Source organism: Carassius auratus, chromosome 15, assembly GCF_003368295.1.
Source record: "Carassius auratus strain Wakin chromosome 15, ASM336829v1, whole genome shotgun sequence".
NCBI lineage: Eukaryota > Metazoa > Chordata > Actinopteri > Cypriniformes > Cyprinidae > Carassius > Carassius auratus.
Window position 1 is genome coordinate 6,238,815 of NC_039257.1, and position 110,372 is coordinate 6,349,186.

The window sequence follows — 110,372 nt, forward strand, 5'->3', positions numbered from 1 at the left end:
GTTTCAAAGCATCTTTACAGAAAAACATGATGCTAATGCTTCTAAGAGATTAATATTTGCAAGAATTATAGTTGCATTTAGCAGATGGGTAACATAATTTATAGTTTATATATCACCTTAAGTAAGTATATGCTGCATGTATACATATCCAAGTTTACACAAAGAGCTGGGCAATAATATAGTATATTAGTCAAGCCATTTAGATTTGCTATATCACCTTATGTGTCAATGCATTCTATGTGATACTCTGTGAGAGTTTGACATACTATTTATAAATATATAGAGAGAAAGAGAGAGCAGCTTACATTTTACAACAATACAAACACTCACGCAACTGAGACTTGCTGTAATACTGTGTTGTTGTTGTTTTGTTTTGTTTTTTGTATACTGTATGTATAAAGGTATGTAGAATATATATATATCTAACTTATATCAGTGGATGATAATATACTTTCAACATTATAGTGTACCAAAGTGGGTTTTATTATTAATTTAGAACATTAAATTATGAGATTCTCAATGCACTACCCACACAATTGGTAGGAATAACATGTTATTTGAACAAAAACATTGATTGTACTTCAGTTGTGTATATTTATAGAATATTCTACCAGCACTCAGATACCGAAAAACCCCTTTTATCACAGCGAAATCAAAGTCATGCAAGTATGCTTCCTTTAAAGTATAATAATAGGATTAAATAACACATCCATTTCCTCTGTTTGATTCTAGAAAGGTCTAGTGGCTCAAACACTGATCCCGACCAGAGAGCAGAGACAAAAACAAAGAGACTTTGGCCTCAGCATGTGACGGTCACAAAGGGAAACATTAGGTCTGCCAGGAGACAATGACCTTTGATTCTGCTGATTTCCCTTGAACCTTCAATGACCAGGAAGAGCAAAGGCTCCCCCAGGCAGGCAGGTGCAAACAAGGATATGGGGTGAGAAGAACAAACTGCCATCTCCCCTTTGGACTCAAATTCAAAGGTTGCTGGTCTTGCCAAAGAGGCCACCATTGAGAGGAAAATTACCTTTTAACGCAATATTGACACAGTCACTGAAAATAGGCATTGTGAAGTGAGAGAGCAATGAACACTGAGTACGCAGCTGCATAAAAATCTAAAAATGACGATTTGATATCACGAACACTACACAATATTGCTACTTGATAACTTGTGTTAATTGATGCCCACAATCAAACTGCGAGTCTAGGATTTGGTTGAACTGCTGATGATGAGGTTTAGTCGCTTTATCTTCATATGACAATGTACATTTCCTCAAGCAATATGTTCAAAGGTCTTGCACTGAAATAATTCACTGAAGCTGTCAAAAAAAGTTATTCAGCAGCCTGTTAGTGTCTGTCACAGACGTTATGTCACGCTAAGCTGTTTTAACTAGAACTGGGTCAAACCAAGGCTAAAGTTTTGAGGGTGCATAGTGGAAACTAGGACTAGTGGTCACAGTGTCAGCAGCTATGAAGATTTAAGTCCAGAAACACAAATATTTTCTTTTTTTTTCATATATGTTGGTTTTCAGGCATAATTTGGTCTTTCCGTATCTCAAATGATATTGCATGATGCTACAGTAGCAACACCTAGGTTTGATTCCCAGAAAAACAAGATCTGATAAAAGAAGTTAAAATAGAAGTTGCTTTATAAAAGCATTTGCCAAATACATCGATGTCTTTTTTTCCCAATATGGAAAAGAATTCCAAATACGGTCAGATTTTAGAATTCATTTTTGAGAAAACAAGTGAAGACAATAAAACAATTATGTCTTCCAGAACAGCCAAAATAATGATGAGATTTTTGTGTACTACATTTTTGCAGTTTTAAGAAAAAAAACTGCATTTTATAATTATTTTACAGCTCCAATATATGCTGAAAAATCATTTCTAATTGCATTTTCCATTGTGACAGCTTACCCCATGTAGTGGTACAACATGATGAACATGTTTTATGGTCAATAATAATGTAAATGCTCAATAGCTTTATTTAAGCCAAGACTTAGAAACTAAACCAACCTTGAGAAATATTCAGTGAAGTAAAAAATGTGACAGCTCTTTACTATATCTTCTTGTTCACATTTAAAGTGCTAGGATGTTGCATTTACAACTAATTTGGCAAAGCATTCAGATTGCTCAGAGGGGTTAATTGCTTGTTTTAGCCTGTGGTTGGGGTCCATATATACTGGAGTGTTCCCTGTCCATTAAAGTGTCAATTATTTGTTTTTTTGTGTAGAGAATGTCAATATCCTTACTAGTTGGTTAATGGGACATAATACTTAGACAGTGGCTTTTAGTTGGTTTTGCAATCTTCTGATGCACTGTGGCTTTTGGATGCATGCTTGTTTGAGGTGAGACACCCTGTGGATTTAGGCCTTGTATCGTAATGTAACCCTCGTTATTTCCCTGAGCGATGCAGATCAATAACTGCTGTTTATGCATGCGGCCCACATATACAGCACTACATTTCAGAGCAAGTAAGGTTGCTATTATGGCTGCTTAAGATCTGGCACGGTTTCAACGTCCAAAGAAGAAGCAGTGAAAATAAAAGACAAACGTCCTACCATTGAGGTCTCAGTGGATAGGGAGCATTATGTTGTTTGTTCCATGTGAAAAAGAGAACTTATCAAATCATATCTCAAATAAAACATTTATTATTCATAACAGAGAACAATCATCAGATGTTTACAAGACATCGCAGATGCCGGCTAGATGCAACAGAGCAATGTGGTTAAAGATCTCAAGACAGCAAATGAGAGGGAAGTGGATGGAGAAAGAGATGGAGAAAAAAAGGAAATAACCCCATGAGTGTATTATGTGCAGGGTTGTGACACTGTGGCTTTCTGCACTTGTGTGGCAGAACGGAGAGCGGGGGCGGAAGACTTGGCGTTTTACAGAGGAAAGACCTCACTGTGTGCACATTGTGCAGCCATGTGTGGCATCACCACAGTTCACATCTTACCCATCTACAGTCTCCCAATTTTTCCCAAAGGGACTTCCAATTCTCATTGGCCTTGTTCCCTTTTTATCCAAATGCTTAAGCATGGAAAATCACTGACCTAGCTTTGGGGAATCTAAAGGGTTAGGGATGTATGAGCTGCGCATAACCTGCTACACAGTTTATCCAATGCACAAAACTATGAAATCTGAAATGCATTTTTAAAAACGTTGATGTTGAATAGATTAATCGGTATTCCATTCCACTCTGAAAAGATGCTTTGACTCCTCCTAGCAATAAAATGTCATTTGAGTAAATCTCCCTTGAATCTCGGTGGCACAAATGGTTAATATTTCTCCTTTGTCCCGAGGAAGGCATGTATAATCCTACATTTGAATGGGGTAACCCTATCAAAAGCTGGACTTTTCCATGACAAATTGCTTATGTTAATCTTTACATGAGCATACCTCTTATCAATGTGCTGAGGTCCCACATTTATTTTGCCTTGGGCGACTGTCTCCTCCATGTGAAGGATCTCACATTATAATCCACAGATCAGGTTGAATGGGGCAAGTATCTCATTTCTCATTGTGCGCTCCTTCCATTTAGGGTATGCTAAAGGAAAGCCAACCGAATGAGGAATGGAGTCGAAAAGGACCGCAGGGTGAGGTCCTCAGAGCCAGGGCTGCTAAGTCATCAGGTGGAGGGTCATCTTAGCCCTTAGTGTGATTTAACACTGGGTAAATGTCACCTGCGAACATCCCACATCTAGCTATTCACACCCAGCATTTCACTGAGTCTATAGTCAGTTCTCCTAACAATGTTAAAGGGCTTTGCGGCATTGAGGCTCAAATGTCTTATAATATTGTTTATTTCCGTAATTGACAGCAATTGGTTTTTAGTAGTATGATGCTTTCAAGTCATTCTGGGAAGTTCATATTTAAGGAACTTATGACATCTGATGCGTTCAAATCACTTTGGTCGAAGCAAAATGGGGGTGTACCTTTCCCCTACTTCTATAAAATGATGAATAAAGGATGTGCAACAAATGTGTTTTTGCTTATGTTTTTATTCAAATGAAGTGGTGCTGTTAATCAAATCATTATACATTCTAGCATAATTGTACCATACTATCATCTTTTGTACATTCACCTTGAAAAAAACCTTTTTCACTCATTGACATGCCCCCACACTCAGAATAAAGAAATGGTGTATTCGATTAATGTTGGAAAAATCGTATTTATGAGTTAATCACACATGAACGCTAACGCAAAGTTGTAATTACAAGTGGGAACTTAAGAAATTTACTTAAGTCCTGACTCCTAAATTTCAGAGTCAGTGGGAAAACCTAGTATGCAATGGATGCAGAGTCTGTAGTGATGGTAACATTTGTTAAAATGAAATACATTTTTATTATTATTTAATATACAATGAAACCATCTAAATTGCATGCAAAATATGATACTATCATACAATTATGAATCCAAATGTATCAATTTTCAGCACCTTCATAAATCGAATAAGAAAAACACTGCTGCACATTTTTGTAGAAGTTTAAAAATCTTGCTGAAAGAAAAGTTACATCGCCATCACATTCCTGACCAAATGACTTGAACACCTGACATCATAATTATGATTAATTATGACATCATAATTATTACAACCCAACTCATAATTAAAAATATTTACCAGATGGACTTGAACACACCAAAAGTTCACTGTTTCAAATGTATAATTTTTTCTTTGACTTGGTGGATGATAATCATGATGATCATAATCATATGACGAATCATCATAGGTTTTATTTGTGTAGGCCTATTAAATTGTATTAATTTAATTAACATATTAAGTTGATAGCTTTGCGACTAATATTTGATGTCCCAAAACCTAAAAGGCAAGTGAAAATCAGTCATCTTACTAGTCAATGACACATCATAGGCTTTGTGTCCTATATAGTTTACTTCCACATTTTTTTGTTATTATTTTTTAATGAGTTTCTTTTTCTGGCATGTCCTATATTCTTTCAAAAACATGTCAGAATTGTCCGTCTATGAGACGCCTGCGCAGACGGGGAGCTGAGAAGCAGGTCAGGCGCTGATCCACATGTGTCGTGGTGGATGTGTGCTGAGGGGGAGTGGAGCCCCGCCAAAGCTCTGCGGCGATGTGTCAGACCTGCTCGCTCTTTTGTGGAGTGCCATTCATTCTCCTCGCATGCTTTGTTTTCACATCTTGTTGACCTACTTTGTGCTCTTGGAGTAATCCTCCTGGCTCATTCAACGGGTGGTTTGGGTGGAGCACTTTACTATGCCTTTCGCTCATTAGAATATCAGATAGCAGGAGAAGGTCTCTCCAAAAAAAGAAAGAAAAAAAAGGGAGGGAGAGAAAAAAAGCAGGAAAATCATCAAGGACTGTCTGGAAGTGGAGCACAAGGCCGTTACGTGCATTGTCTCAAGGGAACTGGGCTTGAAGACATTTACCAGGGCCTTGGCCTGTAATCGCGAAGACTTCTGAGTCAATGCATTGTGCTTTTGAGTAAGGCTATCTATTCTTAGAGAAAAGACTTTTGAGTTGGTCCCCAGTGTTGGAGGGTTCAGTGAAATATAACCCTTTTTGAAGCTGGGCTGGTTTTATTCATCTGTCAGACTTACTTAGAGCTCTTAGATTGTGAAGTCATTGTAATCATGCTAGTTGGACTAATGCCTATTCACGTAATGTTCATTATGTTTAGGAGGTAAAGCATTTTTTTACTTTGAGTTATGAACAGAATGCAAGCTTAGTGTGTTTTATGTAAAACTTAACAGATCCTAAACCTAGCAGAGCAAAACAATTTCTCGATTATGGACTTTAAATCTTTCATCGTTCTGATTTTTATGATCCTCTTAGATTGCCAGAGTCCCTGGTTAATAAACTGGATCCTGCCCAGGCCCTTCCCACTCCAAAGCAACCAGCATAATTACAGAAAGGATCTTTAATTAGGGCAAAGAGAAGAATTATCCAGCTGTGGCCAATGCAGTCTTCTCCTACATCATTTTCTCTTTCAGTGAGCCAAAAAATCAAAGGAGGGAGAGGACTAACAGAGAGGACGGGGAGGGCACCTTGGTGGAAATTACCCAGCAATGTTGTTTTTGCTTCCTCAAACTGTTTTCTAGGACTTTACCCTCTGTCCTTCACCACAGACTGGAGATCAGACTTTCCTGGTGTCAGTTGAATTAGTAAACAAAGCTATGATATTATATAATAATGATATAACATATACTGTAAATATATATGTATAATATATAGAGAGATTATAATGTTATATTTGTTTAAAAATATATAAATATATGTATATATAAATATACATTCCTATGTCTAAAATAATACTATGTCAAAAATTGTGACTGATTATTGTTTATATAATATTAATATAATAAATGTAAATAGGTGTGCATCTATATATATAGCCTATAGCCTGGATATATATTACTAGAATTTTTTAGATGTTTATGCTTTTTACTGGAATAAAATCAATAAATTATTAAAATGATTTCACTGTGATTTTAAATATGTATCTAAAAATTTAATTTGCATTTGAACTTTTTAAGCATACATAAATATTACACAAGAAAAACAGGCACTGGAAATGATGGGTTGCACTTGAATGATGCATTTTGACAAATTGGCGCAAATTCTTGTGTGTCCTTGGATATCCGACAGACATATTACGCTACTGTATCAAATGTTGTTTTCAGTGCTTTGCATCATGTTTTTAAGACAAATACACACACAGAAGGCCAGAGTGGGCCATGTTTGGGGGATGGGGTGGGTGGTCAAGCCGCTTACCAGCTCTTGCTGCCGAGCTACTAGGGAAAAAACGCAAGCAGGGTCAGTCCAGTTCACAGCAAGCTATTGACATGCTGTTGCCCTGATTACTCATTACCAGAACAGCAGGAGGTAGTCTGGGGCACAGAGCGCTGCCATGCCCTGGCATACGGGACAGGCCCCACCATTCATAACTAAAATCCCATTACTCTCTATTACAGGTCCAAAGGTTAACAGCCAATGACCCCTTGCCCACTGCTAGCAAGTCACTGGGGTGATAATGACACCACTTACAAAGGAACACGGGGCTGAATATTCGTCCGTCTGGGATTCTCAGTGTTAAGGGCAATGCTGCTAGTGACTCAGCGCAAGAAGGATATGTTTTGTTGAGAACAGGGGGTTTGTAACTTGTGTGCTTGTGGGCTCCTGGGAAATTGTGGAAGTTTGTGTGCGTATAGACTAATATGGTCTTCAGTGAAAGGGACAAGCTTCATAAAGTTGCTTTATGAACTGGAAGTAATGGAAGTAGATATCTTGAGTCCAGCTTATTCCAATTATGAAACTATAAAATTGGATTAGAAATCCTGAAAATAACAATGATGAAATTAGGAACTGGGTGTTTCTTTAGCTATGGGTCTGTGAACTTTTAGAAAATAAACTCCCTTAAAGCATATTTTTGACACTCTCAGTAGAGAGGTGCTTTTATTTTTACTACAACACAGAATTGACAATACAGTTATTTTAATATATATACTTTTGTTTCTGAAAGGAATCTGCCCCCGATATACCTAAATGTGTCTATGTTCGCGTAAATCATCCGTGATCCAGCTTCACCTACAGAAGTGAGTATAAGGTTTTTAATGAATCTTTGCAAATCACCTTTCCTAATAATGTGCTAGCAAGTTTCACAATGAATGCGGTTAAAGTAAACAGTCCCTCAGAGAGTGGCTCAGAAGTGGGGGTGGGGTCAGCCGAGCTAATTTGCATTTAAAGGAGCATTCAGTAAAATGGCTCGCTGTAATTAGAGTTGTTTTTGACAGGGTAAAAAGGGTGTTGTTTTACACTACCATTGAGAAATTTTAACCAAAGTATGTAATAGCCTTTTTATTTAGTGGAAAACGGGCATCCGATGACCCCTTTAACAAAAATATGATTTAACATACAGAGAATAAAAATAAATAAATAGGGATTTCCCCCTTTCTGGTCAATGTATCACTGCCTCTGCTTAATTAATTTTATCCCCGGTGGCAAGACGGATCACAAAACTTATCACGGATCTGTGGTTTGATTAAAGTCAATTTTATTTTAAAATGCGCTACTTTGGCTGGCTCTGATATAGCTGCCGCTCAGCCTCTCTGTATTCACCACTCTGCAGACTTGCTCAATGTCCCGCCCACGGCGCTATCTGATTGGTTACACCTCACGAGTAATAGCCTATCAACACTTGCAAGACGGTTGAAGCTGGTCCACTGGGCAGTGGAATTGTTAACTTGCCGACTTTGTCGCTAGATAGATTTAGCGACTTTTTTCCAAAAAAGCGACTAGCGACAAATCTAGCAACTTTTTGGGCAATCATTATTTAGTCTCTGAGACTCTCTGGTGATGCCGCACGAGCGCAAGGTCTCTCTTTCCCAACGTGATCCTCTCTCTCTGCTTCTGCTGTGTTCAGCGAGAGCAGAGAGGAGCAGCACTTTCAGTACCTTCTAACTCTTTTTTACAAGCAAGTATAGCCGACATCAGTCACAGCACAACCACTGACTTTATCGTATGTGTATTTGATTTCATTAATGCAGATTAATGTTTGAGAGCTGGTTATGTAGTCTTAATGGACTGCGTTTCAGTCATTATAATATTCATTCCTTTGTCTGACAACAGAAACATTAAAATATAGTAATAAAGACTGTTTTATTGAGAATTAAATGGCCAAATTAAATTGCAGTATGTGAGCATAGGGAGGCAGTACAATACTACGCACTAACTTCATAAATATGCTAATTAGCGCATGAAGTCATCTAGTTCATGTTCTCATGATTTATTTTTATTAATTAAAATGTTTCAAAACAAAACAAATCGCACCCTGATAGTAAGGTATAGTAATAACATCGTTGAAATAATTCATGTGACATCAGATAACATTAAAGTACCCTTGTTAACATTACAGTACCATTGGATTCATATCCATATGTACATAAATGTTCGTCAACTTTGTTTTAAATTTTTACCTTTGAATGATTAATCAGCATTTGTTGAAAATCTCCACATCCTCACTACTCTGCCGCTCATCACAGAGAAAATAAAATGATGCCATTTGGGTCGGATGCTCGGTAATGTCTATTTAAGGGTATCTCCGAATTTCTTTGTGATACTAAATAAAACACAGATGATGAAACCACAGTGGTAAACTAAGGAGGCTGACCTTGTCCTGCCTCTGTAACACAACCCCTAGAATGATCTGCAGGTCAGCAACCTTCCCCTGCCCTCCATTATCAGACCACACTCTCTCGCTCTTGCTTTCTTTTCTCCCGCTTCACTCCCACACTTCTCTCTCTCGCTCTCTTTGTCTCTTTCACCCCTCGTGGGGGTTTCTATCTCCTTATCTTTGTCTATGCAAAATGTACACGGGTCAGCTATTATACTCATGCAGCGGCCTTTTTCAGCTGTCATCACTTTCCTCACTATTACCAAATAATGCAACATTATAATGTCAACAGAGGTCATGTAGTATTATGTTCCATTTCTCCTCCGCATTGATCAATACACAGCAGAAGCACGTGAAAACTTTGCTCGTATGCCTTGTTGTGCGGTGAGGGACACGCATTTCCAGGTGACTGAATGATTGTGACGCAGAGTGGTGTGGAAAGCGCTTTGTTATTGCTGAAAAACGAGACGGCGTCAGCAGCTTCTTGATGTCCCCCATTCAATGAGTAATTACTGCAAATCGCAAAGGCGAGCGCCAGAGAGCCTGAAGACGCCTCATCCATTCTGACGCTCATCTTTGCAATTTAAACCACCGGTGATCTTTCAAAAGGGTCTCCGCAATTGCTGCGCATTTGCACAGCATGATTTTCACTTGTCCTTGTCCGCCGAGCTCCTTATCTTCGACGCCCTTCGTTATTATTCTCTGAAAATAACTTGTGCTCAAGGTGAACGAAGCCTTGTGAAAGCTGGCTCACTTTTTAATTCTCTTCACAAGTCGCCAGCATTTTTTGAGTATTCATGCATTCATACGCCTGCTGTACATGTAAGCTAGTCAGGAAAGGAAGTCAAGGCTCCATGATATTAAAGTCGTGGGTTTTGAGTTTTACAGTTATGCATTAAGCAGCCACTTTTATTCAAAATGACTTTCTGCATTTCGCTTGTGAAGTGGATCCACAACCCTAGCTATGCTCTACCAGCTAAGCTACGGGAATGGGCCTTTTTAGTCAGTTCGCTTTGAGGTCACAGTGTTAAAAGCTCTGTTAAAATACAGACTGAAAATGTCATTTTATCTTTAGACCTACAATATTCTTAGTCAATATTTATAGTCAAATCTGTCAGTAGGTTAGTTGTGTATAGGTACAGTATTTATGTGAAGCATTCGTATAGTTTGTATTTTTTTCTTTATGTATAGGTAAACATTTATAAATAGTATATTTATAGTCAAAATCTGTCAGTAGGTTAGTTTGTGTATAGGTTTATATTGTTTACTGTTTATTGATATTTTATATCTAAAAAATGTGCAAGTATCAAATATTGGTGCATGACATTATTACTAAAGTGACTAGCTAAATCGAAACAAGCATCAAACCATTGGGTATTTCCACCCTAACCGTTTGCACCTCGTCTAGAAATGTAATGGTGTCTATTGTCAAATCACTGCATCATAATCACTCATCTATAAATGCCAACAGAACGTGTGACCTGAACTGTGATGCTTGTTTTTTGGTTTTAATGTAGCATTAAAGGTCAGATGAAGTCCATCCTCTAGGGGTTTAAAACATTGGTTGTAGATTAGTAGTGTCAGAGAATTGATGTGAAATCCTCAGTAAACATCATCCTTCAACGAATCAAACCATAATCCATGTTGCTTTAGCATTTACTGGACACCAATTGCCCAGGCATGTACTCTTGGCTCGTATCTCTCTGTCAATCACAGATGGCATTTACTGGCTAAAACAGGGACTGAGGCAATCTTGAGCCAACAAGGACATTCATCTGCCAAAGACAAATTGGTGCATTGAAAGTCGTTTAATAGATAAGCTTATGTGAAATATGGGGAAAGAGGGAGCACTTCTGGTGTTTGACAGCACTCAGATATGAACATTTGCTTGGTTTACGACCTGTGCTGTCTCATTAAATATTCATTATTAACACAAAGCAGTAAATATCTAGCCTTTTCGGTGCACTGCGAAATAATAAGACACTGCAGGCCTTTAGGTATTGATGACGCTAACACTGAAGTCATAAGACATCTTAAAGGGACAGTTCACCAAAAAAATGACAATTCTGTCATCATTTACTCACCCTCATGTCATTTGAAAACCTGTGTGACTTTCAGATGTTGTTTTGACCGAACTGGCTTTAATTGTATGGATAAAGACAGGTGAATTATCCTTGTGTTTCACAGAAAAAAAAAGAAACACATGCAGATTTGGAACAATGAGGTTGTTTTTTAAGGTGCACTAACCATTTAAGCAATGGAAAAAAATATATACACAGTGTGGTGTGGAACCGCACCAGCCTCAGGTCACTGGAGACTTGAGGATTGACCCAGTGATAGATAAAGACAAAGGTCTCAGTGGTCACGCTCGTTATCCTTGGCCACTCTGTTAGAGCCCTTATTTCCAACAAGACAGAAGATTGGAGAACCAAATACAACAGTATTGATTTTGCAATTGATAGTTGCATGCCTGCTATTGATCAGGATCAAGCATCTGCCATTTGCAGAGGTGTGCATTTTCCATTGGTAGTGAGTTTGCAATTAAGACCCGATTAGCATTCCCAGCTCATGTGTGATTTGTTGTAATGGGTGTTCATTAACTTGCTACTTTGCTTTCGAGGTCAGAAGACAGATCCCAGAATCCCAAGGGCTTTTGCACCTATTTTGCTGCATTGTAGAATCTGTTATTTTGGGTATGCAATTACATAACACATCTATAAGCATAAACAAGTCTGTTTTTAGTTGCATATATATATATATATATATATATATATATATATATATACCAACATTTAGAAATAAAGCTGAATATTTAAGTAATTTCCATTTACTTTAAATAACAGTGTGTTTAAGAAATAGACTTTTTTTTTTAAGTTGTTCAATTCATCACGGCTGATCCTTCATAACCTGCTGGCCTCCTTTATTATGTTTTTAATTAGAGAATTTGTGTAGCATTTTCTGGACTGTAAACATGTCTGAGTCTGAATTACAGGATTTAAAATCTCAAGGCCAGCTTTACCTCTACCCCCACTTCCATCTCTTGCTGCAAAATCAATGGCGTGATGTAGGTATCTGGGGGAGGACATGGGGACAGGCTTAAGCAGACTGCTTGTCTGAGTTCCATTTCACGCATCAGCGGCTACAAGCTCAAACACCATGATCAGCCTTTGCTGTTCAACACCACACTCCCTCACACCAGTATGCACAGTATTCACACACACACACACGCACACAGTCATGCAGACACAAGACACATTCAGAAGGCAACACAACATGTTACTGGGTGCCACATTGATCTACTGAATATGAAGTCTTGCCGCACTAGCGCTTCCATGAAAACATTGCAGCATTCCTCTCTGGAAGAATAATTCAGCCTCTGTCAGTTCATATACTCTGACAGCAGTTTGACACAGACAATACAGAACAGGACACAAGTATGCACTTATATATACACTTAAATAGTTCTCAACTGGTGAGCTGGAAAAAAAATTGTAGTGGGTCTGCACTCACAGGAAAAAAAGGTACAAAATCTGTCACTGGGGCAATACTTTTCAAATGGCACACTTTTGTTTTTTCTGAGAGTGTGAAAGCTGGGGAAAAAAATATGATCAATGGAACTAATTAAATGCAACTAATCATATTCATTTTAAAAAAAATCTTAATTATACAAAAAAAGTAAATTTATTTATTTATTTATTTAATTAGCCTACAAAAAATTCTTATGCATTGCAATCCTTACATTTTTTTATATTTGGCATGTTTGTGTGCTGCTGTGCATCCCTGTGTTTAATAAACAGCATGTACGCGCGTTGTGGACCTGCCGTTACTAACACGCTTTTTAAATAACAAAGAAAAAACATCGCGCCAGACTTTAGACCAGGTTTGAGTTGGTCTATGGCACAGTCTATTTTCAGCTCCTTAAAATTTTATTGAACCAGCAATTTGCCTGAACACACCTCTTTTTTAGACCAGCATGCCAATGCTGCGCAAATGAGCGCAAATGCATTAGCTAATTAAACGCCGTGGCGCTGAACGGGAAAAGGTTGCGCTGCACCTTGCGTCTCATTGCGCCGGGTGTATGAAAGGGCCCACTGACTTTGCTCCAAAAACGTACTCCCAATTTTTTTTTTATAGAATTTATTGTATTGCTTTTTATCTCTCAAAAACTGCTTTTCAAATAAATAAATAAATTAATAAAATAGATTAATAATTAATAACTGTACACAGGATAAAAATTACATTTTATAACACATTTTATTTATTTATTTATTTTATTAAATTTTTGGGATATTGGGTGTAATGTAAAATCTGGGTCCTGAAACAAAACTAATGGCTAAACGTAATAGGATTGCATCCAAGTAACTCAGTAACTGAAAGGTCACTCATCTTCATTGTACCCTTGGGCGAGGTGTTTACCAAATTGTGCTGTCCAAATGTTCTGCTAATTTAATAGATGGATAAAATGCCCGTAAACACAATGGCAGCCATTTTAATCATCTAAATCAGAGAACAAATAATACCATGTGATATCTTTGATTCTATTTCTGACAGCGCAAATCCAAATATAAGCCTGTGTCCTCTAAGTTCCAGCTTAATTGCCTGTTTATAGATAGTGAGTCCCTATGAGGACACGCATCCGAAGGCCTTTCTCTTTACTGTGTCCATCACAAAGCGAGGAACTCTGGCTGCTGACCTGTAGGTGTATTATAAGAAAGCCAGCTGCCTATAACTGAAGCTAATTAATCATGACATGGTCAATGAGGAACACACTGATATGGCCTGCAGGGAAACTTGCATTAGTTTGCTGTCCACTGCACAACGTGTCTTATTCAGGGGGTAGGACTGACTGATGAGAAACAGATCCATAAATAAAACTACATAGACACACTCAACATACTAGCGCAACATCTACTAAAGCTGAAATTCAGCTTTTAGTGGGGGTTAAACAAATTGGAGCAGAAATTTTTTCACAAAATTTAGCTTATGATATGTACAGTGGGGAGTATGATTATTATGGGGAGAATATTCTGGTATTGATAATAAAAGTTGAATTTTTTTATTTAATTAATTTAATTAATAATTGAATTTCTCTCTCTCTCTCTCTCTCTCTCTCTCTCTCTCTCTCTCTCTCTCTATATATATATATATATATATATATATAAAGTTTGGAATAATTAAAACAATAATTATTATACTATTAATTGTTTTTAATAATAATAATAATTTATGCACACATACACTACTGGTCAAGTCTGGAATAATTGACATGAATAACATTGTTTTTATTTTTTTATATCATTTATTTGATCAAAAACATAGTAAAAACTGTAATATTGTGAAATATTATTACAATAAAAAAAAACTGATACTTGTTTTTGATCATTTTAAAATGTAATTTAACCCTTTGAAGACAAATATACCATTATTTCATTATATGAGAAAAAGAAAATTGCCTTTGTGTTTCAGTGGAAGAAAAGTCCACATACTGTAAGGGTCAGTTAATTATAACAGAATTTTAATTTTTTAAGTGCATTGTCCCTTTACCTCCAGGAGCTCCTCAGCTTGCAAGAAAGAGGCATCCCTCATTGCTTTAAAATGCCCAATTAACACAAGGAACAATCTGGTGGAGAAGTATTTGGGGAAATCAAATTCCTTTTCAACAGGCCCCTTGCAGGAAAGCCAGCAATAGTCCCCTTTATCTAATATATGCCAAGAATAATTAGGTTATTGCAGTACTGCCTGTTGTTGCTCAGTAATTAGGCTAGTCTCTTATGGATTCACTCCAGGTCACAATGACCTTGAGGAAGAGGGAAAAAATTGCCCACTATTGACATCTAAACTGAGGATAGCGGGTCAATTCCCACAGCCGGCAGGTGCACCCTGATCACGTAGCGTGCGTTCCAGTGCCGGCGATGCGGAAAACCTTTGGAAGTTGAGGACGCGGAGATGAAAAGGAATGTATGATGAAGTGTACCAAGGTCCTCAAGGAGACAATGAAGGCTCTGCCCCTCCCGTGCCTCTCCCTGCATCTTTAGTTCATGCTCTTGGCCTTGCTTTTGAGGCAACTTAAAAAACGCAAGGGCATGTAGACTGAACCAAAGAGTTGCAGATGCACATTATGTTGTGGCCACAGATTAAAAAGCTTTTCTTTCTTGTTCATTTTCCAAAAGAAGTAGCAAGACTAAGCTGCATTTAAATTGATTTAATAAGTGTTTTGGCAAAAGCATGCCTATGTTCATGCATAAAAATATCAATGTATAATAAAAGTTATACTATTATATTATAATATGATTTGTAATGTCTCTTTAATATTTATCATATTTTAAAGACATATCCCAGTACTTGCTATTTTTTACATACACAGCAAGACAACATTCACAACTAAGGTAAAATCTGATGTATATTGCACTTTTTCATTTCAATTTTTTTTTTTTTACACTGCTTTTCCTGGAAAACATTATAAATGATACTTAAAGGGTCATCTTGTAAATTGAATCTGTAATTTTCTAGCAAGACAACACTGACTGCCAAGCAAACCCCACTTTTAAACTCATTTTCGTGGTGACAAATATGTGCATCCTGTATTTTAATATGGTGATAACAGATTTTGTTCATCTATGCTGTTATGCAATGTACAAGCCATTAAAGATCTCCTGTCATCCGCATTCTGCCAACATGGCTAGTTACAGTGTGGTAATTGGTCATATTGGATCCTTAATCAAAAAGCTCATTGTTTCTGCTGCCTGAAAAGCAGCGATTATAGTCTCATATGCTGAGATGAAATGAAACAATTATATGTGATGGAAGCCAAAAAAAATCTTTATAGAGAAATTTCCAGTTGTATGCAACACCCATAATGGACTAATATGTGTCACATATAAATAATCCACACATTTATCACATTCTTATTTAGAATTCCTATGGATTTGTTACATGTAAAAGGAAATCTATTTGCAATTAAAATGTACATGCTTTACCCAAACATTATTATACTCTGTCATGATGACACATTTATGAGTTGCTAGAGGCAGTGACATCATTGTGCATCTATTTTTCGGCAGTTTTTTTCTCAGTTAGGCAAGATAACATATCTATTTTCAGGATATACATACAGACATATATATATATATATGTGTGTGTGTATGTATGTATAGATATATATAAACAGTCATTTCAATGGCAAAAAACTGTTCTAATTAACCTAAAAATCCAGCCTTTAAAATCAAGAATGAGTATGAACAAGCTTGGCTCATGAACAAACATGACACTTCTGACAAGATGCATTGAGTCATAAACTGGATATGTGTTAAAAGCAGATAGAAATCAACAAGGGGTCACCCACAGGGGTCACCCAGTCATCAGCAGGAAACAGGAGAGGTCATGAAAGGTTGGACTGATAAACACCTTCATTGATGGGTGTGTGTCACCAGCAGGGCAGGAAATGAAGAGCTCCACCCCTCAGGGGTCATCAGAAGTTAAAGGTCCCGGGGAGGACAGTGTTGTATGACGCAGGAGAATGCGGGCTTCCTTAGGGATAGCGTAGATGAGTAGGCAGTATTGGTGTGATAAAAGTTGTGAATCGCCTCCTATAGGCAGCACAGGCTGAGCTGTTTTTATAATGTGAAGTCATATGTCTATTGAAGGACTATGGCATTTTACAGCTTCCTAAAATCTGCATAAATGAATATATGAATGAATATATAAATATGCATACATTAATCATTAATTAACTTGAATAAATTCAGCATATTTCATTTTTCATACTTTATTTTTCTAATGTTAATGTTGCTGATGTCAACAACTAAAATTAATTAATCATTAGTGCAACTCATTTACATCAGGATAAAGGGGATTTTAGTTTTTTTTCATATACTGTAGCAAGGTGATCAATATTGGTGGCCTGTAGACGGCCCATAGCAGCTGAAAACTGGTGAGGGACCAAAAAAACAATCAGACAAAAAACAATCAAGGTTGTACAGCTTTAGAGGGCAACATTGCATGAGGAATCTAATTAGAAGTGGTGTGAGTGACCATTCCAAATTAAAAATAGCAAACCTGACTATCTCTATGCATTTGACAAGTCCAATCCGGGACAGAAGTGACCAGGCTGGGTCTCAGAGAGCAGTTTTCATTCACTTATAGCAACGTGCAATTATGTGAAATTGTGTAAAAAAAAAAAAAAAAAATTGTGGTTGTGTTTTTGGGGGTAAATATATTATTCTATGTTCTGTTCAATAGAGAGAGAGAGAGAGAGAGAGAGAGAGAGAGAGAGAGAGAATACAATGTTTCAATATATTTCAAAGAGTCTACTCAAAATACTCATAATAATATTTCAAAATACCACTGTTTTTACTGTATTATTGATCAAATAAGTGCAGCAATGGTGCACAGGAGACTGCAAAAACAAAGAAATTTACTGACACCAAACTTGGCAGTACAAATAAATTATCATTATTCTTATATACAGCCTTACATTATTGCCTTTCACGTCACATCCCAGGATAGTCGCTAGTGATGTCTGTGGGACTGTGTGCGTTCTTGTTCTTGCTCCATTCTGAGAGACTGCCATTGAGATGAATGTGAATGCTAATGGTTAGCTTTCTCCAGGTGCTATGGACCTCCTTGGACTGAAACATAATGAGAAAACCATGACTACACTCCCTTTCATGCAAGCACTCATAAAAAATCGGTGTAGTATTTACTCAGCATTCTAAATCTAACCGACCCTGAGATGTATTTAGGGACCGTGACTTGCTCTCCCGAGAACAAACACAAACACACAGGCTATATATTAAGACATTCACAGGGAGGTCTCTGTTCCAAGAAGACCTTAAATAAACTGGCACATAGTGACCAAGAGGATGCAGCTGGACCATCTATCTGTCTCCCGGCGCTTGAGCTGAATAGACAGAGAAGGGAAAAGGGGGGAGAACGAGAATGAATGAGTGAAAGAAAAAGAAAGAGAGGCGGATGATGGAAGAAAGGAGTGCTAGACTCAAAAGCACAATGTGTGCACCTGGATAAAGCTCTCCCACATTACTCAGCTCTCATCCGGCCCGGTCCGGATACGCTCATCAAAGACCCCTGCTGTCTGAACACCCCTCCCGCCTTCTGCAACTTTCCTTTCGCTTTAATAACTCCTCTTCCTGCTCTCTGAATTATTTTTACAGCATCACGTCAGAGCTTTAAATACTTCCTGGGACTCCGAGAGGTCTTGGAACGGCTTTAAGAGCCTCTTACAGAGGACATTAAGCTTTAGCAACACAGCCATTATTTTAAAGTTAGCAAAGTTTTTAAAGAAAGCCTGAGATATCAAAGACCCTGATTACACGGATATATATCCACCTTGCATTCATTTTTTCTGTCGCACTTGTTGATTTAACTATTCTAAAGAAAAAAACCCAAGCCCATTTGTCTCTGTTTGTCTCCCAGCATGCTGCTGGGGCAGGCTGCTCTATAAAAGGCAGCTTTAACACTGAGGCAGAGAGGCCAATGGCCCCGCATAGCTCTGAGGGACAGGAGTACAGAAGGTCATCTGCAGCATGGCTGATGAGGCACTGTCTGTAACCCAACTCACTGAGGGAACAAAAGGCCACAGAGGTCACGACCCCTCGCAGCCTCTCAGCCGAGTGCAAAGATAGGAGTTCAGAGAGACAAAGAAAGGGATGTGGATATATTCAGTCATTAGCTGCTATTCAGAATGGCAAGTCTCAAATATCAAAAAAAAAAAAAAAAAAAAAGGTACAGTGATTATCGGGAAAATAAAACTATTATAAAATATTCAAAAGTTCGAAAGACCACTAGTGGAAATGCGTTGATGCAATGGATTTAAGAACTTTAAAATATAATTTTGTGCTTTTGACCCATGAGCATCTGACCAAATAATACTAATAATAATTAATAATTATTATTATTTACTGAACACTTTTTCTATTTAAAATCTAGAAACAAGAGGTTATAATAAAATATTAAAAGTTTTACATTTATTTTTTTAATATACTGTATATATATTTATAATATAAATTATATAACTTAATTTTTACATAATAATAGAACGTTATTTATACATTATTATATTAATTCAATAAAAAACAGACATATTATTATAATTATTTAGTCAATTATTTATATAATAGTGTATTTAATTATATTTATTTACATATTATTTATTGCTAGAAATTGTTTCTAGATCATTGTTGATATTATTATTACTATTATTAATATTGTAAATTATATAATAAGAATGTATTAAATGTATATTTGTTATTTCTATTATTAAATAAAAAATGTAAAAGAAAAAAATTATAACAATAATAATAATAAAAATACATATATTACTTTTTTTTAAATTTGATAGATAATTCTTTTATTTTATTTTTTACTAGATTTAAAAGAAATAAAATATTTTGTACCCCATTATATGCATATATACAATGCAACTTTTAAAAATGGAGATTTGATAGAGTGCATTCATCTAACAAACATCTTTTCTATCAACATTATTTCCTTCTTTGACCAAATCCAGTTGCTTCACTACTTTCAGGTGTGAAATTTGATGTAAATAAAATCTCCCATCGATTTCATTTTAGAAAAACTACACAACTAGGCTATATTTCAACAGATGAGCACCTGATGGGTCATGGAGAGCTACTTTGCACTTCTTTCCCCATTCTTTATGCATTGTACCTTCTACAATCACACTAATACCTCTGTCCTAATCGCTATAGCACAAGGCCCTCTGGAATACTCCGACTCCATCATTTAATCCTGTGTCCTGTTTGATTCTGCAAGGCACTCATCGCAAGGCTACGTGAACAGAGTGGAATATGGTTTCACGCCCGGCTGGTTATTTGATTAGGTATACCGAAGGTTTATGTGATAAAGCGCCAGCCAGGTCTCGCTGTAGTAAGCTCTGTTCCAATTCAGAGACAAGGACAAGAGGAACACATGTACTGTATGGGACAAGCCCAGAGTTTAATGTCATCCTGCTGCAGTGTGTTCCACGCACCATCCTGAGAGTAAAAGCACACCTCCCACGGCTTCAAGTTTATAGGAAGTTCATGTTCTTGTGAAACAGAGCCACTTATACAATAAAAAAGCATTTGGGAAGGGACTCGTTGTTCTTTTTCAGAGAGGTTCTGGTTTAGCTTGAGGAGAAACAGGATCATTATCATCTTCTTTCATTAAACTTGTCTGGTGCTGTATTATTGATTTCTGTAAATGCTACCAACTTTCAACTGCATTTAGTCAAGACATCCCTCACGTTTAACATTATTGACATACATTCTGCTGTTTTCTGGCTCTAAATAAACGTTTGTGGGTTTTGCTTTGCTCGGTAATCTGTTAACCACATCTATTCCTGCATTTGGCCCAGGCTTGTCTGCAGTGTGACATGAGGGGCCGTGGGCAGGCCGATTAGAAAGCTGCTTCATTACCCTTTGTCACATCAACTCAGATTTATGGCGCCTAATGGAGAACACTCTGTTTCCGCAGTTTACTGAGGGAGATGGGAAATCTGAAGCTTTCTGCTATCCAGTCCAGTCATTCCACTTTGGAAGAGAGAATGACTTTTTTAACCAGTGAGATCAGGCTGCTTGCCCGTCAGACTGTTTTAGTTTGCAAATGCTGTCATTTATTTCAGAGATGTACTGGCAAAGCGATGTGTTGGGCTGTTCAAATGAGAATTGTAGATTATTTTGTCCAAATGCATTCAGAGGAGATTTTATTCATTCGGCTGTGAAATGCAAACAAAATTAGTTAAGTACTCACATAACTGATTGGCTCAAGGGCAGCATCTGCTGGCTGTCAACGGTACTGCAAGTCTTCAGTGACAAGTGGCGTTTGCTAATTTAAGGCTGTTTCCATGAAGTGCTTTAAAGAATGGTTCCCACAGTTATTAACATCGTAAATCTAGAAAAGCTATTTATGTTTTCGTTTTGAACTTTTTAATGTACATAACTGCTTTGCGTTTTAACGCTGCTGCGTGAGTGTTTCTAATACAACAGCTGAGTGATGACAAATCTTCCTCTCTTTTGATAGTGACCATCTCTCAATATTTTTCCTCTTTTGCAAATTCATTAAAATGCTATTTATATTGCCAATGGGGCAAATCACACACAAAAAAAAATTGTAGTTTCTGTTCATCACTATAGACGTTTCACAATTATGATATCTGCTGTTTCTGAGAACTATGGATATGTGAAAAACATTAATAAATCAAGCTGTTTAGTATTTATATATTTAAGTCGCCTATAATTGCTTTTCTTATGTATTATAATAAAATACAATCTATTAGCATTTAAATAATCAGATTAAATTTAGATTAAAATGTCATACTGTGCTTGTTTTAGTGTTTTCTTTCCAGACAGACTGTTCTGTTCCAGACGTCTTCCTTTGGACGTCATTGGCACAGGTGAAGGAATGATGAGACGTCACTGCTGAGCAGCAAGTTCACCTACAGAAGGTCATATGGTCAACGCTTAGTTCAAAACTATAAAACACTCAACTTTGCTTACTCAACTTTCAGAACATACTGCTTGTGCCTGGATCTGATGTGCTGCTAAGAGGCTGCTATTCCTAAGTTCAGAGAGTTACAAAGCTTGTATGAACTGGAAACCCTAAATCACTAGTTGTGAGCACTGTCACCTTTATGCTTAGAGGCTTAGAATCCTAAAAACAGTGATTATTTACACAGGAATCAATTGCTTACTAAAGGGAACTTTTAGTAATTCATTTAATGCATCGAAAAATTACATTAGAAGCCCAAGATTTCATTTCGTTGAGTGGTATACTAAAGAACTGTAAGCTTTCCAATAAATTGCTTTTATTAAAAAATGAATTAATGGATCGATAGATGTAGGCTATGGCTGAGTGATTTATGAATAAATAGATGGATGACTAAAGAAAGAGACCGATAGATGGATGTTTAGGCTGAGGAATGCTAATGTTCTTTTTCCAAAGCTCTAATTAATAAGTATTATTAATTATTTCCATATAATATGCTAAGTTTGTATATTAAACTAAAGTAGTTTCAGACAGCATTCTTGATTTATTAAAACATCTCTTATTTTTTAAGTGCACTTCATGAATTTTACTGCTTATATGCAATGATACATGTATAAATTACGTACATTTTAATAAAATACTAAATGCTAACCATATATGTTCCAGTGTTGTTATTATCTATCTTTTTCTTTATGAAGGCTATTTGAAGAATAATTGCCATCTAATCATTTCTGATCTTTGTTGCCCCCTGCTGTCTGTGTCTCTTGTGTTTACGTCAACATGTTAACAGCATTTACCGAAAAACCTTTTCTCAGATGCCTCATCTGCAGTGATATCAGAATGATAATTGACCATTTGTACTTCTTTTAACAAAGCTGTTAATTTAACATCTTAGTGGCAATGTTATGTAAAGCTTTTATTTGTCTGATATATTGGATTCTCATGAGGAAAATAAGCCATCATATTTTGGCAATTTAACCTTAGTCTTGAGAGCTGAACATTGAAAGTCCCCTAATATCTCTCCTCAAAGCAATAACTAGTCTCAAACTTCTATGGAAATGTCAGAGCCTAAAACCAATAAAAGGCTAATCTTTAGACAGATTACCCATAAGGCCTGTCCGTGCCCCAGCTCTAATAAGCATTGAATTCACTTGGCTTCACGGCCCTGAGATGCTTGCTATTAGAGATCATTTTGCCAGCTGGCCAGTAATTTTAACTTTGAGATGAGATTTGCATTTTTAATAAGAGGTAAGAGGCCATGAGAGGTTATGAAATAACTGCGTGATTTAGTATAGAATGAGAAGTGGTCCAAGTACGGATCCCAGTGGAACACCAGAGGATTGTTGGTGTGCAGATTAATTGGATGTTTTCTATGTTACCTGACAGGCTTAGTAATGCAGGAGGAATTTGAATTTAAGAGCACTGCACTTTAGATGCCCATCTCATAGTAATAGTGTGGTTAATGGTTTTAACTATTAAAGAAATATATTATAAAATAGAAGTACAATCATTGTGATATTTGGGGAAATATGTCCTTCCTATGGATATAATGCATTGTGGGAGTATCTGGAAAATAGATAGTGATCTCAATATAAAAATAGCCAACTTATCAGAGTTAGAGAAATCAGAAAAATGATGGGCAAATAACTGAAAAGATTAAGAAAAAATAAGTGAAAGATTAGGAAAAGACATAGTGGAGTTACAGACTTCATATAAGTTTTTCAGATCTTACATCTAGGCGTAAACAATGCACAAGCTAAGGACATTAAGCTAAGAAAATTATTTTTACTTCCTTGTCCAGTAACTAAGCTGAGATCTATACTGCATCTAGTTACATGAAACCTGTCATGCAGCATTACTGATATACTTTAGGAAGAATGTATTTTCAGTAAAAGGTGTAACCGAGGTATATAAAAGAACATGTTCCTCCGCATGAGCAGACCAGCTTCCATCATGAAGACGCTAGTGTGTGCTCTTATTGTGGTGCTTCTCTGCAGTGCTTCAGGTAAGACAAAAGCTTTTCTCTTTCCATCTATCTAACCATTCATCCATCCTTTATCTTCTTGCTCAAAATGGGTCAGAGCTTACTGATTCATACAAATTCTGTGAATTGGTTCAACTGATTAATTGAAAATAATAAATTCAAATGAAAGATTTGTTAATGAACCGGACATTGCTATATCTCAGATGAAAGAATATGTTTTTATGAAATGTAGTAAATTGTCAAATATTATGCTGTGGAATGTAGTTTAAAGTTTTTCAAAATGTTCTGATGAAGTGCAGATACTTTGATCATTGCTATCTATCTGTCTAATATGTAATAGTGCACTCGCTGACATGCTACACCTGTGTGGATGGGGACTGCAAGACCCCAACTCAATGCCCAGCTTCAAGCAACTTCTGCAAAACAATTTCAACAGGTAAACAATTAATATTAAAATAATTTATTTACTCAATTTTCAATAGTCATTAACCTTCAATGACATTTTTGTATCATGATATACTACCTTTTGTTTATATTTTTAATTTGAATCTATTTAGTACTTTTTTTTTTGTGCATTTTTTAATATTTTACTTCTACATAGTTTTCGTTTATTTAATTGTCATTTTAGCTCTTCAACGTAAACTAAACAAAAGTGAGAAATGTTGCCTTGTTAACTAGCGTAAATAAAATATGTTTTATAAAATATTTTATATACATTAGTTTATGTATATTTTATTCTAAGTAATGAAATTCTGGTTTTTAATTTTAGTTTTTGTTAACAAAAATAACCTTGGTAACAGATTAATATTTATTACCCCTTGTTGGTTTAAAAAAAAAAGGAGAATGTCATTTTTTTATTAAAGGTCTGTATTGTAGAAGTTTAGATTTTGAGCTGTTTTCTCTTTATGTCCTAAACCGTAGCCACTGTGTTCAGCCGGACATGTGAGGAGTTCTGTGTTCCTGGAGTGAACATCTACTGCTGTACTTCTGATCTATGTGACTGATCTCTCAACATCACCCAGTCATCGGATCAGTTACTATAGTTCATTGTAATAGCGTAGCACAAAAAAAATCCCTGGGTTACTCTAGGTGTTTCATTTTTCTAATTCCTTTTTCCCATTTGAATCAACATGGTTTGCTTTACATAGCCCTGCTTAAAGCAATGTCTAATAAGCTTGGTTTCTGTCCCAGCTCTGTATGATTTGATTTATGAATTAAATAAACTTTGCTCAGTAAAATGCAGTGTATGTGTGTGTTCAGTATCAGATGAATGTAGGTCATTCAGGAGAGATGTTATGATGCCATGTGCGTCTGGATTAACTGCTGCTTTTAACAGATGAAAAGACTGGAAGCTAAACATGCAGTCCAAGCATTAATCTCTCTTGACAAAATGCAAAAAAAAAAAAAAAAAAAAAAAAAAAATGCATATCGAATGTTGATCAAAGGTGATTTAAAATTTCCAAACAAGGTTAACTTTTTTCTTTTGCACTTTTGCACAGATAACTGTTGTTTAAATTTTATTATGCATAATAATGCTGTAGTTATATTTTTTTTTATTTTGCAGTCTTTTATACATATACACATTATTTTAAAAATACCTTTACACAAAAATTTGGGCTGCTTCTAATAATGTTAATTCAAACAAGGAAATATGGGTCAGATTTGAATTAATCCTCCCGTCTTTATTTCTGTTTCCATGACTGCGGGGTTTGTTATTAAAGAGATTGAGGATTTTCTTCCTTTGAAAATAACCAGCTGGGAACCTGTGCACCCTCTTTCACACAGCGAACGGCACAGCAATTTATCTTGTCATGTTCTTTAATGGACAGCAAAAGATTAAGAGCTGGAAGCCTCGGTGTGTTGAATTGACATGGCATTTTTGTCAATTTACAAGTTTTAAGAAATGAGCGAGTGAATGAGCTGTCGTTTCTGAGAATCTAAGCTCTTTCGCTGATTAAGGGAGAGCGAGATTTCCCAGATTTGTCAAGAAAGAGGAAGAAAAGAGGGGGAACAGGACACATAACAGTGATGGATTAAACTTTAACTGAGCTGAGGTTGTAGAAAAAGGCCTTGTCATCTTGGATTGGCCACGGTCAAAGTGAGTTCCAGTTTGCAACCCATTTTAGTTCCACAATTTGAGTGTAATTTGACACTAAATTAGGAAGAATGTTGGGAGAGGCTTAAATGTATCTATTGCAAGCTGATTGGACAGTGAAAAGTGGGTGTTACCCACCAAAAATTGTTAAAAAGATACCTAAATACCTATTTGGCAATAAATGAGGTCCGCATAAAGGAAAGTCATTTAAGAGAAAGATACATTTTATACATATAATAAAGATTGCAATTGCAACAATTCCATATATTAATTTGAAATAACAACACTAATGGATTGCACAATGGTTTATGCATAATAAGACCAGGAATGTGCATTAAGAAATTAAATAGTCTTCATTTTGATTTCTTGTTGACTTTACAATGGAATCTGCTATACTTCAGAATATGCATTCGTAAACATGCAGAACTTATCATTAAATTCACAAGGGCACATTAATTATTTGAGTGCATTAGTTGTGCTAGTGCCAGACCAGCCATCACCTCAAACTGCCCTTTTCATTGCAACATAAAAGAAATGAACAGATTGCATAATTGGGCAAACTTCCAAAAACATAAACAAGCAGATTATCACTGAAGCAAATCAAATGTCTGACGACCTTCACATTCATCTGCGTGCACAGTCAGAGAGAAACCATGAACACCTTGGTTTCATACTGACCCATTTTCTGCACCAGCTTAGACATTCTTGAAGCAGATTCACCTTCTGTCCTGAGGTCTGAAACGCTGCGTTGTGCACCATAATCCTCTGGGTCTATTTCAAGACAATTGCAGATATAAGCGACTTAAGGACTGTTGACAAGACATCACATGCACTTTGGCTAAGAAAAACTAGCTGTGCTAGCAGGTAGTGTCATATGCCAAGACAGTGCATCTTCAGCAGGGCATATTTCCTCTAGCTGAGAATGGAAGAAAAAAAAGCTTTGCATAAGTGAATAAAGTTCTTATTACAAAATGTCATTCCACACTCCTTGAGTAGAATGTAGAAAAGCGAAACTGCACTTAAGGGGAAATTTCTGTGTGGCCTTAGCTTTACACTTTACTTTCAATGGCGTAACCTTACAGGATGATTCAGTCATATTAAATAACATTTTTGAGCTAAAGTTAGTTCAGATGGTTCCACATGAAGTGTATTGTAGGTTTTCTAATGTGTTTCACACTGCAGTCAAGCTTTTTGAAGGTACTTGAATCATGAATTCTCCTAAGGGATGTGCTTTAATGTCACCTTCATTTCCCTTTCCCTGTGGATGGAGTCAGAACATGGTGCTTGGTTAATTAAATATTTCTCACTGCCATATTCAAGTATATTTCTCTGTCAGTAACATGAAATAAGAGACTGCAGGTGTTGTTCCTATACAACTTGTTTGTTTTCAGTTTCAATTTAATGTAATTAAAATTGCTGTTTAGAGAAAATATGGCTAAATAAAAAATTTAAAAAAGAATACTATAAAAAAACGTATTGACATATATATAGTTTTAGTTGTCTTGGAGTAAGTGCTGCATGCAAAAATCTTATAGTGCAAACAAAAGCTGTCCACCCAGTTCACTAGTAAGTAAACAACATCAGCATTAACAAGCTCAGCGGTGATTGAGGGGCTGCCTGGAGTGGTAATGGTCCTCCACATCTATTGGATTAGAGGAAGGATGTCATTCAGTATTAATCTGTGAGCAGTAGGCAGCCTGGAACACTAAGCACTCAGCTCACTGTCTGTCTCTGACTCGTCCCATTGTTCATCCTGTGCTGTGGGCATTGGAAAGAAACCATACTTTCCAGAATGAATCTCTTCTGCTTTTCTCTGGTAAGTGATTCACCTTTTCGGCTCTGTGGTTTGTAGACTGACAGTGTGTGCATGAAACGTGGCCTGCTGGAGGATGTGAAGGCAGCATGTGACAGTGCATGAAGATCAGGAACCAAGCTTTAGCTGCTCACGAGGGCCGTTTTTTATGCTTTCTTTTGGGTAAGAAGTCAAGTTATTGGTTGATTATGGCTTACATGTGTAGCCCTTGCATTAAAGATACATTTTATTTATCTTACCTTCACAATATTTTAATTTAAATCAATCATGATTTTTTTTTTTTTTTTAGTTTATAAAAACAAAACACATAGGTGAAACGTGTAGACTGGACTGAGTTTCTCTGCCAGATCCTGGGTTGTTTTTTGCCGTTTATGATTAATGGTGGCCTCGCTTCACTGAATTCACGCTGGTCTGATCTTCTGTAAGCAAACTAATGCTTCTGGTTATTTGTGTCATCTTTTGCACTGAAATGCACTGCAAACACTAATAAATCAGGGTCTTAAACAGGTGGTCTGTGATCCACCCCTAATGGATCGGTGGTTGTACTACATTAATTGTTTGATTTCTGACCGATTTTTGTTTTAGACAAAAATACTGTGAACTTAGTTTCTACCAAAGGTAAAGTCAAGAAGCTTAAATTAAGCGAAATGCTCCACTGTCACACCCATAATTTAGAAAGTTAATTTTGAATGCACTTGCGTATGACACTGTATATCAACAATTGTTTTAATGTTTATTATTAATTATTTTATTATTATACTATATGCCTGTTTAAAATGCCTGGTTTAAAATGCAACACTTCATTTTATACAAGGTAAAAAAACAGGGATATTTGACCGACGTGATGTTGTTTTGTAGGAGGGCTCTATGGACAGCCTGTATGAGGCCGTGCAAGAGTCCTGTGAGGCTCAGGTGTACACCATCCCCAGCAGGTCCTGCAGCCCAGCTGTTCTCTCAGATGATGCCACCAAATGGAGAAGTGCGGGGCGTCCTATCTCCATGGTAACTATAGAAATGACTGCTGGAATTTTGAATCCATATACTGCACTGTCATGGGAAATGTATCGGCCATCTGGACACACGCTTTAACTGCTGTGGACATGATGAGCTTCCATTAAATTAAAGCTGCTGCTAATAGATTGTGCTGTAATCATATGGAAATATATTGAGGCCTTCCTATGAGAGAGAAACCTGAAATGACAGGCATTCAAAATCTTGAGATTACACTTCCCATAATTTCACACTATTAAATAAATATACACAACAACAGACGACTCTGCATGTGAAAGTTTCTAGAATATATGATCGAAAGTGCCTCTTACTGTATGTGTTTACAGCAAATCTCACAGGTCAAGTCAGACAACACTAGAAAAAAGAAGCAAAGGTGAGTTCAATCTGTATTTTTAGTCAGAAGAGAAGAGAAAGAGAAAAATGTTGAACTTCTTGTCAAAGCAAAAGTGAAAGAGCCCTTGAGGTTTTCACACAGACACAAAATGCCAAATGTACCATCTTTAAATGTTTCCTTGCATCTTCTTTCAGTTCACTACCAAAATCTGTTTCTGAAAATGAAGCTTTAGGTATGTAATATTTTATAAATTTTCCTAAACTTTCTGCATCACATGACTAAGCTGCAATAGTACACCCTTGTTATGCTTTAATGCTCAACTACCTTGACTGGCAGCCGACCAGTAAATAGATAATGAAAAAGAAAGGTACATTGTGTATCAGATCATTATGAGCATGAATGAAAGGACAAACCAGATTTTCTACATTTTCTTGCCTTTAAATGAGATTTCACAGAGTGAAAAAGTAAAAGCATGGAACATTAGTGAACCTTAAATGAACAAACCCCTAATGGCTTGATTTCCCTCCTGCAGATAATACCGTCTGCACTAATTCTGTCTGGCCCACTGCCAAAATGCAAGAAGATTTAGTCCTCCTGAGGAAGAATCAGAATGAAGGTAAAACCGGTCTGAGGATTTGTAGGTTAATCCCGACTAGATTTCATTTCCAAGACACACACAGCTAAGCAACATCACTTACTATTGGCCAGTCAGATGGCCTATAAGATTCTGACTGTGTCAAATCCCACTGACAGTGAATGGACAGTGTTGTGCAGTCATCAGCTCACTTAAAGCACTTGCCTGTCCTGTGTGGGATTAATTAAGAAACAGCAGGGTCTTAATTGTAAATAGAGCCCTAGCCTTCAGCTTCTTACAACTGTGAAGGACTTTCGAAGGACTTCTTAATATATAGGGGAGAAGTGAACATTTTATTCTCACCAATTTCAAACATCATTTTACTTATTAAATGGCCCTGTGGTGTGATACAGTAGTTTTGAAAGTAAAAATATTCAATGTAATCTCTCAATTATTATTATTATTATTTAAGGTTTATAAAAGATGCATAATACTTATGAAATAATTGCTCAATGTTTTAGATGGTGTATACTGTAGTATGTCACAACATAGGACATGTCAATTTCAGTGTCAACTATGCATTCTAACAAAGTCATCAATATCAGCTAATGTTAAATGTAGTTTAGCTTAGAGCTTTTGATAAAAAGACGATGTTCAAATATTTTAATCACTGTTATTTTTAAAAGATAATGAAAAGATTATAAGCTTACTCTAATCTAAATTTCAAATGGTGGTGCACATTTATTTTAAGGTAATAATGCTGTTGAACCTGTCTGTATGGATGTGCCACATTTCTTTGACTAAGCAGAGTAAAATCACCTGCCGTGTGGTATTTCCTCTCGTCAAAATACGTGAAGAAGCAAAACAGGAAACGGTGCAAAACCACATATGTTTTCTTATACGGAATGTACTATTTTGAGCTCCACTTTGGTCTACAATTTCTGTTTGTCTACCAGAGATTCTGTGATGTCTTAATAAAATAAAAAACTTTTAAAAAAGCAAGCATTTTATATAGTGACTTGGTTGCTAATTGCCTAATAATTCGATTAAATGTGCTTAAATTTCAGATATGGTAAGAGCTATAAGAAGGGCTGAAAGCCAGACAATGGCAGACAGAAAGACCATTTCAAGAAACATACAGCAAGAGATTCCTGTCCAGGTCGGAAACACACGACATGTCTAACTGAGTTATGTTGGTATAATTAAAGTTAGAACCTAGAACATGTTTGTGGCATATTTATTTATTTTCATTACCTTTTCTATTAAAAATGTTCATTCTTTCATTGGTAGATTGTCTGTTATGAGGGATGTAATCCAAACCAAGATCAGCTAAGAAGCAAACAGAATTACATGGTGAGTTCAAGCCCTGTCCTCCCAGGTGCTTTGTGCCAGCTGGAATGTAAGTGATCGTCATTTATTACACAGGGGCTGGAACAACAGTTCTCCCTATACAGGGTATCATGGTTGATTGTGTCTATACAGATGGTTGGGTGAGGGGCACGTCCTGCCCATGTAATCCCTTTGCCCACATGACATTCGAGTCAGTCGAGACTGCTAAATCTGTTATGTGTTCACCAGTGTAGTACTCTGTCAATGGACTCACTCTTGAGAGTTATCGATATCACCAGCAAAATAAGGGTGTATAATACTAATTATGTTTTATATATTAATGTTCCTATATATTAGAATTGTATGTAATTATTTATAACAATTATTTTATTATTTTATTTAATATGATGTATGTAGGTATACTTAACAATGTTATTGTATTATTATGTCTACTCTGTTGACAGCCTGAGACAGCACATGCAGACATGACACAGCTAAGAGGGACACGGATGAAAAAAGTGGAGAGGAAAAGCAGTAAAAGAGGAACTCCAACACAAGAAACAACATGTAAATAAACCGATTAAATCTGATGCTACAGCAGTTACTTGTTTTGAGTTTGTTTGTTTTTTTTTATCAAAAGCTGTTCGGGATGTTAGTGACATATATTGATCTTTTTTTATCTGTGTCTTCCAAAGCTCACATCAAAGGTGCCAAAGGAATGACGTGTGACACTGCTTGGGGGTCAAGGGTCACGGAGACAGCACCTGCCAGACATCGCTGGAGTAACCCCACTGAAACAGCCTTGAACTGGATACCAGCCAACAACACCGGTCTACCTCCCTGCAATGAATATCAAGTCCACATCTGGGACTGGACTGCATCCACAACTCCAATTCAAGAAGATAAAAACAACATTCGAAACTCGAAGAGAGACTCCTTCCCCAAAGGAGTGTTGCGTTCTAGCACCAGTGTGGATGTCTGTGTAAGTTATTTTCAGTGTATACTTAACATTTTATTATTACCATCATTATAGTCTTATGCCATGTGGGAAGAAGTATATTTCAGTTTTACATTTTCACCAGCCATTACTTGCTCAAGAAACAATTATTTCACATTATTCTTTGCAAAGCATGAATATGTGATAAATATGTAAATTATCAAAGCTTCTTATTTCATGTGTTATAAACTCAGGGCTCTTAACCTCCTTTCAAGTACTGAATGCATGTTATTATTACAATATATAAGACTTTCGAAGATTGTCCTGTCATGCCAACCAGTTATATTTTTACACACTTTAGGGCGAGTAGGAGTGAATTACTACACTGCATCACTCTCAAATAAAGTAAAGCTCTCATGACAATTTAGGAAGGACTGTTTGTTTTCAAAGGCTTGTAGTGTTTAAAGAAATAGGTTATAATGCTGTAATCCTGGATTTGGATTTTGCTATGGCCGACTGCACACATCTGGATTAGGCTGTTATTGTCTGTAGGGTTTTCATGAGCACTAGTGGTCAGTACATGCCATGGATTTTAATTCTTGACATAAAAAGAGCCCATGACTAATACACTTTGCATGTGCAAAGTACTGTACATAAGACAGCTGTCAGACAGAATTCGTTTTTGTGCAGTTTTGCAAGAAAAATCCTTTCTGAAAGTTGTGAAATAAGACAGGAAGTGTTTCAAAAGCATGTGTCCACTTCCTTGCGTGCAGTGGAGCTACTTCCCCATACAGAGACCAGATTTTGCAACTTGGGCAAAGGACAAAAGGAATTTTGATTAATAAGCTTTCTCTTGAGTATGTTTATATTTTTAATGTGAAATTATGAACATCGATCATAAAGTTATATATATAAAAACATTGGAAGCACAGATTCCTGCATCTATTCTACAATCTGAGGGCCTTCATAATATGTTGCAATCCTTTATTTTAGGTTCTTTAGTTCAATTATGTAAAAAACATCCTTTAATTTAATTATGTAAAAAGCACCTCTATGGAAATTCTTTTTGTGTGTGTGAGTGTGTGCCACAGAGTCCGACTTATGTATTTGTGTTACTCGAAATGACTGTGAAGTGGTGAACCACAAAATGCAGACTCAAGCATTTAGTGTTTTTCCCCTGTAGAACTGATGCCTTGATAAATGACAGAGTGCGCATTGGCTCACATCCTGTGTGATTTAAGGAAGTTCTTGTAATCGGTTGTTCTGCTGAGACATTGCAATCTTTCACTTGTGGAGCTGAGAAGTTAAACCACTAGTTTCAGGTTAGACTTTCATTTTAAGGACAAACTGAACGCACACATCAAGGCGATGCTCCAAAGGGCTGCTTCAAATGTATCAGACAAACCAAAAAGTCTTAAACCAAAGGTAGGAATTAGTAATGTATTTTAAGATTTTAGGTAATAATCTGAAGGTTTTATTTGAGTAGTTGTATTAGGCTTTAATATCATGCAGTGATGCCATATCCCAATAGATCCGACATTTGAAAATGGACCAAGAAAACTGACATTAGTATGAAAAGCTTTGTCAAGGTCAAATTCATGATAATGGCTCTAAGGATACTTCAGTTTGCTATTTGATTGAGATTACATTTTAAATTTAGATAATTATCTGCATTTTACTGTGGAAGAGCTAAGAGGTTTTGAGCAGATTATGAATCATACAGTGTTTTTGTCAAATTGAAGTGCTCTATAACTTGATGACATGGACACTATAATGACTTTTTTTATGCAAAGTAATGTACATGCTGCATGTGCCTTGCTGTTTTATCCTTTATAAAAGTGGTTGATTTTATTTACCTAACACAGCGATCCACCAGTTTTGGAAGATTTGACACATTCAGAAATCAACACTCCCCTTCCAGACTTGAGGAAAATGGAGCAGTTGAGGTAAGATACATTTGCACGAATAAGACATTTATAAATCTGAGAGTTTATTCACCATTATGTTTATGTTTGTTACACTATGTTTCTTCATAAAATATTTTTCACTGCCTCTTAAACGAAAAACCATCCGCCTACTTTAATAACAATAGCGTATATATATATATATATATATATATATATATATATATATATATATATATATATATATATATATATATATATATATATATACAGACACACACAAAAAAGGATTATCAAAATATTAAATATTAAATATTAATGCGTGTATAAAACAGGCAGAGAGTGATCCAACAGCAGAACACTGCGAGAAACAAGGAAGTTTGGGACAAAAGATGAAAGCCATATCGATGACTATGCGCAAACGGATGGCCAAGAAACACGTCAAATCCTGCTCTGAGGACATGGTGAGTCACAATGCGAGTTCCTCATTTGATTACTGGCACTGATTAAGCAACGAAGTTCTTAATTACCCAAAAATCAGCAGTTCATCAGATTGTACAGGGGTTGTTTGGCACGTTTAAAGGAAAATGAAATATATGTCTAAATAGTAGGGGCTTTGTTATTCACTTTGTTGGTTGTTTTACCATAAAAAAAATTCATATATATAAAAACAAAAAATATGTATTCAGATATATATGCAGCAATAGTGACCATATAATGTAGGATTTAAAGCAGCTATAAATTGATATAAAAGAATGTCTATATCAATATATCAATATATCAATATATGTATAATTATACCCACAAAATCAACCTCTAAAACCAACCAACCAAACAGTTCTCCCTATCACTTAATCTGTAGATTAGTTCATACGAATATCAAGACTGATATTTTGTTTGGCACAGGGTGATGACACTGAGGGAGAAACAGAGAATGGGTGTCCAGCAGAGAAGCAGAGCTCAGACCAAACCAGCAACTCATTAGAAAGCCTCTACAGTGGACAGAGCTCATCCAGTAAGCATCTACACACAAACGACTGATGTGGAGAGAGATTTGACATTTTAATCATACTCTTTTTGTTGTTATATTTATTGGCTCAGGTGGTGTGGCTAGCAATTCAGATGTATCCAGTAACAGAGACAGCCTGAAACTGGAGGAGGAAGTGCCCTACACGGGACAGTTCTGCGGGCGAGCTAAAGTACATACAGACTTTGTTCCCAGTCCATATGATACAGACTCACTAAAACTGAAGGTGAAATAAATATTGTGATTTTTTTCCCCAGTTTAATTAATCAGCACAATTTTAAAGGAGAAACATTAACTGCCAATAGTAAGTTAATGGTGTTGGTCATCTTTTTCAGGTGGGAGACATCATCAGCATCATAAGTAAACCACCTATGGGCATATGGACTGGCTTGCTTAATAATAAAGTGGGAAATTTCAAGTTTATTTATGTGGATGTTCTGCCTGAGAAAGAGAAGCAAGAAGAGGAGGAGGCACCAAAAATAAGACCTGTGAAAGTATGCAAGAAGCCACGACCGAATACACTCCTGGAGCTATTAGAGAGACTTCATTTAGAGGTATAACCACAGACAGGACAGGACACACGTCACACTGATTGGCTGCCACCAGTGTTTTAATTGTTAACTAAAATAAAAACTATTACAAACAATTTTCTGTAACTCAAAAAAAACTGAAGTAACATAAAATCTAAATATTAGATGGAAAACTTAAAAATATTTTTTCTAGAAATGTTGCCTTGTAAATTAACTGAAATAAATAATTTTACGTTTAAGTACTAAAATAGATGGAAAAACTTTTTTTTTTTTATAGAAACGCTGCCTTGTAAACTAGAAAGTAAAAAATTAAAGAATAAAAAAATATTAATATAACAATGCTAATTATATAATAGCAATATATGATAATATATTAATATATTAATAAAATAATATAAATAATAATAGCTTTATAATTCATGTTTAATAAAAATGAATAAAACAATTAAAAACATACTTACAACAAAAATAAAATGAATATAAAAATAAAAGCCAATTCAAAAAATTATGCTATAATACTGTATAAATTATACTGCCAGATATGTCATTGGCCAGATTTGTCATCTGGTTACTTTGACATTCTCCCCCATTGTTATTACATATCAATCCCATAAGGAAAGTTCCCTAGAGAATTAATTGAAAGCACCTGTTCACATCCACACTAGTCAACATGATTTAGCAAAACTGCAAGATAATTTCCCTAAAATTTGCATTATATATGTCCATAAATTTGTCTTTGCCTGGATAGTTGATAGCTGTATTGCACATTTTAATGTTGAAAATCTCATTTGTAACAGGAATATGCATCTTCATTACTCATCAATGGCTACCAGACAGTAGATGATCTCAAACATCTGAAAGAGAGGCATTTGATTGAGTTGAATGTGACTGATCCAGAACACAGACGCAAGTTGCTGGCTGCATCAGACTGCCTCTATGTAACAAGCAGTGAGTATCAATACAAGCAGTTTGATTGACAGCTTTGGGCAAAACTATATTTTGGTTTTCTCTGTGTCCATCTCAGGAAACTTTATGTCAGCAAGCCTCAGGAAGGACACAGATACCGCAATCTTTGCATTGTCTATGTTTGTGTTTTGATGAAATATCAGTCAGACAGTGAGTCCAGTGTTACTAAAAGTCACAACCTTATCTATTTAAATTTAATCTATAACGCTCTGTGCAGTCAGGAACGGCCTTTTCCTGTAAATACAGATCAGGATTAATTGGATGTGGGCTCACTGTGTGAGCAGGTGGCACATGGCTGAGCTGCTCTGGCTGATATGAGTGAGGGATAATAACCAGGAAGACATACTGTCATTTAATTAACATTAATTTCATTTGGGTTTATGTGCAAATGCAAACCTGATTTGTTCCGCAGAGATTAAATTAAAGAGCAGGAGTTTGTATGAGAGATTTAACCTGTCTTTGCCTTGGCTTTTACAGAAGACGAAGAGGGAGTGATGAAGGGCAATGAGGAGGAAGACGAAGATAATGACTGTCTCAGAGACTCAGGTTGTTTTATTCCTGCAGAGTGTCCTGACAGCTGAGAATCATCCAATGTCTCGCTCCTGAAAGCTACAAACAGACACAGAACTGAACAGAACTGTTTAATATACTGTTAAGATGTTTTCTTTTTTGTGCTCGTCTTTCATCTAGATGTACTTGTGTTTTTTATTTAGACATTCTTTGTTCAGCGTTGATGTAACCTACAGTATTTCTGTTAATGTAGATGTCATTTGAACTTTCTTGGCAATATACTTGTCTGTGAGGAATTTTTTCAGCTTTTACAAATGTTTATGATGGCTGAATTGTATATAATATTATTAAAAAATGTTATTTATTCTGAAGCGTTCTTTTACTTACTCATTTGACTGTGTTTCAAATACACATTGCTTCTACTGCTAACATTTATGCTATCAACTTTCCATCTGTTTCTCAAAATAACTTTTTGGTTTTGGTGAGTGTTTGGTGGGATGAGTTTCCAGATGACTAGTCACGTGCAATGACTGATACGGAGGTTTAGTTTCAAAGCACTTTCCAGTTTCCATCCTTTGACTGAATTAATACTTAATATACAACTCCCGTCACTGATCAACATATACATATACGTTTTAATTCATATTTATTATCAATTCATACATATTTATTATCAACTAAGGTCTTGTTGCAGGAAATAAAGGTGGTGAGGGAAGAAACTTAGAACAGATGCATATGATTATAGAGTGGAAAAATATTTTTATTTATTAACAATAATTAAAACTACTACATAACGTCTGCCAATATTTTATTTATATTTATATATATATATATATATATATATATATATATATCCTTACTTTTCATATTGTTCAAATGTATTATTATTATTATTATTATTATTATTATTATTATTATTATCAATATTATTTGTTCGTTTGTACCATAGACAGTAAAGGTTTGTACCGTGCATTCTGTCTTGCGCAGATGCGCACAAGAATGTTGAGTTTCTTCCGGTTTCGAAATTAAAAAAAGATAACAGGAAGTTGTGCAGAGGTCCGATCGCGCTTTACATTGCATTCTGGGAAATGTAGTTAATATCAGCAGTTCCTATCACATTGGAGACCATGCTACTGATTAAAACAACTACAACCCCCATCATCCAAACAGTCGATATTAGGTCGACGTGTATGTTCGTTCGGCCGGCGCAGATACTGAATGAACATCTCTTATATCTCAAATATCCATAAAATATTTGGTTGGTAACATGGCCGGGGAAATGTCCATAATAGGTAAGTGTTAAATTAAACTAATGTACTCGTAAAGATATATGTCAGCTCTAACAGAATGACCATCTACGTAGCAGTTAGCTAGAAATAGGACTGACGCATCTGTCATGAAAGTAAGAATTGACTGTACGTGGATGACTACCGGTATACCAGACAGACAGATATATATTGTACAACTTTAGACAACAAAAAAAGTCAACAACAAAAATAGACACAGCTGGTATCTGTTCTTCAAACTAACTTTACATTAGTTACAGTGGCTATGTTTCAAAATCTAGTTAGCTATCTTTCTAATCATCATGTTTGCGCATTAACGCACCAGGAATATGGTCTAGAATTGTCGTGTTTTACTTTTTTTCTACACACCACGTTTTATATACTTTTATAATATATATGAACGACATGCTTATAGTAACCATTAAGTTTTATGGTAACCTATATGACTATATAATTTCCTGATATATCACTTTTTTTCTTAGTCATATATATTTCTGTGTGTCCCTACAGGTTCTGTCATCCTGGCTTTGTTCCTGGCAGGATATCTGGGACAGCAGTACCTGCCCCCTCCGAAGCCCAGGGTCATTGGGTTGGATCTTGGGACCACTTTCTGCTCCGTGGGAGTGTTTCAGCCTGGCACAGGCGAGATTGAGGTTATTGAAGATGACAAAGGTCGCAAAAGCATTCCGAGTGTGGTGTCGTTCACCTCCACCGGTGTGTTTTCTGGACATGAGGGCCAGGAATTGTCTGACATAAATCCTCAAAACACAATTTATGATGCCAAGAGATTTATAGGGAAGATTTTCGATGAAGACACTTTAGAGAAAGAGAGCGCTCGATACCCGTTTAAGGTAAACATTTGATATTATACAGTCTTTAATTGCTCTTGCAATGCTTACAGTGTCTCTAACATTTCTTAACTTTTTTTAGGTGATCTTCAACAACGGGAGTGCAGAATTTTTAGTCTCTACAAATAGCACCTTCACAGTTACTCCCGAATTCATCGGATCTCGTCTCCTGTTGAAAATGAAAAAGATGGCAGAGAAACAACTAGGAGTACCTATCGATAAAGCGGTTATATCAGTGCCAGCAGAGTTTGATGAGAGGCAAAGAAACTACACCGTTAGAGCAGCTAACCTAGCTGGTGAGTTTACTACTCACTTCTTAAGGTGTACATTAATCGCAAAAGCTGGACATTTTAGTCGGAATCCACAATTTGGAATTTCTTTACACATTTATTGCATTGACCAAGGCACTCAAACAAAAAATAAATTAACTGAAATTGCGACTTTTCTTCTCACAATTCAAACTTTTCCCAGTTCTGAGAAAACTCAGAATTCAGTGGAAACAAGTCAAGAGTTGTGAGATTTTTACAATCAGAATTGCAAGGAAAAAGTCAGAATTCTAAGTTTAGATCTCGGAATAATGACTTGTCTTGCAATTAACTTTTTGTATTTTTTATATCACGTGGCTATAATGGTCTTCCCTAGAAATCAGTAAAAATATCCTTGTAAAAGCTGCTAATGTTCTATAATAATGAACTGATCGATCATTTTGCATGTCTTCCTCATCAGGGCTGGACATCCTGCGGGTGATAAATGAGCCCACGGCGGCAGCGATGGCTTATGGACTGCATAAAGCAGAAGTCTTTAATGTGCTGGTGGTGGATCTGGGAGGAGGAACACTAGATGTGTCACTTCTTAATAAGCAAGGTGGCATGTTCCTTACCAGAGCAATGGCAGGTGAGCTGGGTGATATGACATTATAAATGTATCAACTAGGAGAGATTTTACTATGGAAGGTATACTGTATTTGTGTGATTAATGGGCAGGGCTGCTTTATGCTATTTACATATTTGAGATACATCCTGCTCCGTATTCTCTCCATTATTACAAGTTTGTTTGTTAAAGCAAAGGCAAGGAAGAAATAATCGGTGTAACATGAAGCAAAGTTTAGTTGTATTTGGTCGCTAACCATTCTACACATTAATGTAGAATTCAGGCACTTTTACATAAGCGCTACCTCCTGCAAGAGAGTGAAATTGCATTTTTGTTTTGCCGTTTTTGTTCAGACTAATATTATAATGCATAAAATACATAATCCTTTATCATTTCCAATTACTCCTTTTCTTTGAAATGGTTTAAACTTTAAAGGCTTGAATGACAGGTTCATCATTCTATAAAGTGTTTTGCTTTGTCACAATTATGAATTCCCTAACGTTATTCCCCCTGTCCTATCCAACAAAAAAGAGGCGACTCAGTATTTTCTCCGTCGTCAAATCAGCCTTACAAGTACCAGTTGTCTGTTTGTTTTCCTGGCAAAGAGCATGTTTAGCCGTTTAATTTTTGCACGTCATATGACCAAACAGGACAACGATTTGACGTATCGCGCACGCGCGGGCGAAACAGTGCGGGTCACGTCATTTCTTCATGGCAAAATTCATGCACCATGCATAATAAAAATAAACATTCTAAGTAGAAAACCATTAGGAGCGACAGCACAACACACACCTTTAAAATATAAAACAATTAATTTGTATTATCTTATTATGTTTGTAATACGTTAATATTAGAATTTAAATATATTAATTCAAATTTCATGGATTTATTTTTATTTATTTTTGTAGTAATGTAAATTTTTCTAGTTCGGTTCTACTGTATTCATTTTGAGTTGTTTTTTTAAATCCTCATACAGTCTTCACAAATGATTTAGAAAATTCAGAGAAAATCATTGAAATTCATGTTTTAGAGAATGTAGGGACTCTGGTTATGACCTTCTGTATTTGAATACTCGTACCACGTTTTTCCCCAGCCTCTGTGGTTTGACCTCAATGGGTATTTAGGTTAGAAGGTTTTTGGGTAATGCAATCTCAGCAAAACCTCACTGACATTTACCTACCACACATGGAAATGGTGTCACATCAGGTGCACAAGCGTCCTCCTGTTTCAGCACGAGATTAACGCATGGTCTTCATCTCCACAGGTAATAATAAGCTTGGAGGGCAGGACTTCACCCAGCGTTTGCTGCAGTACAGCATCGAGCGAGTGCGGCAGCAGTATGGCGTGCCTCCTACTCTTAAAGAAGACATCCACCTCCTCCGACAGGCCGTGGAAGCTGCCAAGCTCAACCTCACCCAGGAGCCTCACGTCCACCTCAGTGTTCCTCTTCACCTGCAGACAACGGGAGCGAACGGAGCGCAGGAGGAAAAAGTCCTGTTTCAGGAGAAGCTTTCACGGGAACTCTTTGAGGAGCTGAATGCAGATCTGTTCCAGAAGATTCTGGCACCCATTAAGACTGTCCTCATTGAGGGTCATTTAGAGAAAGAGGAAGTGGATGAGATCGTCCTGGTGGGAGGGTCTACGAGAATCCCCCGCATTAGACAGCTCATTAGTCAGTACTTTGGAAAGGAACCAAACACCTCAGTGGACCCTGACCTGGCTGTGGTGACCGGGGTGGCCATTCAAGCAGGCATCATGGGCGGCTCTTGGCCTCTTCAGGTCAGCGCAATTGAGATTCCCAACAGGCACCTTCGTAAGACCAACTTCAGCTGATTGGTTGAGAGACTTAAACTGCTACTTTGTCACATGACTGCTATGTGCCAACAAACCAAAAACTGGTTAAACGATGTGTGTGTTACATGTTTTTGCTTCCTTAAACACATTCGCTTTGCAATGAACTCCTGATTGGGCCAAACACAATGGTTACTGGAGCATCTGGACTTGTGGGCCCTAATTAAAGTTTATACATTTATCTTCGCATTGAGAGAATGTTTTTTTCCCGTCATCTTGAGCAGGTGTCTGCTTGGGACCATATCAATTAGTTTATTGCTATCTTTGTGCCTAACTGGTACTAACTGTGCAATAAGTCTTTGACAACTGGTTTTAGCAGGTTTAATGATGTTATATTCAGGGATGCAGCTGTTTGTATATAACTGAATAATCATTCCAGTCTCCACTATTTATTTATTTTGCCCAAGGCTAGTTCTGATTTCAGCTAGCTGTTTCTGTCTACTGGAGTTTTGCTTGTGCCTTTTTATAATTGCCACAGTTAAATGTGTACCGTAGACTAAGCATAGTCTGATTTGTACTTTATTTTTAAAGACTTAGTCTTTTTTTGTGAGGCTTTCATTTATATATATATATATATGTGTGTGTGTATTAGTAAACCATAATAACACCTGCCAACTGTTAAATATAAATCATTTAAAAATTTACCAGCGTGGTATTTAGTTCATTAACTCTTCAAACTGAAGCTTTTATAAGAATGTAAATTAAAAGATATATAAATGTTTACATATATATTTCATGTTAAGGGTGACATTTTTCTGCATATTATAAAAGTGAAGTATAATTACCCACATGGACCAAACAAAAAAGAAAGAAGATGTTGCTTTTTGCGTTGACCAGTTTTGTTTATATAATGCTAAAAGCTTAATATAAAGAGGTGAAAATACTTTTTGCAAAGTGTGAATATAGTTTAATGCACTTTACATATAGAGGAGTTCAGAACACTGCACAAATTCAAAAGGGAAAACGATTATCAGTGTGAATGCATATTCAAAACGTTACTGTAATTGTAAAAAACACTGAATTCTATTTTTGTACAGTCCTGTACCATTTCATTTGTTGCATTATGTACAGAACCTTGTTTGTATGTGCGATTAAAGTCCTTTAACCTTTGCTACTGTGCAAAGAAAAACAAACCTTGTTAAAACTGCAGAGTTTGTTTTATTGCTCGACCTCTGAAACACATCAATACAAAATAAAAACATCAAACGGCACAAGCGTTCAGCCTCGTCCTCTGTGTGACAGCACAAGCCACTGTAAACAATGTCACATCTCACATTTACAATATTAAGTAAAGGGTCAGGACATCTCAGCAATGGGAAGCCCTGTACAAAATATTTAATACATGAAAAGCCACTCAAACAAAAGTGTTGAGACTAAAAAGACAACGTCCGGACAAGGACAGTGTCTTGAGTAATATTGCACAGCATCGAAACTCCAAGCCAGCTTCCTTTATAAACAGTGTTCAACTATACAATCTAAACTCAATTTTGGACAGACCCTTGGTTTCTGTAATCCACCATTTAAACCTAACTAAGGGATTTTTTTTTTATTTTCCTAAATTAAACCACAGATATGCCAAACATAAATATTCCATGTAATCTGGCATCATACCTACTTAAACGATAAGGCTGGATGATTTCCTTCCAAAATGACAACTGAACCACATGCTAAATAGATGGTATATTAAATACAGCAAATATAATTTGAAGGTCAAAGGCAGGCACTCTGTAAACACCTGTTTATTCTTAAAAACGCACAACCGTTTGAACAGAAGGCATCATTAGACTGTTAATATCACACCAAACCAGGGTCTAAAAATAAAAATTAAAACTGGCATAATGTGTTATACTCCACATTGGCTGGCTATGGAAGATTAAAAAAATAAAATCCCCAAAACCCGACAGATAAAATCCACTATATTATCACAGGCATGCTTTCAATACGAAGCAGGTAACGGGCATTCCAGGATCCTCAAGCGTTACGTAGGGGAAGAGGCCACAGATTTGGAAAGTCAACAGAAGAACCGCACTTCCTACTTCTCTTTACTGTCCAGAATTTAAAACGAGCAACTTAATAGTGAAAAAAAAAAAAAAAAATCTGTACAGGGGTCCATCAGAAACAGTAGGCTAAGAGTTGAGTCAGTAGTTCAGAGGATGGACCACAAGCCCGATCAGGATGTGATGTCCTTTTTTGTTCCATGAGTCAATGAGCTATGTCTTAATTGGTGTAGTAGTTAAATCCATTTTCCATATAGGGTTCATCGCTACTGACTCCGTTGCTCACCTCTGTGGAATAAGACGACAGGAGGCCATACAAATTATGCTTAACGCCCACAACATTTACAAATCTCCATAAACCAAGGATCTTCAATCATATCGGCTCTGTTCCAAACCCTAGTGAGCTGCCTAATGCAACAGCACTTTATTATATCTGTGAAAGCCGTTTAAAACCGTCAATCACATACTTTTTCTACCCAAATGAGATGGCCAAAGTCAGTATTACAAAATGGAAACTAATTTTTACTATTACTTTTCTTTAACAATATCAATAGAAAAAATATCATATAAAATATAAAACAGTTATTGAAAATTGTAATAATATTTCACAATATTACTGCATTTTTAATTCTATAAATGAGGCCTTTTGTGAGCAAAAGAGACTTTTTTTTTTTTAAATAACAACAACAAAGAATACCTACTTTCGAAATGTAAAAACAAATGGTAAGGAGTGCATGTGTTATCATTTACTAAGTTTATGCCTGTATAGAACATTTCTGCTCAGTCATAAGGTTTAATATATTAATATGCTTTTTATGCAAGCTACTTATGTAGTTTGCACACTTGGAACAGAGCCAGTGGTGAAAAAGCAAACTGTAGAACTTCTTTGTGAATTCCACATGGGTTAGTTATCATTGCCCTCATACTCACCAAACGCAGGCCAGAGTTACTCTGGCCATTGGCCTATCATTCAAGCTGTGGGATGTCAGCGGAGTATGGATTGATGGAAGAATGGATGCAGAAAGAGACGGGATGGTGGCAGACAGTGAGAGACAGGAAGGAGAGGAGAGGGAATGAGATGGAATGGGATGAAGGGATGCGGTGACACAGACTCAAACCCAGGAGGTAGACAGCTACTGTGGCTGACCTTAGACAGGGCAAACACACACACAGAGGCATGCAAACATTGCTGGGACACATGCTCACACAATATTAAATCAAGAAACACATTGCATGCAACACATGAACAGTCAACTGTACATAAAATCGCAAAAAAACCCATGACAGAGGGATTCTGTGTCACTCTGGAAGAGATAATGCGATAATGGACATTGGGTGTACATTATCCCACTTACTACACAGCTAAGCATCAAAGAAACACATCATCAATAGATCCTCAGCAGTGAATGGGTGCCATCAGAATGAGAGTCCAAACAGCTGATAAAAAACTTCACCTTGAAAACACATAGCCTTTCATTTCACAAGACATTACTTGATGGACTAGAGTGGTGTTTCTGAGTCGGACTCATTCTGACGGCACCCATTCACTGCAAGTGAGCAAGTGATGTAATACAAAATTTCTCCACATCTGTTCCGATGAAGAAACCCATCTACATCTTGAATGGCCTGAGGGGGATTATATAATCTGCTCATTTTTATTCCTGGGTGAACAATTCCTTTAAAATAAATCCTATAAAGTCCTTCAGATTTGAGTCACATGATGCTGCCAAAGAGATTTCCTAACTTCTTGGTATAAAAAGAGAAACAATGTGAAGTAATATATGACACATGAAAAAATTACACCACTACTGTGCCATGGACAATGGAGAAATGTTAAGTCAAGTCATTATTATACAAAGATTTGATTGACCAATCAGAATCCAGTATTTCAGGGCACAGTGAGTGTAATAAGCTTATGTATAGCACTCTCATACACATGCAATAAGAGGAAGGTCAAAAGGATGTGGTTAGGTGGCTCTTACCAGAGAAGATGAGCTTCTCCTTCATGATGTTGACATCTCTGCTGGATCTCCTGACGGCTGCGCTCAGCATGATCTGCTCTGGGTTGTAACTCCGCATCCCGCTCATTCTCCACCTGTGATCACGTGCACACAAACACACACGTACACAGACTGACCTTAGTGACATCTCCAAACAGAGTTCACACTGATACTGCTGACTCAGCTAATAAAACCTATGCTTTTTTAAATCGTTACGCTCACAGTGATCTACTAAAGTAATTGGTAGTCTCTGATATACACAGTGTGTTTACACTACCTATCAAAAGTTTGGGGTCAGTGAAGAAATTAACACTTTTTTAAAAAAGGAAGCATTAAATTGATCAAAAGTGAAGACTATTATTCAATTTCATATTAATATTTAATTCTTTAAACCTTCTATCTATTCAAATAATCTTTAACAAATATATTACAGTTTCCACAAAAATATTTAGTTACGGTTTTCAAATCTTCATGTGATACTGAAGACTGGAGTAATGGCTGCTGAAAACTCAGCTTGGCCATCAAAGGAATAAATGATATTTTAATATGAAATATATTTATATTAAAACAGTAAAACCGTTATTTTAAACTGTGTATTTCACACAATTACTATTTTACTGTATTTTTAATACTAAAATATATATATATATATATATATATATATATATAGCCAGCTAAATAGTCTGTAACTGTCAGCCATGTGATTGTCACCCCCTAGTGGATGAGTGCGGAATGACTTAGCAATACCATCAAGTCTTCCTGTTTGTGAACTTTTATCCAAGTCATTCCACATAATGTACCTCAATTAAATATAAATTATATGTTAAATGATAAGCAGTGATATTAAAGTGTAATCATGTGGGCTGTGGTTTAGTGAGAAGAGTTAGTAATAGCATTGACAAAATACAGGTAGAACGAAAGATCCAGGCAGATAGATCGAAACAGGGTTATACAGAGAAAGAAGGGCAAGAAAGGGAGATATACACTGGCAGCATGGGCCAACAGCGCTGACCCAATTACCTGATTATGTGATAGCTGAGAGATGCCAGAATGCAGCAGAGAAGAGGAGCATGCACATCAGGCAGAGAGCAAGAAGAAGAGGAGAAGAGGTGGAAAAAAGGGTACAAGAGTAAAAGAAAGGGAGAGAATTAAGAGGTCAGTTCAAGAAAAGCAGATGCAAATGTTTCTATGGCAAGCGCAGCAAACGTAGAGGATCCAGAGCCCAACATAAGATTGAGTTTTCAGTTCACACATTTACCAGTGATGCTGATCTCCAGTATTAAACATAATATTGTAATGCAAAACATCATCAACGCAAACACGTTTTCTTCTTATCCTTCTTTCCTTCTCTTTCACGCTAGAGGTAATCATGTTTCAGGATGCAATAATATTTGTTTTGTAAAGGTCAATCAATGTGAATTTCCCATGGCAGGCTATATTTGATTACATCTGATGATACTACAAAACATTTTTTGAATGTTTATGGTTAACTAAAACTAAATCTAAAATTAATTGGGAAAATAAAATAAAATCAGTAGATGAAAAGCTTAAATATATATATATATATATATATATATATATATATATATATATATATATATATATATATATATATATATATATATATATATATATATAAAACCAATAAAAAAATAATAAAATGCTAATAACATTCTTTATCATTTATTTAACATTAACACTAAACTAAACTAAATAAAATTAAAACATAAAAATAAAAGCAGATTCAAAATACTAATAAATACTACACCAGTAAATAAATAATCCAAAAATAACACTGAACTAGAACTAGGTCTTACTTTGAATAAAACCTCATCCCTATAATCTACAGCATACCATGTCAAACAAGTGAACACTTACTTCTGGAATATAAATATTCCCAGAACTACAGCAAAGGAAATGAGATCAGTACAGATCCATATCAAGCAGTACTCATCCGGACTCTAGAAAAAAACACAAATGTTAATAAAGCACACAAACACCAGTAGATGGCGTAAGAGAATAGCCACAGCCACAGCCATATCACAGCCATTGCAAGATCATTTTTTAATTCTCAATATTTATTTATTAAATAAAAATGTTTAATCTCAATCTTGTATTTGCCCCTTACCATTAATCATATTTTTAAGTTATATTCTAGAAAAAGGCAGTATGCTTCTTATTTTTAATAAAGGCCAGAACAGCAGATGCAGACCAATTACATATCTTGGAAAGCATGAAGGCTTTGAGCCGATGCTTTATGAATAATCTATAAGCAGATGGGGGTTCATACCATGAGCCAGAGCGGATAGTGCACCTTCCTCAGCACCTGCGGGGCCTCGGAGGAGACGGACGGCACCCCACTGCACCACAGCAGGGAATACAGCCACGGCTCGTTCACCGAATACAGAGTCAGACTGATGTTGTTCTCATTATACAGCCTATTAAAATAAACACACAGAATATATATGAATAGCTTTTACACACTTGACAGCGCAATAACAGGTTTTTGCATTTCCAGTCCATTACACTAGTGGCACAGACACTGCAGCTTTTGTTCCAAAACTGTCCTGTATTATGTAATGTAGATGTTGTAAGCGAGACCAGATGTCTGTAAATAGGGCAGCATCCTACCGGACGTCCTGCGCAGATGCCTGGTTGTAGCGCAGCAGGACCCTGCTGATGCCTTTATGATGAAGTGTGTTGAGAGGCAGCTTCTGCACAGATGTCTGCTGTAAACTTGGAGCAACACTCCTCACCATCTCCCTGTTACTGTCCAGCGTCCACATCACCTACACAACACACACACACACACAAAATTGAAATGTTTTTACATATATGCAACACACACACATGTATATTTATTTCTAATTTACATACATTTATTTCTGTTTTAAACAGATGCTGTTCCTTTTAACGATTTATGCATCAAAGAATCCTGAAAATCATAGGTTCCAAAGCAATATTAAACAGCACAACTGTTTCCAACACTGGGAATAAATCAGCATACTAGAATGATTTCTGAAGGATCATCTGACACTGAAGACTAGAGTAATGATGCTGAAAAATCAGCTTTGCATAACAGGAATATAGTGCATTTTAAAGTATATTAAAATAGAAAACCACTTTTATAATTTGAAATAATATTTCAGAATATTAATGTTTTTTTCTGTATTTTAATCAAATAAATACAGCCTTGTTTAACAGGAAAGACTTCTTTAAAAAACAATTAAAAAAACTTGTCCCAAACTGATCCCAAACTTTTGAATGGCAGTGTACATAGAACCTTAAAATAAAACCATATAATATTTATCATTTTTATGGCCAAAATTAGAAATTCTATTAGCCTGGAATTTAAATCAAAGATATTTTTATAACAGTATAGCAGACTAAAATAGATATATAATTTATATCTCCCAATAATGTGTCTTAGTAAGACAATATGCAAATATGATATGATAGAATTTTGTTATCAGACAAAGTCTGAAATATTTCTTGTGTGACAGTATTGTGAAACAATGGTTTTACTTTGAAAGCATTGTAGTTTTTATTGTGGATGGCAAAACCTATAACGCAATGTATTACAATGATGATTGAGATATCATAATGACAAATGTACATTCCTCTAAAGCATGATGCATCATTTTTGATACTCAAATTAAAACATGATATATGGATTAACAAATAAAGCCTGCCTTTTTCACCAGCACTTGACCAACTAATACTAGAACTTACATTTCTATTCTATTCTATTCTTTAAAAAATAAAAAATAAAAAGACACATAGCTCCGAGTTATACCTATTGGTCTGATTGCTTCTATTGTTCTCATTTGTAAGTCGCTTTGGATAAAAGCATCTGCTAAATGATTAAATGTAAATGTAATGTAAAGCCAAGCTGATTAAGTCCAGTAAGTGCTCATTGTGAAATAAAAATAGTAGTTATTTTTTAAGAATACCTTTAAAAAAAAAAAAAAAAAGCACAACAGATTTTTGATCATGTTGATAATTTAAATGCCCTAGAAATTTGTATATAAAACAAAATTCAGTAGGATTTATAGGGTTAACTTTACAACCATTATGCAATTAATATTAGCCACTGCTAGGGGGCGCTACTACACAACCTCACAAATCGGAAACAGTTTTGTATCCTGAATCCAATCCCTGAACACGTCTCTTTCAACCCCTGACCAAGGACAAAGAGATTTCCATTAGCACATCAAACGTGAGCATCACTCCCTCGAGACTGACCTGCTGTTGTGGTATTCCGGATGTCAGAACAGTGTCCAGGGTGAGGTTGACCCAGTCGTGGCGGTGGGGGTGATTGGCCGGCGGTCTGCGCAGAGTGAATACGGCTAAGCTCTTGGACTTAGCTGCTAGTTTCAGCATCTGCTCCAAGCTGCAAACTGTCTGGTTCCCAACTGACCAGCGCTCCGATGTTGACATGTACTGCACAGTCCAGAAGGGATCATCCTGCGTTCAGTAAAATCAGTTAGTCCAGCTGTACATACTTATACAATAATGTAAATGTAGGTCCTAATGTTTTAATATAAAGTCTTAAATGTTTTGCACCGAAACCAGCTACAATTTAGTTTTATGTTACCTTTACATTTAATTAAATAAACTGTTTTTGTACTGTACCTTTAAGATTTTTATATGTTAATGTGCTGACATCATAACTGTGACTTGTTCTAAGTGACCTGTTTCGCAACATCATTTCCATAAATGATCAACAGAGGAAGCTTTATATGAATATTAAAGCACATCTACATAAACTGGGGAAAAAAACAAAACATTTTGAGTAGAAATAATTGTCATTCAAAATTTACTAGGAAATTTCACAACTAATAACAAAGAAGCAGCAAGTACCACATTGACTTAAACATTACATTTTGAAGTAGAAAGACACTTTTTATTTACAATTTGGAAAATTCATTGAACTCTTATAAACGTACACTATAAATCTAAAAACACTCTTCAGTCTTACCATAAATAGATCTATATTACTAACACTACTACATACTATTTCAGCTGTACTGTTGACATAGTTTAGAGCCAACATGACCCACACCTTTAGAAACCACTGGCCAGCGTTCAGTGAGGTCAAATCAGTCCAGTTGAAGAATGATGCATCGTCATACTGTCTGTCCGGGAACACTCTTCTCACGTTTGTGGTTCTCCTCAGCGTCCGGTCTCTCATGAGGAACGGCACACCATCAAGACTACAGCCGAAGCAGTATATGTGATTAGACAGCACTAAGATTGAAACTGAGAAAATGCTTCCATTAAGGCTCAACCTGCCAGCACTGCTGGATATTATTCAATGATAAGAGAGAGAATAAATGAGAGAAGCTGACTTGCTCTGTGATTGACAGAAAAAACATCGGAAAGCATTTACTGAATGGTGGAACGGTTTTGCAATAAAAGCAGTATTATTGCAACTCATTATTATTTATTTAGCAGCTGCTTTTAACAACCCACAACCTGAAGTTAAATGCCTTACAAGAGCTCAGTGGTACTTTGTAAACCAAACTCTCTAAGGATTGAACCTTTAGATTACCAGCCAAGATGTTTGGCCTCTTAGCCACCGATTTCATTTTAAACTAGAGGATGCCAACCATAGTAACATGTGGCCTGGAACAACTAATCACAAATTAGGGATGGCTTCAATTTCAAGTATAGTGTTTCTCACAATAAATATTGTTCCAAAACAGCTGCACAAAACATTTTTTAACATTTAACTTTTTTTTTTTTTTTTTTGGCAACACAATGATCAATATGGATGATCATGAGAAAACAGCCTCCAAATTTGAACCATTTTATTGTTTAAATGATGAAATTGTATTTTAAACTAAGGATTTGTCTAAGGAGTAATTACAGAATAATTACCTTTTTAAATGAGGTTTTTATATTATATTAAATATATTATGTTTTTACATTATAAATCAATCAGTTACAATTATATTGTCCTATATTTTAATATTCAATTATAATTATAATAATTGTATATTTAAATATAAACATATTTATAAACATGTAGAAGAAAATTACTGTAGATGTAGATGCTGTCCATAGAGTGTTGCTTGTATTTGTATACATAAAAGAAATAGACGATGGATGATATATCAATCTAAAAAAGCCTGAGTGATGACTGTTTTTAACCAAAATAAATTACAACCCAGCAGATGGACAATTTGTGCTCCATTATCTAAAGATGCGTGTTAAGCAGGCAGAGTAGATTATAGCTTAAGGGGGCTTCTTTATACAGTCTTCCTGTCCATCCCAATGTTCAATTACTATGCACTCACTGGGCTAAGAGACGTCACGCCACCCTCTCATTACAGCAGTCTCACACAGCCACACAAGCATTCACACACTGCATCCACATACACATGCTCTATACAATCTATTGATTGATTTGTAATAAGAGGAGGAGAACCAGACAGAATAAATGAATACCTGATGGTCACATCCGCCTCCAACCCGCTAACATTCCTCTGCAGAGCTCTGTTGAACGATAGGAGAGTGTTCTCTGGAGCCAGCTTAACAAGAGCGGAAAAAAACAATGTATATTTAGTATATTTTATATAATTACATAAAGTATAATACAAACTAACATTTATGTATAAATATTCATTTATTTGATTTATAGGAGTTTAACTGGACTCTATCTTCAAGCATGATGTACGCCAAAAAACAACAACAACATGGAATCGGAAAAGTTAAATTCCTGAAATGATTAAGTGAAAATGATACAGAGAATAACATTGCATATCTGAAGCTGAGAATGGAAAGATCTTTGTTAAACCAAAGTGTGAGACTCCTCTCACCCTGCTCTTCAGATATAAATCAATAACTCATCTCATGAAGGTTCACGGAGTGCTTGAGGGCAAGACACATGCACAATCTACAGCTCCTCTGTGGTTCATGCTCATGCAAAGGCATGCAAGCAGCAGCTTGAGATCATCTGCACACTTCCGTTCTAGATGTACTAGTACATGTGACATCAATGCAAAATGAAGGACGCCTCGTTTGAAGCACAAGAGAATGAGGAGAGGAATATATTGGGATCAGTATGCATGTGTCTTTGGAGAGCACTTCTGGTTATGTCTCGCATTTTTTAATCCTGGCTTTTAAAGCCATGATGGTTGATACTACACCAATGCCTGCAGTGTTGTAAAGGCTTGTTTTCAATCCAAGTTTGGCTGTTTACAGCTGTAGCTAGGAGTGGCAGAGGACAATTACGGTAAATTCTTCCAAAAAAATTGTGCACTAATAGGCTACCTCAAATGTTACATAACACTGCTGCTATAGCAAGCCACCCATATGAACGATGATTTTATTGTTCAATATCTTTCTCAATTATCTTCTTTAGCCCTATTTAGAGGAGGACCAGCTTTTCCCAGAGCAAATTAGGCAAATTTGTTTCACATGTGATTTAATACAGACTAAATGAGTAATTTAAGTAATAAGTAATTACATACATTATATATATATACACACACACACACACACACACACACACACACACACACACACCATATTACATATTAGTTTATTTAGATCGATTATGTGTATGTAGATAGAAAGATTTAGACTACAACTGTACAAAAACATTTGCCATTTTTTTTCTGTGTTGCTATAAAAAAAATAATAACATGCACACGTTAAAAGTGTATTTGCCATTTCAGAGCACAATACACCAATGATACACACGGGTCTACTGAAAACCCTTCATAACCACCAAACCTTGAACAACGCCTACACCGAGATTCTCCGCGGCTCTTTCCTGAGTTATATTTAGCTATGGACAAGCCAGGGAAAAGAAATATGAGAAAGATAAATGGAGGGAGAGAAAGATTGTGAGGGATGGAAAGACAGAGGAAAGATATGGGCACAGAGAGAAGAAGGACCAAACTGCCTCCAGCAATCCTTGATGTAGCCTGAACTTAATGTAGCATCTAGGGAAGACAGGAAGTGCACAGCACAATGTTAACAACTTAGCATCTCACCATTGGAGCTCCTTGATGACCGATGATGGCGGGTGCTGCTTTGAGACTCCCACGCTCCATAATACAGGGTGAGGTGATCGATAGGGGAATGAAGTAAAGTGTGAGGAGAACACTCAGGTAGATGAGCAGAACCATCACCTGAAACCCTAGAGAACCAACAACTTAGTTATCTAAAGTTACAACTCGGGCACAGCTTCCAAAAACAGCCTTTTTAAAGCATAAACCAAAAATGGCTATAAAACAGCTTTTTTCATCAGTTTTAATGGGTATCACGTGTTATGTCATCTTTGTTGCAAAAGCTAAGTGCTTATAAAAAATGTTGCTCGGCCATGACAGTAGCTGACCTGAAAAAGAAAACTAAGCATAGAAGTGTAAGCTTAAGTGTTCAATAACGTCCCTTGCAGCAATGCTGAAAATATTATTTCTTGGTTTGCATTCTGACACATTTCTGAACACATGATATATGGAATTGAGTTTGCACAGTTATTTTAGTTCACATGGCTTGCATAAAGTATGTTTCAGAGGAGAGATAAGTTCTCTAAATGTTAAGAGGAATTTAGAGGTTGCAAAGTGAAATTTGTGAATTATTAACACACTAACATTCAAATGTTTGGGGGCTGTTATTACATAATACATTTTATATAGCAAAGATGCATTAAAATGATCAAAAGTGACAGTAAAGACTTATAATGTTACAAAATATTTCAATTTCAAGTAATTGTTCTTTGAAACTTTCTATTCATCCTTTTTAATAAGAAATTATTATTGCGCACACAATTAGTATATTAGAGTGATTTCGGAAGGATTGTGCGACACTGCTAAACAGCTGCTAAAAATGTTACTTTGTCGTCACAAATAAATTTGAACCGAAAACTGTACTTTTACATTTACATGAAAAATATTTCATAATATAACTATACACACACTAATATACACTATTTATATATTTCACTGTATATATTTATCCAAAAAATGCAATCTAATCTCATCAACTCCGAAAATCTGAATGGTAGTTTATGCTCAGCGTATTTCCCTGAAGAATGAAGAGAAAGTCTTCTGATTAACTTAATAAGATGATCCAGTTAAATCTGTGCTTAGTTGAATCAGATGAGCTTGGGTAAACTGAAATGAGGAATCAATAGCAGTATATTCATTTTCCCTCTAATGCTGTAACATGAAGCACCAGCACATTGAACTAGCGGAGATAGCAATGCGTCTCTGTGTGACGACAGGAATGTATCAGGAAAAAGGATTTCTTTTAATAATTAACATCTAGTTAATAATAATGCCTAACTGAGAGGCTGATCTTTAAGCGAGGAGGTGGATTCTTCTTACTGGTTTTCTCTGCTCGTGCCATCTGTCCAGCCACCAGCCAGGCCAAAGCGGTAACAGCAGCTAAAGCCCCGATGTGCAGGAAAGGACCAGTAGCCTGAAGAAAAACAGAGAATAAGAGAAACGCCTAGACAACAGAGAAACCTCAGAGTCCGTAGAAAAAGATCACTTCATAAATAATGACCTCACACACAAAAGAGACACTTACAGCCTTATGGGTATACCTTAAAAAGCACTATTTAAAAGTTTGGAGTAAGATTTGTTAATGTTTTTGAAAAGTCTTTGCTCACCAAGGTTTGCATTTATTTGCTCAGAAATACAGAATAAATGGTAATATTCTGATATATTATTACAAGTTAAAATAACTGTTTTCTATTGTACCATTTTGTAAAATATAATTTATTCATTTGAAGGCAAAGATGAATATTCAGCTTTTGAGCTTCATAATATTCTCGTGGAAAATGTAATACTGTTTTTTTCTTTCATGAATAAAAAGTTTAAAAGAACAGCATGTTTGAAGCAGGAATCTTTTGTAACAATGCACTTTTGATCAATTTAATGCGTCCTTTTGAATAAAAGTCTTAATTTCTTCAGAAAAAAACCCTTACTGACTCCAAAGTTTTGAATAGTACTGCAACTACTAAAATGTATACAGAAATTTCCCTGACATTTTAATATTCTCCATCCTCCATTCCCCCATCTATCCTTTGATAGGACTGCGGGAAACAAGAGCGTACCTGAAGAGAAATCCAAACTACATCCCATTCCTCTCCCCACATCTGAGTGACCGATATCACACCAATTATTGTAGTGAGCAAAGCGACTGTCACACCAATCTACAGAGAAAAACACAGACCACTTCATACTATTTCACTTCATTTTACACAATTCTACTTCATTTCTTCAGCATACTATACTTAAAAAAAAAACAGACCACTCCATTTCTGTTCATAAACAAACAGGAAATACTACTTTAACTCCGCCAACAGGCCAAAAGCCTCAGGGCATAACAAGGTGTTTATGACACAGTTTCAAGGTTAATTTGGTTTGTCTCGCACAAACGGAAAAGCTTTTCTTTTTCTATTCTAGGAAAAAAAACATTTCAGAGGTTGACGGGTACCTTGTGGAGCCAGTGGAGGTTTAACTGCTGCCCGACAGCCACATGGCACATGGCTAAAATCTGGATGAAAAAACAAATACATTCAGTGCAAAACAGCAACTGTTCAGATGAGGTGAAAACTGTGGGATGGAGCTAAAACATTATATAAATGCTGAATGGTGACATGTACACACATGTCTGAGAGAGATTGTTAAAGCACTAGTGGTTTTGGAGTGGTTTTAGTATGCAGATCCACAGTGAAGTATCACTGCTACAGAGCGGTTACAACTCACCATTAAAAATGCAATATAGGTGAAACCAGCTGCCGTAGCGGCCAGTATGGGAACGGTTCCATCACTCCACTCCCCTGAACGGTTATATAAAAACCTGTGGGAGCACAATACCGGGAAAAAAAAATGTTAGCAGTTGATTATTCAGCATTAGAATGCCTGCTCTCCATAATGGTCAGACTGCATTAAGGCCTAATCAAATAACCAAGCCCCTGAAAAACAAACAGAAGCTACTAATCTTTCGACTGGCTACACATTTCTCTTACTCGCTCTTATGAGAGCTCAGGATTATAGGAGTATAAGAGGTGGATGACAGAGGCATCTGTGTTGCAAAAAGCCTCATCTGCCTAGTGTGTATCTTTGAAACAAAGGGAAATAAAACTCATGAGACCATAGGGCACCGTATCAAGGTCAGCATTAGCTTTCTTCAACATCTAAACAGAGCGGCTGTGACCAGAATTGAACACTGACTGGCTTATGTTTTCTGGAATACGGTGCAGTAAATCTTCTATACGGTTTACTATTTTATAAAAATGGTGAGTGCAAAAGTACATAGTATTCCTCGATATGCTTCAAATAGGAGTATGCTATGTTTGTCTCGTGACATCTTCACATACACGTTTAATTTAGAAAGTAGCATAAAACAAGATACAGGTGAAATAAGATAAAAATTGAGTACCGTCCAATAAAGAATAACTTAATTCTGTAAAAATGACAAATGCTACAATATTACATAAAAAAAAAAACCTTTTAATTTGGTAAACAGAAATGGCTGAAAATAAGATACTCTTACTTTTGTAATAATTTTTTGGTCACAAGGTCCAGTTCTCAATATTAACTATGACTTTTGCCTCAATAAACTTTAATTGCTACTTATTAATAATTGGTAAGGTAGTAATTAAGTTTAGGTATTGGAGATGTATAATATGGTCATGCTGAATGTGTTTTGTGTATTAATACACAGCCAACATGTTAATAATAAGCATGCTATTAAAAATTCTTACTAATGCTAGACTTTCTAATAGTAGTGTATTAAGCACACATGTGCTCATTTACTGCAGCAATAGTAGTATGTTAAGTATGTTATACTGAGCCTAGGATCAGAATGGAAACATGGGGTGGGCAGATAATAGATCACCCGTAAACACTCCTTCAGAATTGATTGGCTAAATGCAGCTGGGTGGGTGGAGCCATATCAAGGGTTTGCCTGCTACAAGCATCCCCTGTCTGATTACAAATTCTACATGCACAGTCCCTTTGGGCAATAACTGGAAGTCGTTGTGAATCAACTCTCTTGTCCTCTGCAGTAACATCAAGGACTCGTGTACCTCCCTTGAGACTGTGCGGGGGGTGTGGAAGGCCACAAAAGGAAGGAGAGAAGTGACATTGCAAAGAAAGAGAAAACGGGAGATTAGGAGAAAATGACCTTGAAGGTCAAAGCAAACAATGGCTTTCATTCTCACGTTGTTTTTAATGTCCTCAACCAGTTTTACAGAGCATGTGGCTCCTGGAAAATACAAGATTATGAAGCAAAGGGTTCTATAAAAATGTCAGAGCGTAATTGAATAGCTAAACCAAAACTAATAATTAAAGGAGTTTTTTATTTATTTTTATATTGCACAGGATTATGCTGATAAATGTTATAGTTTAAAATTATATATAAATTAATAAACATTATATATTATATTAAAGCAATATATATCATAAATGTATATTTTAGCTCTGTATTTTATGCATACTACATTGTAGGGGTGCCCGATAAATCACATTCGATATTGTAGCTAATGCTGCTCCATGTGAAATCAGGCACATGTAGAGATTTACCACTGATTACAGAACTGGCTTTACTGTCAAGACGTGCATTAAATATCCCATGCGATTTATCGTTCAGCCCTACTACATTTCATACACAAAAGTGAACAATAAACAATAGAAATTATTGCATTTGGTCTTAAATGCCATAAACCACTCTACTCAGTTTGAACTTACATTTAATGTTATAGAATTTAACTAGAAATATGAACAGCCTGAATTTTCAACATCTTTTTTCTTGATTTATTGTTCAATTGGATTCACAAAAGCCAACACAAATTGAATTCAAAATACAAAATAACCACTTTAAAGAGAACAACTTACTCGCCTTATGAATTAATTGTAAACTGCATACTGTTTTACATACTAAAAGTAGTATGACGTATACAGTATACACTGCATAGTATGCCATGAAGCTATTACAATGACATGCAACTGTTCTATCAGAGACCTTTCCATGAACTTCTGGATTAATTTAAGCATAGGATTTGAGCATGAGTTTCTTAGATATGTCTCTTCAGAGAAACAGAGATTGTGGGATCGTTGATGAAAGTGTGTGATTTTATAAGGCCTACTCACCAGTTAAACTCGCTGTAGTCATTGTGGGCCTCCCACCAGAAGTAAAACCATACCAGTAACAAGGAGAAAGTGCAGAAGAGAATGAAGGACCACAAACACTCCCACTAGAACAAAGAAACACAACAAATAAAAATAGTTTAGTTAAAAATTCTAATAAATCTGTAACATAATTTGTGTCTATCAACATTATTAAGTATTATTAAATATGTCCGCAGCATGAATTAATACAGCCTCTTTGAGAAACTGTGCCAAAAGATAACCTCAAGAACAAATATTTCAAAATATTGTTGAAAGATTTAGTGAAATTTAATATAGAAGTTTCATAGCGCCTCAGGTCATGACTGTATATCACATTAAACTCAGTTAATATGAATAGAACGGCTTTAACAGTGAGATCTGCCTTCATCACAGATTCATTAGTGAAACATTAGTTCTGCTCTCTGAAGGGTAAATGAAAGGGCCTTTCTGTTGCCAACATTCAACTCTTACTTTCTCAACTAATTTAACTAAGAGAAACATCAAAAATTTACAGGAAATACAAAAACTAAATTGACTTCAAATCTGCAATAATTAAAGGAAATGTTTACCATATTTTCCGGACTATAAGTCACACTTTTTTTCATAGTTTGGCTGGTCCTGTGACTTATAGTCAGGTGCGACTTATTTATCAAAATTAATTTGAAATGAACCGAGAGAAAATATTACCATCTACAGCCGCGAGAGGGCGCTCTATAACGCTCAGTGCTCCTGTAGTCTACACTGAACAGCATAGAGCACCCTCTCACGGCTGTAGACGGTAATGTTTTCTCTTGGTTCTTGGTTCTAAATAAATGGGACTTATAGTCCAGTGCGACTTATATGTTTTTTTCCTCATCATGACGTATTTTTTGACAGATGCGACTTATACTCAGGTGCAAATTATAGTCCGGAAAATACGGTACTTCAAAATTAAAATGTTCTATAATTTACTCACCCTCAGGCCATCCAAGATGTAGATTAGTAGATAGTTTAATTCTTTCTAAGAACAGACTTTTAGAAATGTAGCAATATATCACTTCCACAAGTAATTCACAAGCCATTAACTGATGGACTGGAGATGTGTTAATAACTTGTGGATTATTGTGATGTTTTTATCAGTTACTCATTCTGACGGCACCCATTGACTGCAAAGGACCCATTGGGGAGAAAGTGATGTAATGTTAAATTTCTCCAAATCTGTTCTTGGATGGAATGACTGAATAAAATTTCAGCAAATCTGGTAAGATATTTTCTAGGCTAACGTGTAACCCTAGTCCATACTGTCACAATGCTGTATGTTCTCCGTTCTCCAATAAGACTGGCTCTCTATTAACTTTTCTCACACACAGACAGTAAAGCAGTCAAGAATATTTTCTTTTTAGCATTTCACTGGCACTTCCCACACATTTTGTTTGCACAAATGCACCCTTGGCACAATAACCAATGTACCATGAATAATGGCCGCACTTAAAATACTACCATTTATTTGGTTAAATGATGACCAACTTTGTCTTCTTTTTTTTTTTTTATAATGTCTATGACACACAATGAAATTGGGTTTGTGGATTAATGAAGTGGCTAGTGTGCAATTCCATAAACTATGAAAAACAAATAAAACATTTATTTCTGAATGAATTAATGTTGGAATAGACTAATGTTACTATACTTTTCAAATCATAGTCATTTTCCTAATGGCTTTCCTCTTTAATCTATCCTAGGGATTAAGTGCCAGTCCCGTACATGGCCAACAACTTCCTCTAATTCCTTTACATGATTTGCATAAGGTTTTTTGTTTTGGAAAATAGACTAAAAGTGGACATAAGATTATAAGTATAAACCACCACAATAATAAAAACCTTGATGTGGTTAAATCGAATAAAATAAAATTCTGTTAAGAAAGATTACTCTTGGTTACATAAAGAAATTCACGTTTCTCACTGCACAGTAAAGAACATGCAGATCAAAAGCTCTTATTTAAAAAATATTTAAATTTAAATTAATTAAATAAAAAAAATTAAATAAAAAAACAGTTTTGTTCAGAAATGAATGATCCGCTTTGTTCATAAAAAGCAGTTAGAAAGCATGTATAAATTCCTAAGCCCCATCATCCAAAAATGCCTAAATATAGATGCATAAAGAGGATTATGGGTAATTCGGAATAGAAAAATACTACAAATCTCCCATCAGCATCACAGACTGTCTGAATGCACCAAATCAATATCACACCATAAAACAGGTCAAATATCAAATGCAGTATTGTTTTTCCAAATGATTTTTCTAACGACTTTAAAAGATGGCACCAGACTGAGAAAAATCAGCACTGACATCACCTGCCAAAAGTCATTACCACAATAGTAGAGTATTCGTGGTTTAAGGGTGTTACTATACCGTTATTAATTAACTCTGATTGGCTTTCACCATGTTGCTAAGCAGCTGCTAGGTAGATGCTAACAAAAGAGCCCCAGGTTATGATATTGCTCAGGTCCCTTTGTTCAATGCAAGTCTTTCAGATTTTTTTTTTTCTTATCCTTCATAACCTTGAACACCCAACCTTAAGGAGATGACAATAGTTCAGCACATGAATTGATAAAACACTGTGTTTTCGGCACTCATGTGGTTGTAGCAGCTGAACAGATTGCCATGACATCATCAGGGCCATTGAGCAACAGGCAGCATACATCTTAACAGGAGGGATTCAGAGCAGCGCTGGGCGGCAAACTGTGTCTCCTCTAAACGAGAATATTACCTCATCATTAAGCCTCAAAAAGCTTGTTTTCAAAAGCCTTGTTTCATTCCCTCCCACTGATCTGAGATGACAGCAAGACTCCACAACTTGATCTCAAAGTAAACTCACTTTTTCAGCTATTTCCTGAGGGGAGAGTTGAATTTGTATTGTGCATCTATGACAGCGTTTCTACTGTCTGAACCTTGAACATCTCGTAACAATCACAGAGTTATGTCAGACACAGAAACACTTCTATGAAGAAAACCAAAGTAACAATTCCCTTTAAAAACGATCCTGGCAAAGCTTTGCATGGCACATTTGTTTTAACGCTGTAAAGCCTCTAATTGGTTAAGGTGGGGTGAAATGGCATGGATACAGCGGCTGCCTTTAATTATCTTCATTAAGTTAAACAGGCTTATCCGATGTTGAAATATGGGAATTGGGAATGATAACAATATCTCAGACTAAGATCTGCCAAGCACTGGCTGCAATTATGAAAATTTAGCAAACAGCTTTTTTAGCGTTTCCTGAGCAAACAACCAAGCCAAGCTGAACCACTGCCCCAAAACAAGACAGACAGCAAAAAGCAGCTTTTCTTTGGAGTGCCTTGACTTTGACGCCCCGGAATCATATAATTTATTAATACTGTAAGTATTTGCCGCACACATCTACTCCCTTGAGGCATCAACTGTAGTTCAAAATTCCACTGACTGCTAAATATCTATTCCACAGAGGCAAAGGGCAAAGAACACGGGGAGGCCGGCTTCCCGATGTGAGAGAGTGAAGGAGAGGCAGAGGGTGGAAGTGAGCAGATTGAAAAATGGAAGTGGAAAAGGTACAGTAGGGGAGTAGCTGAACAACGTCTTTTCATAGTCCCTCAGCGGTAAATCCCATCCATAAGCAAGGTGCCAAATAAAGTTCCTTTGTCCAAAGTGCACTGACCTGGTCTGGAACATATTTCATGTAATCCATTAACAGAACTTTTCAAGCAAAAGAGGTTTTATTCACAGAGTGATCATTATACTGGTGTACTATCGATATGGGACTACACAACTGAAAATAAAATGTATTTGGAATTTTAATGTGGCTGTATAACAAGGATTATGCAAAAATGACCTTTACTAACCCTCACCGATTCAATTTTAACACTACTAGTGCTTAGAGCTTTATGGGTTAGTTAGATCATTTCTACTGAATAGACCAGTTGTGTAGTGGAAGAGGTGAATGTACAGTACATTCTCACTAGTGTGTTGGTATTTACATAAGGGTGTTTTTGGTCCTGAAAGTAGTTCACAAAAGCTCAACAATGTCTGCCTGAGAGTTACAGCCAGATATGCTTGAAAACGCTGTGGACAGGACTAATTTCCACTTGAAATTACATGTTTATGGTATTCAAAGTTTTCCACTGATGTTAATTATGTAAAATCATTGTTGGTCAATAATGTGTCGGCCGCCACATAGAGTACCGCCTTTGCAAATATGCAAAAATATGTATTTTAAACAAGGATGACAATGAACTAAATGTCAGATGCACATACATCTCTATTCAAAAGCACTGAATAACCAAGATCTGAAAATGAAAATTCTGTCATTATTTAGTCACCTTCATGCCATTCCAAACCTGACTTTTTCTGCTGAAGAACATAAAAATGAATGAAAATGCCATTTGGAAAAATGTCTCTGTGTCTATACAGTGAAAGTCAGTAAGTATTATACTGTACCTACCTCACTATACCTTTAACATCGTTCTTTGATTTTCTCCAATGTAAGCATAACCTAATAATAATGCATGCTGACAGACAGGGAAAGATTAAATCTGACAAGAACAAGCGTTGTAGGTCACCTTGTAGGAAAAGCTGGCACTAGATAACATGCCCATAGATTAGTTCATCAAAGCCATTTATGAATGCTGTGAACATGAGCCCTGAATGACTGCAACAGCACTGGAGTGGAGAATCTTAAAGCAAAGTCTTCCTAATGTGAATCCAAGTAAATGAAGAACATTGAACAGATTGTTATGTGCAATACAGCATCTAGAGAACAGAATGTAATCACAGACCTAATCTGTTTTACTGAAGGATGGCAAGTGTTTAAGAGCCCCAGTCTGTTGCTGTCTAAAGATGCATGTACATGTCTCCGAGTTTCTTCGAACTGACTGGAAATGACAGTCTTCAGCCTGAGGAAAAACACTGATTGGTTGGTCTGTGGTTGTTTTGTACATGCTGTAAGCGGGTACATGGGTAGAGCCACCATCTGTCATTGCGCATCATGTCTGTGGTGACACTCTACCTTCAGTACCGACTGAAAAAGGGGAACGTTTTAACATACAACAGTGTTTTCACCAGACCACAAGGTAATTGAACTTTGTTTACCAGTGAGGTGTTAAAAGGGATAGTCATTATTTACTTACATTGTTCCAAACCTGTATGATATTCTTACAACTATGGAACACAAAAAAATTATGAATTTTGAAGAATGTTCGTAACCAAGCAATTTTGGTGACCATTGATGAAGAATACAGAGACATTTCTCAAAATATCTTCTTTTATGTTCCATAGAAGCAAGTAATTCAAGTTGAAACAACATGAGAGTGAGAGGGAATTATGAGGATGCACCAAAACCTTGAATACCATAGTCAGGAAACATGAACAGAAACTGTAAATGCAAATGACTAGATAATAACAAAGAAAAAGCAGCGTGATTGTGAAAATTATCCAGGTTTAATCACATTTAACATAATCAGTGGTTGGTTAATGCTATAACTGGCATATCACTACACTTTTTGTATGTATATATATATATATATATATATATATATATATATATATATATATATACATATATATATATATATATTTATTTTTATTTTATTTTTTTTTTACTATTTTTCAAAAGTAAAACTTTTGGGTTTGCTAAACATTCAAACACATGCTATGCTCACACTGCAGCAGGAGATGATAGCAGTCCTGTTTGGAGGCTTACTACTGGTTGTTTATAGAAAAAAACTGTTATGAAAGAGATTGACAGCCCCATTATATAAACAGTGACTCACAATCAAATTTCAAAAAGAGTGATTTCAGTTAATGTGTGTTGTATGAATGGAAGCAAAGTCAACAACTACTGTAGCTGTACACTCCGTCACTGATGCATGTGTACCACACATTGTGATTTACTCCTTACTGTCAATCACTAACGTTAGCTGTCATCCTCTCTCAGACAAAAACAAAACTGAGAAAAGAGGGGAACTGTTGAGAGTGTTTGTGTAGATCCCGCGGAGAGCTTTTGGCAGCATCTTTTTAAAGAAATTAATACTTTTATTTAGCAAGAGTGAAAAATGTATCAGAAAAATATTAAGCAGCACAACCATTTTCCAATGTGATAAAAAGTTATTTCAAATTATCTTTAACAATAACTACTACTTTTTTACTGCATTTTTGAATCAAATAAATGCAGCCTTGTTAAGCATCAGAGTAGGGCTGGGTGATATATCGAACGATATGATCATGCGCATCTAGTCAGTAAATCTGGTTCTGGTTCGCTAAATCGCCATCACCTGCTTTCAAATGGAGCAGCACTTAATGGACAGAGCCGTACATCACTGACAAGCTACGCAATATCGTGTTCATTATCCCAGATGAATCATCTTATATAATGAACGCGATATTGCATAGCTTGTAAGTGATCTAGGGCTCTGTCTATTAAGTGCCGCTCCAATTATAAACAGGTGATGGCATTTTAGCGCTAATCACGGAACCAGATTTACTGACTAGATGCGCAAGATCATATCGTTAGATATATCGCCCAGCCCTACATCAGAGACTTCTTTAAAAAACCCATAACAACCTCAAGCGGTTGAGCGGCACTGTGTATAATGCATCACAGTTATTTCACCACATGTCGCTGCTGGTATTGTTTTTTTTAGCTATATTGGCTTTGCACAGACCACACAGGGGCTTGTGGGAGAAAATGACACTCCTTTTCACGTGCCCTTTGTGTTGGGTATACGTAAATGGAAAAACTCTCAATTATTACTGAGGAGGGATCTCTTTTCAGCGGAGCACAACTTACAGCTTAAACAGGAGACGAACACACAAGTCTCTCTCTTACACACAAACACTCTTACCAGACACAAAGACAGGCTTCATATAGAAGAGTCAAACAGAACTAGTCATGTTAGACCACTGTACACCATGCTCTACTGGGGTTAATGCACAAAGGCTTTGTATTGAGTTTGAAATGCCAGACAGAATCTCTCCGCTCCAATGGTTCCACAGATTGAGTCTGGAATCATGAAATATGGATGCGCTCAGCATCATCCCTGGTCTCTCAGCTCAGAGTTTAGTGTGTCATATGAGGGTGAGACCTGGACAATGAAACTATCAACTGTGGCAGGATGGAACAAAGGTCAAGTTTTTATGTATGAGTAAAGACAGCATATCCTGTTTCATTTAAAAGTGACAGGAAACTACATTAGCTGTATTCATTGAGAATTGACATCACAGTGCATTCTGGTCTGGTTATCTCACTCTCGCTCTCACAGACAGCTGAACTGGCTGTTTCTGTGGACAGGGTCAGGCCTACCGCTGCGGACAGTCAAGACTGAGCCGAAATCGCTGACAGCACAGTACAAGCAGCTGAGAGCCAGAGAACAACAGGAAACTAGGGCAATGGCTTAGTCTTCTTTTGTGGAGTTAAAATGGAAATATACAACTTATCTGTTATGGATCATTTTATTAAAGTGGGCATTGACCCAACTGCACTCTGACTGTAGATCTGATGCATCTCTCCATCTAGTTGACACACTATGTTCTAAATCCAACAAAAGGTTAAAAAGCAAGCTCACACACATACCCTGAGCATGGTACCATGGAAGGCCAATGGTTTCAAATAGAAATACAGTACTACAGAAAAACAGAAAGGAATGATCATCGCATGCAATTATCATGGTATTCACTTCAATACGATGGAATGCCATAGTACATGTAAAAAAATTAATAAAGAATCAAATGCATTAAAAAAAAACTGTATTATCATATTACCATGTCCAATCTATATTTTTATATTAAATGAATAATTAAATTACAAATTATAAAATTATTAAGTGTGTGTGTATAGAGTACATTAACACACACACCTTTACAATTATATATTGTATATGCATAATTCATACATGTTATATATACTGTATATAATATTAATTTTAAAAATATCAAAAACACTTTAAAATTACATTAAAAAAATCATGCAATTTAAATGATTATAATTTAAGGAAAAGAAAAATATAGTTCATGTTAAAGTTCATGGATTCTTTCACCTATTTTATTGTCTGTAATATGAGTAAGCACCGATAACAAGGATATAGTAAAATAAAATAAAGTTTGCAAGTGATAATCAAACTTACTCCCAACAGATTATTTCGTAATTAATGTAGTTTCCCTGGTCTTTTGTTATGGCCCTCCTTTCATTATCGACATGCATCTGTACTGATAAGCCTCCAACTTTATCTTGGTTTCTCTGACAACCATCTCTCCAGCTCTCAGTCAAAATCTGTGTCACTGATTTTCAACACAAAGTCTTCTCCTTTCGCTTGCGTCTCATCTTACAGCCTGATCCTCTGACAAGCAATTGTGTCCCAACTCTTTTCTCCCACAGGGACCTCTACGGAGTACACATCTGAAAACAGTAATGCTCAAAGGCAAAACTCTCTCTGAAGGAAAGCAAACATTAATAAATTCACCTTCAGGGATATTTGATTAGCCTAATTAAAAAAAAAAATCACTGAATGAAAAGACAGGCCTATAGGTGTTCCATTACCACTTGTGTGTTCATAAGCCACTGCAACTATTTGGAGAGACCATGGAAAATGAAAACAATAAACTAGAGGATGTTTATTAGCGTTACACTTACAGTGGAAAATGAAAAGTATGTACAACATGAAAGCACACATTCCCATGACACACACAAATCCACAGCTGCTGTTCTAGCTACGTATTCTAATAACGTAAAAAGTTATGCAGACCTCCAATGCTTTGATTAAAGTCTTTTACTAAAGCAGGACATCCTCCTCGTGGACACTTGGTCTCGCTCACTACATTAGGCAATGAGATTAATACCATTTGTTGGCAGTCTGGAGAGATGGCTCTTTCAGCACACATAAATAACGTCACAATTCCCCTGATGCTCAGCGCATGTCCTTTAATTAATTGTACAGAAGCAGTATCCTAGACAAAAAGTACTTTTAAATGTTCGTTACTTACTTATACTTGACTCCACTAAAGCAAACCCCAATCAAAAGACCCTTAAACAAAAGGACTCAAGTTCTAGAACATCGTTAAAAATAGTAAAATCAGTAATTAAATGCTTCCATCTCACTTTTCCATTTTATTACTGAATAAGGTCTGGTAATTTCATGTTTACAGTGGAAATGTTGATTATGAATACACTAAAAAATTAATTTAAATGGCTGGCCAAGTGTTCAGAGCTTCAGCTGACCTTTTAATGACCTGGAGTTTCTTTCTCATATTGACACTACATCATCTAGGTCTATGCACAAAACAAAGACAATGATAGAGGTGTCACATTGATCTAAGTGACGAATAAAGAACACAAGGAAACACAGTGTTCACTATCAACTAATGATTTTCTGACCCATACTGAGCCGTGACCCTTGACTAATCGAGACTTTGATCTTCTCAGAAAAGTTTTCACAGAAACTATGACTCAACATGTGACCTGATTAAATTCCAATCCTTGTTTACCTACACTTTTAAAAATAATGGTTCCAAAAATGATTTTAAGTAGCAATGCAATAGAAAACCATTCTGGTTTTCCCAAAGAACCTTTCTGTGTACAGCTCTTAAAGAAACTTTTTTTTTCTTAATGTCAATAACATTAATCATTTAAAGAACCTTCCATTATAAAGAACCTTTTGCGCCATGGAAATGGTCCACAAATTTTAAAGCTTCTTTGTAGAATGCTAATAAAGAACCTTAATTTTTAAGAGCGTATTATGCTTTCAAAACAATCCACATATGTATAGGTTGTTACTTAAACCTTATGAACCTAAATGGCTTTCTAAAGGACTCCACACAACAACAAATGTGCTGTATCAATACAGTCTGATTTGAAAAAGAAATCACTGAAGCCAGCGTTTGCTTGTTTGAAATATTGCATTTGTTTGGGGGCAGTGTGAACCTGCCCTAAATACTATTCACAGAAATCTGTCCTGAAACACTTCCCTGAATCAAAACTGTTTGCATAAAAACTCAGGTCAAATAACATACGCGTGATAAATTAGACTGTGACATCTAAAACATTAGCTGTGGGATCTGAGCTGTAATAAAGTCTTCACATCACAGCCAGATAATTTAGCGACAGGATAACTCACCTTGGTGGTGTCATCATGTGACCGCTGGTAGCGTTTCCAGCGGCATCCGTAGATGCCGGTTAGACATGACAAACACAACTGTCTCTCATAGACCTGTAATGGTTGGTGCTTCACCATGCTCCTTCAATCCGGACTCCAACCTGCCTCACTATCATCCCACTGATCACCAAAGACCCTGTAGAAAGACACACACAGAGCACTGCATAAAACAAACAGCAGATTAGCATTAGCACCATGTGACACCTCAAACGGCTGACATATCCATAAATCTTATGATGGGAGCAGTGGTGAAACGAGTCAATTTCCAACAATGTCACTGCTCAATGCCATTCCAGATCCTCTAAATATAGCAGATCCATAATTCCTAAAACTGACCATTCAATTTCACATTTTATACTCAAACTGTGGTTATCAATGTTGAATACTGCTCAAAGGTTTGGTGCCAGTTAGAGGTTTAATTTAAAGAAATGTATTATTTTATTCAGCAAGAATGCATTAAAATGATAAAAAGATGAAATGCTGTTACAAAAGATTTCTATTCCAAATAGATTATGTTCTTTTTAACTTTCTTTTCATGAAAGAATACTGAAAAAAAATAAACATTTATCATGGTTTCCACAAAAGTAGTAAGCGGCATAACAGTTTTCATCACTGACAATAATGTTTCTTGGGCAGCAAAATATTAGAATGATTTCTGAAGGATCGTGTGATACTGAAAACTAGAATAATGGCTGAAAATTATAATCAATTCACAACATTTGTTTTTACGATGTTTAAGTTTTTTTTTTTTATGCGTAAGAGAGTCTTTCTGTCTGTGGATCCTATCAACACCTGAAAACTGCCAGCGTAACAGTTGTTGACCCACAGCCGTTCTCGTGTTCATGTGTGCCAGTCACCAGATCGGCACAGTGCCTGTAGTAATCATCGCTGAATTGCCCAAGAGAATAAATTCCTCTTCTTGCAGCCTCAGCTTGGAGATTTCCCCCTGCTTATCAGTCTCTTTGAGCGAGGGACTAAGCCTCTGGAACCCTTATCTGGGAAGCCAGAGCAGCACTGGCATCAGCCAAAACACTGTCATTTAATGAGACAGCTTTTCATTTGTACAAATCCAAGCACTGAGAAAAAAAAAGCTGACTGAGAAGTGCTACAAATCTGCTTTAAAAGTTTTATGTTTAAGAAATTGTTTATATGTGCATTTAATAAGTTTGGGGTCAGTATTTAATTATTTTAAAATAAACAAATTACTATTTTTATTCAGCAAGGCTCAGGAATCCTGTTTTCAAAATTTACAATAATAAGAAATGTTCCTTAAGCAGCATATCAGTATATTAGATGATCACGTGATACTAAAAACTAGAGTAATGGCAGAAAATTCAGCTTTGCATCAAAGGAATAAATTACATTTTGAAATTTACAAAAAAGAAAAAAAGAAAGAAAAAAAAACGTTATATTGTGTAATAATATTTCACATTATTACAGTTTCTTACAGTATTTTTAATCAAATAAATACAGCATTGATGAGCACAAGACTTAAAAATCCTAGCAAGCCCAATCACTGGAGCAGTACACTTTCAGAAAGTTAAATGAAACTTGCAAAAATAACAAAAATTACAATCTACACAGAAACTAAGTTCAAGAAAACAAGTCGTGTTGAAAAAGTACACAATTTAAAAATTATCCAAATTCATCTCTAGTCTGCCTCTCATGAGGGCTCCCCTATTTATAAGCATGGCACATCATATCTCTGAATACCTTGTTTGCTTATCTGCTAAATGAATCATTTAAGAGTAATCAGGGACATCACGGAGAGAATAGAGACCACCAGCAGCAGCCTTTCATGTGCACTGCGCTGGTGAGAGGTATATCTGGCATTTAGATGAGCCAACAAAGCAATGGGATCAAGTTTACGTCACCAAGGTCTCATGAATGCCTACTTCAGAAATCACCTAAAGGCTCATGAAAAAAATATTAGGATAGACTCTAATCAATTTCAACAGTGACGAATCTGTAAAGGCTGCAATATTGTACTTGCATCAGATAATCTGCTTTAGCAAAAACAATCCATGTTGTTGGACTTAAATATGAAAAACTTTTTACAAGCCAGACTAAAATATGCTTTTTCAAGGGCGTGTTATAAGACATAAATGACTTCTTACATAACCAAAACGAGTTTCAATGAGCTTGTGTTTCTGTAAATTAGCTGTCAGGGTTTGTTAATTGCAAAGAAAGCAATTATTCTTGCACTCCCATGAAGAGAAGAGAATCCATCTTGGAGAACTACTGAATAATTAAGCATCTTCTGTATTTACTATTGTGCGTGTGGCAGATCTAGGAGGGGACTGGTAATCTATAGACCAGGTGTCTTAATTATGGGGTTAATTTGATCTGGTCGTGCAAGACGTGGCTGAAAGACTTTTTACATTTTTAATGTTTGCATGCCAGAAAATAAGTAATGTAAAGAAGAATAAATCATCATGTATTTTTCCATTAATATCCAAACATTAAATGGCACAATGAATAAACACAAGCAGGAGGTTAAAATAATTAGGATTAGTCATTGTTGTTATGAACTAGAGATGAAATGCAGCCGTCAGCTGTTCCTCATCTCAACAGAACTCTCAGAAACAGAAAACCTGCTATTACACAAGACCACGGTCAAGTTGCATTGCAATTGAAAACTCTACAGTCTCTTTAAATATAACAACTTTTTGCTGGATCACCAGTTCATTTAATTATCCATTGAAAGGGAGTAGGTAAACATGGTTAAGCACTTGAGAAGAAAAATCACTTTTTAGTGGAATTGTGCATGGATTTAGAATATACACATGCATAAAATGAAATGTCTTCCAGTAAGGTTCAAAATCAGTTTCTGTCAATTGACGTGAAGCTCTCTCAGATGTAGAGGGAGTTTCATGTCTAGCTGACTCTTGGACCATATTTTTAGGGCTCTGACATGGGTGAGAGTTTAGGAACAATATTCTCTTTTTCTGCTGCTTAATTTCCTATTGCCACGAAACGGTAACAAACAGCATCCTTTAAGGGAAACGGTTCAGCAGTTTGCATCTCAGATTAGTGTAGAAGGGAAAGGTTGAGTTAAAAAGGAACCTCCTATAGCAAAAAATATAAAAAAATAAAATAAAATCCTCAGTAACACTGACACTCTCAAAGTGTGGTCACAGTGAAATTTAGACTAATTTTTGTTGGCAAAAAGGTTCATTGTTAATAGCATAGCAATGCATGACCCTGATATAGAAGTGACTTTCAAACCAAGCAGCTTTTTGTTGATCAGGGTGGCAAATCCATGTGACTAACAGGAACTTGTTGGGAAATCTGCTTAGCATTCTTCACCCTCAAGTGAAATTCCCATCTAGGTGGATTCCTTTTTAAATAACTGGATTTCATTGAAAAATGCTAAAATTGACCACACCTATTGGCAGAAAAGGCCTATGTGAGTCAATCTACAATTAGCATCTGAAACATGTTTTACTACATACTCAGGTCAAAGTAACCTCAGGCAATCAAGGGCTCCTCAAACTGATGCGCTACAAATGACCACCATCGGCCCTTGACAAGTGAAGAGACAATTGCCGAAAATGATAGAAATTGCCTCTTTGCCTTAGGGAAAGGTTGCGGACATTTTGTTTTTATTCAGTGGTAAGATGTCAAAGCTGATTGATTTACAGGACAGAGGTGCTGCATTTTTCCACAGGAGGACACAAATTGCTTTCTTAAGCTTGCATCCATCTGAACTGGAACAAACTGCTCCTTAAAGAATAGTTTGTATAATTTCCATGAAATATTTTGTATAGTATCCACAACACCATTTTTACTGTTAATTACAAGAGAACATATTTATTAGCATGAGAATTCAGCATGAAGACAATAACAAATATGATTTTACAGCCAAGCTGGCATTTACCTAGCCTAAATCATGTATCGAATCAGTTTAAATCATGTTGTTTTTATTTAAATACTAAACCTCGGTAACTAGACGATGCACCATGGACAATGTACTACACAGAGGGGTGGTGATGATGAAGATGAACAGGCCCTGCCATGACCTGACTGATATTAACAGGCTGTTTATGTCTGACTCCCTCCTAAATGGAAGCGTTCCAATGCTGTGTCAGCGCCCCCCCTACTCACTCTCTCTAGAACTACTAAAAGATATTCCAGTGACCATCTGTTTGCTCAAAACTGCCAAATACCTTGCACAAGGCCTGAGTAGAAATACTCCCTTACAACGAAGGAGTGAATGTGACCTCACAGATTTTTAAAACACTTCAGGCAACAGTTCGGACTTGACCTCTTCCACCTAAATAAACACAGACAGAGTCTGAGTGGAGGAAGAACAGCGGAGCTGCTGCGGTTGGTGGTGAAATAATTTTTGGGGTGTTGGGAGTTTGTTTCCAAGAATATTGTTGGAGAAACTTTTTGCCTATTAAGCAAAAAAAAAAAGGATGCATTAGCTCTTTTTGTACAATGAAAAACGTTTGTGGTTGTACAACGCATGCTCCTTATGTGAAGCAGATGTGTACTAGTGTTAAATGCTACTGTTCTTGATAGAATTGATAATGTTTCTGACAGATAATAAGTTGTTTTTTGAGTTTTCCTTACCGAATGTGGTACCGGTCAGTGATAACCTTCCAGTGGGCTTTTTTTAAGTCGTGGCGATGCCAAATATTGCTATGAAAACAAATAAAAATCAAACGTTGGTTCAACTCTTTTGTAAATAAGATAAGATAAAGTTATGCTAACCCTAAACTGCAACTTTCTAAGTCCAAAGACTCTTATAATAACTGGATCTGGCTGCGGTCTTCCTCTCTCAACTCTCTCGCGTCTCGTTCAGTCCGTCGGTGATTATTTTCACACTACGAATCCTAAACACTCTTGCAAATAATTTTGCAACTTCAAGAAATCCAAAAGAAAGACGGATACATCTGCAGGACATTTAACCTGTGTAACCAGTTAAACCATTTGAAACAACAAAACAATTAAACAACCAGCATATCTGGTGCCCAGTAAAATATATCACAACTAATGAAAGACTGATATTTTGACCAGGATATACTTACTTGACATTTTCCATTTTTACTCTACTTTCTATAAATCCTGATTGCCATCAGACATTAAAAATATGTATTGGTTGATCAGTAATTAAAACACTGAGAAGTAGCTGCTGTCAGAAGTAGATCTGACAAACTTATTTACACTGACCACAAGAGCTTTTTTAAAATATGCTTGGATGCTAAATTATTTATGGAAAAACAGCTCAAGTGCAATTAGGTTTATTCTTGGTGACAGAATTTTGACAAAAGCTCCATGTTTGATTGATTTCAGACATCGATCGGTTTCGCCCAAGAATTCTAGAATGGGAAAAGATGCATCAACTTCACAGAGCACAGCCCACTCAGAATGCTAATGAGAATGACAAAATGCTGATGTGGAAATCCGTTATTTCAGAGGGTCCAAAATGCAGACATAGCAACATTATGACTGCATATTTATGCAGTGTTTTCTAACCTTTATAAGGCAGAGAATGAAACAAATATTGCAATGGGAAATGTTTATGTGACAGCAGAATATGTTGCTTGTAAAGCTCTGGGCAAATAAGTGACACAAATGACATAAACACCAAAGTCATTTTTTTTAAAAGTCATTACCTCACGTCAGATATGAAATGAGTCTGAAGAGAATGCATGGGGATTGCAATCTACACTGGCACAGAGCAAAAATGTCACCACAATCAAATTGTATGGAGAGAGACGAGAGGCCACAATTCTTCATACTGTCAAGAAAACAATAGACCTCTCTTACCGTAAGTCATACTGTCATTTGGCCAGATCCAACATCATTTGTGAGGGCCGTTGAGAACTATGGCACGTTTTGATTCAAATGCTTTATTTCTGACATTCTAATTAATTATGCAAAATGTTAGAGCAGGTAAAAATGGACTGCATTATGAATTTTTCGTCTTTGCACAATAATGGTATTTGAAGAAGAAGAAGAAAAGTTTATTAAATTTCTTACACAATTCTTTAGAATACTTTATTCCAATTGGTCAAACGCAGCACAGTGTGTCAAATATTTCTTTAACTACTGTTAAATTGTAAATTGCACCACTGTCGTTTGACATTTTAGTTGCTAAGCTGATGGATTGTTGTAATGAAGTAAAAATAAGAATAATAAATTATTTACTCTTTTCTTCAGGGTTATGATCACCCTGTCAGGGTTTATTTTGCGATAATGCCTGACCGTACCTCATTCATTGCATGCCATTCCAACTTGTTTCTTATATAACAGATAACAGAAGACTTTAAAACTGGAAAAAAAGGCTAATTTAATTGGAAGTGTTTTTTTAATCACTCCCTGCCATGTAAATTAGTTACAAGGCTGCTTTAGGGACACATGGCAATCAAAAACAAATAAGCAAGTCCTTAACTTCCTACTACTAAATGACTAATAGACTGCCATGCCATGACAGCTATCATAATCATGATGAACTGCTCATGATCGGTGAGGGTATGAACTGGGTCAAATGTCCAATGAGTTTCCTTATTCATTTTTCACTCGCTGAGGGCTCTGTCCTCTTGGGTGGAGAGATCAAAGTTTTTGCAGACCATGGACATCTTCACTGGAAAACCCAGTCAGCAGAACGCTGAGACACAAGCATCCAAAGGAAGATCTTATTCTGATTGATTAAAGACACTGTAGTAGATCTGAGTTAAATAAAGTTCCTTTCCTCTATCATACAAGCTACTGTAGCCTTGAACACGGCCGTTAGATGCTGTCATTTTTCCACTTGATGTCTTTTTGGAAGAAACACTCACTGTCAGGACAATGTAAGGTATTTATACTATGGCTCTAATTAAAATGTTATAATAAAAAAAAATTCAGAGAGCAAAATTCAGCACCATGAACTGGAACCAATTAAAAGTAGGCATTATTTAGCAGTTGCGACAAATGACACAAAGAACTTTTCACAAAACAACTACCTTCGTTTTACAATGCTAAATGCCCATCAGTGTAATTATAAGGCTAGCACTATAGTGTTACAGACGCCTCCTTCCTCTCTGTCTTGAGACAGTCTATGATTTAAAATGCCACTGATGAGAGCTGGGCTCAGGATATTTTAGTTCCTCTCTGGCACTAATTAAAAGCAGAAGGTGGTGCCATCTGGAGAAAAAAGTGAGACTGTAGAGGAACAAAAGCCAAAAACATGACTGACCTGCAACACACAACTTTTTTTTTTTTTTACATTTTTCAGAAATGTGAAAATTTTTGAAATTGCAATATTACAGTTTATTATCACCATATCGATTTAATTTTAACAAATGGGAAGCTCTTCACACATTTAGAAATATTACAATTTCAATTACAATCTATTTGCAAGTTAATTATGATCCAGATTAGCTCGGTTACAAAACCTAATGAGCTGCCTAGATGCCTACTGTCTACATACAGCTGATGCCATCCTAGTCATGGGACCTCATCAGCAACCACAACATTTGCAGTTATGTTACCATTATGTTACCATTTAGCTAAACTATTGGATTCTCTAATAAAAATAAAAATGTATACACACAAATGACAGAAAATCAATACATATAGGCATTTATAATGTTTCCTTAAGATTTGTATTTCAAACAAATGCTTTTGAACTTTCTATTCATGAAAAATCTTTTGAACTTTCTATTAATCGAAAGAATTCACAAAAATAGAAAGCAGCACAATGTTTTTCGGAGCACCAAATCAGCATATTAGACGATTTCTGAAGGATCATGTGGCTGCTTAAAATTCAGCTTTGACATCACAGAAATAAACTGCACTTTAAAATACAAATATGAAACAGGTATTTTATATAACATTACAGTTATTATTGTATTTTTCAGCAGATGAATGCAGCCTTGGTGAGCATTAGACACTTCTTTCAATAACATTCTTTTCAGTACTGAATGAAATATATAACGGTTTATTTATTATCAACATTTTTCACCTCAGGTTTTAGAACTGTGCAACAGAGTGCATATAACAGTTGTTTAAACAAAAGAATCTCTCTCATTCTCTTACTATATATCTTCTATATAACCTTATCTATGCACATCAGTGAAATATAGTTTTAATTCCGAGCAGAAAGATCAAAGATGACTAGGCACCCAACCTCACTCCACACATCATTGTGCTAATGTGGAATAGCGCCATTTTTGAAAGATCAAATGTGGTTAATTTAATGCCCCATCATTTATTCAGGAGAGTAATGGAGCTAAAGACATAACACCGCTCAGTGGTGTTCTTTATTTAATCATTCCTCCTTGGCCATCTAACTGACTGCCTGCAATCGACCATCACTGGTTAGAATTTACTCCTTTGCCAAGCTTTTCCGGTTGTGTTTTGAGAGCCATTTAAGGCTTTGTTCAGACAGGAACGAAAAATATGGCATGTTTTTGTTGCCATATTGGCCAAAACAAACGAAATTAGTTGCAATATGTAAGAACTCAAACAGTATAGTCTTAGGATATGTTCTCAATGCAAATTAAAATCCAAATCAAATACAAAATCAGTGGACAATCTTACATGGGAAAAATATTTTTTGGGAAAAAAAAAAGATCTTAAAAGAGTGAGACAAAATGAAGGACTGACCACCTCGTACACACCAGGGACAGAGCCAAATAAACAACAAACCAGGAGGATAAACATACTGTGCTCAGATGGCTCCACTCACTCCGATCAGAGAGATGTTGAGCTTGGCACTTTCTCCATCCAGCTGAACCTGCTGCCCTCCTGAATGCTAATGCTGAAAGCAAAATAATGCCCTAATGGAGTAGTTTGCAACAACCCTTGGTGATTAAGTCCAGTGGACTGGTGAGAAGAAAGTAATTCTGGATAAAACCGTAATAATACAGTAGGTGCTGAAACATTTCCCTGGAAAACCAGCACCTTACAGAGGCATTCGAGGCATGCAGACACAGAGGGAACATTGTTCTGGCCAAAACAAAGGCCATCAAAGCCTTAACCATTCATTTTCCACTTGAAATCTCAGAGGCAGTAAGCACAGGCGCAGTCTGGTTGAATGATCAACATGCAATACATGATCAGTTCAAAGTTTCAGTCACATGACTGATGCAGAGAGCTTGAGGGCATGAATTATTACACATACCTTTCAATTTTCCCTGTGTTTTAGGTCACAAGTATTCTAATCACCTCTCAACTGAAGAACAATGAAATGTGAACAAACTGCAAGTTCTGGGCACTTGTTATCCATATTAAGCACTGGATGTAATGGATTATCAAAAGTGAAAAAAAGGCAATGGCTGTATGCAGGTGCTGATTGAATTTCAAGATGAGGACAAGGTATCAGTATACACTTTACTGATGATTCACTGTATGCTATGTACAACCAAACAGATGTGGCCAAAGTCCACTTTTTCTGTGGCGTCACTTCTGAGAGTATTTTTTCCCATTGATTTTTCCCTTTAGGGATTTCAAAAAAAGTTTTGCTAAAGCATTACAGGCCATGAATCAAACCAACCAACTATGAGGTAAATCGCAACATTAAAAAAGTGATTCATGGGAGCAGTGTTCCTGCCGAGCTATCTGATTGGTGGAATTTTCTTCACAGCATCATGAATAATGTAATTTTTCACCTTCAATTTAGCTTTAAAATCAACATGTCTGTCTATAAAGGTTTACAAGGTAATGTTAAAAATCATTCTATACTTAAATTCTATACTTATGAACACAACAAACTTAATCACATATCAAGCAGTTTATTTCTAGTGGTCTTCAATAGGAAAATGTTTAACATTCAATTTAATGTGTTGGGTTCATATTCTTAGCACATCTACTTGACGTATACAGCATGCATCATTATTAAGGTGCATACTGAAATTAGTCTTTTAATATCAGGTCTTAGTACAGTAGTACTTAACACAAATCTGGTCAAAATAACTGGCAAGCAGTAGAGCAAAGCCTTGTTTTGCACTCCAGGTAGGCGTTCCTATGAGGGTGTAACATCATGTGAAAACTATGAATAGATGTGCAGCAGAAAGCCTCAATTTGTTTACTGACTGATGATATGATACAAGCCAGTACTTCATCAAACACTACAGTACATCTCTGCCTTGCCTCAACCTGTGCTCCAAAATTAGCTAAATTTGGCAACCTAGTCAAACATGCCATAGCCAATAAGGCCTCACAATTAATTTAAAAAGCTGCCACTTAGTTAAGAAATCTTTACTTATCAAATAACCACAGATTTCTGCTTTAAGTACTAAGTTAAAAATCACCCAACGTCAAACGCAATGAAGATTAAAGATCCCCAAGTATAAAAGTAGACCTCATCAGATGCGGGCTTCTTAAAAGGGTCCACTAATGATGCAATGCTGTGCTTTGAGTCTCAGAGTCTCGTCCATTATTCCTTGACATGTGGGAGGGGGGTGTGAACTAATCAAAGACAGCACATGGCTCAGCTCCCACAGGACTGACAGTAATAATAGGTCATCTCACAGCATCACCAGGCTCACTTACGATAAGGAGGAATAATTCAACATTACACCCACCATGCTAGATAAATGAGATGGGCAACAGTGATTCCTGTTACTCAGCTAACAGATCTATATTCTTCAGAGCAGATGAAAGCCAGCATGAGTGTGTTTCACAACATGCAACAGTCAGCAGTGGGTATATTCTTAACTTTTGGTCCATTTTTGTTTTTTTCTAACTCTTGTTAGGTTCACCCAAAAATTACAATTCTGACATCTTTTACTCACTCTCAAGTTGTTGCACCCCTTTATGAGTTTTGTTGAACACAAAATAATTTTGAAGAATGTTGGTAACCATTCGAGTTGAATTAGCTATTGACTTTCATTGTGCTTTTTCCATACTATGGCAATCAACTGCTACTGTCAACTGTTTGGTTTCCAACAATCTTCAAAATATCTTTTGTGGTCAATATTAGAAACTTTTACAGGTTTGGAACTTGAGGGTGTGTAAATGATTTTTGGGTTAACTTTAACTCTTTAACTGGTAAACCGGCATTAAAATCAAACAAGTCAAGCAGATTACAAGATTAAACGAAACAAGATTATCTGGCCCAACAACCAGTGATGTAAATTATGATTGCACTGATTACATCATCTAAAGTGCTTGAAGTGATTTACCCAATTCAAACTTTTTCCTTGATCAACATCCTTTGTTGGACCAGCAACAACATTTCTATTAATGACTGACTTAAGTGATGGTCAGAATATGACTAATAAGTGTCATGTACAATAATTAAACCCACTGCCAAAACCAGAGTAAGCCATATTCATATTGAAATCTTCTATCTGTTGATGTTCGAGCTCAGCAAACTGTCTTTTGGCGTTCCTTGTTCAGTTGACTAATAAACATAGAGCTAACGTTAGTCTTAAAAGAATTTAAATAAAATCACTCACTGTGACATACTTTTAATGTGTAAAATGACTGAAGTCTGATGACAATAATCTTAACGAAAATGAGACGACGCCACTGTTGCTATGGTTACAACGCGATTTGTGTTATGAAAGAGCTCTTACTGAACTTGTAATCTTTTGTAGTGACTAAAATGTTTGACATCATGGAAACCCCTCAAACTTTTTGTTTTACTCGCTGGGGATTTTTAAGACCATTAACGTTACCGCGCCCTGTCAGCATTATAATATCCTCTGCGTCCTTTCAATAAATTGATTGCCTTTTAATATTACTTAACTTATTACATTAATCGCCTTATATCACCATCATATAATACATCAACATTTAAACTGTTTATTCACCATTTGGTCATCGACCATTTAAAAAAGGACCAGGTCACAAAATGAAAGAAAGGAACAATAAAGACACGTTAACAGGTTTTCTTACCTTATCTAGACGCGTTTGCCCTGTAGCTGTTCACTTTGGAGGAACGTTGCCTGTGTGCGTTCCTTCCTGCCTTCCACACCTAACGGGACAGGTAGCTAACAACTGACACAGCAACTCAACCAAAGGATATTAAAAGAACATGAGACCAAATTAAAAGGCACTCGCACTGGCAGACACGACTAGCATGTTTAGAAGCAATAAAAAAGTGTCTAAACTCAAAGAACAAGCTGTTTGTTTGCTCGGCTCTTGTGTTGTCTTAATGAGTGCTGTACCTGCGCTTGAGCTCATGGGAGTGAGACAGCAGTAGTGCTGCCGACAGCTTATGGGCGGGGCTAATGCTAGGTGGGCGGAGCCACATGCTGCTCTGTCTTATTGTGCTCCCTACTGTCCAGAATGTAAAGGATAGAGACTTTTTCAATGTTGAGCTTGAAATACAACATTTGTTATATTTTAATGTATTTAGCATTTATTTATACATAAAATTACTTGTCAAAGATAAAACCACACGCAATTTACATCATGGATCAGGGGAATTTTCGAAGAATCCTTATTTAGTTTTATTCAAACTGAGACTTTTAATGTAATACCAAATTGTCTCTGGTAATACTCATATGTATCGATCTAGTATACTTTCATTTTTTGCTTGTTCACAAACTGTATTTTTTAATTAAAAGACATTTAAACGTAGCCCTAATTGTGAAAACAAAAATTATAATCATAAGTGTTAAATTAAGTTGTGCTTTCAAATAAATAGTAGGACAAATTTCATTAAATAGTGGCAGCAAAGAACCATAAGCCTAAAAAATAAAACATAAAAAAATAATATATATATAGCTTTAGTTGTGGGTTATTTGAACTTTAGGGATCATTTTTGAGAGACACACAGTGTGTGTGGACAAGTTTGTTTAGGTTGCACCAGGGTAAATGCGTCCCCTGATATTATCAGGCCCTCTGAAAGTAAAGTGTACACCTATTCTCTGATCAGCTGTAGGTCACAGCATCTAGCTGCTCAGATATCTCCAAACCCCCATATTTGTTAAACATGCATACATGATCCCTCAAAGGATAGATGTCATGAATCTGGAGTCAGAAAGGTGCTGTTTTTAAAAAAACATTTTGAAATACCAAAACCATAAAATCCCATTGTTTATTGTTTAATGAGAGAAATACCTCTGAATTTAGGAAAGCCATCAATTGTATGACACTACTGCTTTCTTTGATCGCCATCTAGTGGTCAATACGGTGCAGGCTGAAAAAAATGTGTGTGTTAAGCTACTTATTGTTCTAAATTCAAAAGAAAGGTTATCTGAATAATTACCTTAAAACCTTAAACATACCAAGTCAAATTTTGGGATTTAAACTGTAAGAACTAATCATCATGCTTTTAATTAGTAAAAGTGATTAAGGTCACAGTAAATTACTCCTCATCCACAATGACTAAGAGTCTGTTCATTAATGCAACACATATAGGCCCAGGCATTGATTCTCATCAGCCCGAGCAAGGATTATAGTCTTTCTCCCTTTAGCCATGAAAGAGCCAAAATCATACTTCATATTTCCGACTTAATGTGCAAATGGACTGTTATACTTGTTGGGGAGGTTTGCCTACTTCTTTTATTTTATTTTCCAATTACATGCATCTTACGGTGCTATAAAAAACTTTTCTGATTACTGTACCCACCATAAAAGATGGTCATTAAAAAATAAAACAAAACAAAACTCCTAGGGGTTGTAGATCAGACCAAAAACAGTATATGATGGAAACTTTTTCTCACTTCTTCGATAAGAAATCAAAGAAACATGAAATGCTGCATCAGCAGTTAAGAAGTAACTTTGCTCACATCTTACATCATACATGCTTGGCACAGCCCCCAGCTCAGCACATAACTCAATGACTCCTTTGTGCAGATTTTCTGAGGTTCAGCGAACATATATGGAAATATTCTTAAAACATTTTTAAACAGAACTAAAGTTTGAGTGTTGTGCCACTGTAGAAAATAAGGCATCTGCCACATGCAAGACTGAAGTCTTGAGAGAACTGAGATGTTTAAAGAGACTCTCTCCGGTAAACAACAGATTGCAATTTACATCAGAGCCACGTGTTTGGACAATACATACCACACAAAGGTGGTCCGTGCATAAAACACATCCTTTTGTGCTTATAAGACATTTCTAAATTTACCTAATAAAAATTTGAACTTTTTACAGCAATTTTTTTTATCTTTAATGCATTTTTATGGAGCTCATTTGATAAAAAGCAAGAAAGAAAGAAAGAAAGAAAGAAAGAAAGAAAGAAAGAAAGAAAGAAAAAGCAAGTAAGCAATAAAGAAAGCTTGTGTTTCACTACTGCAGGGGACAGAAAAAAAGTTACATAAAGAAAAAGTGCAAATATGCAAAAGCGCTCAGACCAATAGGCTTAACAAAACAAAAGGTGCAAAAGACTGATCACCATAACATTATAAAATCAAAAATACAAAAAAATTATATTTTAAGTTCAGTAAAATGTTCCTTTGAAATGTATATAGTGATTTCTGCACCACACCCACAGCCTGAAAAGAATTCAGTTTGACGTGGCAGTGTTGGGGGAAGATGTGAGCTTGGGGAACATGTCTCTACACCCCCGACAGAAGAATCTAGAAGGAATGTTGACAAAACTTTGTGATTATAATGGCTATATCATATAGCATGGGGTCATTTATGTGATTCATTGACAAACAGTTGTTTCAAACTTTATATTCTAGCATAAAATGCACATAAAATCTGTTCTGTAAAACACTGCCAACTCAGCAGAGCAAATTTTGGTTTAGTGGTAAAATATCAGAAATAAGAAAAACATTACCAACTTCCATTACACATTTCATGTCCAAATATAGATTTTTATATTAGCAACTCTTAGTTTAAATAAAGATGACAGTAGTTTAATGGTGGAGATTAACGGATTTTTTTGCAGATTTCAGAAGGCTTTAGGACCTTGCAGAGGTTGAATCTTGTGGTCATTGGATCCAGAGGGAGGGCTCCCCAAGCTTCCCTAAGAAATCCAAACATCCTCATTTGAATAGCCCGGCTCCAGCTTCTAGAAGCTTCTTTCGTGGAGTATAAAGGTCTCTGCTTCAAACACTCTGCACCAAAGCAGCATCTGGGAAAAGAAGAAGAGAACATCGGGGAAAAGAAGAAGAGAACATCCGGGAAAAGAAGAAAAAGACATCTGAGAAAAGACGACGAGAACATCTGAGAAAAGAAGAGGAACACATTCAAAACAGCTTTCCAAGGTAATTATAGGGGAAATGCTTTTATTTCAAAAATACTTATTTGGAATGGCATTTTTTTTATTTTTTTATTTTTGCTTGCATGCTAAAAAAGGCTACTGCACACAGGGTCTGAGAATACTCTTCTTTACTTTTCTTTCTGCTTTTCAGTCTATTTTGCACTTTTAAAAATACATTTAGGGGCAACACAATCCAAAATTAAGTATAAGGTTATTTATGTTTTTGCTTTTTTCCCCAAAGAAGAAAGGGAAAAATGTATAACTTTAGTAAAATAGCTGCTAAAACACCTGCAGGTCAGTTTACATGTGTCAGACAGTCATAGGATGATCAATTATGCATACATTGCATAATGCATACAGATTATGTTAGATTTTCCATTATTTTTTACCCTATATTTAAAGGTGATGAAATCTTTCCAGTCAGGAGTGGTTTTATGCTATCACTCAATCAGTGCTATCTCTGGAATTCAGATGTGGGTCTACTGTGGAAGTTCTGATTGGTTGAAAGTTTCCAGCTAAGACAGCCAATAAGAAGAGTCTACATGTCTTTGTTTCTCTGTGTGCATGAAGTAGCAGCAGACCTTAGCTTCAAAATAAATCTATGCTTATGAGAAGCAAGGAGTTCAATTAGTTTTTTTTTTTTTTTTTGCACGTTATCCAATGCATATGAACATATTTTTGTGTAGATTACCTAAATGCACCTCTTGTCTTTCAGAGTGAAAATCGCAATCGTTGACAACTATGAATATGAAAACGTATCAAGGTATCCAAGATGATAAAAAAGCAACATACAAAGAAGAAACAGCTAAAAGACACAAACAAAATAAGTGGATGAATAACCATGCTGACTTTCATAAGCTGCTATCTTGAGGTTGTTAGTGGATAGGGACACGTAACATCTCACAACAACAGTTTTAAATCACACTTTCATCATGCAGTGTAATATCTATATGCAGTAAAGTTAAAAAAAAATGTTTTTAAAGTGATTTGGCACATTTCTGCACATTTCAGAACTGTATAAAATGAGCAGACTTACATTAAGCAGTGGATTCCTGTCTGATGAGCCACTGTCATCGCTTTTGTTTAACAGGCTTGAACTAGAAACATGGCCTACAGGCTTTATTTCTGTAGTTTTAACTATTTAGGGTTCATACATTTCAAAAACATAATCAATCAAAATACAAAATGGTTTAAAACTGATATAATGTTCAAACAATTCACTATGTATCCTTTTGTTCCTACAACCTAAACACACAGAAAAACTTGAATTTGCGTTACTTGAAAAATGTGTCATATTGCACTCAGTGTCACTTGTTGCCTCTTTTCTCTTCTAGGCTTTCATTGCTACCCAAAAATACAGCAAGCATGTTGGTATCCAACCTCATTGCTCTGTGTCTTCTGGTTGTGGCCGTGTCCGGTGAGGACAAAAAGCTGAGTCCCCATGCAACCTCCATGGCAGACACCAGCGCTAACCTAGCCTTCAATCTCTACCACAATATGGCCAAAGAAAAGGATCTTGACAACATCCTCATCTCTCCTGTGGTGGTGGCCTCCTCTCTGGGAATGGTTGCCATGGGGGGCAAATCCTCCACTGCGTCCCAGGTGAAGAGTCTCCTGAAGGCTGACACCCTGAAGGATGACCATCTGCACACAGGCCTGTCCGAGCTTCTGACTGAGGTGAGCGACCCCCAGGCCCGCAACGTCACGTGGAAGATCAGCAACAGGCTGTATGGCCCCAGCTCAGTCAGCTTTTCAGACGACTTCGTCAAGAACAGCAAGAAGCACTACAACTACGAACACTCGAAGATCAACTTCCGTGATAAGAGAAGCGCCATTAACTCCATCAATGAGTGGGCTGCCAAGTCGACTGACGGAAAGCTGCCAGAAATTACCAAGGATGTGAAAAACACAGATGGGGCTATGATCGCCAATGCTATGTTCTTTAAACGTAAGTGTTAAAACTAAGATGTCATATAAATTGCATTTAAATATTTATCCAGGATGAACCCATAGTTGATATTTACTTTAATAGTTCCAAGAATTTCTGTATTAAAGTATTCATTTACATTATTTATCCTGAAGAGAGCCAGACCAAAATAACAAACACAATACTGATTACAATGACCAAGCTGATTATTAATATTTATGGCTTATTTCTGTTCAACAGCCCACTGGGATGAGAGGTTCCACCACAAGATGGTTGACAACCGAGGTTTCCTGGTTTCCCGCTCTCACACGATCTCTGTTCCAATGATGCATCGCACAGGTAAAACCAACAGCTTGTTTTAAAGTCTTTTACTTAAAATCTACTATACCTAATAGTGAACTTAACATTTAACTTTGCACTTTACAGGTATCTACGGCTTCTATGATGACACACAGAACAAGCTGCTTGTAGTCAGCATGCCTTTGGCACATAAGAAGTCCAGCATGATTTTCATCATGCCCTACCATGTGGAGCCCCTGGAAAGGCTGGAGAAACTGCTCACTCGCCAGCAGCTGGACTCCTGGATCAGCAAGCTCGAGGAAAGAGCGGTCGCCATCTCTCTACCTAAAGTTAGCATGGAAGTCAGCCATGACCTTCAGGTAAATATAGCTTATTTTCGCAAAATGTTGCTATATAACCACTGCTATTTTGTGCATGAAATATGAGGCTCTTTCCTGTTGCTTTGCAGAAACATCTTGCAGAACTTGGTCTCACTGAAGCCGTGGACAAGTCTAAGGCAGACCTGTCCAACATTTCTGGCAAGAAAGAACTTTACCTCGCTAATGTCTTCCATGCCTCTGCCTTGGAGTGGGACACAGAGGGAAACCCATTTGACACCAGCATTTATGGTAGCGAGAAGATCAGGAACCCCAAGCTCTTCTACGTCGACCATCCCTTCATTTTCCTTGTGAAAGACAATAAGACCAACTCCATTCTTTTTATTGGCAGGCTAGTTCGGCCTAAGGGTGATAAAATGAGAGATGAATTGTAACTTTTAGGCTATTTGAATTTTTATGATGTTTTTTAAATGATGTTATTGCTGTTATTGGTTTGACTGTTACCTCATGTGGCCATTCCGAGGGATTATCTGTCTATGGACAATCTCAGTGAAACGTTCAGTGCAAAAACCTATTTTTAGGAGACTGGTTATAAACATCAGGAGCAATACAATCCTATAGGTGAAGAATTAGAACCCTACAAATGTAACCAGAGATTTGACATCAATTTGTTAATGTGTATTATTCGATCAGACACTATGCTTATATTAAGCGTAGTGTCATTGATGTTAAACTGTGGTATTTAGGATTGTGCTTGTAGAACCTCTCTTTATGAGAATGTGACATCTTTGTAGGGTTTGCCTTATCTTTAATGTTTAAAGGGAAAAGGTAGTCCTATTCAAGTGTTTCTCAAGCACAGTTTGTAGGTTTCTATGATTTCACTTCTAGCCAACAAAACACGCATGGCTCCTGCACTGATGTTATGTTTAACATCATAGATTTAACACTCTTAGATGTTATTGTCAGTACCATATAGTTTCATTTGAGAAAGTGTGTTGATTTTTTTATCCTTCTTTTCATTGTGTTTTTTTTTTCAATAAACTTACATTTTTGAAAATATATATTGTCCTGTTTTTCTTCTTCAATAAATATATAAATCCTAAAAAAAAAAAAAATCCTAAAAAAAAAAATTAATCTAAAATAATACATATGACAGATGCAAAGCACAGCACATTGTCACTGCTCTGTCATTCCTAACAGTTTAATCCCAGTCATTCCGCCTTGTTTGTTGTGTCAACCCTCTGTGGACTGGAACTTGAAGCTTTAGCTGTGTTTTCCCTTAAGGATAAGTGTTGTCTCACCTCTTCACCTGTCAGGTGACACATATTTCCCAGACACCCTGCTATCTTTGTGGCACCATAAACCTCTAAACCACTAAGGACATTTGACGTGAGAAAGTAGCTATTTCCTTTCACACTAGCAGATCCATCCTGTAGGCTGAATGAGCCAGTGAGTGGACATACAATAGAAGGATTACGGCTGGAGACAAGGGCTCGCATGGAGAGAGAAGAGAATGGTCAAAGAGGAGATCGTCAGCATAAATAACCAACCTGTAAACCTTGCCAAGATAACCAAGCCGACGTAATGTAATATGCATAATATTCATGAAATGAAAACAACTGGTTTAAGGATTATTATTAAAGAGAATACTGAATGTACGGAATCATTGCTTTGGGTTGATCAACAGAACAAAAACCTTTATAATAGGGCCATCTTGTGGTAAGCTACAAAACGGCAGAAAAGACCTCCAGTTCTCAAAAATTTCACCTATGAGACATGAGAAATGGTTGAGAATACAGAACAAACCAAAAACAGCCTCTAAACTTGTCGACACACTTCAGATAATGTCGGCTATATTTACACACCGCACACATAGGCTTTTATGTCAAGACAGATTTTTACTTATATTTACTTAGGCCAACCTATTTACTTTTATTTTAAAAATAAAATATAATAAAGCTAGCTGTCCGCTAAGCTACATGTTGCTACTTCCTATTTGTCGGTTAAATACTTTACTTGTGAAGCCTAGGCCTAGCCCTCGCTTAGCAACTATTGTTAGCAAGGTTTATACTTTGTGTTGTAAAACAAAACGTTAAAGTTAAACAAACGTTGTTTAACTTAACTAAAAAAAATCGCCATACTAAAAACCAAATAGGAAATAAAAAGTCAAACTGAACGCAAGTGTTCATCAGTGACAACTACATTTGGTGCTTGCCTTGATACGCTACGAAATATACAGTAGCTATATCAAACCTGAAATGATTGACATCAGTAGCCTTAAACAATTAAACAACTTTAAAATCCTTGAATCATGTGACTCATCTGTTTTGAAATGATGGAATTGTTGTTTACTGAGGCTGTTTCATAAGCTTTCATTATAGCCTATAATGGAAGAAACAAAAAGGCATGGCAAAAAAAAAACTTGTTCAAATATGTTATTGTGTGTACGGAGCATCAGAACAACATTGTATTTTGCAAGCATACAATTGAACGTTTCAAGTCTCCTAATGCTATCAGTACAATTGCTCATGAAATTTAACAATTAGAGTATAATATTGTATAGTACTTGTATACATGTTTAACAGACAATTAAAAATGATTGGAGTGCAAAACTGAACTTTTAAAGAGAGGCCTGTTGAGATCTGACCGGCCTTTACATTGACTCCCAGAAAATGAGGTCATAAAAATTACAATTAAAAATGCCACTCAGTTTGTGGCTGATAGGTTTGATTGACAGAAAACTCAAGTTTTAATTTTAAACAGCTTATGTAAGGCAGTCATTCCCTCTCAGACAAACCCAGCCTACATGTTTAATACAACTTAAACTGCACAGCATCTTAAACATTTCACTTTACATCCAGTACAACCACATATGCTTCATCAGAGAGAGACAGGACCCTTTTTTAAACAGATTAGTCAGATTTTATATGTAATTTAAAAGCAGTATCAGTTTTGCCCTGTTTTCTAAATGTATTGCAAGGTACACCTAATGAATATTCCGCATAGTACAAATAAATCTCTTTGCATAAATTATCAGAATTCACAGAATTATTGCATTCCACAGACAACGTACAGCAGCCTTACATTTGTAAGCACCTGCTGACAACCAACCTCAGTCGATCTGGCTTTTGCATAAACATAGCTAGAATATGCCATTTGGACTTTGCAGCAGATGTCCACTAAGCCTCGCCGAATCTGATTATGTTTTTTTAGTTAGAGAAGATCAAAGAAAATCAATTTAAGCTCCACCATGTGTAACAAATATGTGAGAACACAAAATGTGAAACACCTGTGAAAAACAAAAACAAGTGTAGTCGCCTTTGGTACGAGACGCACACTTAGCCACTTAGAAAGAAATATACTTTCACTGACTTGTTCTTCAGTGGCCATTTCATTAGCACTGTTGTTTCTGCTGCGCTGTGCAGAGTCAGATTAAACAGACAACAACCAATCCTATTAAAGTAGCCTTTGTAAGCTGCAGTGAAACACACATGCTAGTGTTGTCCATTGTTTCTCTCCCATGCAACTTTAGTCATGTGTCTTTCCTTCTTGGCCAGTCTTGGTCATCCCTGTGCTTCTCAGATTTTGGGCTTGTCCACTTGTCTGTTGGCCTTGCGGAATAATGACTTGATCTCCTCTGTCATCATATCTTGCCAGTTATCTCTAAAAGTTGAGAAATAATTTAGAAAGTTATCAGTGATGATGACAGACAGAGTTGTAGATCATTTTTGGACCTTGGTAAGTAATGCATTTCACAAAAACTGCAATAATACACAACATGCACAAATAATCGGATAAGCAGAATGTCCGCCACTACAATAACCACCACCACAACACAAACAAACCAACCAGAAAACACCCAAACCAAATGACAAATACAGCACAGCATGCAAGGTACTACCTCCTTGCAAATGTGTACAGGTTCATGCCTTTTTCTCAGCTTTCCTTTTCCTGTAAGCTTCAATGTCCTCAGGTTTCAAACCATGGTTGTCTTCCCTGATGCATAAATCCAATTATCCAATCCATAAATAGTATCCCATTCATAAGTACAAAGAAAATTAATCTAAACCACAAAATGCATATAAAAGTATAATTTATTTGGAAAGTGGTGTGGTAAAATACAATTGATATTCAGTAAAATAAAGTGCAGTATAATAAAAAAGGCCACTGCTTTACATTAAATGCTAAGTTAATTAAGTGTGTGTGTGTGCATACAAAATTATATTTGTTTAAAATAAATGGTAAAATTCTATTAAATTCTTACCCTGGTTTGATCTCTGGTGGTTTTGGCAAAGGCTTTGTAAAATTAGACTTTCCAACAAGCCAGTATGTTTCTTCAATGCCTTTCCCCTAAAAACAAAATCCATAAACATGAATAAAAAATGTCCACATTAAGGTATTGGAAAAGTTTGGGGGTCAGTAAGGTTTTTTTTATCTTCTTGAAAGAAGTCTTTCATGCTCACCAAGGCTGCATTTATGTTATAAAAAATACATGCATATATATATATATATATATATATATATATTTTTTTTTTTTTTTAATACATTTTGAAATAATTCCAATATATTAATTTGGTGCTGAATAAAAGATATCACTTATTTAAAATATAAATCTTTTACATTATAAATGTATTTAATGTCACTTTTGATCAATTTAATGCATGCTTGCTGAATGCAAGTATTAACTGACCACATATATTTGAACTGTAGCATATGTTAAAATATTATTAAGTTACAATTTATTATTTAGTATGATTCTTAAAAGAAAGTGTTTGTGTTAGTACCTTAAGCTCAGTCTTTCCTCTGACTTCTATTTTGTAGCCATCGTTCAGTGAGCGGAGAATATTCACTGTACTAATGTTCACATGAATTCTGTAAGCTGAAGGAAATAATGTTTATTGATGTTTCTTCTCATTACAGTACATCATGAGGTTAGTATATCACAAAAATATGGAACATACGCAACCCTGTAGATTCCATACGAGAGGCGGTGTTGACTGTGTCTCCAAAAAGGCAGTATCTAGGCATAGTTAGACCCACGACTCCAGCAACACACGGCCCTGGATCGAGAAGAAACATGATAGCATGAGGGACAAGCATTGGACATCAGAAGATAACATGAGCATCACAAGAGGGTTTTTGTTCAGTATCACTAAGCGGATGAAAACAGCTGGAGACTGAGTGCTCACCTGAGTGAATGCCAATCCGTATTCTGACCGGAACATCTGGCATGTGCCGCATCTTGAAGGAGCCCACAGAGCTGAGAATGTTCAGGGACATGTTGGCGATCTCGGCTGCATGCTTGTTGCCGTTCTTCTTCGGCAGCCCAGAGGCCACCATGTAGGCATCTCCAATGGTTTCAACCTGTGATAAAGAAGAGTTAACTGGCTTTTCATGGAAATCAATTGCTGTTCGGTTCTCTCAGACTTCCAAACGTACCTTATAGACATCGTGGCTGCCAAGCACGGCATCAAATAGGGAGTAAAGGTCATTGAGCAGGTCTACAACCTCAATTGGGTCACTAAGGGATGAGATGGTGGTGAAGCCTACAATGTCACTGAAGTAGATGGTGACTTGATCAAAGTACTCTGGCTCTACGGAGGCACCGGTTTTCAGAGCTTCTGCCACAGAACTGTTAATTGAAAAATACATGAAGCTTAATTTGACATAGATGTTGATCCAGGAACTTGTCTTAGCGGAGAAAATAAAATGAAGTATGCGACCATTAGTGAATGGAAGTGTTGGTGTACGAAAACGTATACTCACGGAGGAAGCATCTCAGCCAGAAGCTTCTCTGTCCTCTGTTTCTCTACCTCCAGCTCCTCTGTTCTTTCTCTGATCAGGTCCTCCAGGTTGGAGGAGTACTGCTCCAGCATACGCAGCATGGAGTCAATAATATTGGTCTTTTTGCCCTTGTTGATGAGCTTGAACTGAAAACAGAAAATAAGGAACAATTATCCCTGAAAATAAGAAGCAAATCACTATAAAGTGACGTGACATACAACCAAGTAAGGTGACCCATACTCAGAATTCGTGCTCTGCATTTAACCCATCCAAAGTGCACACACACAGCAGTGAACACACACACACTATGAACACACACCTGGAGCAGTGGGCAGCCATTCATGTTGTGGCCCCCTGTGGAGCAGTTGGGGGTTTGGTGCCTTGCTCAAGGGCACCTCAGTCATGTTATTGCTGGCCCGAGACTCGAACCCACAAACTTAGGGTTAGGAGTCAAACTCTCTGACTAGGCCTTTACCACTTTAATGAAAGTCGTCCCCTTGAATTATTAAGTTCTATCTGACATTTTTGTCAAAATGAGTTATTCACATATTTCTTATTCTGTGACAATTTAATTTATTTACCATTATGTTGATGTTTTATTTTAAGTTGTGTACATTTGGGATTTTTATTGGCAAAAACAAAAAGTTCTATCTACAGAAGCTATGGAACACAAAAAATGAAAGCTAATTATCTCAAAAATAGATAGATATAACCTTATATCCAAGGCGAATATTATGTAAAATTAATAATTATTATTATTAATAAATATTATATAATTGAAATTGTATTATTATCTTACTGTTTGAATCATTTTTTTTTTTTTAAAATTTATTATTATATTTGTCGAAGAAACCATGACAGATTTTTTCCAGTATTCTTTGATGAATTCACAATTTATTTGAAAAAAAAATTATAACATTAGAAATGTTTTTATGTAACTCTTGATCCGTTTGATGCATTCTTGCTGAATAAACATATTAATTTATTTGAAAACTCAAAATGTATCATTAATAATAGCATCAAATAACACCAAATAAATCAATTATGATGCTAAACAATAATACAATACAAAAATAGCTGGCACAATATACTTTAAAATCAGTACACAAAGTAAGCAACCATTCTAAAAACTACAAAGTTCCTTAAATATGTTTGTTACTGTGTTAGCCAATGCACTCAAGAAACTCCAAAACAACTATTCTAAACTCACCTGATCAAAGATCTGATCAAAAGGAGGCCTTCTGTCAGGCTGTTCACTCCAGCACTGCTTCATTAACTGAATGCATTCCAAGTGGAGCTTGATCTGGAGCGACAGTGGGCCTGCACATAGGCGGAGGTTTCTTCACCTTCCTTATTATCTCTGCGGATACCATAAAAATGCTGCTGCTTATAAAGAGATGCCAAATTTAACTGATAATACCAAACAGTTACTGTTGTAACAGACTGTTTACCTCTTCAAAACTGGTTCTTCAAACTATTATTGTAAGAGGAATAATTTAGTAGATCTTCTTTATAACCAACCTTCAGGGGACAATCCGAGCATGCAGTACGGCGTTCCTCTGACCACCACTTCTTGAAGTATAATCGAAAAACTGTACACATCTGCTTTATAAGTTCCTTTCCGTGGACTTTCAGGGTCTCTGAGAAGTTCAGGAGCTGTCCAGAATAGATCTGAGAGACAAAGAATTGCCTTATCACATTTTTGTTTAATATCAGAGAACTGGATGTAGTAAAAGTGAGACTTGCGTTGTAAATAAACAAGATTTTTCAAAAGTAAACACCCGTACCCTCTGGAGGTGGGGTCTCCTTTGGCGCTTTCTGGGTCTCAAGAATCTCACTGTATCCATAATCAGTGATCTTTAAGACAAAACGTCCATCTACTACACAATTATGAGACTTCAGGCGCCCATGAGGAAATTCCCTGTGGTGAAGATACTTCATGCCCTATTGGATGGGTACAAGAAACCAAAGACAGACATTATAAATGCATTTGGAAATGATCTGGAGATCACATTTTGACATTTATATTCATTATCATGTTCAAAAGTACCTTGATGAGATCCAGTAATAAAGAGGATTTAAACATCCAGTCCAGTTTGACATCTTCATTGCGAAGGAGATCGTGTAGACTCCCCCGAGAACAGTGTTCAGTCACAATGGCAAACATCTCACAATCATTGAAGAACCCCAAAAAAGGATTGACATTTTCATTCCGTAGGTCCTTCATCTGGGAATTATAAAGATGATAGGAAGTGTCACTCAAAGAACAAGCTCATACCAAACTGTTGGTCTTAAATAAATTGTTTTTAGCCAATACCTTGGTGAAGATCTTAGTGGTGCTCTGTTTAACCTCCTTGAAATGTCCCTCCTTAAATTTTTTTAGCCACACCCAGTCGCCCTGCAAAAATCAAAATGATTTAAATTGTGCCAAGTTGAAAAAACAAGGTGTGTTCGATATAAAACAAAATTTGAAATCGCATACAATCACCTCGTATACAGCCACGTTTGATGTTTCATGTGTTGCTGTTGCCATGCTATTCACAGAGCGGGAACGTTCACCTATGCTCTTCTCCTCAATGTAACTTTTTGAGTCGCAAAGATCCTCAAGGGTGATTTTCTGTGAGAAGAGATGCATAGAAAATATTTTTTTTAAAAAGGACTTGTTTAAAGAAAGCAGCTGGTCGGGTGACACATACCCTCTTGCTCAGCTGAGGGTTGATGAAGGTCAGATCCTCAAGTGTAAGCAGGATTCTGTTGGGCCCTTTGATCAGCTGGATTTGTTGGATTCGCCGCCTACAAAGATCAGACAAGATAACACACAACTTCTTGTACGTTCTGTATGTTCGTGAAATGAAACAAATATCATAGGATCTTATCAAAACCACAGCAATATTACCTTACGAACAGAGTTAGACCAATAGAACCAAGAACAATAATGAGGGCAGTCACAAACGATATGATGACATATGTTATTTCCACACCTATAACACAAAAAAATACATGGATTTAAAATTGGATATTTACACCAAAGAAATTCAGCATATACAAATTCAGGTATACATTTTATTTTTACTATGCTTATATGTAAATGTATAAATATAAATAAAAAAGAGAGAGAGAGAGAGAGAGAGAGAAAGCTGCTAAAGTAAATATAATTTAATCATAATTAATCATTTTAATTGAGTATTTCTTCATCAAATTTATTATTTCTAAAAAAAATGTTCAAAAAAAATTTTTTTTAGAGAATAATAGTCATAATATTTAATATTGATAATTTACAAAAAATATATTGGAAGATAAAAGGGATATTTCTTACAATTATTTAAATATGAATGCTATTGTTTGAATAATGATATAAGTTGAATATATTAATAATAATAATGAATGTTGCTTTTAAGCAGAAAAAACTAAAACTATTAATAGTCAAATATCTGTTTCTCATTGAGTATGGTTTTGTGTGGGTTTGTTGTACCTCCTGCGCAGATGGCATTGGGGTCAAACCAGCAGCTGGAGTCTGAAGGTGGAGGTGAACCTGCAGGGAAATGAATGTACGTCCCGGCGAACAGCACTTTATCTAACGTCAGCTTCACATAAAAGCAACGATACAGTTCAGATCCCCAGCCATCAGTGTCTAAGATCACGTAGTCAGTCTGCCCGTTCCCTTGGGCGTCCATGCGGATGTTCTGGTTGAACCCTGAAAATGTGATGTTCCTCGTGAAGGAGGCCAGGTTGGACCCGGAGAACCACTTACCGGCTCTTCTGGCATTGTGCATGGACTTTGCAAGGAGGTACAAACTGTTGTAGATTGTACCAAAGAGCGGAGAGACCTGAAATGTAACAGAATGTTTTAATGTAATGTTTTATGCACATGTACAAATAAGACTCATAAATGCTTCAAAGTGCACCGTGCACACCTGCTCTGGCTCTTGTGACACCATCAGTTCTCCGAATCGTTTGGCCATACTGTATGCTTCGTTGAATGACATCAGGTCTGACTCTATGGTGATGGTGAGTACAGCGTCGTAGGCTTTGCGCAGTTTGGTGTTGTTTTGCAGTGGGAAGTAGGTGGTGTTGGTGTAGGGCAGGCTGTACAGGAGGGTGTCGTATGGGATAAACACATACTGACCCTTCGTCAATCCCATGTCATAGGCCTTCATCAGGAATAACGTTTGTTGCTCTCCTCCAATGAGTGCTGAGTGCATGCACATAATGATGACTGAAACATGAAAAACTAATTAATTTGTGCTGAATCAGTTTAGCAAAGATATTGTATTTGTACCTAAATAAAAAATATGTTTTCCTTTTAAAAAAAAAAAAAAAAAGGACCATGATTACAAATTTGTATGACAGTTGAATGAATCGAACAAACCTTTGAACAAACATTGTTTAAGATTTTGGAAAGCTTAGTGTCACATAAATATCTTTAACTGAGCAACAAATGTAGTGCATGCATTTACACACACGTTTAAACAAATGCTTTTTTTTTGGTAGTTTGTTAAAGATAAACCTCCTTTTGGCCAAGTGATTAGAGAAAAAGCAAAGATTCAGCTGCCATCTGTTTAATCATAATATATATATATATATATATATATATATATATATATATATATATATATATATATATATATATATATATATATATTATTATTATTTAAAATAACAAATTTAAATATAGTAGAATATATACAAGTGTTACTATAATATATAAATTATACAAAATAATATATTATTATAAATAATAGAATTATACTTTTAAAGTGAAAGGAAAGTTATCATACTTTTTAATTGTAAAATATTTCTAATTTATTAATATTTATTGGTTAAAAGTAAAAAAAAAAAAGTATTATTATTTATATGATACCATTCGTTTTACTGGTTAAAACTGTCATCATAAAAAAAGAAATTCTATGCAGAAATTGACCTTAAAAAATACTGAGAAATATTTACCGGAGCAAAAATCTCTTAATGCCTCTAAACATAAAAGGAATGTTTATGCAGACACTGCAAATCGATGTGTCCAAAACACTTCACCTTTTATCAGCCCTGCATTTCGTATGCTCAGCAACGTGTTCTCCAGCATGGTGTCATTATTCCCCATGGACACAACAATGCCAACAGGAAGCCCCTGGTTTCTGAGAGCACTAGCTAATTTGGCAGCCGTATCGATCCATATATCCTCATTAGAAGACACGATGGCTATGTTAGCCAAGCTAAAAAACCTAAGCACACTGAAGAGCACCTGTGTTGGGGATGGTAAAGTTCGAGCAAATGTTGGGTAGCTCTGGACCCGGTCTAACTCATGGTTAATGCACGCCCATGAAAACATAGACTTGTCCCAATTCTTGCTCATAAGCGCCACAGCATTGCAGTATCCTGGATTTGTAGGGCCTACAAACGCATCAACCGTGTTCTCATGTTGTACAAATGAGGTCAAGGCTTTGGATGTCTCGCAAGCCTCTTGAAGGATGACGAAATCCATCGTACAGCCCAGGTCTAAACTAAAATCCTCATTTATTCGGCCAACAGCCAGTCTGGACGCAATGGCAGGAAGTGATTTTGCATAATAAGGGTCACAGTTCCAAGGCCCCAGGACGCCTACTTTGAAAATCAGGCACTGGACACAACATGGAAAAGTCAAAACACCAAGAATAATCCATAGTGTAATGCTGTAAAAGGGGAGCGTAGAGAGGCTGTGTCTGCTGCAGAGGAAGGGGCAGCAGGGGTAACTGGATAAATCCCATAAAGCACCTCCGAATGGGAGGTGAATATGTTGCATTGTCCTCCGTCAGAAGCCGTTATGAGAGATGGATGTTACAAAGAGACACCTGGAAAACAGCAGGTTAGACATGAACAGAAGTCATGGCACCTGTTTATCAGTTTTCAAGGCCAAATATTTAATAATAAAGGATTTTTGTGTTATATACACAGCTAGGTTGTATATTTTATGTACAGTGTATTCATTTAATCTCACCAAAGTTGATCAAACTAATTCAAAATTGATAATCTGGCATTCATTTTAAATTGAATTAGAGTTTAAACTTGACTGTGTGATTCTATCTAAAAGATTAGACACAGTGAATGTAGACGTTACATGACATTTTTGTGACAAGGGGAAAATATGGATTTTTTACATAATAATTAAAACATTTCATAGACAGTTTTATCATATTATTAGGATTTATTTTTTTCGAGTTGAAAATAAAACATTGGGGAGTTATTGTAGTCATTTTGCAAGATAATAATGCTTAAGTCTTTCTACATTTATATTTTATGTTTAATTCAATGTGCTATTTGTTATTTCTTTAAAATTATTTGTAAAAATTTACCGAGTGACAATTCACTACCAGTTTTTTTGATGCACTACAAATGCAAAAAAAATAATAATAATAAATTTTTCTGCAATTATATTTATGCAAGTGAACAAACTGGAACACAATGCTACATAAAATGCAATTGAGAAACTGAACTTACCATTATTTATATGGGCCTCTTGGTGCATGAAAACATCTCCACAAAGTTTAACTCGTTCCTCCAGTGTTTTCTTTAATAACGTAGATTTATATCCTTCAAATGATTAGACGCTCATCTTTCACGACGGTTTCCAGCATCAGTCGCGCCGTGGGTATAAACAAATGTTGAGCAGATCTCAGTTCACAAATAAGAGTTTGATGAGGCTCGTCAGTGGCGTTGAGTGATTCAACTTCAGCACCCTGGAGAGCTACTTAATGCCTGCAGTCATCAATCCAGGTGTCCTTTTGCATCTTCACAATTCACACCTAACGTTCAGTAACATTTTCCAGCTTCACTGTTATGAATATTGCAGTAAATCTCCTCGATAGTGTTGTCAATATGGGTTGAATGTTTACCTTATTTCCTTCACATCGCAGTTTCTGAAATCCTTGTCGGGCATGAAAATAATTAAATGCATCATTATAATAATAATAATAAAAAGTCATTTGCGCTTTAAATATATCCTCTCGAAATTATCTAGAGGCCTAGATGTTTCTCTGTTCAATGAAAGTCCTTTGAAAGTGACCCGCGGATGAATGTAATCCATACTGGGTCAGGGACAAAATAAGAGGATTGCAGACATACGTTAACGCTTCAGACCCACCTTAACTGACTGAGCTAGTCGTGAAACTAACTAGTTACTTTTAGACAAACGAAGGAAATATAAAATAATGTTGATGCGCGTTATAGTGTACAGAATCACAAGCGTAAATTGCACATTAGGAAGACAGCTTCATGGGCCAAGAAGAGTGATTAAATACAATGAACCAATCAGATAATGACATAAATCCATTCAGTTACGAAATTAAATTAACTGTCGTTTATATATATATATATATATATATATATATATATATATATATATATATATATATATATATATATATATATAGATTTATATTTATATTTTATTGTGTTTTCAGGAGATAAAATATAGAAATTTAGTTTAAAGCACTTAGAAATGTGTATTGCATTGTTCTTGTTGGTTTGGGTTTGACAATGTTTGACAACCATATATTTCAAGACCTACAGTCTCCAGTCAATTAAAACCTCCACAAAAATATCTAAATTATGCTTAATTCAAAAATTAAAGAAAAAACCCTACACTTTACTATTATTCTTATGCTTTTTGAGCTCTCATCTTCAAGGTTCTTATTTAAGGTCGAGCAAGGTCTCAGCAGCCCATCTCCAGCTCACCATGGAGACCCCATTGTGCATGAGCGTTTAATCAGTGTAATTAGGCATTTGGTTTGTGTAGCTGTGATAGGCCCTCTTCAATTGAATTTACACAAGGTGTATTGGGCATAATTAAAGTTAACAAAGGGCGCTCCCTTGGACGATCCCAAGAGTTCTCTTACATTTGCCTGTGTCAGTTAAACCTTGTGTTTTGAGGACTCGTCTGAGGTCTCCTTGAGCTCATCTGGACTCATTATTACGGAGAAATACAAGCCCAGGAAATGATAAACAATTTTCTGGTGCTCAAACAGTTTTAACTGGCTGATTCACATTTTCAATGCATTCCATTTGCTGGCTATTAAAACTTTAGGTGGTTGCATAAGCCGTGACTTTCTGATGGATCACATGACTTTTGGGATTTCTGATGTGCTCGAGGAGCTTAATGCACCTGGGCATGGGTGCAGGCCCTTGTACGTTTGTCTTCAGGTTACTGTAGAGATTTTCTGGTGATATGTGCAGTGAGAGTGAGAGAGCGGGAGGAGGGCAAGAGAGATGTGCTGACCCATATCCAATAAGCCTCTGAGCTTCTTAAATGTTACACATTGACACCTCTGCCCTACAACCAGAAACAGAGGGTGCAAACTCAGCAAACAGCACCCAAAGCACTTGCAAGTAATTTTACAGCACTCTGTAGTACTCAATAACCTTTTTCAAAGGAAACAAACCAAGTGTTTTCATCTTTGAAACATTTACAGGGTTTGCATTGACATCTCTATAGTTATTATTAGTTAACCATTGCTGTAGACAGACTTCATATACCTTTTAATATTTGTGTTACAATTAATAAGTGAATCTAACTAAAATGACTGTTTTGCGCTCTTCATTGAAATGTGGGCTTCTTGAAGACAATTGGTTTTGTTTTTCTTGTACTGCCATCTAGTGGATAAAAAAATCTGCACTTTTAAACATCCAAGCTCATTCATAATGTACAAATTAAAGGTTGTTTTAAGTTTATTTTATATATATATATATATATATATATATATATATATATATATATATATATATATACGTTAATGTTTATTAAATTGAAAATTATTACTGAAAATTATTTCAATTATTTCTAAAGACTGATGAGAAAGTACAAGATTAATCGTGATTCTATTTATTCTGTTGTTTGCAGACTTCATTTTTAACAATGAAAAAAAACACAATATATAAATACAATTTATTTGAACTGGAAATCTTTCTTTTCGGTGTGGAACCCACTGACTTTTATTATTAGACTATTTTTATTATAGATTTTTCAAAATGATGTAAATACACAAATACTACAAGTGGTGCAAAAATTATGATACTCTTTGTGAATGCGCATCTTTAAAGGCCCTACAGGGCTGTTCAACCAGTCAAAAAACAAGAATATTTGTTATGGGTACACACAGTTATTTATCACTCTAGATTTGTCCTTAGGCATGCTTCTCCTTTATTGTAAAGTAGCCTAAATATTTTTCAGAAAAAAAAATGTTTTGACTTAAGTATAGTGATAGTATAAAAGCTATTGTTCATTTATATGTTTAATTTCAAAATAAAAACATATTCGGATATACTTAGGAAAAGGTCAGAATACAACCCCAGTATACATTTAAACGGTCTGTAGTGTTGTATTTTAGCCGCAAGAGGGCGCTGTTGACGCTCGCCGCGTCTAGCTGTGGGCGCGGATTATCTTCAGTGAGTGAAACTCTAGACGAGAATGTGCTGCTTGCGGTGGCGTTTTATCGCTTCATCTTCTGTAGTCAGTGTGTAACCGAAGGATCGACGTAGTCACAACCAAGACAATACCGCAGACGTGCTCATTGCCCCACTACAAAAAGCACAGGATATGACAATCCCTAAAACAGAAGTTTTTTCCGATGCTGGCCTGGAAAAGTAAAAGCTCTCCGACAGACGAGTCCCGGCACATGGTAAGTTTAACGAAAAATAAAAAAGTTTTCTCCTGTATCTCACAAACGTGTCTTACTGTTGGCGTTTGTCTGTATTGCTCGTTTTACTTGAAAAAATCGCTGATGCTTCATCCCCAGTATCTTTAGCAGTTCGCGTAATGAAAAATAAAGACACAATGAAAAAAGTAACGTTTTTTTTTGTTGTTGTTTGTTTTTACATTCTGGTGCCGTAAAAGTCACACGTTTGTTGAGCGTTGTTAGGTGTTTACAGAGTTCCTCTGCGATTGTATTTTTAGCTGAATGCAGATATGGATCAAACCGTCAAAAGCAGAGATTTTGGCTGTGTCTCAAAACCTATTCAGCTGCCTACCTAGACAGCGTGATGGTGCATTGATATTACTGTAAATCAACCAATATTGTTTTGCACAATTTTTATTAAAGAAATTATTATTTTCTTTCTGCTGTTCACAAAATAAAACATAAAAAATTAGAACATATAATGGCGTCATACATACGTACATTTTTTTTATTAATTAACATTTATTCCATCTTTAATATATAAATTAATCTTTGTTTTGGGTTCTATTTGACAATTGGACTTAAATTGCTTTAAATTGTTTTTCACACCTGAATGAAAGGCACAATTGAGTAATTAGGTTGTTTCCTGTTGGAGGAAGAAGCATAAGTTCTGTTCATTAGACTTCAACCAAAAGGTGCCATTTGTCAGTAGACTTGAATAAAAAGGGAATAAAAAAATAGCAGTCAGACTGATTGTCTCCTTACATGTTCGTTGGGTGCTATTGCAACCCATCAATAATGGTAAAATGAAAGTTTACTTATGACCCATAATATATCCCTGTCTTGATATTGTTTTAAACTCTTTATTTAATTATTATTATTTTACTTCTAAGGATCACAAGCGCTTTATTGCATACAAATGAGCTTTCTAGGATATGGGTGGCAATCTGCATGATGTCAGCTGGACTGTAGTCAACCCCCATAAACATTTGTTGAGGGCTTTGATGCATGTCTCTAGCATGTAATTCAAAAGTTACATACTGCTGTGAAGTTGGCATCACAAAAAGTACCTGGCACTCAAAAGTGAGCTGTTTGAGACGTTAAGCTCCCATTAAATCAGACCCCCCTTAAAGTACTGCATTCTTTCAGCTTTATTGGATTAGGACGTCTGCTGTCTGCTGATCAAATTGGTTAAGAAGAACTTACTGTAGTTCTCTTGTACTGTAGTTCTCTTTCGGTTGTGTTAACTGCAGAAAGAAAAAGTACGTTGAGAATGATCTGCATTCTAAAACTAGACCGTTTTCACACAGACTCACTGAAAGGGAAGGTGTAAGGATAATATCCCACATTTAGGAGAAAGATAAATGGTTTAAATATTTAGCAGTTAACCAGTGACAGTGATTGCTTTTAAAATACATTCCACTTAGACTTCAGGCATTTTAAGGAGGGATTTTACGGTGGGGGGTGTTCATAACCCTGTCACATGGGCAGATGTCTACGTAGGGCTACTTGGAAACATGCAACCACAAGCTTGACGGAAGAATCCATGGCACCAAATTCCATTATTGAGTAATATATCTGACAATACAAAATTAATTTGAGGGGATAAATGTGGCAGAAAATCATTTGTAGTGCTTTTGGAAGGCCCTGTTAGAATATAAACAGACTTTCTCTTAAAGGAATAGTAAACACTGAAATGAACATATGCTGAACATTTACTTACCCTCAGGCCAACAAGGATGTGGTTAGTTTGTTGTTTCATCAGAACAGATTTGGAGAAATGTGCCATTGCATCACTTGCTCACAAATGGATCCTCTACAGGGAATGGGTGCCATCAGAATGAGAGTCCAAACAGCTGATAAAAACATCACAGTAGTCCACAAGTAATCAGTGTGACTATTCCTTTAATTTACATCTTATGACGGCAAAATCTGCATTTAAAACAAAGATGCTTTCACTTTAAACTATTGTTTCTGGCAAAAATATGAGTCCATAATCCATAAGTCCATCCCCTATTGTCCCCTCACATCAAAATCCGCCGACATATTTGTTAAGAACTGTTTTCTCTTGTGAACAGTTCTTGATCTGTGCATATTTCTCATTTGATTCAGACGGATTCAACTTTTTCACTGGAGCAAACAATATTATAGATCGAGGACTCATATTTTAGCAGAAAGCAATGGTTTGAAGCTAAAAACATCTTAATGGTGGATATGTTCCTTACAAACAAGTTACATTTTGCTACACAAAATGTTTATTGATAGACTGGAGCTGTGCTGACTACTTGTGGATTATCGCAATGTTTTTGTCAGCCATTTGAACTCTCATTCTGGTGGCACCCATTCACTCTGAGGATCCATTGGTGAGAAAGTGAAGTGATGAAAAGTTTCTCCAAATCTGTTCCAATGAAGAAACAAACTTGTTCACAGCTTGGATGGCCTGAGGGTGAGACAATTTTCAGTAAATTCTCATTTTTGGGTGAACTTTTCCCTTAAACTGACCAACCGTGAGAATAGAGTACTTTCAGTTTGAAAAGGAACACATCTGCTGGCTCTTTTTGTCACCAGAGCAGAAAAGGAAAGACATGTCTGAGCTCATAGGTTTGTGTCTATATCCCTAATAAAACTTCTATTTAAGCAGATTCATCAAGTTTAAGTAGCACTTTTTTGTCATAATTCTTTCATTATGGGTACTACTTTCTTACATGATTTGTATCGTGTTAGTAACACAGATTAGAAGTTAACAGTTATATCTCACTAAATTGTTGTCCGTGTACACACTGTAAGTGAAGTATTTTCATTTTACCTATTATGCAATCTATTACATAAGAGGTAATTGTTGTACCTAGCGTGCAGGCTCTGTTAATCTTTATACATATCCATTCACGCAATCTTACAAACTAATGTCATTTTTGCTGCTTCATTCCAATGATTAGTTTGAGGCTGTCAGGTTTCTTTGACCGGTTTTGCAATCAGGTTAACCCATGCCCAGATTCAGCAGTATTGTTTGTATTTAGACCTGTGGCCAAGTGTTGAAGGGGAGGTTTAAGTTCAGGTCATTTAGTTAAACAAAGAGCACATGGGTGGGCGGTCCGATATTAAAAGTCGTCAGTAGAGCATGGCGGAGCATTTATAGAGTTCAGCTGGAGTCGGAGAGAACATCGCCACCTGCGCGACACATAAATCCTCGGTCTACTTTTTCAGATCATTCTGTAACTCCATTAAAACGCGTAAGCACTATTCAGTTATTTATGTATATAATGATTCCATAATGATTTTTTGCACTTTGATTTCTTTAGCAATCATTAAGTTATTTACAATTTACGTGTGTAATTCAGGTTTATTTACACACACATACACACACAACTGTTCAAAACGAAGCAAGCATTGTTGAGCAAGGGTGCCATTTAACATTTAATCAAATAATAATTGTGTTAATCAGGAGTCCTGAATATATGCATCATGGTTTCCACAAAAACATTAAACATATTTCAATGATTTCTATAGGATCGTGTGAAGATCGAAGTATTGGCTTTTTATTGCTTATCTTTTATAATGAATATATACTATTGGATATTATTTTCATATTTTTATCTGGCTTTCATACTGAATAACCTGAATTACAAATTTGAATGTGTTCAATTATTACAGAATTTACCATAAATGTAGACTTATAATACCTGAAAACCTGATAATATTGATATTAATAATTTAACTTAATGTAATATTTTCAAATACCGGTTTGTATATATTAAAGCATCAAAGCCTGTGAGGTTCTCTGTATTCTTTAATTGAATAATTATGTGCTAACCGTTCTTAAATTCTCCATGAGAAAAGCCTTGCACCCTTCTAATCATGACAAGTTGTTGCTGTAATTGAGAAAGTGCAATTTAATAGGCTCTTTGATCATAAGAATTAGGTCAAATCCTTTGAGTGTGTGGAAAAATTAGGACTCATCGAGTTGCACTAGAAGAAAAGAATATTTTATACTTTTAGTGTAATGGGTGAATAAACAGACCCAGAGTGACAAGCATGTACATGCACTGCAGCTGTTAATTATTGGATGCAAAGGTTTACACAATCACCATGTAATGAGCGACTATTCATCTCTTCAGACCCCTCAAAAAGGGTTATATGGTTCAGTTTTGATGATAACAGGGTAGTTATAGGAACTCTGTTGTAGGTACTGCTAGTTATAGGGAACTAAATCTTCAAGATGAATTTTATTGGTTCATTCTGTTTTGGGACTTTTATGACTGCAAAATTAAACCCTGTCCTATGTGTGTGTTTTTTGTTTGTTTTATAGCTCACTATGGCCACATTGCTGTTCTTCTCTTTGCTTGGCCTGGCTGTCACGGGAGCTGTGAAGAACTGCCATCCACAGTGTCGGTGTGAAGTGGAGAGCTTTGGCCTCTTCGACAGTTTCAGCCTTACCAAAGTGGACTGCAGTGGAATCGGCCCTGTGAACGCTCCTGTCCCCATCCCTCTGGACACGTCCCATCTCGACCTCTCCTTAAACTCCATCACCTTCATCAGCGACTCGATGCTCTCCGGACCGGGTTACACCACCTTGGTTAGTCTGGACCTGAGTGGCAATCTCATTTCACACGCCAGTCCCAAAGCGTTCTCCAAACTCCGCTACCTTGAGACGTTGGACCTGAGCAACAACGCTCTTGAGGATCTTGGCGACAGCTGCTTCACAGGACTCCCTCTGGCTGAGCTGGATCTGAGTGAAAACAGATTCAAAGAGTTCAATCTTGATCTCTTCACACCCAGAGCACAGGATGTACCAATCATGGTGGACCTGTCAAGAAACCTTCTTACATCCGTTTCCAGGAAGACCCCTGGCCATCCATTGAACATCAAGAGTCTTATGCTGGCAGGGAACCAACTGAAGAAGGTGCCGATGCTTAACGGGATCCCACTTCAGTATCTGAACCTGGACGGGAATCTCATCTTCACCATTGATGCAGGGGCCTTTGATTCGATGACAGAACTGGTTCACCTGTCTCTGAGCAGCCTGTCTGACCTGACCCTCATACAACCAGATGCTTTTAGAGGTTTGAAGAACCTTCAGGTCTTAGACTTGTCAAACAACAGCCGGCTCAAGATGTTGAGCCCGGATGTTTTTAGTGGCCTCGTTTCTTTACAAGAGCTCAATTTGTCCAATACTCCTGTCACACCGTTACCAAGGACCGTCTTTACAAAGATGCCAAACATAAAGAGCATAGCTTTAGGTCCAAACGTGCATTGTTGGAAGACACACAAGCAAGGACAGTTTCACAGACAGATTGGACAAGCCAAACCTAATGACATACTTACCTGTGATAACGCAGGAATGATCTTATGAGCCTGAAGTTCCAGGAAAGACTCTTTTTCTCATCTCTGTGCCTTTTTAGTATCTCTTAAGATCTTTTCTTATTTGTAATTCGAGATTGCATCATATTTGCACATACTATGCCAACATTTAAGTACGCACAGTACACACAGTACTCATGCACTTTAGTCACCACATTTTTGTTCTTCTACTTAATATGTAACCTGAAATTTGCAGTGTGATGTCAGCTCTGATGGTTTTTTGTTTTGTTAAACACTAACAGTCTTAAATGTTTGTAACAAAGACTTTGTACAAACACAACAGTGTTGCAGGTCAATTTATAAGTCGTGGTGCCTTACATTGTAATTCATTTAGTAGTAAGTATTTTGGAATGAAATGTTTCTAATGTTTGGATGCCTCCTTATAATCAATTTTAAATCACTGTGGACAATACAATTTGGTTTGTTTAATTTAGTGGGTTTAGTTTTTGATAGCACAAAGGATAAAATACAATATTTGGAATTTAAGAAATTAATTGTAACTTATTGATTTGTCAGTGTAAAGTTTTCCCAATACTGAACCTAAATATGACTTACAAACTACAAAATATTACAAAATCACTCAGACTGATACTTGACTGAAATGTAACATTAAGTTAACATCTCTTTATAATTCCTAAATCGTCATTTTACAGGCGTTTACTTGATCTGAAATTTTGCACTTTTTAATGAGATTTGTATGGGTTTAAAATAAATAAATGCACAATGATTGTTCATCATGTGAGCTGAGGTATGTTTAATGTTTGTACAAAATTATACTTTTAATAAAAGATAATCAACTTTACACGTAACAGTGTTCGTGTTCAATCTTGTGATTTATTGCTCACTTCCCCAAACTCTATCTAAACTTCCAAAATTAAGCCAGAGCCGACGTTCTTTCTGAGTCACGCAGTGCATTTAGTCATAATACAGGCCTCGCTCATGTTGTTCTCTTTAGTTAAACACACTCAGTATTACAAATACAATTAAAAAAAAACACACCCAGTGTCTTATCCCATACTTTTTCTCTTTTTTTTACAAGAATAAGGCATTATCCATTCTCTCAGAGTAACCATGGACAGCAGTTTTAAGTGAACAGAAGACATGATGGCTGAATTAGAAAAGAAGACTTTAGCCTATCATGCTTTAAGCTTGTAGGACTCACAGGCCGAGGATTCATATCCCCTTAGCAGCTCTGAATTAATGCCAGAACAAAGTCAATTAATGTTAAGAAATCCTTTAAAATAAACTGGATTAGCATTTCCTGAAGGGAATACCATAGCTGTAAGGCAGCAAACAAATATCTTTAGTATGGATGCACCGATTGACTGGCCATAAATCGGAACCGGCCGGTTTTTGTTTAAAATACGCGATCGGCAATCGGCCGGTTTTTGGTCTTCTTTAGGCCGATTTTTCTGGAAGTGCGGCCGCGTGCACAGACTACATTGTAACCGTTCGCTATGTCGTTTGTGTGGAAGTATTTCGAAATCTGTGCGCAGGACACGGGCAGCCGATCAGTACTGGAAATGCAGAGCTACATGTCTGTGGCACAGATAGCAGGAAGCGATCTGCCGTTGGTGTACTGGCGCACAAATAAGAGTCCCTTTTCTGCGCGCACTAAAGCTGCGCGAGCGTCTACTGTACCGGTCCGAGCCCTGAACAGTGAACACGAGTAGACCGTGAAGAGATGTTCAGATCAACCTCTCACGTGTTGGATGAGAAACGAAACGGACTAAACTGTGACGAAACTTTTTTTTTGTAAATTGTAACTCGCATACACGTTTGAAAAGCCAGAAGTAAACGACAGTTGATTATTTTTATTTTACCTTAAAATTACATCGACTTAATTAGATTTAAAAATCACCTGCTGTAGCACACTGAGAAAAAGTGTTTCATCCATCCAATGAAAAAAATTTAGGGTAAAGATTCACATCTATATTTTTTTACTTGAGAGAATAGTTACTTATTTTTCATTGGCTCAAGGGAAAAAAATACACATGTGAATCATTACCCTTATTTTTTTATTTATTGGATGAATGAAAACACTTTGCATCTTTGTTTTACTCGCACCAACATTATTTGATTTTAACATTTTGGAATAATCTATTTATATACCATACTTTTATTTAGTCTGTAAATAAAGATCTTTTTTTATTTAAAACCAAATTTAAAAACTAAAATACTGAATGCTGATCAAGAAACATCTTATTGAATGTGTGTTGATTGTGTTGTTTGGATTGTAGAACTATGCAGTTATTGCCTTAAATTTCACATGGTTAATCTTTAAATTTAAGGCCAGTTCTCTGTAGTTTCAACCCAATTCAAAAACAAAAGCTAAATGCTGATGTATGTAATGTAGCTGTTAATTTCAGATGGTTGCAGTTATTGTTTTCAAATTACCAAAAGCCAGTTTGGCCTATTAAATACCAAATAAACATCTTGTTTATGCACACTTTCCTTCTTTCTTGTTTGTTGCTTAAAGATAAAAAATAAATAAATAAATAAAAAAAATCGCAAATCGGTTAATCGGAATCGGCCATGAAAAATCATGATCGGTGCATTCCTAATCTTTAGTTTTTGTGTAAAAAAAAAAAGTTATATATATATATATATATATATATATATATATATATATATATATATATATATATATATATATATATAAATCAATTGCAAACCAGATTAGGGAGGGTTCACATTGTTTTCATGGAAAAACACCAGACACATGGCGTGTCTAGGGACTCATTTTTAAGTTGAACTTCTAGCATGTGCAACAGTCAGACGTCCATCGTGCATGTTTACAAAGAAAAAAAGCAGACGCTACATTGCATGCTTTTAAACAAAAACACGTTCTGTGCGAGTGATAATATCGCTACTCATTTCAAAAGATTCTAGCAATATATTTTAATAGAAGTTATTCATTATTTATTCTTTGATAAATGAGAGCTGATATAAAGCAATAAGGATGAGTCATTGATTTCCTATTTTTTAACATTGTCACCTATACTATAGTGACCTACTTAACAAATCACAACAAACCAGCAGTAACCTTTACCTTTTAACATTGTACATGGTCACAATGAATTGCTAAATTTGATTTAGAACAGACACTGCTTATCTTCCT

General features: G+C 36.2%; 5 protein-coding genes and 2 pseudogenes across 9 annotated transcripts; 5 read left to right on the forward strand and 2 right to left on the reverse strand.

The window, feature by feature from the left end:
* Positions 1–23,549: 23,549 nt before the first annotated feature.
* LOC113114871 (lymphocyte antigen 6D-like) lies at positions 23,550–24,887 on the forward strand. The gene is made up of 3 exons (XM_026281950.1): positions 23,550–23,670; positions 23,990–24,085; positions 24,571–24,887. The coding sequence occupies exons 1-3, from the start codon at positions 23,586–23,588 to the stop codon at positions 24,651–24,653; spliced, it is 264 nt and encodes an 87-aa protein (XP_026137735.1). The 5' UTR covers positions 23,550–23,585; the 3' UTR covers positions 24,654–24,887.
* A 3,971-nt stretch (positions 24,888–28,858) lies between these two features.
* LOC113114585 (SAM domain-containing protein SAMSN-1-like) lies at positions 28,859–37,046 on the forward strand (annotated as a pseudogene).
* Positions 37,047–37,847: 801 nt separating this feature from the next.
* On the forward strand, positions 37,848–42,076 carry LOC113114849 (heat shock 70 kDa protein 13-like). Its single transcript, XM_026281920.1, has 5 exons — positions 37,848–37,971; positions 38,476–38,816; positions 38,896–39,109; positions 39,540–39,707; positions 40,948–42,076. The coding sequence occupies exons 1-5, from the start codon at positions 37,947–37,949 to the stop codon at positions 41,514–41,516; spliced, it is 1,317 nt and encodes a 438-aa protein (XP_026137705.1). The 5' UTR covers positions 37,848–37,946; the 3' UTR covers positions 41,517–42,076.
* A 348-nt stretch (positions 42,077–42,424) lies between these two features.
* On the reverse strand, positions 42,425–80,964 carry LOC113114840 (glycerophosphodiester phosphodiesterase domain-containing protein 5-like). Of its 3 annotated transcripts, XR_003293791.1 has the most exons (18): positions 80,657–80,963; positions 68,780–68,954; positions 58,650–58,753; positions 56,262–56,355; positions 55,990–56,049; positions 55,607–55,705; positions 54,873–54,966; positions 53,538–53,683; positions 51,985–52,067; positions 50,597–50,747; positions 49,777–49,998; positions 48,163–48,320; positions 47,822–47,969; positions 47,410–47,492; positions 46,552–46,566; positions 45,514–45,626; positions 44,462–44,678; positions 42,425–43,819 (listed from the first exon to the last, which is right to left on the reverse strand). XR_003293791.1 is itself a non-coding variant. In XM_026281907.1 (17 exons), the coding sequence occupies exons 2-17, from the start codon at positions 68,894–68,896 to the stop codon at positions 43,752–43,754; spliced, it is 1,755 nt and encodes a 584-aa protein (XP_026137692.1). In that variant the 5' UTR covers positions 68,897–68,954; positions 80,657–80,964; the 3' UTR covers positions 42,425–43,751. The 3 variants fall into 3 exon arrangements, 2 of the variants coding, with proteins under 2 accessions (XP_026137692.1, XP_026137693.1); XM_026281907.1 differs by lacking the exon at positions 44,462–44,678 and having other exon boundaries at positions 80,657–80,964; XM_026281908.1 differs by lacking the exons at positions 44,462–44,678; positions 46,552–46,566 and having other exon boundaries at positions 43,682–43,819; positions 80,657–80,964.
* A 2,788-nt stretch (positions 80,965–83,752) lies between these two features.
* Positions 83,753–87,524, forward strand: LOC113114851 (serpin H1-like). 2 transcript variants are annotated; one of them, XM_026281923.1, is made up of 6 exons: positions 83,753–83,925; positions 84,637–84,684; positions 85,256–85,869; positions 86,089–86,187; positions 86,275–86,507; positions 86,597–87,524. In XM_026281923.1, the coding sequence occupies exons 3-6, from the start codon at positions 85,287–85,289 to the stop codon at positions 86,897–86,899; spliced, it is 1,218 nt and encodes a 405-aa protein (XP_026137708.1). In that variant the 5' UTR covers positions 83,753–83,925; positions 84,637–84,684; positions 85,256–85,286; the 3' UTR covers positions 86,900–87,524. The 2 variants fall into 2 exon arrangements, with proteins under 2 accessions (XP_026137708.1, XP_026137709.1); XM_026281924.1 differs by lacking the exon at positions 84,637–84,684 and having other exon boundaries at positions 83,754–83,925.
* Positions 87,525–88,893: 1,369 nt separating this feature from the next.
* LOC113114829 (retinal guanylyl cyclase 2-like) lies at positions 88,894–99,300 on the reverse strand (annotated as a pseudogene).
* A 2,359-nt stretch (positions 99,301–101,659) lies between these two features.
* LOC113114857 (tsukushin-like) lies at positions 101,660–108,060 on the forward strand. 2 transcript variants are annotated; one of them, XM_026281931.1, is made up of 2 exons: positions 101,660–101,896; positions 106,200–108,060. In XM_026281931.1, exons 1-2 carry the CDS (start codon positions 101,846–101,848, stop codon positions 107,241–107,243), a joined length of 1,095 nt encoding a protein of 364 aa, XP_026137716.1. In that variant the 5' UTR covers positions 101,660–101,845; the 3' UTR covers positions 107,244–108,060. The 2 variants fall into 2 exon arrangements, with proteins under 2 accessions (XP_026137716.1, XP_026137717.1); XM_026281932.1 differs by lacking the exon at positions 101,660–101,896 and adding an exon at positions 105,020–105,123.
* The last annotated feature ends 2,312 nt before the right edge of the window (positions 108,061–110,372 follow it).

Coding starts and splice junctions, on each gene's coding strand:
- LOC113114857 (XM_026281931.1), top strand. CDS start 101,846: ATGCTGGCCTGGAAAAGTAAAAGCTCTCCGACAGACGAGTCCCGGCAC. Junction 101,897..106,199: donor CAGACGAGTCCCGGCACATG/GTAAGTTTAACG, acceptor TTTGTTTTATAG/CTCACTATGGCCACATTGCT.
- LOC113114849 (XM_026281920.1), top strand. CDS start 37,947: ATGGCCGGGGAAATGTCCATAATAG. Junction 37,972..38,475: donor CGGGGAAATGTCCATAATAG/GTAAGTGTTAAA, acceptor GTGTCCCTACAG/GTTCTGTCATCCTGGCTTTG. Junction 39,708..40,947: donor CCTTACCAGAGCAATGGCAG/GTGAGCTGGGTG, acceptor TCATCTCCACAG/GTAATAATAAGCTTGGAGGG.
- LOC113114851 (XM_026281923.1), top strand. CDS start 85,287: ATGTTGGTATCCAACCTCATTGCTCTGTGTCTTCTGGTTGTGGCCGTG. Junction 85,870..86,088: donor CAATGCTATGTTCTTTAAAC/GTAAGTGTTAAA, acceptor TCTGTTCAACAG/CCCACTGGGATGAGAGGTTC. Junction 86,188..86,274: donor TCCAATGATGCATCGCACAG/GTAAAACCAACA, acceptor TGCACTTTACAG/GTATCTACGGCTTCTATGAT.
- LOC113114871 (XM_026281950.1), top strand. CDS start 23,586: ATGTTCCTCCGCATGAGCAGACCAGCTTCCATCATGAAGACGCTAGTG. Junction 23,671..23,989: donor GCTTCTCTGCAGTGCTTCAG/GTAAGACAAAAG, acceptor AATATGTAATAG/TGCACTCGCTGACATGCTAC. Junction 24,086..24,570: donor CTGCAAAACAATTTCAACAG/GTAAACAATTAA, acceptor CCTAAACCGTAG/CCACTGTGTTCAGCCGGACA.
- LOC113114840 (XM_026281907.1), bottom strand. CDS start 68,896: ATGGTGAAGCACCAACCATTACAGGTCTATGAGAGACAGTTGTGTTTG. Junction 56,050..56,261: donor CCTATATTGCATTTTTAATG/GTGAGTTGTAAC, acceptor TTTTTCATCCAG/ATTTTAGCCATGTGCCATGT. Junction 54,967..55,606: donor TAGTTTGGATTTCTCTTCAG/GTACGCTCTTGT, acceptor GTTTTTCTTCAG/GCTACTGGTCCTTTCCTGCA.